The sequence below is a fragment of the Gouania willdenowi genome, chromosome 8, assembly GCF_900634775.1.
Source record: "Gouania willdenowi chromosome 8, fGouWil2.1, whole genome shotgun sequence".
Lineage (NCBI taxonomy): Eukaryota > Metazoa > Chordata > Actinopteri > Blenniiformes > Gobiesocidae > Gouania > Gouania willdenowi.
In genome coordinates this window covers 10,311,634-10,441,288 of record NC_041051.1, presented here as the reverse complement: position 1 = coordinate 10,441,288, position 129,655 = coordinate 10,311,634, and the positions used below count along the sequence as shown (strand labels likewise).

At 38.8% G+C, this 129,655-nt stretch overlaps 6 protein-coding genes across 20 annotated transcripts in view; 4 read left to right on the top strand and 2 right to left on the bottom strand.

Annotated features, from left to right (window-relative positions):
* Positions 1-5,280: 5,280 nt before the first annotated feature.
* On the top strand, positions 5,281-13,043 carry spsb3a (splA/ryanodine receptor domain and SOCS box containing 3a). Its single transcript, XM_028456195.1, has 7 exons — positions 5,281-5,428; positions 6,542-6,723; positions 6,920-7,100; positions 8,246-8,433; positions 8,525-8,627; positions 8,713-8,838; positions 10,314-13,043. Exons 2-7 carry the CDS (start codon positions 6,598-6,600, stop codon positions 10,694-10,696), a joined length of 1,107 nt encoding a protein of 368 aa, XP_028311996.1. The 5' UTR covers positions 5,281-5,428; positions 6,542-6,597; the 3' UTR covers positions 10,697-13,043.
* Positions 13,044-24,482: 11,439 nt separating this feature from the next.
* On the top strand, positions 24,483-27,335 carry mrps34 (mitochondrial ribosomal protein S34). Its single transcript, XM_028455379.1, has 4 exons — positions 24,483-24,566; positions 24,714-25,049; positions 26,736-26,778; positions 26,920-27,335. The coding sequence occupies exons 2-4, from the start codon at positions 24,732-24,734 to the stop codon at positions 27,216-27,218; spliced, it is 660 nt and encodes a 219-aa protein (XP_028311180.1). The 5' UTR covers positions 24,483-24,566; positions 24,714-24,731; the 3' UTR covers positions 27,219-27,335.
* A 1,701-nt stretch (positions 27,336-29,036) lies between these two features.
* Positions 29,037-99,184, bottom strand: mapk8ip3 (mitogen-activated protein kinase 8 interacting protein 3). Of its 10 annotated transcripts, none has more exons than XM_028454385.1 (34): positions 98,301-99,184; positions 81,469-81,589; positions 77,172-77,242; positions 76,987-77,072; positions 75,249-75,272; positions 71,841-71,946; positions 69,664-69,895; positions 68,756-68,858; positions 67,281-67,399; positions 65,987-65,998; positions 64,865-64,882; positions 64,217-64,274; positions 63,920-64,072; positions 60,902-60,959; positions 60,653-60,804; positions 60,527-60,583; positions 60,274-60,444; positions 58,674-58,833; positions 56,978-57,028; positions 55,588-55,677; positions 54,841-54,984; positions 49,054-49,219; positions 48,763-48,960; positions 47,892-48,075; positions 46,621-46,740; positions 44,546-44,626; positions 44,391-44,458; positions 43,246-43,394; positions 41,371-41,542; positions 41,180-41,293; positions 40,949-40,987; positions 38,991-39,155; positions 37,597-37,743; positions 29,038-30,369 (listed from the first exon to the last, which is right to left on the bottom strand). In XM_028454385.1, the coding sequence occupies exons 1-34, from the start codon at positions 98,604-98,606 to the stop codon at positions 30,245-30,247; spliced, it is 4,020 nt and encodes a 1,339-aa protein (XP_028310186.1). In that variant the 5' UTR covers positions 98,607-99,184; the 3' UTR covers positions 29,038-30,244. The 10 variants fall into 10 exon arrangements, with proteins under 10 accessions (XP_028310191.1, XP_028310187.1, XP_028310195.1 ...); XM_028454388.1 differs by having other exon boundaries at positions 29,039-30,369; positions 68,792-68,858; XM_028454391.1 differs by having other exon boundaries at positions 30,245-30,369; positions 71,895-71,946.
* LOC114467885 (uncharacterized) lies at positions 33,095-36,452 on the top strand. The gene is made up of 3 exons (XM_028454396.1): positions 33,095-33,991; positions 34,163-34,544; positions 35,785-36,452. Exons 1-3 carry the CDS (start codon positions 33,170-33,172, stop codon positions 35,811-35,813), a joined length of 1,233 nt encoding a protein of 410 aa, XP_028310197.1. The 5' UTR covers positions 33,095-33,169; the 3' UTR covers positions 35,814-36,452.
* Positions 99,185-104,584: 5,400 nt separating the features above from the next.
* LOC114469011 (jupiter microtubule associated homolog 2-like) lies at positions 104,585-116,048 on the bottom strand. 2 transcript variants are annotated; one of them, XM_028456214.1, is made up of 5 exons: positions 115,858-116,048; positions 111,359-111,510; positions 108,426-108,577; positions 108,273-108,309; positions 104,585-106,409 (listed from the first exon to the last, which is right to left on the bottom strand). In XM_028456214.1, exons 1-5 carry the CDS (start codon positions 115,911-115,913, stop codon positions 106,096-106,098), a joined length of 711 nt encoding a protein of 236 aa, XP_028312015.1. In that variant the 5' UTR covers positions 115,914-116,048; the 3' UTR covers positions 104,585-106,095. The 2 variants fall into 2 exon arrangements, with proteins under 2 accessions (XP_028312015.1, XP_028312014.1); XM_028456213.1 differs by having other exon boundaries at positions 111,326-111,510; positions 115,858-116,047.
* Positions 116,049-117,701: 1,653 nt separating this feature from the next.
* LOC114468705 (protein cramped-like) overlaps positions 117,702-129,655 on the top strand; it is a 21,616-nt gene continuing 9,662 nt past the window's right edge. Inside the window, exons 1-11 of one of the 5 annotated variants that reach the window (XM_028455742.1) lie at positions 117,789-117,809; positions 117,909-117,978; positions 119,551-119,873; positions 123,150-123,352; positions 123,444-123,597; positions 123,923-124,006; positions 124,959-125,007; positions 125,224-125,309; positions 126,713-126,836; positions 127,074-127,155; positions 128,082-129,014. In XM_028455742.1, the coding sequence (XP_028311543.1) occupies positions 117,971-117,978; positions 119,551-119,873; positions 123,150-123,352; positions 123,444-123,597; positions 123,923-124,006; positions 124,959-125,007; positions 125,224-125,309; positions 126,713-126,836; positions 127,074-127,155; positions 128,082-129,014 (2,046 nt within the window). In that variant the 5' untranslated portion in view covers positions 117,789-117,809; positions 117,909-117,970. Of the gene's footprint in view, positions 117,810-117,908; positions 117,979-118,840; positions 119,169-119,550; positions 119,874-123,149; positions 123,353-123,443; positions 123,598-123,922; positions 124,007-124,958; positions 125,008-125,223; positions 125,310-126,712; positions 126,837-127,073; positions 127,156-128,081; positions 129,015-129,655 lie in introns of those variants that run through there. The other 4 variants (XM_028455744.1, XM_028455743.1, XM_028455741.1 and 1 more) reach the window with 4 other exon arrangements.

Below are 129,655 nucleotides of genomic sequence, written 5' to 3'. Positions count from 1 at the left end.
AAAGTATCATGAGTGTGAATTGAATAAAAATGTTATAACACTGCCCCCTACATGGAGGAAGAGGGACTACATGACTACTGTAAATTAACAGTTTTATGTCAAACAAGCGGGACTAACAATGTTAGGATGCTTTTATTACCTATAAAAATACAGAGTAAAGTGGCTCTATAGTTCAAAGATGTAACTATTATTTCATCAAGCTTAGTATTGTGAGTGAATTAAAAATATTTATGTGACAGGTGTTAGGTAGGTGCACTAATTAAGAACACTACAAATGGTGACCTGCAGGAAGAACACAGGTTGTTCAGCCATTGGTATGAGGACAGTGGAGTAGGGCAGGTGCACACCTTATTCCACATGAGCATGCAGAAGGTGCAGGAAAAACTGGTAGGAAATTCTGTTTGGTGTGAATATGGTATGTTGTGTTGGTGTCTAGCACATGGCATTTACATTTTTATTATTTCAGATGTGCTTCCCTGCTTGTTCTGTTTGAGTGGAATACAGCTGGTTGTTGGTAGACTACCGACAGACCAGGTATTTTAAAGTTTGTTTGTAGTTCATCTTTTATTGATATGTTTTAATGTTTTTTGTATTAAAGTGTTTTTTATGGTTATTAATATTTTCTTTGTAGAGCATCGGGGTCCATACGCTGTTCTTGCTGAGAATAATTTGTTTTGTTTTGTTTATTAGTTAATAGGCTTTGTTTCCTTTCTTCTAGTCCGCCCTGACACGTGAGCCGGTCAGGGGCAAATAGCTGGGTTTTGCCCGTGGGGCGGGGCTAGTTCCTATTTTTTTCTTCTTTATTCATTTTTTGTTTTGCGTTTTACTTGAACTTGTGCTCCCCCCTTGTCACCAATACCCGGTAAGCTCTCAGTCAGGCATTCAGGTGGAGCCTTAAGGGTGTAAGTGTGCTGTGCATATTCACGTGTGTAAACTCTTTGAGAGGAATATTTGAATTGCAGTGTGTAATTGTTGTGAAACCATATCATTCATCCTACTCCTGTTCTTCTTTTCATGGAATGTATTATTGTTGTGTTTTTGCTGGATTGTTGTACCAATTTATGTTGCATTACCATGAAAAAAGCATAAATAAAATGGAATGAAATATCCCCCCCCCCCAATCCTGTTACCATAATTGAGAGTTGAACTGGGAGTCTGGTATGGTGAGGCTTCTTAATCTTTATGAACTGGTTTTAATAATAAAGATTCTATCTCCCTACCTATTTGACTGCTTCTTTTGTATTGATAAATCTTTAAGCAGGTGTAACATTTAAAACCAGGTGAAAGTAATGGATTACAAGTACTCGCGTTACTCTAATTGAGTTGATTTAATGGGTATTTGTACTTTTTTGAGTACATTTCTAAATCAGTTATTTTACTTGTACCTAAGTATGTTTTAAAAAGTAATTAATTTAATTTCTACACCCAACCGTTACTGCGTAAATTATTATAATTTTTGTTTAAATATCAACGGACAGTGTGAAACTATACGTAAAATGAAAAGACCAGACAACAGTCAAATGCATCACATCATAGCCGATCAGATTAAACGTAATGCACAGCACCAAAACAGACGCAAAAATCTAAAACATCTCTTTTAGAGTTAATAGAATTAGCTATAAAGCTGAGCCTTAGAATTTTGTATTTTTTTATTTTGAATTGAATTAATTTGTGTTATTTTATTTAAAAAAGAATTGCAGCATTTTGTCAAACCTTTTATTTTATACAGATGCATTTGTGGAAAATAAATGATGTTCCATTTGTGCAAGATTTGGTCTCGTGGGAACATTTATTACCAGAAATAAACAAGTCACGTTTATTTTGGTAACAGTACTTGTACTAAGGATATATCGGTACTTTTTACACCTCTGTTGAAAATGAATATAAAATGAGACGATTTCAGCAAGCTGCGCGCATCGTGCGTGCTCAGTCACGTGTCTGTGCGTCCATCCCTTACTGTTTACGGTCCCTCTGGTGTAAAGTAGGTCATGGAAACCTCCAATGCGATGCTTCAAGTGTCAACGATTTGGGCATTTGGTGGCATCATGTCACGGTAATAGGCGATGTGCCAAGTGTGGAGGAGAGCATGATATTATGTCTTGTAGTGTACCTTCTCCAAAATGTTGTCACTGTGGAGGGTGTCATACAGCATCCTCTAAGGAATGCCCAATGTATGTAAAAGCTAAACAAGTAAAAGAGGTGAAACAGCAACACAAGATCTCTTATGCAGAAGCCTTGAAAAAGGTGGAGGCAAAGCCACAAGCCCAGAGTGTAAGTATGGCTCCTCCAAGGGTCTTAAAAAGAGGTATGGAGACGGGTGGAAGTTCTAGTCAGGATCCTATTGTAAATAAAGAGTCCCTTCTGGCTTTTATTGTGGATGTTGTGTACGGATCACGTGGCAAAAATTCAAGATCTGATCTAATTAGGTGGGTGGTCGAGTCTGCAGTCCGGTTTTTGGGGCTTAAGGAGTATGCCCCCGAAAAGAGAAAAAAGCTGATATGTGTGTAGAAGTATTTCAAGAAGTGCATAAATCGACAGTTTTGGGGGATGAAAGTCTTCGAATGAGAAATGAAGTTCTGCGACGAGATAATAATTGGAAATTAACATGCAGTGAAGACACGAACAGCTCGTTTAATCTGTATTTTTCTTTTAAGGAGCTTAAAGATGCAGTAGAAGCTGGGGCCAATACTTCACCAGGACAAGATGAGATAAGTTATAAGATTTTGCAGCATCTGGATGAGCCAGTGCTGGAAGAGATCCATGCCTTGTTTAACTACATTTGGGAAGCTGGATCGATGCCAAGGGTGTGGAAACATGCTGTAGTAATTCCAATCTTGAAGCCGGGAAAGGATCCCTCTTCTCCATCGTCGTATAGACTTATTGCATTGACTTCAGTGCTGTGTAAGGTGATGGAGAGGATGGTCACTAATAGACTTGTGTATTTTTTAGAAAGAACTGGTTATTTTGTGAATTATCAAAACGGATTTAGGTTTGGAAGAAATACCATGGACTCGGTTGCAGTATTGGATCAGGATATCCGAAGGGCAGTGGTTAATAAGGAGGCCGTGGTGGCAGTTTTCCTCGATATAGAAAAGGCTTATGACAGTATGTGGCGGGAGGGTTTGCTGTTTAAAATGTTTGATGCTGGCCTGGCTGCTTCCGGGGCCCGGGGGCGGCTCGTGGGTTTTGCAGTGGCGGTTCTTGGAAATACATTTGTCATGGATGCACTGGCCTTGGGCTGTGGGATAACACTCATACTGGGCTCAACCACAGACACGTTGTTCCCAAATACCTGTTCTATGGAATTTCCACTCACTTCTTCCTCTGCTCACAGCCACCACCATTATTCCTAAGCCGCACACTGGTCACCAAACTGGCTTGATAACTCAACAATAAGCACAATATACACAACCACAATTTCACATCGCATCACTTGAAATCTATCGACTACTCCCCACCCATTCCATTTCCTATCTTGTATTCCTCTTCCCTGTTAACTTCCCCACCCCTCTCCAACCCCTCACCTTGGTGTAACACTGCCCTCTCTTTTTTTACATCCTCCCTTTAATAAAGTATTTCTTACCCTTCCCTAGGGAGGGCTGGTGATGGTCACAATTATGCAATGAAATAAATAAATTTATTTAATTGCAATAACAAAATATGCATTGCTGTTAAAAGATTGCACTTCTTGTAGTGTTAACCTTCGACAGAATGTGCAGACAAGAGAAAAAAAAAAAGAAAAAAAAAGTAAAAAAAAAAAAAAAAAAAAAAAATAAAAAAAAAAAAATAAAAATAAAATGTTTGATGCTGGCATTAGGGGAAGAATGTTTGTATGGATTAGAGTTCCTTAATGGTAGAACAATACAGGTAAGAGTAGAAAATCAACTTTCAAAAATCGTTAGTTTTTTGAATGGTACGCCTCAAGGATCTGTAATTAGCCCTGTTTTATTTAATGTAATGATAAATGGTATTTTTCAGGGTGTTAATCCAGGTTTTGGAAAGTCCCTGTTTGCAGATGATGGCGCTATATGGCATAGGGGTAAAAATTTAGAACACTTAATCAAGCAAACTCAGGTAGCCCTGGATCAAGTAGTACACTGGGCAAAAATGTGGGGTTTTAGGATTTCAGCATCTAAAAGTAAGTACATGATATTTGGCCTGAAAAAGAAAATTCCACAAATGACTTTGTATTTATATGGAAACCAGTTAGAAAAGGTAAGTGTTTAAATTTCTCGGAATGTGGATGGATGAGAGGCTAACATGGAATACGCATATTGAAAAGACTGTTGGTAAGTGTGAAAAAGTTGTTAATGTACTTCGTAATTTGGCTGGCAGTGACTGGGGAGCAGATAGGTCAACTCTGATTATGATTTATAGAGCAATGATAAGATCTGCATTGGACTATGGTTGTTTTGTATTTGGGGCTGCGGCAAAAACTGTGTTACAAAAGCTGGACAGAGTTCAAGCAAAAGCCTTAAGAGTGTGCAGTGGAGCTTTTAGAACCACGCCCATACCTGCACTGTTGGTTGAAATGGGGGAAACATCTTTAAAAATTAGAAGGCAGAAGCTGGGGCTCCAGTACTGGACCAGACTAGCAGGACTACAGCATAAATCTGCGGCCAACTGCCTCTTGGAGGATTGTTGGGAGTTTGCAAAAAGGGAGGGAAAAGCGCATCCCATCTCATTCAGGTATTGTGGGGAATGAAGCTGCTGATAGGCTAGCAAAGAAGGCTCTTCTCGAGACGGAAATTGAATATGTGGTCCGATTGGGGAAGGCTGAGTGTGTCAGTGTTTTCAAAGCTACTGTGTATCAGCAATGGCAAAGGGAGTGGGAGAATGAGTCTAGAGGGAGGCATTATTTTAAGTGTCAACCTTGTGTGCAGGGCACTAGACTCCTGTGGGCAACTTGCCGATCAAATCAAGTTAAGATAACCAGATTAAGACTGGGGCATTGTGGACTAGCTGCATATTTAAATCGAATAGGCAAACATCCAGATGGATTATGTTAGTGTGGTCAACTTGAGACTATTTCCCACGTTCTATTGGCCTGTGGATGTTATTCTGTTGAAAGGGGAACGTTATTTAAAGAACTTTCAACTCTTGGGCTGACAGTGTTTTCAATAAAGTCTATATTTGCATCAAGAACAGAGTCGATTTTAATAGATAAGGCAGTCGTGAGGTATCTTCAATCTTCCAACCTCTATTTGATAATCTAAAATGGAGTGACTCTAAGTGAACAGAAGAGGGCAGCATTACGCTTCTTTTAGTGTACAGCCTGCCGGAAACCATTAGAAGAAGAAGAAGAAGAAGAAGAAGAAGTAGGTCATGATAAGGAGTGTTTACTGCTGGTTCACCTGTGTTGGTGCATTCACGGTCCTCTGTCACGCACCTAGAGGACCAGCCTGTCTGCTGTTAAGTCACAGTTAAGGTCAGACTTCACTTCACTATCATTAACGACTCTTTATTCAGACTTATAGCAGCGACACTGAGCTAACGATGCTAAGTAGCTCGTTAGCATCCTGCATAATTAGCCATGGTTTTATCGCATCTCTAACCTCCATACTTGTTCATTGCTGTGTTGCTGTATGTTTTATGGTCTGTCAGACTCTTTCGAGGCACGTAAATGTGGGCACTTTAGTCAGAACGCGAAGCTTTTGACCTTGTTTTAGCTAGCTAACATGCTATGCTGAATACCGACATGTTGCTAGCGTTAGCTGCTCGCTGAGAAACTGAAGCTAATTTTAAAACATCCTTTAAATTGAGAATAGTTTTACAATTAGGATTACGATTAGTCGTCTATTTTTGCTCTTTAAACTGCATGCATTTTAAAAACTGCAGTAATTGACATGTATTTTATTTACTTAAAATTCAAAATAATCGGGAAAAAAAAATTCAGAAAACATTTTTAGTTTTCTTTTTTTAACATATGTTTTATTTGCTAAATAAAAACCAACCCACTCTTTCGGACATCTACAAATAATAAAGCTTGGCACACATAGGTTATTAATACTAACTTTGTGTTGTTTAATCTACAAACATGCAAGCTCCTCCCCTCTGCCCCGCCCCTCTCAAAACCAAAGCTAGCCTGCAGGCTAACACAAGGAAAGTTGTTGCCAGTGGTCTTGAAACATGGCAGGAGAAACGCAGCAAAAACACTTGGTAAACAAGTGGCAAGTCAGATTCTCTGATATGGAACACTTTGGGTTTGATGATGAAGACCTAGGTTAAAGACCATCACGTGCAACAAGTGTTTAGTTTTGTGCAAAAGTGAACATACTTGAAGGATTTTATTCATGTTTAAAGAATATGTTTTATTTTTTTTGTACAAAAATAAATAACTTTTTGGTTGACAAATGATTGTTTGAATTATTGTGATTTCAATTCTGACTAAAATAATCGTGATTAGTGATAGTTTCTATAATCGAACAGCCCTAAAGCTCAACTTCTTTACTTCTCGTATCATCACTCTTTTTCACAGTGACTCCTACATTGTTTTAAACAACACTATAATGTATTATCCTGTATTGTTTTTTAATCACAGCTGCACTGATGCTGTGGGCTCAGTAAATCTCTCTTTTGCTGAATCTCATCGCCGTGATGTCCAGACGAAGCCGCAACAGTCGTGCGTGGCGTTACGTTTGGGGTGGGATTCGTCGAGATGCCGATGCCCGAGCCCTTGCGTTGGCCTCTGAGAGCGAAGGCTGTGGCTATGAACGCCTCGAGGTACGACTACAATATCTAAACAGATATCTGAAGTCTGTGGAAATGTGATGTTAGCATGGTGTGTGAGCACATTTACTAGGGAAGTTAATCTTCCACCATTTTAGTGTCACTTTTTTTTACTGTTACATTATTCGCTCACACAAACTATTTACCTTTGCTTATATACTAACATTAAATTGAATGTGTTCATACTTAGTTCAGTGATTCAGACTCTGAGGCGGACTTCTCTACCGTGGTGGTGCCTCCAGTTCCCAGTGCCGTGCCCGTCACTGGAGAGTCCTACTGTGACTGTGATTCACAGACTGGGAGCAACTTCAACCATCGACTCAGAGCCTTTTATCAAATCAACGATTGTCACTGTGGAGAAGACGATCAAGGTATCGGTGAACTAAAGCAAGTTTTTGGACGAAATAAAACAGATTACTTGATTACAACATAGTATTCCAGGGTTCTCGCTAGTAGGGCTGCCAAATTTGGTCGTATAGTTGACTAATTGGTCAATGGCGTCGTGGTCGACCAAGATTTTTATTGGTTGACCAGCAATGGTATCAGTTTTAATACCGTGAAAAATGCACTTATATAGGTGATCAAGATTCAATATCAAATATGATTTGTTTAATGCCTAAACATGATTATATGTTCAGCAACAGCTGTGTGAGTGCGTGCTGCAAAAAACAAGTGTTGAGCCTCAGCTGTCAGTGCGCAGTGCTCTGTCCTCAGAGCAAAGAGGGAACAAATTAAGACAGGCTCGAAACAAGCATCCACTGTTAAATCAGTCCTTTTTCTATGGATTATTCTTATATTTGATAGATGGATTATGTAAATAGATCCACTGCTGTCTCTGGTGCCACGGGGAGCATTGTGCACCTGAGTTTGTTGTGCGTTTGTTTCCCCGTGCGCTGATCTGATGTTGACATCGTTTATTAATAAAAGCAGGCTTACCACTAAAACTAATGTAAATATGTCATTTGTATGAGGAAAATATAGGTTTTAATTGTGGGTTTCAGGTCTGGCTCTGATGTAAATACCTAATGTCTGTCGGACCTGTAGGTTTCACTTGTGCTTTGTCGGGTTCTGGTCAAAGCTTGAATAAGGTTCGTATCATAAATGGTCTGTGTTTAAAAGAAAACCGGCACCACAAAATATTTGTCTCTTTTTCTTTCTGCTCGTCCTCCTCAGCACTATTTTTTTTTTTTTCATTCTCCGTTCGACTAATCGCTACGTGTACCATAGTCTTGGTCGTCCAACCATTTCCTTGGATGACTACAGCTCTAGTCGTAATCGTTGTTTAACACATGGACACAAAAGGGACTTCCGGGCATTCACGTGTTGTTTTAATTCTCTTTTTAATCTGAATAACCCAGAAACCCATACATCAGCCGCACCATCTATTTAATGCAGGCAATTTGCTTTCTATTTCGATTAATGAATATGAGTACAGCATGACATTAATCACTCTAAAAATAATCTTACAATTTATTGAATAGTTTGATAATGTTGAACTGGTCTTTTGTGGTTTCAGATTTTGATTGGGTTTGGGACGATTGCAGCCGATCAACAGCAACATTACTGAGCTGCGACAATCGCAAAGTGAGCTTCCACTCAGAGTGCAGCCGTGGCACGGCGGCCATACGTGGCTCTAAGGAGCTGGCTGAGGGCCAGCACTTCTGGGAGATCAAGATGACGTCTCCGGTGTATGGAACAGACATGGTAAACTTCTCTTGGCTGAACGAAGCCCTCAGTGCACGTTGGAGCCTTTCCTGTTGTGTTAACGTTTGATGTGTTGGTGTCGTCCACACAGATGGTTGGTATCGGAACATGTGACGTCAACCTGGACAAATACAGACATTCGTTCTGTAGCCTGCTGGGGAAAGATGCAGACAGCTGGGGTCTCTCATATACCGGTAAGATATGGAGGAAGATTCAGCTGCATGACAATGTGGCTGTGGGTATATTAATCACAGCTGTGTTAATTTTTATTTTAATTAGGTTTGTTGCATCATAAAGGCGACAAGACAAACTTCTCCTGTCGTTTTGGTCAAGGCTCCATCATTGGAGTTCACCTGGACACGTGGCACGGCACGCTGACTTTCTTTAAGAACAGGAAGTGTATAGGTTAGTATGAAAACCTCCATCATCTGAGCGCAGGAAAATTAGATTGTTGAGTTTGTTTTCAAAAAGAGAATTCTTGAATGGATTTTTTTTAAACATCTTTTAAAATCCAGTTTAACCCTAAGATAATGCAAACCCTGGACCAAACTAATACATTTTATCACAGCGGGGGCCACAAAACTGTCTGTCTGATCTGAGGCCATTTTATCAACGTTCATGTCAGCATTTAGAATAATAACCATTTTAAACATGAATATGACAATGACTGGATTTTCACCGCATATTTAATAAAATGGGCATCAAGGTTTGCATGAATATTATGATGGAAATAAAAATAGAAGTACTTTGAAATCTTCTACAGGACCATAATATAACTAAAATAGGGCATAAAATTAATTAGAATCGATTTAGAGTAATTTTAAAGATTTTTATCAAAACAGCAGTTATGGCCATGACAGTGGCACCACATGATATTTTGACAATTTGAATAACAGAATAAATTACAGATGTAATTTAGTAATTCTCTCTTTTTTTTTTTTTTGAAATGAGCACATGTATACTAAGTTACTACATATTTGGTATCTTTTTATGCATTTAAACCTCTTTAAAAAAAAAAAAAAAAAAAAAAATTGCAGTTGGACAGAATAATTGACCCTAATTCAGTTAATAACAAAGGGGTTTGTGTATTTTTGTGGTAATTTTGTAATTTCTTCCTTTTATTTCATATTTATTTTTGACAAGCCTGGTTTTTGTTTTTTGTTTTTTTTTCTGGAGTCATTTTTGTGTATTTTAGAATTGTTTTGTTGGTTATTTTTGTGTTTTTGGAGTCATGTTTGTATATTTTTGTTTTCATTTTTTGTACATTTTACTGTCGTGTATGTTTTTGTAATTTTTTATATTTTACCGTAATGTATGTTTTTGGAGGCATTTTGTGAGTTTTTGTTGTCATTGTTGTGTGTTTCTGTTAATATATCTTACTTGCATTTTGTGTCGTTTGGGAGTCATTTTGTGTTTTTAAATTGGGGGCCGCACAGAATCAAGCCGTGGGCCTATTTTTTTATTTATTATAATTTACCGTAACATTGCACAATCACGACAGCAGAACCAACTACAAAACAGTGACTTGGTTGCAGCGGGACTTTCAACATGTGGAAATGTAAAAATGACAAAAATTGCCTATACAAGGAAGATTTTTCTTGATGGTTTTTAGTTATTTTGATTATTTTAGTTTTATTTGTGTATTTTGCTGTCATTTTTTGTGTGTTTACCTTGGGGGGCTGCCAGTTGCAGTCTGTACTAGACACTGGACCCTATGTAATTGATGTGGCGTTTCTTTCCCCCAATTGCGTTTACTGTAAAGTTGGTGTTAAATTTAATTTCAAATGACAGTAAAAAGTCTTGAATTTAAACTGACTGAAGCTGTAGGAACGCTGTTAGCGGAAGCTTTTCTGAATCAGATGAAACTGTTGTTGATCCAGGTGTTGCTGCCACAGAGCTGGGTAACAGGAGGTTTTATCCCATGGCGTGTTCCACAGCCGCAAAGAGCAGTATGAAGGTGATCCGGTCCTGCTCCGCCTCCACCTCCCTACTCTACCTGTGCTGTGCCCGTCTACGCCAGCTGCTCCCAGACTGCATGGACACCCTGGATGTGCTGCCCCTGCCCCCGGGCCTGAGGCAGCTGCTGAACAATAAACTGGGCTGGGTGCTCAGTCTGAATTGTAGCGCAGCAGTGGAACACCCAGACACCTTCCCTGGTCTGTCAGCCCCGCCTCGGGCTGGACCCTCGTCCTCAGAGAGCGACTCTGAGGGCTGCAGGTCCAAACCCAAGGCCTGTCAGAGGAAGAGGTGTCGCTGGACGTGACTCAGCAGCTCAGCTCACACTTGCTGTTGAACACGTCGTACATGCAGCTTCTTTCTGTCTCAGCGTAGAAAGGACAACAGTCGGATCAGGAGCAGAGAACAGTAGTTAGTTCAAAACTGACTGCTTTCTTTTTGCCTGTGCTTTCTTTTTTTTACTGTGATCTACTTTCATGCCATTTAGGAACCTTTGTTACCTATCAGCATATAAAGTAATAGATATGACAGATATTTTCATTGTTATTAGTAGTAGTCATTTGTAGCTGTGTTTCCATTACTCTTGGAAATGCGCAAAATCTAAATAGCGCAATAAAAACTGGTGATGGCAACACCTGAATTTTATTTTTTTAAAAAACACTCAAATATTGCAATTTTTTTTTTGGTGTTTTGATATTGAAATGTATCGCAATGGAAGCATTTTTTCCTCAATTACACGTCTCAGAATGTGACATACCTGGTCACATGACCACTTCTCAGAGAAAACATGGCGCGGTATGAGTAAACAGAAGAGGAGACCGGGACATTTCTTAGTGTTATACTTACTTACTGCCACATTAGATGTTTAACAACAAAGGAATACAGAGTATCATCAGGAGATTTTATGCATTCATCTTCCTGCAGTGAACACAGGACTTATGAGGCTCCTGCCCAAAACAACCTTCGAATGGAAATGCGTTCAAAGCTCAATTATACTTTATCAACATTTAGAAAGATCGGTTTTATTTAACGAAAATCTGTAATGGAAATCCAGCTATTGATGGACTGTATTAAGGTATGCAGGCATGGTGATGTATGGGGAGTGTTCTTCATTTTTAGTGAGGAAAAACTGTCAAACTCATGACTCAAGATTTTTTACACATTTAACACTGAACTGTGTGGAAAAAACGTAGTGTTGATCAGTAGTTTCATCCACAAACTGTCAATCAGTGTGATTTCAAAGTTATTCTCCTTTCACTGCTTTAAGGTAAAAAAAAAAAAGAAAATATCACTGCTTTATTGCACCAACGGTTAAAAGTATAAAAAGAAGGCATAAGTGAAATCCCTTCAAATTAAAAGCACCCTTTGAAAACGACTAGGAAACACATTATGGTTTATGAGCTGCTGTAGAGTGCAACACTGGAGAAGCTCAAAGTCAAGTTTTTATAGAGAATAAAACCATAAGATTTAAAGTCTAAAGACTAACCTTCATTTCTCTGAGTTTATGATCACAGTCTGTGGCTGCTTCCTGTCAGGTGACTAAATTAAGGATGCAGAACACTAACGTTTGTCCTCTGAAAACACTTGTTTATAATATAGGAAATAATACGATTTCCCCCCAAATAAAATGAGTTACTATGGCCGTGTGTTAATAAAAAGCCATAGACCCGATTTTCCACAACTATTGGGACCAAAATGAAACCTTAGAAGTACACAAGAACTTTAGGTTTTTCAGGAAAAACTGCCTAATCATTCAACAGGAAATGCTTAATTAGCAGATAACCTCCTGTGGTGTTAACTGAAATAGAAAATGTAGGTTGTAGCACTGACATCACATGTACTACAACATCAAAAGGCATTTTACAAATTAACTTTTACTTTTTTTAACATTTGAAAATTATGATAAATGTATATTAACAACATTAGTAAAAAATAATCAAATGTCATGTTTAAAAGGCAAAGATTTGAATTTCATTTAAATATCTCCAAGGACCAAGTGAGGGAGAAACCATAGACTACACACTGATTATGATCTGTCTGAATATCACTGATATCTAATAATGAGCAGCGGTGTCACGGACTGAGTTTACCTCCGTACTGAGATTGTAACCTAACTCTAACCCTTACCTAATCTAATAAATAAATAAAACACGTGTCTGTTCACTTTGAAAACAAAAATAAACAAAACTGACTATATATATATATATATATTAACAAAAATGTATTTTCAAGTAGCTCATAATCGATCTCAGTACGAGGTGAACTCAGTTCGTGACACCGGCTCTGATGTGAAAGTTTAGCCCTAACAACGTGATTTTATCTGTTACATCTAACTCCTCTTAACAGTTTTTTTTTTTTTTTTTTTTACTTATATGCTAATGCAATGACCTTACTCGTTTTGTTTTCAATTATTGATTTGATCTAATATTCATTGGTTGTAGAAATGTAGAAGAGGATTAGGGCAACTGGGGGAAAACAGTGCCTGTCTTATTTTATTTATTTTTAAAAAATTGTTCTACAATTGTGATTTTTTTTACTACTGGATCTGTATTTTTTATTTAATTTTTTCAGTGTTCCTAATCTTCTTCCATACTGAAACAAATTCTCGATGCATTTCTTTAAAAAAGTTTCCTGTCTAAATGTGTATAACCGTTGCGTTTTGTCTTTATTGTGTTTTGATATAAGTGATACTGGAACACACTGTGTAAAGAGTGGTGCAGACTAGTGGTGTGCTACAAACATGTTAGCATGTAACATTGAGAGGGGAAAACATATGGACCAGATACGTGAGCATTTACATTATAGACTAAAAAGTTCATGATCACAAAACATGTTCACACTAGGGCTGGGCAATATGGACCAATATTCAATATAAATCTTGATATTTTTAACTCAAAGTCTGCCCAGAAAGACAATTCATTGTTAAATTTACTGATGCAAAATGCCACACAGGCACTTTAGTGTTTTTCTTCTCTAAGGGACAGCATGTGTGAGTGAGTTGTGTAGTGTGACTTGTTTAGGGGAAGGTCTGTGTTGGAACGCACTCAATAGTCCATCTAACTGTTACTTTCATGCTGTTCTGAGATGTAGAGAAAGCAGTGAGTCCTAAAATGACTGTTGTAATACAAAACAAGCTATAAAATATATAGTAATTTTCTATATCGCCAAAGTAGAAATCACGATATATTGCCCAGGCCTAGTTCGCACTTAAGATTTCCAAGATTTTGAGTACTATGCAACTCAAACTGTGAACAAGGAGGCACACAAGGACCATAATAGTCTTATATAGTGTTATTCCTGCTCATCTGAACCATTGATTACAAACCACTCAATGGTTTTGGACCAATCACAGGAAGTTTTGACAATTCGAGAGGTTGGTTTGTTTTTTCTCTTCTCAATATGGAGCTTGGTTCATGCAGAAGTCTTAACTCGTAAATTGTGGCGAATGGATTTTGTGTGTGTGTGTTTTTTTTGTTTGTTTTACAATAATATTTGGTTTCCTGTGACTCGCATCTTTTCTCTACTGGGCTGAAAATATTCCCGCTCTCAATAAATAAAACTAGTAGTGGTTAGTGTGTCTGCCTCACAGCCAGAAGGTCCTGGGTTCAAGGCCTGGGCTGGACTTTTGGGTTTCTTTTTGCATGTTCTCTTTGTGCGTGTTTGGGTTTCCTCTGAGTACTCCGGCTTCCTCCCACAACCCAAAACCATGACTATTAGGTTGATTAGAGTAAATGCTAGTGTGTGAGTGGTTGTTTGTCTGTGTTTATATTGTCCGGCAATGGACTGGCGCCCTGTCCAGGGTGTACCCCCACCTAGCGCCCAATGACAGCTGGAGATGGGCACCAGCAGACCTGAAAAAGTAGCAAGTGGGTCAGAACATGGATGGATGGATGTTTGCACATCAAAGCACTTTTTCTTACTGTTGTACCGTGAATAAAATGAAAACTATCTTGTCTGTAATGTTATGTATAACATAAAGGCCTTCTTTTGCTTTTTCTCTGTACATTATCTGCATGGTTTTCAAATGTAAACTAAATAAAAAAATCACGCACAACGAAAGTGTTTTCTTTGCGATACAAGGATGTTTGAGTTCTGCTAAGCAGTTTTTCTGGGTTTGAATGTCCTCCAATTAACATGTGTACTTGAAATCACATGAGTCAAACTCAAGGCCTGGGAGACACATTCGGCCCTTCAGAGCATCCAATTCGACCCTCAGGAGAAAGTGACCATTGTGTAAATTACCAAATAATTCATTTTTTCAAATGATTCCACAAAATCTCCCCAAATTAAATAAAAATTGGTGAATAAATAAACAAATTAAAAAAAATAATTTAAGTATCCGTCACTTATTGCTTAGATATTGTTGATGCCTTCATTTCTGTACGTCTAATTTATAATTGGAAGTGTAAACATGGGCACATTAATGTTGAAATTGTTTGTTCTTCCACCTAAAATCTGTGGCCTATTGTGATGGAACTGGTCCATATTTGGGCCTTCAACTAAAATGAGTTTGACACGCTACTCTAAATAGAGTGTGACCTTCATTGAATGTGTACATGAGTGTATCAGTGCATCAGAAGCTGGGGGTGACCTGCTCACTGTCTAATAAGTTGATGGTATAAAAAAAATAAAGAATACATTATGTGCGCTATGACCTATCATAGTACCTCTTATGCTTTCTAACACTTAATTAAATGTGTGTTCAGAATTTAATTCAGTGCAATGAGTTGTATCACTCCATCTTTTATCCATTATTATCATTATCATTATTATTGTATTTGGTAATTGAAAATTGCTGTTAATGCAGCACTAATGGCATGTACAGTGTGTCATCTCATAGGGATAATGTCAAGGATGTGCAGTCAACCTTTTTTCTCCACGAATATTTATCGTACAAGTTTGATGCTTACATTTCTGAAAGACTCATAGGTAGGGGTCAAAGTTCATGACGTCACAAAAAAAAAAACCTAAAACTTGACCTTCACTCAAGGTCACATCCTTTCGTTATTACTTTCAATTTAATTAATAAAAAACAACAACATTAAGGGACATTACGCAACAAGAAAATACACACAATAAGATGTTTTTCACATGATCAATTCTTACAATTCAGAAATTTGTACTTTTAACCAGTTTTATGATCTTGAATTTTATCCACAAATTTTGCAGTTTCAATTTTTAATTGCCAAACACGCATTCGCCTTGTGAATACAGGTCTTGTCTAGTTATTGTTATTATTATTATAGCGTTCTATAGCGTTCCAGAGGTGTATTCCATAAAGGAGGGTTAACAAACTCTGAGCCTATCCATAAACTCTGGGTCAACATACCCCGCGATGGGAAACTCTGGATATCTGATTCCATTACAGCTGGTATGAAGTGGGTCAATCAACCTTGAGTATGTAAACCTTGGGTTACTGACGTGCACGCGCGATAGAAAGCCATCATCAATGGATCAGAGATTACTTGAGCTGCCATGACAACCAAACGGAAGAGAGTGATTTATTCACCCTAATGGGTGAAATAAGCGTGTGTGAGGAATATGAGCCTGTTCTAAAGGTGCGTTTAGTTTTCAGTGACTATAGTGGCTTAAATCACTCGTAATTAGTTACACTTTTTGGTCACTTCATCACTTTATTGCTTCAGTGACGTGACGAGTGGTGAATAATATGAATAAAATGTGTCTGAGGAGATGTGGCAGCAGCATAGGATGGCTACATAGAGAGCCCTCCTGTTACACTGGATATAAAGACAGTGACTGCCGCTTGATATCGAATCATTTATATTGATTTTTAATGTAATATTGTCGCCAGAGTCATCTCAACATCCTAAAAAATGTCATAAATACATCCCTGAAGCAGGACGAGAACCCGTGACCCATCGCTGCCAAGCGCAGCGTCACAATTCACTGCGCCACTATCCCTTCAAAGTTGCATGAGCTACAGATTTAACTGCATAACAATATAAAAAAATAATCGGGCCTTAAAAGTGGATTCATTTAAATTGTCATCTTCTCTTTACATTCTCCACAGGTTTGTATTCTGGGATTTAATGCAGATCAACCTCCCAATGTCTTTCACTTAAAGGAGACATATCATGCTTTTAAATCCTTCCTTATACTGTATATATACTGTGACGTTATTGTTCAAAAAACGTAATAGAGAATAGAAAAATAGAAACAGATTGCAAAATATGACCAAAACAGAATATAAAGATATCTACGGAGCACCTGAAGAGACTAATTTGAACTTTTCTGTACTTCTAAACACTAAATATACAACAAAATGACTACTTGTGGAAAATTAGCTTTTTATTCCATGTCAAAGTTGGGTGAAATATTCAGAATTTGTGATCTGTGTATGATTTTGAAAGAGGATTACTCAAAAATTACACTGTAAAAGTACTCAATATTATTCATGCAAGTAGTCTAGGACGTACTAAGTTCAGCAAAATATGAATAATGGACTACTTATGGGGAAAAAGTTTTTTTATTTTATGTCAATTTTTTTTCTCTCTTCCAGCAGCTCTGCAGGGCGGTCTCATTGTGATTACCGTAAGTATATTCGCGCACAAGAAAACAACGTGAGGCTGATTTGACCAGGCAAACGCGAACCACGGCTGGCTTGACCGCAGTAAACACACACACTATTTATTTTGCACCCACAAATAAACCCCTTTATAACACTGCAGAGTGCAGAGTATGTACACCTCTTTGTACATCCAACCTTCAAACACATACTTATTTGGCCATAATCTGTCAACTCGCTCCCACTGTACATACTTCCAAGGGGAGCTGTACTAGTTATTGTAAATGCCATCATTAGACCTGTTGACTACAGCTTTAGGCCTAGTTAACTTTAACTCTATCTGTACTTTAAAATTTTACTTTAGGCCTTAAAATAACTGGTGTAAGATGTTTGTGGGGGGGGGGGGGGGGGGGGGGGGGGGGGGGGGGGGGGGGGGGGGGGGGAATAAGGGGAGAGGAAAAGAGGAGAAAAGAGAGATAGAAGGCCAAAAATAGAGAAAAGATAGGGAAAAATCGACCCTACGACCCACTTCAATTGTCGTGACTTCCCCAAGTGATGATGTGGATGATGGAAAGGTGGTGTGGGAAAAGAAATCTTCATTGAAACGTACTTGCAAAATAATACAAAGTTTATTAAAACAAGCAGAATCAAAAAACCAGGGCAGAGACAAAATCCCTGGGAGAACAAGGGAAGTCGAATCATGTTCTGAGGTAAAACAGCTTGGTAATCACATATATAGGCTGACGGGAAAATTGAAACCTACAAGTGGAGTCTAAGGCTTTAGCCTTAAGATAAAGACAGGGCAGCACAAATGTTTATCGGTGGAGGAGCAAAGAAAGCCAAAGTTCGACTGTTTTTGATGTACTGCTGTCAACGGAGGAAAGATAAATCTGGGAACAAGCAACTTTCAAGATTCACAAGTCAATCAACATTCCAACAGCCGAGCTACAGAGATAACTGGCTGGGATTGTAAAGCCCATATGTTTAAAGCCATCTGTTGAAGGCCTATACCAGGGGTCTGCAACCTGCGGCTCTGGAGCCTCATGTGGCTCATTGACTCTTTTGCAATGGCTCCCTATAGGTTGACACACACAAAAAATCATGACAGAAAATAAATCCCATTGTGCAATAACTCTGCCACCTTCCTATCAACTTTCCTCACGCTTTAAATCCCTAGTAAGAAAACTAAACAAAAATAAAGACTATTCTGGAAGAAAATAGAGATTTCAATTTGCCAACGTGCCAGCTTATGTTGCATACTTGATATTTTGATATTTGGCAAAAAATGAGTAATTAGCATATGTTAACAGAGATTATCATGTGTTACCAAATTCATTTTTCTAACTCTATGAGTGCACTAACTAAAAATATATATCTTGTTGAGATATTATTCAAAATAACCTATTTGTACTGTATAGAATTTTATAAACTGTATGTCTTCATGAGAAGGAATATTCTTTTGGCTCCAGAAGGACTTTAATCCAGGTGAGATGAGCCAAAATGGCTCCTTTGAAAGTAAAGGTTGCAGACCCCTGGCCTATACTCATCTTTAACATGGACTGGTTCCAAGAACGCTATGCCCTTATTCTGCCTCCATCTCTCCTTGCATTTGGATCCTCACCCACACCCAACCATGCCAAATAATAATAAAAGTATATATATTTAAAGTGCTATAGTGCATTGCACATAGCCCTAAGGTGCATTTTGAAAATATTAGTTTAAATCACTTGTGGTCACAAGTCTGGGTTGATCTGAGCCACTCCTTTAAATGACTTTTAAAAGTGTTAAAGCTGGGGGCTTCCCTCACTGATGAAGTATCTGAAAGGCCTGTTTCTACTAATGTCTTAAAGATCAATGAGGCAGTTGATATCACTGTGGCTGGAGAAGCCATTGAGGAAGCTGCGGAGAGCCTGTCCTTATTGAGGTCCCTGAGACAGATCACCACCATGGAGGGACGTGACCAGTTGGTTCAGGCTGCCACAAGTTTCTACGTGGACGGAAGGACAACAGTGAGTGTTTGGGTATCGTCCCACAGTTGATCTGTGATAGTGTCTCTAAATTGTTGCCAATTTTAAATCCTTAATGTTGTTCATGGCAGTGCTACTGCAGTTGGACCAGATTTGACTGATATTTCTTTCAGGAAAATGCTTATTGCTGAAAAACAAACCTTCATGTTGCCACATACTAATGTCTAATGTGCACTCGCTTCTGTTTGCTTGGGGCCAAAGTTTCACAACCCTGATTCACTTCACCTGTGGCAATTGCTTAGTTATCATAACGTGGGTGTGTTGGGTTAATGTGGTTATCTCTGAACATGCTTTCTTATACATCACTGGTTTTGTTTTCTATTTGTGTGTATTGATAGTAAGGGCGGGGGAAACAAATCTTCACAATATATCACAAATTTTTTGGGTGCTGATTTTTGAATAAATTGATTCTGGAAAGAATCAGTTTATTTTTTTGACATTTAATAAATATTTTCTTGTATTTTTCACATTTTCTACTGCTGAAGACATGTCACGTCTCAGCGACGCAGCCTAACTACTGGGCATGTTGAGCAGCTGCTGTTCCTACATAAAGACCTTGACACTCCCCATTACTCGCTTGATAAACATTAACAGTATCAGTTGACCAACTTCAAAAAGTTCTGCACAAATATGTTTTGTAAATGTTTAGTTGACCTCCTTTCTAATGGAGGTTTTATTGTATTTATTTCAGTTGTTATAACAAATAAGTGAATGACTGAATGTGATGTGCGTTGTTTTTGGGAACTGACATTTTTCCAACCGGTGGCGGAAAGAGAAGAGAGTAGAAGGATCCTGGAGAGACTTCCTACTTGACATTGAAGGTAAACGATTGATTCACTCGCGTATTTTGAGATGTCATTTGATGTTTGCTGACATATTCCTGCATTATCAGCTGTTGTCTTACTGTACAACTTTACAGATGGTGTATTTGAGATCACAATGGAACAAATCCTGGTGTTTGCCTCTGGAGCTGACTGAGTGCCAGCTCTTGGTTTTTCCCCTCACCCCACCCAACGCTGACTTTCAATCACGAGATCGGGCGGAAGTACCCTGAAGCCAACACTTACCTTGTACATTTGAAACTGCCTATCCGTGACACTTACGTACATTTCACCAAGTTCATGTGTGAAGGCATTGTTCAGCTAATTTACTAATGGCTGTTTGGTTATTAAAAGACTGAATATGACCTGTTGCCTGTTTCTTTTTGATATTATTTGATGTGAATGGCATGCTATTACATGTAAGCAAAGGGTCAATATAGTAGGACATTAAGAAATTGCGCACATTGTCTAGTATTTGTTGATTTAAGGAGTATAACTTCTGCTCAAAAGGGGTGAGCTGAAGCAAAAAGCTTGAGCGCCCACCCCCCAAAATCAATACATTTTCAATTCACGGTAGCACAATGTGAAAGTAAACAACAAAACAAACAACTATGCATTAGGCACAATCTGTTCATAGAAAAAATGGGACTGGCGTTTACATTAGTAATTTATTTATAAAGCACTTTTTGTGGAGAAATGAATACAACAGGTGCAACGTCACAATAGAAGCAGCATCATGAAAGGATCATTAAAATCCCTTTAAAAGCTTTCCTGAAAAGCGAGGTCTTCAACACTGAAGTGTCCACACAATTGAGCTCCCTGAGAGGCTTGTGCAGCTTATTCCAGAGTCTGGGGGTCACAGCCTGGAACACAAGGCCTCCTCGGCCCTGCGCCCTGAAGTGTAGGGACACAAACTTTATGGAAAATTACATAACTGAACTCATGTACTTAATGTACATTCTTGAAAGGAGTAATACTAATTACAGTCATTTTAAGTATTCCGCTTTCCAAACTCAGACACACACACATGATGTTTATGTGTATGTACCAATTTATCAACTACTTTTATCCAATTACATAGTCACCCATATATTTAGCATCATTTTGCGATTCGCCTCATTGACAAAAGAACTGGTGGTTACATTTCAAAGCTGCTTGCGACCACTGTTTGAACTGGTAAGAGCTACACAAAGACGACCATTATATAACCATGCACACATCTACATACACAAATGACTGTGAACCCAGTGCTACTCCCCAACCCCATAGTGTTCTAACTTAATATATCATCATTTATTGTGTCAAATGCTTTACTCGGGTCAATAAATTATCTTATTGCAATTTTTTTTGTTTTTGTTTACAGCATTAGTTATTTTTTCAATTGTATAAAGTAGTTATTCCTAAAACAGAAGAATCACTTAAACCACTATCAGGAAATTGACCAGTTTTCAATAAGAAGTTACAAATATGTTAACAGCTTAGATATACTTTCAATGACACTTTTTAAGGTCTTCATATCTGTCATAATCTGTCATGGTATTATTTTTACACCCTCTAACAAGGTCCACTAATTACTTTTTCTCAACAGGCTTGAGAAACAATGTCTTACATGTGTTTATTACTAGTTTTCAAGCTTTACCTGGTGGGCACATCAACCTGCTATTGTTTCTGGAACTCTCCTAGTTAGAAATGTAGGTTATGTCTAGGTATAGGTCTGTAGTTGATGACCTAACACACAATGTGAAAGATCTCTTCATTAAAAAAACCTGTATTTAGATATGTTTTATAGAATTTGAGCAGTGTATTTTCAAAGTCTCTCTCCTTTAAATAACTGCTGCACAGATCATAGAATGAAAACTAGGTTGTAGAATGGTTATAAAAATGTCATTTGGAGCAGCAAGGTTTATTTTTTATTGATACAATTTACAATAGGTGACATTATCAAAGCAAGAGGCTTGAGTTACGTACATTTACAAACGTCGGCTTTCACATCAGTTATTAACATAAAGGTATAGAAATAAATTAAAGAGAGAAAAATACTTCTGTACACAATTTACATTTACAGTTCAAATTCAGTACAAAGTTCTTTGGTCTTTACAGCTTCAGAGTTGGTGCAGCGTTTTAAAGTGATGATGTATGAGGATAAAAGTGATTGGAATGCTATGAATTTAGGTTTCTGATTGGAAAATTTAGAACAGTGTATATGGTATTTTGCCAATATTAGAATCAGGTTTAGAACAAATGATTTTTTTTGGAGTTACTTTTTTTTCCATAAACACCAAAAATAACGTTTTTTTTTTTGTTTTTTTTTAAATCAAATTGTATGTTCATATTAAGCTTTCCATTCACAAACAAACATATGTCATTCCAGAAAATTTGAGTTTGTGAGCAGTCCCAAAAAACATGGGTGATTGATTCTTCAGCATTATGACAAAAAGAGCACAGAGGATCTACATTTGGGCCAAATTTTGAAACAATAGTGTTTACAGGGTAACACTGATGTAAAATGTTCAGGCGTACAGGAGCAGAAAGGTCTGCGCTACTATGTTGAGTGTTTCTGACACAGCTCTATCTTAGTTTGGCCAGTAGGTGGCGGTGTGTGTCAAGTCGCCGTGAGTTAAAATTGCAATCCAACAGGCTTCCGTAGCAATCCGACGGGCTCTGTGGGCGGGAAACAAGGAAGGAAGGAAGTCCAAATTCCGTTTTATTTTATTTTTTTTTTCCAAATTCAGTTTTTTCCACTTTAATTGTTTAAATTCCGTTTTTTAAGAAATATTTATACTTTTTTAAAGAAAATATTAGTTTTTAACTCCTGCGAGGAAACAAAATCAAAATAAATAATAATAATAATAATAATAATAATAATAATAATAATAATAATAATAATAATAATAATAATAATAATAATTAAAAAAACAAAACTCATAATTAAACAAAAATGTATGGCAAAAATAAAGTACACACAATTAAAAGGTAGCTATAAGTTGTAGTGTCATGTATTATTCTGACTTCTCCTTTTTAATTATTTATATGTCATATAAAGACGTATGAGAACACCATTAATGTCACCTGATTCCCTCTCAGGGTTTACTGAATCTGATGCGATGCATTAATTAAGTTCTGATCAATTTAGTTTAAATGAACCTAATTTAAATGATCCAATCTTATGTGTAATGTGGAATTTGACGTTGACTAGATGTTGCACTTTGTTACTTTTGTCCCCCATAGTCAGGATAAAAGTAACACCATGTAATACACTGAAGTTAAGGCAAGACAAGGCAAATGTATTTGTATAGCGCATTTCATTCACAAGGCAACTCAATGTGCTTTACATGATAAAACATTCAACTGTTTAAAATCAATAAGAACATTTAAAATCATTGGGGGATTCCTGTCAGAAGACCATTACAATAGTCCAGTCTGCTGGAGATAAAAGCATGGACCAGTTTCTCCTGATCTTTCTGAGTCATTAAACCTGTCACTGTGGAGATGTTCTTTAGGTGGTAGAAGATGTTTTTGTGATAGATTTGATCTGACAGCTGAATGTAAGATCTGAGTCAATCAGAACACCAAGGTTTTTGACTTGGTCTTTAGCTTTTAAAGATCGAGACTCAAGTTAAAAAACAAAAGAAAACAAAACATCTTTTTTAGAAAAACAACAAAACAAAACAATGTTCTGGCTAATAAGCCATGCACTCTCAAAATAGAAAAAAATATAAACATTTTTCATTGCTTTATAAAAAAAAAAAAAAAATTAAGTATGAGGTAGCTTTATGACTGTGAATGTGAACCTACGAGACACTGACTTAAAGCACTAGAGCCAGCGACCAGGTTTAGTTCATGGACAATGTTGCCATAGTAACATACTCAGAGAAGAACATACCTCGCGTTTAGGAATGAGATACTCAGAGTTTGAACATAACCCGCTTTATGGAATACCCCTCTGGTTTGGTTTTTGTGTGTGTGTTTTTTTGTTGTTTGTTTTGTTTTTGTTCTTTGTTCTTTGCACCATCCACCAAGTTAAATTATTTGTATTGTTTTTAAACTGTACTTGGTGAATAAAACTTTTTCTGATTCTGAATTACATTCTGAGTTCAGTTTCATGATTGAATCAATAATTGTACTTGTAGCAAGTGTAGAATGTTTTTAATTTGTCCCAGCAGGTTTTTAAAAATTGGACTCATAGTATTATTAGAGTGAATTTAAATAATAATAATAATAATAATAATAATAATAATAATAATAATAATAATAATAATAATAATAATAATAATAATAATAATAATAATAACAACTTATTTGAGGTAACACTAAATATATTAAATTAAACTGCAATAACTTATTTAGTTTTGTTGCAATAAACTTAAATGTCATATCTTAAAAGACAATGATTTAATAAATGATAAGAAACCTTAATAGTGGAGTTACTTATAAACTTCGTAGCTTTGTTTCATATAGGAACCTTTGTGCGACCACCTCTTGTTCTCACGGAGCACATTTTGTTCGCACCGGCGCTGCTGTGCAGTGTTCCGTTTTAAATAGGGACCATGTTAAATAGTGTTAGACCTCTCGCTGCATGGTGGTAATGGTCCACATTAATTTGGTTAAATAAATGTGTCTGTGTCCAGCCTTTGTTTTAAAATGTTACTAATATGATTTAGGTATTAACAAAAATAGTTTTTCTACACTTGACAATTTTCTGTGGCATAATAAAGGACGGAAGTTGTAAAGGTCACTAAGTAAACTGATCACCAGTTAATCCGTAACAGTGGTGGGGAGGTCAAACCGTAGAGCAGCTCCAGGGTGAGTTTAATCTTTGATTTTGAGGCTAAAACTGACTTTAGGATCTATTTGGTCCAAATATTATTTATTAAACTGGTTACTGGTTCTATCGTATCTGTGGTTTTGCTGTTTCCGGTGTCTAAAGTGTTGTTGTTTTGCTGCTTTAAGGCTTTCTGTGCTGCAGTCATGGTGAAGAAAAAGAGGCTTCGACTGATCGCTGAAATGGCCCGTAAAGTCCGGGCCTACCGGGAGCGGAAGGCCCGGCCCCGGGAGTCCCAGAAATACGCCCTGGACTACGAGACCATGAAGCGGCCTCTGACCGGGAAGATGCTGCCCGTGCTGGCCTGGCAGGACGTCCGCAAGGAGAGCCGGCTCTTCTCCCTGCTGGCGGGGATGAAGATGTTCGGCGTGGGGCGGATGTTCACCCGTAAGTCGTGGCTGGAGGACCAACCGGAGCCCAGCTACTGGCAGCTGACCCGGGTCAAGGTGGACTACACGGCTGAGGTGAGAAGTCATTAACCAGTACCTAAAGCACTGGTTCTCAAACTTGGGTCTGAAGACCCCCAGATGTACGTCCATTTTTATATTAAAAAAAAAAAAAAAAGAAAAGAAGAAGAATATATATATATATATATATATATATATATATACTGCATGTACGCTGAGGAGATTTTTTTTCTTCTAGTTTTATATTGTCCTCCCCAATAGGGAACCCAGTTTAAAGCCTGCCTTTTCCCCCTCACCTCTCCTCCTGTTGTTCTCCCATTTTCTCATCTAAAACACGGTGCGCCGCCCTTGTGGCAACCCACAGTGCTCCTGGTCCTGTCCTCCCATGTTATATATTACTGTCTTTACATGTTTTCTTGGACGGGATGAAACTAAAATTAAACTTTGTTGCTCTGTAACATGTGCAATGACAAATAAAGATTCTGATCTTGAATCTCGATGTATTGCCCAGCTCTACAACAGATGCATTTATTGAATTATTGAGAGCAAACGTGGCCAGCTTGTTTAATTTTATAAAAAATGTTTTTTCAACTTGGTTTAAGACACTGATCGATAGTTCTATCTTTAAGCCATAATATTGGTGGCATTACAATGAGTTTATGGACTATACGCAGGCACCTGAGGACTTTGTGGTTGTTCAGAAGGAAAACTCAATCAGATCTGAAGAACATAGCAATGTTTCTCCAGGGTCAGTTGGACAGATATGGCATGTTCCATGGATAGAAAATGATGCATTTGATGTGCATTCAGGTTGGTTATGTGGTCACTCAGGATCCGATAGGGGAGACTGAGTGTGCAGCAAGTAGTCGTCATAGGATGGATGATCTTATAGGATTTCCTAGTATCTCAATAATTCAGGAAAAAAAAATTGTACAAAAAACAGGAAAACCGAAGAAAAAAAAAACTTGGAAAAACAAGAAAAATTTACTCACAAAAACCGAAAAATAGGAAAAAATTACTCTGAAAAAACAGAAAAAATCCCCCCAAAAATGACTCAAATGAGTAAAATTACTCAAAACAGACAAAAAATTAGTCAGGAAAACAGATAAAATAGCCCAGAAAAGGTATTCAGAAAAAACAGATTTTTAATTATTATTTTTTTAAATCAAGTGAATGCAATACGTTTCCGTACATTTCTGCTACGAAGATCTTAAAAATTTAGGTTGATATCTTCAAAGAATGGATCATTCCTATGGTATTTAGGGCTACAAATGGCAGTAAATTTTGTTAAATTGACTTGTTATTCTGAGTTTTTGGAAAAATTCTGTTGACGTGTCTTTAGAGAGCAACTATATTTATTACCTTTGATAAGGTTATATTTTGACCTGCATTAATGAATGAATTAGTTTTTGTTGTTTTTTTTTAGCAGGATTACATAGTAGATATTATAACTGATTTTGAAAAAAAAAATGAGGTAACCAATGTTTGACCTTTCGCAATGAAAGATTCCTTTACATTTTAGAGGCGATCTTGATCAATATACTGATTCTGGATCAGCTTGAGTAATCCCTCTCTCGTCGTTGGCAAAATAAAAATAAAAAAAATCACATTTGTTTGTAATTGACCTGTAATTGATCTTTATGAAATTTGACTGTTATTGGTTTTCTTAGTTTGCGTGCTGGCATGTTTTATAAGATGTTTATTCTTTTTTATGCAATAAAACCCATTTCCTTTGTTTTCTAGAACATGGATCATGGCAAAGCGTGGGGGATTCTCACTGCTAAAGGTAACTCAGTTAAAATACTAAAACGGCTAATGTTGAAGGGAATGTCCAAAGTAAAACTGGCTTTTTTGTATTTGTTTTTTCATCTTTGTTGTGTTGAGACCATTGCTTTAGTAGAAGACATTAATAATCTGTACTGGACAGGTAAAACTGAAAGCGAGGTGAAGGAAGTGGACAAGGTGATGTACCATGACTGGCGACTGATTCCCAAACACATGGAGCAGCAGTTCAAAGACTTTGTGCCTCTCCCTGATCCCCCCGTGCGTTACGTTCCGTACCCTCCACTGCTGCGTGCCATGCTGCTCGCCAAGCAGAGGCAGCATGGAGCAGGAAGGACACCAGAGGAGCCATTGTTGCCTCTACAGAGGAATGTTGCTCTCAACAAAGACTATTTCCAACAACAGGAACTGGAGAGACAGAGGAAAGAAGGAACCGCTGTGTGACTTTATTGAATCAAACCAGTGCTGACACAGATGGTTTAATGTGTCTGTCTAACTGATGCAAACCTGTGTGTCAGTCTGTTTAATGTGATCAATAATAAATGTATAAGAGAAAATTAAGGTGTGTTTTTTTCTTCTTTTTATTGCCTGATAAAAAGATTTCTGTGAGGATCAAAAACATATTTATCTAACTCAGGGGTGTCAAACTCATTTTAATTCAGGGGCCGAATACAGAGCAGGTTGATTTCAAGAGGGCAACACATTTTATGTGGGAAAACAAGTAATTTCAACATTATTGTGCCCTGGTTTACACTTCTACGTCTACATAAAATACTATAAATAGGTAAGAAGCACACAATAGCCAAGTAATAAATGTCAGTCCCAACTTTACTTTTAAATTGTGACTTTTTTTATTTAATTAAGGTAAACATTATTTTATAATTAGAGGAAAAATTAAGGATTTTGTAAGAATTTTGAGTTTTTTCAACTATCATTAAAAATGACTGCAATCATGATTGACTCCCTTTATTTGATTTGGACATCACAGTTACGTTGGTTACCCAGACGTATTGTTTTGAGTGCATTAGCGCATGCTAATTGATAACACCTGTCCACAGAAGGCTTTATAAAAAGATTAAAAGTAACAGAAATAATAAGAAAGTAAGGAGGAAATATTCAAAGTGGAATAAAGGGCTGAGGCAACACCGAGAAACCAGGTAAAACTATTCATGTGAACACTTGTTTTGATTATTTAGCCATTTTTGAAGTCCATTGTTGAAAGCATTCACTAGTTTCTAGTTTTAGATGCAGTGTTGCTCCTTTTACGGAGGGAGCAAACTGACCACGTGATATAAGCACCAGGAAAACTGTGAGGCCCTGCAAATATTAGTCTATTTTACCCAATGATTTATGTTTTCTCTGTAATTTTTACTTTCTCTGGGGGGCCGAATTGGATGATCCAGAGGGCCGGATTTGTCCCATGGACCTTAAGTTTCTGTCATCTCCTGTCTGGTGTGGGACCAAGACTGACCCGTGTATTTTCAGTTCATGTTCTAATCGAGGTCAATTCCATCATCATTATAATGAAATATCATTTTTAGCTAAAAACAAGTTCTGATGAACTACGGCCGTGCCCACGAAACGTCTCCGCGCCGAATAGCACGTACCACCATCCCGAGAATTCAGTAAAATGACTAATTTAAACCAAGTAAAACAAATGAATTGTGCAACGTAAAATCGTAATCTACGTTGAATTGCCTTTGAAACAATATATCACACGACTATGTTCCAATAAATTTAGAAATTACCGGAAAAGGAGGAAGCCAGGGCCACTAGGACGCCCTAGTGGCACATATGGAGTAATGGGCCCCATTCATATATTGGTATGTCAGTGATTTGGTATCACCAACTGTCGCAATATTTGACTCACAAATAAATTAGAAAAATGACTTGAATGGAAATTGCCTAAAAACGAAGGGGGTGGGCCCCTAATCAAATTGTGCGAGGCATAATTGTAATCTACATTGAATTATCTTTGAAACAATATATCACACGACTATGGTCCCATAAATTTGGAAATGACCAGAAATGGGTGGGCCCCTGGGCCCCCTACCCCATTTAAAAAAAAAAGGGCTCAGACCGTCTCATCATATTCATTCATAGAGTATTCATACCAAACTGGATTCTGCTCTAACGAGAACTAACGGAGGAGTAGTCATTTGAAGAATGGGACATGGGTCACCCTGGCAACTCGTGACACGTACGGGGTAATGGCCCCATTTATATATTGGTATGTGCCAATCATTCGGTACCACCAACTGTCATATTTGACCCGTAAATAAATGACAAATCGACTTTCGTTTTTTTCTCTTTTGGGGCCAAATCAAAAATGGGGCTCCTATCGTCGATGCGTAGAAATCCTTAAATTATACCTACCAAATTTTCAGCCTGATCCATTCACGAATAAAAGAGGAGTAATAATTTTAACTAGTGTACACAAGAAGAAGAACAAAGTGAGTGGTGTTTAGAGTTCGGTATCCCGGCCTAATTAACATTATAAAACCTCATATTCTTAGAGATGGAAGAGAAAGTGCATAAAAAGGAGGGAGAACGACTGAGAAAAGATGTACAACCACTAAAGAAAGAGACTACGGGCAAATGTACAGTAGGAATATAAACAGGATAAAGTTAGAGAAGTGATGACAAAGTATGTGGAGTATGAAGGACTTTTGAAAAAGCTGCAGACAGAATGAGGAGAAAGAGATGGAAGAGAAAAAAGGAAGATAAAGAGAAAAGAGGTTGAAGAACTAAGGAAAGAGAGGGTTTTATTAACTGTTGGTTGTTGGTTAAACACAAACACGAGGTTTGTTTTCAGCACACAGATGTTTAATATTTAACCGACACAGATCAATGTGAAATATTGAACAAAGAGGATGGACTTGTGTCAGATGCGTCGTCTCTGTACATATGAGCACATGCCAGTGATTGAACCAACCTCACACCATTCAGCCTTAGCTTTGGTACCAACCGTCAACGGGTTAAACACAACCCTAATATAGACTGATGATGTAGGAAATAAATAAACCCTGAAGTGGTGCATTAAACCAGGTCAATATTGTATTTACTTGCTATAATTTCAATAATGAAGAGGACAGGGACGGATCAGAATTTGAAGTCAATGATATTATTATTTACCTGTTTCCTATTGTTTATTTTATTTTGTTTTCTGTGTGTGTGCGTTTGATTCCTGTCGGGGTTTTGATCTCTGCTTTGAGACGATGTGGGGGTCACCATCACATGTTTGCATCATGAGTATAAGACTGATACAGAGAAGGAGATAATTATGAGGCTAACGTCCTGTGTGGGACCAAAGACAGGATAGCAGGCAGATTTACGATCAGAGGGATACTTACAAGGCCTTAACGTTACAGCAGGGTTACCATAGTTACAGGGTTCTTTTACATCATCAGAGGTAATTACAAGGTTAAAGTCAGTGGGGGTTTTTTTAGGGTTGCTGAGGTGTTGAAGCCTCACTCTGGCACATAAGACACCTGCCAGACGATGATATGGCTTCGCTCAGCTTTGCTCAGAGCAGGTTTGATCTGAGACGCTCCAGCGCTCTCTCCTTCCTCCGTCTCCTCATCCTCACCATCCCCTGAGGAAGACATACAGACCAATGAAGAGTTGGACTCAAAACAGTAGAAATGACAATATACTGTATGTCTTTGAAACAAGTCATGTCGATTTTGCTTTATAATCATTTTCATGTGAGAAAAATAATTCATGTATAACAGTGTTGATAGAATGAACTAAATCAAAGTGCAGTTGTTTTCACTGTAATTTAGTAACAAAAAAAAAAGAAGTGCTGAATCTATTTTTCTATTCCAAAGATTTTAGTCCAATACAAATATAGTACTTATAAAAATAATAATAATAATGTTGAAAGTGTCTATTTGTATGGTTGCCGTACGAAAACCCCCCGCTGCTATTGGTACGGTTACCGAAGTACGTAGCGTCTTAGGGTTAGAGTTAGGTTTAGGTTTAGTCTTAGCAACCTGACCTGGCCAATGACTGACCTATCACGTGACCTAAACTGGTCAAACGGGCGCTGCGTACGAATAGAATGTAGGTATTTTGATACAGCAACCGTACAGATAGCCACTGTTTAATAATAATACCTAAAACATACCTATTTTCATACTGTTAATATTCTCTGTTTTTTCTCCCTGAGGATTCATGTGTTTCATTTTGGCAGAATCCAGGTTAATGTATGTTGAGTTACTTGGAAACAAATCCAGTCAAACTACTGGAGTAACTGAAGATGCCTGTTGGCAAACTCATTTTATGCATTTCTGTTTTAGTTGGTATTTTTCAACAATAGTAAATTTCCTGCAAACTTTGGATCCAGTTAAGTTGTATGTGGCCCCTAAACATTAATGAGTTTCACACCTCTGTTTTAAAGGCAGGGTAGGTGATTTTCAAAAGCCCAGCATCATTTTGAATGTAGCTTCACCAATGGCTCTGCATTTACCCCCCTCCCCTCTGTGCTCAGTCTCACTCACATGCATGCACACAGCTGCTGCAGAAGAGGCGCTCAGCTCATCGCTTGTATTGTGTAGAAACTTTGTTGTCTCATGTCTCATTCAGCAGTAAGTAAACAATAAACTTTACCATTATATATGTTAAAAAAACGTGACCAAGAACTCTGTTTTAACTCTGTCAGTGGTGACGCGCTTTCAGTGTGAGCATGCGAGGGGTCGAGAATGAGCAGGGAGACAGGGACACGTGATTGGTCGAAGTTTTTACAGATTCACAGCTGCTACAGTTGACAGATTTTCTTTGATTCTTTTTCAGAGCACATAAGATCTTAATTTCTGTCAGGACATAAAGACAATTTCAACCAAAAACTTAAAAAGTGTATCTGGAGAAAATTAAAGTGACTGTATGAAACAGTCCATTGCTGTCACCTTGATGTGCACTACTCTCTATGGCCACTGGAGGGAAGAAATGCACTAATGCTGCGTTCACACCGGATGCGTCACGAAATGTCCATACGTCCAGATTACATACAAAGTCAATGAATAGATGCGTCCCAGATGCAAAATCTTTCTAGTGTGGTGGTGCGATCCACACGTCAAGTGCGTTTGCCGTGCGAGCGCGCTCCCGTTTTTACGCATATCCGCACATCCACAAGAGTTGAAAATATTGAACTCCTGCGGCTGTTTCCCATGATGAAAGCCAATCAGAGTCTTTGTTGACGATGACATCTGTTCACCCATTTAACCATGGAGTAGAAGCTGTGTGAGACCACCTGGAGCTGTATGACACAGCCTTTATAACCGGGATTGGACTAGGAAGGATTTGGCATGGAGGAGAATCAGTGAGGATGTGGCAATAGCAGTAGAAGTTCTCTCTGTAGTTTTCATCTTTGAAAGTCGGCACTGAGCTAGGATAGCATTAGCCGCTAATCACACCGGCTTTTTTCACTGGTGGTTTATGTTTATGAGGAGAAAAAAAGAGCACAGCTCCTCGCTTCAGCAGGCAGTGAAACTCACCGAGTTTGATGTGTCGCTGGTGGGTGGGGCTTCGCTTCAAACGCGCATATGAAGCAAATGGGGACATTTGTTGATCCTGCGGACCCTGCAGTGTGTTTCGTACGGCAGATGCGTCCGCTGACGCAGAAGATGCATTCGGTGTGAACGCAGCATAATGCAGAGGTTCCCAAACTTATCACAGTCTTGTACCCCTTCAGACCATAGACTAAAAAGAATGGATGATTTTTAGAGCTCCCCCTGCTGACTGGCTGCAGTATAGGTCATAAACCCCGCCTCCTCTATGTTTAACGATGGGGTTTGGGTCAAACTGTAAAGTTAAAATACTTGCCACATAATTTTAAGCAGCTACGGGGTTGGTGATAGTCTAGCATTAGTGTGTATTGGGCTGTCGTAAAGCAGTACGTCTTGTCGCGAGAACGAGAACAGAGCTGCGAGACTGCCACCGTGTCAGAGGCAGGAAAGTTGCAAATGTGGTTTTCTGGTCAGAGACAGCAGGGGGAGATGAAAGACCCCCCAATCACTCCATAAACACTTGTGTTACCCCCACAGGGACTATGAGAAGGATTTATTAAGGTGAAAAAGTTACTTTGTTCTGCTTTAATCTGAAACCATTCGGGATGTAACGATTAATCGTAAGTGTTGAAGTTGCCATCTTAATGAGGGACGCAACAGAAGCAAGTGGGGGTGTTGAATGTTATTTTGTGTGCTCTTACACCTTACTATTGTTTGTGGCCGTGGTTGATGAGTATCAGCTGTTGTAATCAGTTGCTGGGTGTGGTAATCAATAAATGACTGCCTGCCACTTCTCTGAGTGTGTTGGTGCATGGCAGTCAAACCAAAGACTAGCTGTGTGATTCCTTTCCTCTGTCATGTTCCTCTGCCGGCGCTCCTATCTTTAAGATGGCAACTTCAACAGGTTATGGGCCCAGGAAAGATGTTGGAGGTCGATGGAGTCGTTTGTGTTTCGACGGAGATGAGAAAAATTATGAACTTTGGGAAACTAAGTTTCTGGCACACCTGCGTCTACTTAGTCTAAAGAGCACCATCATCAATGAAGCACCCAGTGATGATGAGGAAGGTGCAGAGGCCGACGCTGAGAAAAATGAAGACGCTTATGCAGAGCTGATTCAAGTATTGGATGATAAAAGCCTGTCACTTGTAATGAGGGACGCAACAGATGATGGCAGAAAGGCGCTAAAGATTCTAAGGGAACACTATGCTGGTAAGGGGAAACCCCGAGTGATCAGCTTATACACTGAGTTAACATCCCTTCAGAAAGCTGTTAATGAGAGCGTCACGGACTACGTCATCCGGGCAGAGAAAGCGATTACGTCACTGAGACATGCAGGAGAGACTTTTAGTGATGACTTGTTGATCGCTATGATTTTGAAAGGTCTGCCGGAACAATTTAAGCCCTTCTCTATCCACATAACCCAGAGTGATGAGAAGTTGACTTTCGTTGAGTTTAAGGCCAAACTCCGCAGCTATGAGAGCACTGAAAGGTTCAATGCTGTTGATTCAGACAGTGACAGCGTGATGAAAGCCAGAGGAAAAGAAAGCTGGAACATGAAACTGACCTGTTATACCTGCGGCCAGAGGGGGCATAAAGCTGCAGAGTGTACTGCTACAACTGGAGAGCGCAGGGAACAGAGACAGTGGTGCCGTCTCTGCAAGAGCTCCACACACAAGGATGTCAACTGCAGGCGGAGAAAGCGCGACAAGGTGCAGCGGGCGGTGGATGAAGAGGACCACACGTTGAAGTTGCCATCTTAAAGATAGGAGCGCCGGCAGAGGAACATGACAGAGGAAAGGAATCACACAGCTAGTCTTTGGTTTGACTGCCATGCACCAACACACAAGGATGTCAACTGCAGGCGGAGAAAGCGCGACAAGGTGCAGCGGGCGGTGGATGAAGAGGACCACACGTTCGTCTTCAAAATCGGTCACGTAAATGAAGTCCAGGTTGGAAGAGTGAATGAGAAAGGCCTCATGGTGGACACCGGAGCAACCTCACACATCATCAGGAACATCACTCAATTCAAAGACTTTGATGAAAGTTTTGAACCACACAAGCATGTTCTGGAGCTGGCTGATGGAGAGAGGACCAGCGGCATCGCGCTGAAGAAAGGTACGGCCAGAGTTCGCCTGAGAGACAATAAAGGTCGTGTGATGGACGCTATGCTGAGTGGGGCGCTGTACGTCCCATCCTTTCCACAGGACATCTTCTCAGTGAAGGCGGCGACTTCCCATGGAGCAACTGTAGTCTTCAAAGAAGGTCAGAACAGACTGATTCATAAAGATGGTGTGACATTTGAAATTCAGGTGCTGGATAGACTGTTTTATTTATGTACAGTGACAGAGGATGCCGATGAATGTAATGGATGCTATGACGTTCAAACATGGCACGAAATCCTAGGACATTGTAACTATGAGGATGTCTTAAAGTTGGAAGCGGTCACAGTAGGGATGAAAATCAAAAGTAAGACTGTAACACCTAACCTATGTGAAGTGTGCACCCAGGGTAAATTTGTTCAAAGCAGGAATAGAGAGGCAGGAGAAAAATCTAAGTTTTCCCTTGATCTGGTACACACAGATTTATGTGGACCAATTGAGCCAATAGCAAAAGACGGTTTCAAGTATATATTGGCATTTACTGATGACTATTCAGGTGCAATATTTACATACTTCTTAAAAGCTAAGAGTGACACAGTCAGAGGTACAGAGAAGTTTATTGCTGATGTGGCACCGTATGGTAAAATAAAATGTATTCGTTCTGATAATGGGACAGAGTTTACATCCAGAGAATACCAATCACTGCTTAGTAAAAATACTATAAGACATGAAACTTCTTCTCCCTATTCACCACATCAGAATGGCACAGCAGAGAGAAGCTGGAGAACTTTGATTGAAATGGCAAGATGTATGATAATTGAGAGTTGCCTACCAAAAATGTTGTGGACCTATGCAGTTCAGGCAGCAGCTATAATTCGCAACAGGTGTTATAACAGACGCATAGGACAGACCCCATATTTCTTGCTAACGGGAAAAAAGCCTGATCTTTCAAAAATGCAAAAATTTGGCTCAGAATGCTATGCTTACAAACAAAAGAAAAAGAAGTTGGACTCTCGATGTGATAAGGGGATTTTTGTGGGTTATGATAAAAACAGCCCTGCGTATCTAGTTTTTTATCCAGATTCAGGGAGAGTTGTCAAAAACAGATTGGTGAAATTTATTAAAAAGAGTGTCACTGATTGCCAAACTCAGACTGATGAATTAATAAATGACTATGTTTTGCGTAAGGGTACTGAAACTCAGCTATCACAAATGGAAAAGTTAATTCCCCGAGAAACAGGAGTAGGTGAGCGTGACCCAAGCACCGCTACAGGTGAAAAGGAAGATGAGAGCAGGCGTTATCCAAAGAGGGAGAGGAGACCCCCTCAGTATCTGAGAGATTATGAGTGTGAGATAAAATGCGATGATAACCTTATACTCACCAGTATTGATTACTGTTACAGAGTTGCTTGTGATACACCTCAAACGCTAAAGGAGGCTATGAGCTCACCAGAATCAGACCAGTGGTCCCAGGCTATGCAGGAGGAGATGAATTCTCTGAGGGAGAATGATACCTTTACCCTAACTACATTGCCAGAAGGTAAAAATGCAGTGGGGGGCAGATGGGTTTACACATTTAAAGAAAATCCAGTTAAAGTGCTATATAAAGCCAGATATGTGGCAAAAGGCTATAGTCAAGTAGCAGGGATTGATTATGATGAAACATTCTCTCCTACTGCTGATATGACATCAGTACGCAGTTTAATACAGATTGCAGCTCAATATGGTTTAGAACTGGATCAAATGGATGTAAAAACGGCATATCTGCATGCTCCCATTGACTGTGAGATATATATGGAACAACCAGAAGGTTTTGAAGTAGAGTCAAAAACGGGGGAGAAGCTTGTCTGTAAGCTTAACAAATCACTTTATGGTTTAAAACAGTCGGGACGAAATTGGAATAAAATGTTAAATGATTTTTTGATCCAAAACAATTTTATTCAAAATTCAGCTGACCATTGTGTTTACAGCAAACAAACTGAAAGTGAGAAAATAATACTGATAATATGGGTTGATGACCTTATTATTGCAGCAAGTGACAGCAAAGTACTTAAAAGTGTGAAAGAAACATTGGGAGAAAAATTCAAAATGAAAGATCTTGGTAAACTAAAACATTTTCTTGGAATGGATTTTGCACAGGGAGATGGTGAAATAAAAATCAAAAAAAAAAAAAAAAAAAAAAAAAAAAAAAAAAAAAAAAAAAAAAAAAAAAAAAAAAAAGAGAAAAATTAAGAGCAAGTGGGGGTGTTGAATGTTATTTTGTGTGCTCTTACACCTTACTATTGTTTGTGGCCGTGGTTGATGAGTATCAGCTGTTGTAATCAGTTGCTGGGTGTGGTAATCAATAAATGACTGCCTGCCACTTCTCTGAGTGTGTTGGTGCATGGCAGTCAAACCAAAGACTAGCTGTGTGATTCCTTTCCTCTGTCATGTTCCTCTGCCGGCGCTCCTATCTTTAAGATGGCAACTTCAACAGTAAGGCAGTTAAAAATTGATTCATAGGTATCACGGTTGATATCAATTTTCTGAAAATTGAATCGCAGTACTTTTTTTAAACAGCAGATATATATATTTAGCCTTCTCTTGTCCAAATGCTGAGGAGGCGGGCGGAATCTGCTACTACTTTTTTTCTGGCCGCCTACTGCTCTTAAACATGTTCATAAATGATTCCTTACCCCTTTAGCACCGAAAGAATGTCTGTAATGTTACGTGAATATCTGTAAAAGTCACGTTTTTCCATTAGCTCTGTCTGCTAGCATAGCATCTCTTCTTCACTGCAAGAATTTCTGCATGCCCACCGACCACTGGGTTACCAGCGCCCTCTGCTGGTCCAAACAAGTATCTGACGTAAATACAGGGCAATGACTGTTTTTTTTTTTTTTTTTTTAAAGTCCAATTGTTAAGGCACAAAATAAATTTTCAGTTGCACTTTTAAAAGAGTCTGAGTCTTAAATCATCCACCATGCAAAGACTTGTTCCATATTTGGTTTTAATGTTTGTCAAAGCTATAAAACCCCTTTCACACCAGTATGTGATGATATTTTTTCTGTTACCACTAGAGGGTAGTCTTACAGAGGTCTTATTCACGTACCCCTATATGACAAATAGCGTATCCCACATTGGGAACCTAGGCACTAATGAATCTAAATGTCTACCTAAACTGAATAGCTTTATCAGGTGTTTTAATGACGTTATGTGACGACGTGAGTTCTTACCTATGCGGAAGTCGATGTAACCTTCTCCCCCACTCAGCACCAACACATTGTGAACACTCTGTGTTTCAGTCTCAGGGGGTGCAGTGGACCCCTGGCCCTCTGATGGACTGTCCAGTACGCTGCCGTTCAGGGTGGCCAGAACATTTCCTATCACACAGATTCAAAGACAGACGCTGCCCACTCAGTGTTCACACATCTTCCAACAGGGATCACAGAAAAACACTGATAATTAGTCAAGTTATCTAATCTTATCGTTTTCCACTATTCTGATGGAGGTAAAAACACTGTTTAACATCTTATTTGCTGTGCAGCAGGCTGAGCCAATGGTTTTCAATGCTTCCTCAAAGCTAAAAGACAACTAGCTTTGCTCCCTGTTAGAGCCCAATATGTAACAATGACACAAACTGTTATTTAAAAAAAAAACAGTTTTAATAAAGCCCAAAATTTAATAAGTGATCAATATTGTAACAAGATGTTGACACAAAATGCATAAATGTATACATACAGTATATACATTAACAAAATGTTTAATATACACACACACAGACACACACATATTTACGCATACGCATTTGTGTATGATACTCAACTTTGAAGCAAAAAGCCTTTTTAGAGCCCGATATGTAACAACGACCCAAAAAGTAATAAAACCCAAAATGTGATAATTAGTCAATAATGTAACAAAATACTGAGTCCAAAACAAAAAAAAAAACGTTTTTCGTTATTATATTATGGGCAGGCAAAAATGTTTTCCTCTAATAATGTAATAATTTTATCACATTATAACGTAACATTGCTTCAATGTAGAGTATTATATATACGTGTGTATGCGTAAATAATTGCATGTGTGGTGTCTATGCATAAATATTTACATATATATATATATATATTTGGGCTCAGCATTTAGTTACATTATTGACCAGTTTTAACATTTTGGGTTTTATTCCAGTCTTGTTACATATCGGACTCTAACAAACCTTTTAATCTATAAATGTATAGATGTAATAAAAAATTTATTACACTATTAAGGGAAAAATATTTTGCCTGCCCCATAATGTAATAACAAATGCAACATTTTTGAGCTTAACATTTTGTTACATTATTGACCAGTTATTACATTTCAGGCTTCATTACATTTTTTTTTTTTCAAATAACAATATGGGTTATTGTTACATATCAGGCTCTAGCACTCCCAGATAATTCTATACAGTGTTTATACATATCTCTGTTCCAGTCCTGTGTTATGCAGGTAAATAGGATTAGCCGCTAAAGGAAATGATTACATTAATAGACAGGTTAGTAGAATTTATCTGTAAGAGTTTTACAAGTAACTGTGAACACATAACTAATGCTATGGGGCGATCCACTGATTCCTGTAAAAGTCATGTTCCTACCTGGTACAGACACGAAGAACTTGACAGCATCGCGGTGTCCATGGAAACAGAGCTGAGCCTGAGCCATTGAGCAGTATGGGATGAAGCTGCCGCTGCTCTTCTCTGATCCATCGTCTCCGTACACGTGAATCACTCCGCCCGAGGACGTAGGAGACACTTTATTAGCTGATGCATTGAGAGTAAAGATGAGAAATAAACCAGTGAGAAGTGTGAGTCAGCAAAAAAAAGCCCTGCAAAGTCACAACAAATAAAAACGCTGATGCTCTAAGAGAGTGATTCTCAACTGTTTTGGTTATGGAACCAAATCCCCTAAAACAGTGGTTCCCAATCTTTTTTTGTCCCCCTTTGCATTTTTTGTCAAATCATGTGTACCCCTCCTCATATTATAAGTACCCTCTTCATAATTTCATATATGTTTTCATTTGTGGAACAACAGACTCTCCTAAACCCCTAACTGTGTTTCCAACATTGGTTCCATAAGGCTAATCTACATCTTTAAAACAATGAGCGGAATTTAAAGTGGAATTTATTTTACCATGCAACTTTTATGTAATTACAATACTAATTAAAAACAATCTCCTTTGTAAAACATAGCTAATTATTGTCTCCTATTGTCAGAAGTGCAATAAAATGGCCTCTACAGCATAAATAATCCTGTTTCAATAAATGTCAAGGAAATATAGTCATTTATTGAGCAATAGTACTGTTAGTTTGTGGTGAATTAGTTGAAAATTAGCCTAAAAAGGAACTAGGAACATTTACCAATTATTTTTAAATTAGAAGTTAAATCTCCAATGTGCTCCTGTACCCCTGTTTGAGAACCAAATCCCTTAAAAAATAAGCATTAGTTTATGCAGTAGATGTGTTACACACAAGTACAAACTTGTTCTTAATGCAAAAAAGATGTGTGATCTTTATTATTCAATAAAAAAGAAATTCAATTAAAAAAAATCACTTCAATCAAAAAAAAATATTTTCAATCCAAAATAAAGATTTTCAATCAAAGAAAAAAGTATTAAAATGCAGAAAAAATATTTGAGACCCAAATAATTGCATTTGAATACTTTTTCCTTTGATTGAAAGGTATTTTTTTTATTTATTGAAAATATTTTTTATTTTATTAAAGTAATCTTTTTTTGTATTTGGGCCATATTATGGTAGTACATTTGTCTTTATTATTCAATTAAAATATAAAACATTTCAATCAAAGAAAAAAAAAGTGAAATTTTTGGATCTCAAATATTTTTTGCATTTGAACACTTTTTTTCTTTGATTGGAAATATTTATTTTTGATTGAAGTAAAAAAAAGTTTTTTGGATTGAAAATGTTTTTATATTGAAAATGTTTTTATATTGAAAATGTTTTTATATTGAAAATGTTTTTATATTGAAAATGTTTTTATATTGAAAATGTTTTTTTTTTTATTGAATAATAAATATTCTCTATAATAAAAAGCCTGAAAACCAATTTTTAAACTGAAATAACTTTAATAAATAAAAAAAATATGCACAAAATTACAAAACTTTCATGAAAAATTAAACATTTCAATCAAAGATGAAAAAAAAGTGCAATTATCTGGGTCTAAATTTCTTTTTGAATACATTTTCTTTGATTGAAAATCTATTTTTGATTGAAATTCTTAATATTTTTTTATTGAAAAGGTTTTTTTTTTTGGATTGAAGTGATTTTTTTTTTATTAAAAAGGTTTTTTTTGTATTGAATAATAAAGACATAAAGCTCCCTCCAAATTAAAAAAGCATGCAAACCAATTTTTAAACTTTAAAAAATAAAAATATATGCACAAAATTACAAAACTTTCAGCTGCAACGAAACCATAGGCACATGTAATAACTGATCTCTGTGAGAGCGTGTCCTGCAGAGCTCAACACATTGCATTATGGGTAATGAAAGTCTGATCAGGTGAAAACAAACAGGTTTGGGGGAATACAACCACTTACCCCTCAAACCCAGGAGCTGACCCCGGTGAAGGACCACAGCTGGGAGGAAGAGACAGAGGACGAAGGTTGAAGGAGAGCAGGAGAAAGAGGATAGTCAGAGTTACAACCAGGACTGAGTTTGGAAGAGGTGAACTCATTCAGGAGGAGAAGCAGAAAGAACAAGATGGTGGGAAGAGGTGAAAAAAGAAAAAGCTAAAGATGAACAAAAGGAGCTGCAAACATGTAACTCACTCTCAGTCAGTGGGATGGAGATGATCACCCCGTTTCCAGTGCCCACCCAAAGACGGTTTCCTCCAATCAGAAGAGCTGTGATTCGTACAAAAGAGAAGCCCAGCTTTCCAGTTCCTGTGAAAGTGAACAGTCAGCACCACGAGTCCCAGCACTCTATCTTCACCACTAACACTAACACCTGTGCTGCTTACCCAGCATCTTGCTGACGTAAGGCTCTATGTCCACATCCTGGAGGTGCTGGTGTGTGTGAGCGTGGTACAGACGTAGAGTGGAGTCCAGTCGAATGGACACCCACACCCCGTCTCCGATCCACGCCAGCTGTCTCACCTGGCTCTCTCTGCGTGGGTGGGCGTCGAAGGACTTCTGCGGGGGGGGGGATAAATCACAGCATTTCTCCACAAGAAATACAATTATTTAAAGGAGCGTAGGGCAGGAAATAGGACTCCATAGTGACACAAGCGCGCATGAACTGTTCATAGAGCAGCTGATGCTGTGTTCACGTGACTGTTTACTGAAAGTAGAGGATGGATATCCGACTGAAGCCGGATGGGTTGCGTTCGGACAGATATAGAATGGTCGAGTTTGGTCACATAGGCTGCGTCGCAATACCCACCCTTGCGTCCCTTGGTTGGCGCGCGCCTGCTGAAGGGTGCGAGTGCGTAGGGTGTCCCAATTGTACAGGGTGTGCTTTAGCTCCGCCCACTATGCGCCCTTCATGTACACCTGTGCGAAATGTACATGCAAGTGGATTTTGATGAAGGGAATTAGCCATAAGTCCTTATGTCGTGGGACGTTCCAATTTTTAAAAACAAAAACAATCGATGGCTGACAAACTCACAATAAACCTTGTTGGCATCAAAAATAGCAAAAAAACGTCTTTTCAAGTGTAAGTAAGGTATCAATTATTTCATTTATATACAGTATATATAGCTACTGTAGCCAGCGCAGCTGCTATCAACGCCATTTTGCCGTCACGATTGATGACGTCCTGACCCAGGTGGATGATGTAACAGCAAAGTGTCCCAATTCTACCCTTTCAGCACTTGTTCCCTTACACTCTTTACACCCAAAGTGTACTTAAACCGAGGGCGCCCTTTGTGGAAGTCCGTAGGGCGTAGTCTGGGTATTGGGACTCAGCTATAGTGTCCTTGCACGCAGCGTTCTTTCCATTCCTGCAGCAGCAGCAGTAGCAATGAGTGCAGCTTCAGTGCTGCAGGCAGGACCATGGACCAATCCTTTTTCTGCACAAGAACATGGATTATCCTTAGCTTTGATACATAGATTATGTAAATAAATCAACTGGGTCTCTTGCGCGCCTGTTTGTATTTGACTTTCGCTTGTTTTCCACATGCGTTGAAAAAACGCAAATACGTAAAGGGTAAGTATTATGCAATTTTTCACCCATCTCCATTTGTTTTAAGAACCCCAACAACATAATATTTGAGGTTTATTTTCCCAAGTTTTAGCCTCTGAAAAGTAACTTTCTGAGCAATTCTAAAAATGAGCTCTTTTGGCCCCTACTTATGCATATTCATGAGTGGGCGTGTCTATAGACACAGACTTCATGCCTCACTCTTGCGAGACAAATCAGTGATCACCAAAGCAATTTTATTTTTCTATCCACACACTATTGTTATTGTTTTCAGCCAAAAAACTGCACATTACAGTAAAACACATGGCTATTTAAGTGGCTATTGTGATTGTGAGTCCGTCTCAGCGCTTCAAGCTGTGTGTTTATCACAGCAGCAGCAACGGAGTAATTTAGCTGCTTCAAACACTGGAATATTAAGCTGCTAAGTCACTTTATTATCCTCCTCATCTCTATGAACTACAGAAATAATGCATTTGAGGTGATAATCATTTGTTTTGTCCAACCGCTGCGTCACAATGTGTCACAAACACGTCAAATCAATACAAAGGTGATACAAGGCGATATACCATTATAAAGTGATGTTTTTCATTGTACTGTCCCTTTAAGTATTGGAAATCTCACCAAACCTAACAAACAGTCAAACACTTCTCTATCTCAGTAGGGAGCACTATAAGGCCATAATGTGGTATCAGACCTCGATCTGCATGCTTTTGGGCTGGATCACATGGATCTTGTTCTTGTAGCCACACCACACTTTGTCGTGGACCACAGCCATGCAGCGGATGGAGTGATGAGGGCGACCCAGGTCCATCAGGTGATAGTTGGACAAATCCCACTGGCCATCTGAACAGAAAAAGCCCATCTTTAAGTTCACATTTCATTCTGAATCATTCCTCTACTTCTGTGCCTCAGCATGGTTAACTAGAGCACCGGTTCTCAACCTTGGGGTCTGGAACTAATTTCAGGTCACGAGACACTGGAAGGGGGTCGCCAGATGCCTTCAAGAAACTAAAATTTTTTTTTAACAACTTGAGCCCATTTTTGCTTATTTTTTACCCTTTTCCTGCAACTACACCAAACTTTATTTTTTTAAACTCTTTCCACCACCTTTTCCCACCTAATGTTGCATATCTTGACCAATTATTGTGACTTTTAACCTCTTTTTCCCATAATTCACGATTATTTTTGCCAATTTAACCACATTCACGATTTGTCACGCCCATTATTTGCCAGTTTAAACTAATTGTTCCTACTTTTTAAATGACATTAACCCAACCCCACCTCCCCCCATTTCTGCCACTTCTAAGCCAATATTGACACTTTGAACCATTTTGACCACTTTTTCTGTCTGTTTTTGGCCACTCTAATTTACAACTTTTAACTAATTTCTGTGTTTTTAAAAAATCACTTTTAACCCATTTTATTTCTGATTTAAACAAGGATTTACATCTTTAAGATGACTGTATACTATGGTGCAAATAATAATAACCTTCCTGGATAACAGTGGATATTATTCAGATAAATAAATAAATAAATAAATAAATAAATAAATAAATAAATAAATAAATAAATGTGGTTATCACAGATTCATAGAACAATTAGCCATCATTTTGCTGACTTCATGATTGGACCCCAAAAATCTCTCCCCTTTATTCCCCCCTTATAGATGGTCCTGTCTCCATATGACTGTTCTTCAATGTCTATGTCTGTGTTCAACCACCTTCAGCTACAGTGAGGGTCCCTGCTCTCTGGAACCTTTATTTTGGGGGTTGTGGGCTGAAAAGGTTGAGAACCACTGCCATAGAGGCTAAAGCTTGTTTAAAATACGTGTTCACTAACCCTCTGCTCTGTGGAAGATGGCGAGGGTCCCATCAGCAAGAGCAACCAGCACTCGACCTTTCACGTGCCTGCAGGAGGAGAACAGGGACAGCTGGAGAAAAAGGTATTTTGTTCCTGAATAGAAAACATTGAACGTGCAGAGATATTGCTCTTACACCAGACTGAGCACTGAGTCTTTCAGTTTGATGGAGTGGAGGCACTTCTTCCAGTTCCCAACAGCTGAGTGGACATAAAGCCTTGGAGGGAAACACAGAAAGAAACATCTTTATTATGGTTGTTATAAGGGTTGGGGTCAATTACAATCTTCAATTATTCATGTTCAATTACAACTGAACTACGATTACATTGACCAGCATTTTTTTCCAATTACAATTACGTTCTCAATTACTAAAGTTCAATTACAACAAGTTCAATGAAACATGTTTAAATAATTGTTAACTATATACTGTATATGTAATATAGTATGTATATGGACCTGTAACATGGTTCACCAGTTTAATTAAATTGAAATTAACAGTTTTTAGAGAATCTTCTTGCCAATTACAATTACAAAGTCAATACAGATATTTTTAAATTACGATGACAATTAAGTTATAATTGTAATTAATAACCAATTACGTGATTACAATTATGGATGTCCCGATCAGTGTTGTGCTAGTTACTGAAAAAAAGTAACTTGTTACCGTTACTTGTTACTTCATTCACAAATTAACTCAGTTACTATTTTGATTACTTACACCAAAAAGTAATGCGTTACTGGAAAAAGTTATATTTGAGTTACTTAGAATTAAAGAATGTATTATTTATTTTGGGTCATTTGTGTCCATACAGCTTCATATCAGTGCTGTAATAATATAATAATCAACTGTTGATCAACTGCTATAAAACAACCATAAATGATGTGCATATAAAGCACAAAACAGCTGCTCCAAAATTAAAACAGTAATTTTTCAGCCTTAGCACAGTAATGTAAAGTAAGCTGTGCATATTCCAGGTGCACATTCTGCTGTTGAAAATGCTTATCAAAATAAATGTGGAAAAACTAATTCACAGCATTTTTCTCAGCTACACAATGCTAAACATATCAGGCTAACAAGCTGCTGTTAGCAGTGACTCAGCAGCAGCGACAGGCTGCATATTTACAACAAACCGTGCAATAGTTTGGCTGACCTGTCCCTGGATAACAGTCACAGTCCGTTAAAATCCAGCCGCAGCGTTAGCTTAGCTTCACTGATGCGTCTTTTGGAGACAAAAATAATGCGCGTATTTCCACTCTGAGAAGCTCGACCTGCTCTCGCATTGACTCGCCATGATTGGCGCATGTGATGTAAACAGAAACACGCTGACAATGCTTCTTCTTCTTCTGTTTTACCGTGTTTAGCACGGCATCCCGCAAAAATATGTAGCATCACTGTAAACAGGAAGTATACTGCAGCTAGCAAAGTAAAGGACAAACGCACCATATTGTAACGATAACAGCGTTATTTCTTTAGAAAAATATTGCGTTACAGTACTAGTTACTGTCAAAAACACTGGTCCCGATACAACTTTTGTCATTTCCGATATGATAACGATATTGCAGCCTTGCGTATCGGCCGATACTGATATTGATCCAATATCAATAATTAATAAAAAAGATAATAATTACCTATTTTGTAGTGTGGAATGTTAGAAAAGGCTTGATCAAGTGATGTCACTCAAACAGAGAACAATAGTCAGCAACAGTAGGTATGAGAAAAACATTTTAACCTTCAACATCATATTTACAGTATTGTACAATTAACTAAAATAAATAAAAAACAAATTGGGGGAAAAAAAACCGAAATTCCTAAATTTGAATCTGATATCCGATATTCGTTTTCAGGCTGATATCAGACCGATATCCGATATCAATATCGGATGGGGACACCCCTAATTACAATTACAATTACAATTGACCCCAACCATGGTTGTTATTGTTAGCTGTATTGTCCACAATGATAATACATGTTCATATATCTATCAGATATCCTAGCGTAAGAACTTGATGTTAGCTTTTTATTGACACTTTGTTGGATGTTGATTTGTGAAAAAACCCACCAAAGTGTCATAACAATATTTATTGAACCCATAAGCCTGGTTACGTTTGCATTTGGTGATTATTTGAAAGACAGAAACAAAACATACATGTATGTCACATCAATGGTTTTATTACTAAACATGTGAGATGTTAAAATGGTGTGAGACTCACCAGCCGTTCTGAGCCCCGAGCCACATGGTGGGAGCCACACTGGTGTAGTTTTTAGCATCTTCACCTCCGTTCTCTGACTCAGCAGATTGAGACGTTTCTTCTTTGGACTGACCCGTGCTCCTGCAGCAACACCAACACTTTCACTCTTTCATTCAGAATGTAACAAATCTGATCTAAAACTGCAACTAATAACCAGAAGACATTGGTTTTAGGGCTGGGATAAATTATTATTTTTTAAACAATTCATCTAGCGATTATTTTTTCGATGCATCGATTAATCTCACAATTTATTTTTCCAGTATCGCTTATCTCCCCATTAATTGACTACAAGTAACTTATACATGTTGATTTACATATCTAAAATGAAAAAAAAAAACATGAATTCCTTAACATTGCAATATATGTTTATTGCTCTTCAACTCAAAATATAAAGTTCAAGTAAGAATATAAAAGTATAGAATAATGCATTCAGTCAGAAAGTGCTTTTCCAAACAAAAAATACACTTTCCTTTTACCTTAAGAAGTGTGTGTGTGTGTGTGTGTGTGTGTGTGTGTTGTTGCTGCTGCTGACGATGTCACGGCCTCAAGGTGTTTCCTTCTTGTCCCGTCGACGAGCTGCCGTCATGTCACATCCGAGATAAAGGACGAGGGTTACGGAACGAGTGTGTGCCTTCGCAGCCTTGCACTTTTGAAACTCGGGGGAGCGACTCGCATTAGTTATTCTCCGGCGCCGCCATCTTTGTTTTGGTCTGACGACGCATCGGCGTGTCAACATCATCGATGACGTTGACGCGTTGTCCCGGGCCTAATTGGTTTGGTAGTTTTGATAAACTACCATATGTTCCGGAGTATTGAACGCACCGCTGTATTGGCCGCATTTCATTAATTTCAGTTGTCTGAGGTAAGATGGCCGCCGTTGAGCTACCTTGCGTCATCTAGTGTTTATATATATCTATGCTTTAGCCAGCGACGTTTCCTGTTTTTGTCTCCAGCCACGTCACTCATGACGTGGGCCAATAAGGGGTCCATACTCACGTTTGTTTTAACTGAGATTTTCGTGTATATTTCTGCATATTCTGACGAGTTTCCATCTCCACATGAAGTCTCCTCCTCACTGCTCCACGTCTGCATATCAGTCCGTTTACAGCTTTCTATGGTCACTTTTTATTGTCCAGGTTTGTGTTCTTCTTTAAGCTACTGACAGAACTCTGGCTCTTCTAAATGCGTCCACTTATGTGTGATGGTGATGATGAGTGTTTGTTGCTCTCCACCTGTTAGAGGTGTCTGCCAGTCGTGGTGGAGGATCGGTGAAGACGTGCTCCGTAAACGGTCCTGGAGGTCCAGACCTGTTTTCCGTGTGGTTGGTGGTTGACTCTGGAACCTCGGTGGCCTCCGTGGCTTCCTCAGCTGACTGAGTGATGTGGATCTTTCCGTTCACTGGTGGAGCGGTTGGAGCTGAAGCACAACACAAGTTCATGCAATCTCCCCTCAGTGTCTCACAGGGTCAATTCTGATTGTAATTCCGTAATCGATAACGAATTACAATTATGACATAAAAATATGTTGCTGTTGAAATAAAATTTAATTGTAAATTGACCTTGAAATTCGCAAAAAATTGTAAGTTACAAATTAATTAATTGCAAAACTGAAAAACAGTTTTATGGCTCACACATGTAATTATTAGAATATCATTTTTTTACCATTAAAAAAAAAAATAAATAAATAAATCAAGGGCTCAGATGCCCACACCAAAAATATTAACACTAAATAAACACTATAATAATAATAATAATAATAATAATAATAATAATAATAATAATAATAATAATAATGTATACTTAAAATTTTACAGATGATTGACATGGGTCAAACTGCTAACACAAGAGGAAGGTTAAGTGATATAGTTATATGGGCTTATTTATTAAAGGCTCAGTAATTGTGATTAATTGAATTTGAACATTAGTAATTGAGAACGTAATCATAATTGACTTTCAGCGGAATTTTAATTATAATTATAATAATAATTGGGAAAATGCCAGTCACTGTAATTATAATTGAGTTGTAATTGAACATGGATAACTGAAGACGTAATTGTAATTTAAAAATGTAGTTGACCCCATCCCTGGTTTATGGAGTAATCACCTTGTGATTTGTCCATTATGGGCGTGTCCGTGCGTGAGGAGCAGTTGCTTCTGGCGACGCTGCAGTTGGTGGCGCAGCCGACCAGCGTGATGCCGGCCAACATGCCCTCCATGCTGCCTGTGTCGTCTCCTCCTACTGATCCACTGTCGCCTGAGTCCAACACGATCTCTCCAGCTGGGTAATCGCTCTCACTGGCAGCTGCACACAAGCACAGAATATTTACTCTGATTAATTAATGCAAACAGCAACAACCATGTAAAATCAGATTTATCAGAGGAATATTCCCCTCACCAGGCACGCTGGAGATGCACAGCACGTGAGCGTTGCAGACGTTGAACTGATCAACCAGAGAGCCTGGCTGGTTGGCATCAATGATGACCACCTTACTGGCAGAGTGTGTGCTGGTGAGGATCCACACTCGACTGCTCATGGTGTCAGATTCCTGCAGCTCCTTTGACTGCGACCATCACAAAGATCAGAACAGTGTAACTATACAAAAAGTCCCATCAAGCCAAATATATATATATATATATATATATATATATATATATAAGAGGGAAGAACATAATTCAGATTCTTAAAAAATTGGAGTTTGAATGAACAAGAAAACAATATGAAAATGAAAATGTTAAGATTTTTTATGTTGACATCAATCAATCAATCAATCAATCAATCAATCAATCAATCAATCAATCAATCTTTTATTTGTATAGCGCCAAATCATAACCAATGGTATCTCAAGACACTTTACAGTAGAGCAGTCTCAAGGACGGACTCTTCATTTTATGGATACACACATATGCATATATACGAATATGTACATACATATGTATCCCACACCCAACATGAATTCATCATGGCGGCAAGGAAAACCTTCTGTTAAGCAGCAGGAACCTTGTGTGGATCCCATTCCTATGATGAACAGCCATCCACGTTATGCTGTGTTGGGTGTGTGCAGAGGAAAGGGTGGAGACAGAGTTGTTGAGACTCTGTAACTCCACACTAAGGATCCCAAGGACCTGCAAGACAAAAGCCAGAAGGAGTACAGGAGCAAACACACAAGGGAAGAAGCAGACATAGAGGGAGTGTTTGAGAGAGGAATGGGACCCTCTCCGGTCCCTCTCTAACCTAAATGACCTCTCTCTTTTTTTTTTTTTTTTTTTTTTTTTTTTTTTTTTTTTTTTTTTTTTTTTTTCCTTGTCTGCACATGCTTTCGAAGGTTAACACTACAAGAAGTGCAATCTTTTGACAGCAATGCATATTTTATTATTGCAATTAAATAAATTTATTTATTTCATTGCATAATTGTGACCTCTCTCTTAACGCCCTCTCCAACCTCTCTCCAACCGAGCATGCCAGACCCCCCCACCGGCAGTCTATGCCTATTGCATCTTAACTATGAGCTATGAGCTGGTTCCTAACTAAAAGCTTTATCAAAGAGGAATGTTTTGAGCCTAACCTTAAAGGTAGAGAGGGTGTCTGCTCCCCGAACCGTGGTTGGTAGATGGTTCCAGAGAAGTGGGGCCTGATAACTGAAAGCTCTTCCTCCTATACTACTTTTAGAGACAAATGGAACAACGAGTAGTCCAGCATTTTGAGAGCGTAGTGTTCTGGGGGGATTGTATGGCACTACAAGCTCCTTGAGATAGACTGGTGCCTGTCCATTTAGGGCTTTATAAGTGAGAAGAAGAATCTTGAATTCTATTCTATATTTTATGGGAAGCCAATGCAGAGAGGCTAATACAGGAGTAATGTGATCTCTTCTCCTAGTTTTAGTCAGTACACGTTCTGCAGCATTTTGAACCAGCTGAAGTGTCTTAAGCGACTTGCTCGGGCAGCCTGCTAAAAGAGAATTACAATAATCCAGTCGAGAGGTAACAAAAGCATAGACTAGCTTTTCGGCGTCGCCCTGAGACAGGATAGATCTGATTTTAGCAATGTTACGGAGATGAAAGAAGGCAGTTCTTGAAGTTTGTTTTATGTGAGAGTTGAAGGATAAATCCTGATCAAATAGAACCCCAAGGTTTCCAACAGTTGTGCTTCGTGCCAGAGTAATGCCATCTAGGGCAGTTAGGCTAGCATAGGTTTCTCTAAGGTGTCGTGGGCCCAGTACAATGACCTCAGTCTTGTCTGAGTTAAGAAGAAGAAAATTTTGGTCCATCCAGGCCCTAATGTCCTTTAGACAGGCCTCAAGTTTAGATAGCTGATTTGTCTCACCTGGCTTCATTGATACATACAGTTGGGTATCATCAGCATAGCAGTGAAAGTTAACAGAGTATTTTCTCACAACATTACCAAGGGGGATCATATAGATACAGAAGAGGATTGGACCTAGCACAGAGCCCTACGGAACCCCGTAGCTTACTTTAGTGTACACAGAAGACCTATTATTCACGTGTACAAACTGGTACCTATCAGATAGGTAGGACTTAAACCAGTTTAGGGCAGTCCCTGTGATTCCAAGTAATTCCTCTAATCTCTCTAGTAGAATATAGTGATCTATAGTGTCAAAAGCTGCACTAAGATCTAATAAAACCAGCACTGAGAGTCGTCCTTCATCTGAAGCCCAGAGTAGATCATTAGTTACTTTAACTAAAGCAGTCTCTGTGCTGTGTTGAGCTCTAAAACCTGACTGGAAGTCCTCGAACAGGTTGTTGTTTTGAAGGAAGTCACAGAGCTGAGCCGCCACAACTTTCTCAAGAATCTTTGAAATAAAAGGAAGATTAGATATAGGCCTGTAGTTTGCTAAAGTGCTGGAATCAAGAGTAGGTTTTTTGAGAAGGGGTTTGATTACAGCTACTTTAAAGGACTGTGGCACGTAGCCTATTGATAGGGATATATTTATTGTCTCCAACAAAGATGGGCAGACCAGGGGAACAACTTCTTTAAACAGCTTAGTTGGGATCGGATCTGAAAGGCAGGTCGATGGTTTGGAGGATGAAATAATAGAGTTAAGTTCCTGAAGTCCTGTATGTGTGAAACAGTTTAGGTTAGGCCTATTTACATTTAATGGTACAGCAGGCCCAGGTGAAGGCAGGGAGTGGCTAATTTTATCTCTAATCTTATGAATTTTATCGTTAAAAAATGTCATAAAGTCCTCACAGCAGAGGGTTAGAGGAATCATGGGCTCAATAGAGCTCTGACTTTGTGTTAGCCTGGCTACAGTGCTGAAAAGGTACCTCGGATTATTTTTATTTTCTTCAATTAGTGAGGAATAGTATGTAGATCGACTATGTCGTAAGGCTGTCATGTATTTACTATGGCTTTCTTGCCAGAGTATTCGTGACTCCTCTGTTTCATTGGAGCGCCACATTCTCTCTAATTTACGGGTTGTTTGTTTGAGTGTGCGAGTTTCAGAGCTAAACCACGGAGCTTTCCTCTGACGTTTAATAGTTTTTTCCCTCAATGGGGCAATTGAGTCCAAGGTGGATTTTAGTAGACTAGCAGAGCTATCGACAAGCAGATCCAGTTGAGAGGGGTTATAATTAATATCATAGTTATTTATTGGATGGTGCACTGAGTTTAAGGCAGCAGGAATGGCCTCTTTAAATTTAGCCACAGCACTATTGGACAGATTTCTACTCGTAACTATTTTATTGCACAGTGCGAGATCCTCTAGGATAATGTTAAAAGATATTAAAAAGTGATCTGATAGCAGAGGATTTTCAGGGTAGACTTTTAGTTCATTAATATCAAGGCCATATGTTAGAACAAGATCAAGAGTATGATTTAAACGATGAGTAGCTTCATTAATAGTTTGAAAAAAGCCAACTGAGTCTATTAGGGACATAAAGGCTGAGCTCAGGCTATCACTATCTTTGTCAACATGGATATTAAAATCTCCTACTATCAGTATTTTATCAGAACTGAGGACTAAGTTTGATATAAACTCAGAGAATTCTGATATAAATTCAGAATAAGGGCCTGGAGGACGGTAAATTATCGCAAATAAGACTGGCTGGCAGGTTTTTGATTCGGTATGAGATAAATTTAGAACCAGGCTTTCAAAGGAAGTGTAACTGGCCTTTGGTTTAGGATAGATTAGGAGAGAGGAATGATAAATAGCTGCTACACCACCTCCCCGGCCTATGTCTCGTGGCATATGAGTATTTAAATGACTGGGAGGAGTGGCTTCATTTAAACTAACATATTCATCTTGATACAGCCATGTTTCAGTTAAACAAAATAAATCAAAGTTATTTTCTGAGATAAGGTCATTTACTAGTAGAGATTTGGATCTCAGTGATCTAATATTTAATAGAGCACATCTAATGGTTTTATGTTTTGGTGTTTCTAGATTTGAGATTTTAGCTCTTTTATTTGATTTTATGTTAAAATCATTGTGAAATTTGGGTCGGGGGACAGACACCGTCTCCATAAAATAATATTCATCACCATCACAACAGTTGTCATGGCGATGAACACAGCTATCATAATAGCAATGGGAGGGAAACTGTCCTAAGGCAAGCGCAGAGGGGCGTGGAGGACTCCACCTCTGTAACATGGTCTCATTCATGAGATGTCATAACAGTGACTGTGCCATGTTTTCTGATAGTAGAGATGCTCCCTCCAAAGTAGGATGGATTCCATCTCTTCCTATCAGGTTCAGTTTTCCCCAGAAGGATCTCCAATTATCAATGAAGCCCACCTTGTTTTCTGGGCACCACCTCGATAGCCAGCGGTTAAATGATGACATGCGGCTATACATGTCATCACTGGTCAGATTTGGTAAGGGACCAGAGAAAATTACGGAGTCCGACATTGTTATTGAGACATAGATCATTAAAAATAATAAGATACAACCAATCAAAAAAACATTCAAAAGCGTCAAAACACGTTAATCCTCTAGAAAAATGCCAGGAAAAAAATTTCAAACTGAATTTTTAAACAATGCGGTAACACTTTACTTGAAGTTTTATACATAAGACTGACATTACGCTGTCATTGTCTGCCAATAGCATTAATGAAGTGTCATGAAGGCTGTCATTAAATGTCGTTCGCTAAATTATGACACATTTGGAGCTATGTTGGCATTTTTTGGGTTAGGTAGAGGGGTCTAGTGGGGTAAGGTAAGGTTTGGGTTAGGGTTAAAGTTACAGTTAGGGTTAAAGTTTTTTTTTTGGCAAAATTTGGTGAAAAATCCATAATCACCTTTGAGTATATGGTAACCCAAAGTATTCTGATTGGACAGTGAATCTATTCTCCTTCTCCTGGCCCTGTAAATTAAGTTTATAAATCCAGGAGCGTGACGCTGGATGTCAGCCAATCAGAGATCTTTCTACAAACACGTGTGCTCCATGAGCTGTTTTGGGCATTACTATTGGCTTCTCGACTGAGGTCAGGCGCGTTCACGTATCGTCGGTAGTAAAAGTGCAAAGTCTCCATCACAGCGTTAAGCACAACAGTTACACAGCAAGTCAAGCAGAAAAAGGCAGACTGAGGTAGAAAAGCAACAGTTTAAAGACTTAAACATACTGAGGAGGAACAGACCTCTTTGAGTCCTCGCGGACCTCTGTGACTGTGCAGGGTCCGCTGCGCGTACATGTCAGAGGGAGAGCGAGAGCAGATGAGATAAATTGCGCGTAAACCTAAGAGAAGCTTATTCCAAGGTTAATTCATTTTACAGTCTGGATGCTGTGTGATGGTTGTCAGTCTGTGGTGGCTGCCACTCAGAGCAGCTGGGATCACAGCTGCCTGTGTGTGGTTGTGGCGGTGACGAGCCGACGGCTGCTCGGGGCAGTAACTACAGTGATACGTGCATTCATGTCAGAGTCTCTAAAACACCAAAAAAAATCCAATAACTCCAGATAATGTCCCTACATTTGTCACTATGTAAGAGCGTTTACAAAATATACCGGTAAGGGAGGTTCAGTTTCGGTTTTGGTTTCAAAACGGAGCGGAGGGAGGATTCTACAAACTGCAGCATTAAAGATAACAAACAACACTTAATGACAGCATTCATGAGACCTTACTCATGCTAATGACAGGTATCACGTCATAACAATGACAGCGTAATGTCAGCCTTTAATCCTACAAATTTCAAAATTGCGCAAAAGCAAAAAGGACGTTTTTTTCTACCTTTCTTTTCTCAGGGGACGTGTGTGTCTTTTTATCTCCTCCGTCCTCGTCAGATTGCAGTGGGTCACTGCCGCCTTTGACCATCATCATCTCCTGATTACAGGACCTCCACCCTGTCAGGTCCACTCCTGCTGCACACCACAACTACAACACACACACACACACACACACACACACACACACAGACAGACACACACACATATTCAGAGGTGTAGAGTAGATATATTCTAATCTCGCCACGGTTTATTTTCCACAAATCCATATGTAAAAAGGTTTGTCAAAATATAGAATTATTTTTTAACTAAAATAAAACCAATAAATTCAAAAGAAATTTAAAAAAAAAATTAAATAGAGCTAAATTTATTAACTCTAAAACTGAGAAAAATTTGGCACCATTAATCTGCTATGATGTGATGCATTTGATTGTTGTCTGGTCATTTAATTTTTTGTAGTTTCACAATGTCTGTTATTCATTTAAAACAAACCCCCCCCCAAAACTTTAATCAGTAACGGTTGAGTGTAAAAATGTAGCAAATAACTTTACTTTTTTTTTAATGTACTTAAGTACGAGTAAAATTACTGATTTAGAAATATACTTCAAAAGTACAAGTACCTATAAAACTAACTCAATTACAATAACATGTAATAAAGTTGTCACTCTTCAGACTAAAGTCCTATGAATATTTAATAACAGATAAATTCACACTGTGATGGTGTCACTCCACACTCACACCATGAGTGTCCCACCTTTCTGTTGGGATCTTTCTCCACCAGTGGGCGACAGTAAACTGGAACAGGGACATTCTTCATACGGTTGTCTTCTTTCTCGCTGGTGGTCTAAGCAAACAAGACATTAGGAGATGATCAAAAACTTTTTTTGTGAAAATGACAAACGGGAAGTTCCTCTTCTCTATCCAGCTGTGAAAAGACGGGAAGGTCTTGTCCTGTTTTTAATGTTTTTCCCAGGATTTGATGACAAAAACGATGGCAAAATGATGGTCCATTGTTCTATGAATCTGTGATAACCACATTTATTTATCTGACTAATATTCACTGTTATCCAGGAAGTTTATTATTTGCGCCATAGTATATAGTCATCTTAAAGATGTAAATCCTGGTTTTAATCCGAAAAAAATGGGTTAAAAGTGACCAAAAATGGTGGTGAAATGGGATTTTAAAAACCACAGAAATTGGTTAAAAGTTGAAAATTAGAGTGCCCAAAAACAGACAGAAAAAGTGGTAAAAAAGGTTTAAAGTGTCAATATTGGGGGGAGGGAGGGTTGGGGTAATCTAATTTAAAAAGTAGGAACAATCAGTTTAAATTGCAAAAATAATGGGCATGAGGAAACCGTGAAGGTGGTTAAATTGGCAAAAAATAAGCATGAATTATGGTGAAAAGAGGTTAAAAGTGACTGAAAAAGTGGTGGAAAGGGTTTATAAGTCCCGAAAATGTCTTGAAAGCAGAATAAATGTGCAGAAAAGGCATTGAAATTTGATGGAGAAGTGGCAGAAATGGGAGCAATGTAGCAAAAATGCATAAAAAAGGAGCCAAAATATGGCAAGTTTGGTGTAATTAAAGAAAAATGGTAAAAATAATAAAAATTTTGCTCAAATTGTTCAAAAAATATTCCTAGTTACTTGACGTCATTTGGCGACCCTCTCCCAGTATATCACAGCCCCATATGGGTTTCTGACCCCAAGGTTGAGAACCAATGCTCTAGGTAACCAAGCTGAACTACACAGGCACAGAAGTAGAGGAATGATGAGTGTGTTGTCAAAAGCAGGTTGAGACTGACAGAGGTTAGAGGGTCAAAAGGTTGGAAGATCTCTGGTACAGGGAGAGAAAACATGTCTATAAGTATCTAAGGTTAAAAACCAGGACTGAAACCATGCTGAATAATAAACAAAGTACTGCTAGGCATCATGCACTTTGGACATAAAGGGGAAAGTTCTATGGTTAAATAACGTGTTATGGCTTAAAGAGGTTAAAGAGAGTTTAACAAAAGGCGATACTGATCTGTTTCCACTATGAACCATGTTAATGATCTGCTGTTATGGGAGCTCATAATGTCAGGTGGGAGGTTAAAGGGAGGGGAACCATCATGGCACATGCTGGCACTCTGTCCATCTCACTTGCCTGTTGTCTCTTCAGTGGGCTGTCCTGAGCGCTGTCCGTCTGACCAGCAGTCTGTGGGACAGCAGAGTTAAAGCTCTGCCTCTGGACCTCCATCTTAACCCACATGTCATGTTGTCACCTCACACTTTCTTCATGTTTGAAAGCACAATGGGAAACTCTGGTCCTTTTCCACTATTGTTATCACAATTTAATGCAATCAAACCTGAAGTCAGATTGTGACATTGACAGAGGGGTCTTATCATTTACTTACTTGCATCCTGCACCAAAAGTAAGTTTGTATTTTAGCACAACATAACATAAGGATCATTTCATGTCATTTCACAAATGGCCCACGCACACAATGACCAGTTTAATTATGAACATTTCATTGAACTGGTTTCTTATGCATATCTGAGGCAGCATTTAATTTCTGTTATAATAATGATGATTGTGTTTTCTGATGCAATGTTTTTTTTAATATAATTTATGTTACTAGTGAAAAACTAATAAACAAATTATAATAGGACACAGAGACAAGCTACAATGGCCTCATGTAAAGGATTTTCAATATTCGCGAGTAATGAACAAACCCAAAGTTGGGGTCCAACGTTAATTTGGAGAAGTCGCATAAAGAAAAATTACTGTACTATTTTCCTTTTATTTTTCATTGTCAAAAGAATCCTTTGATAAACTATTCAAAACAATGCGATTTAACTAAAAATAAATCTTGAATAAAATAAATAAAGGAATAATACAAATGAAGAAGAAGCCTATTCATTTAAATTCTGGTTCTATAGTAAACAATGCAAAACTCCATAATAGTTCTCTTTCTTTTTAAAAGTGCAACTGAAAATGTTTTTTGTGCCATAACAATTGGACTTTAAAAAAAAACAAAAAAAAAAACAGTCATTGCATTTTATTAACGTCAGATATTTGTTTGGACCAGCAGAGGGCGCTGGTAACCCAGTGGTTGGTTGGTATGTAGTTATTCTAGCAGTGAAGAAGAGATGCTATGCTAGCAGACAGAGCTAATAGAAAAACATGACTTTTACAGATAGTCACGTAATATTACAGATATTCTTTCGGTGCTAAAGGGGTAAGGAATCATTTATGAACATGTTTAAGAGTAGAAGGCGGCCAGAAAGAAAGTAGTAGCAGATTCCGCCCGCAGCCTACACTGTTAAACAAGAGAAGGAGAAATATATAGCGCCCTCTGCTGTTTAAAAAAAGTACTGCGATTCAATTTTCAGAATATTGATGTGAACCGTAATACCTATGAATCGATTTTTAACTGCCTTATGATTAATCATTACATCCCTACTGACAGGACAAGTCTTTTGAGTTGCTGATTCTCTGTTAACCTTTAATTTTGTACAGTTCTCAGGCAGCTCATCAGGGACTTTATAACTGAATGTTTGACGTCTTATAAGTGTGAAGAAAGTGATTAAAAACAATCACTTCATGTTTAGGGTGGAAGTGGGACAGTACATTTTGTGTCATGAAAAAAGTAAACATCATTAAAACCTGATCAGATGCTCATATTAAGTTTTTGCAATTTAGCATTTTTACAACTATAGCTTTGTATCAAATGACAATTACATGCTTACGGAGGCTGTGTTTCCCTTTATAGCTTTTTTACTCAAAGGTTTTCTTATTTCTCCCTCCTGTCTCCTTGCCAGTGCCTTTACTGGTCCAGATGTTTGGACAGAACTCATACCTGCTTAAAGCGGGACGGCACGCTCCAGCCACAGGCCTGCATGATGCCGTCATCACGTCGCATGTGCTCTCGGACCTGCCGGTACTGTTCACGCCGTTGCTCTCGGCGGGCCAACAGGGCCGAGTCACTGAGCAAAGACGCAACGCCGTTACTGGCCAGTCTGGAAACAACAGGAGGGAAAAGAACGCAGAGAGAGACAAACGAGAAGTAGACAAGAGAGCACTCATTTAGTGGAGTTTTCTTTTTGTTCGGCTAAGTTTAGCATTATTGCGTCAAACACAGCAGTATTGGGGAGCAGACCAGCCTAGAGGACAGGAGTGAGTGATGTGAACCAGTGTTGGGGTCAATTACATTTTTCAGTTACAATTACATTTTCGATAATCCATGTTCAATTACAATTCAAATACGATTACAGTGACCAGCATTTTTTCCAATTAAAATTAAATAAAATAAATAAATCCTAAGAAAATAAATTAAATATTTTTTTATCCTAGACAGTCAATTACAATTATGTTCTCAATTACTAAAGTTCAATTACAATTGATCACAATTACTGAGCCTGAAATAAATAACCCAATAAAAGTTAACCTTCCACTTGTGTTAGCTTTCTGTTAGCATTTCTTATGAAAACAGGTCCTAAATCAGCTGTAAAAAAGGACAAAGTGGGTCTGGAAATGATGGATGGGTAATTTATTAGCATTTGCTAGCATTGGCATTGCCCTAGCATTAGGTAGTATTAACTAGCATTAGCAACTGCTAGCAATAACATTAACCTAGCATTAAACTAGAATTAATTAGCATCAGCCTAACATTAGCACTAGCTGGCATTCGCTAACATTAGAATTAGCCTAACATTGGCATTTACTAGTATTAGCATTAGCGAGGATTAGTATTTGCTAGAATTAGCTAACATTAATATTTACTAGCATTTGCTAGAATTAGCATTAGCCTAACATTAGCTAGTATTAGCTAGCATTAGTATTTGCTAGAATTAGCATTAGCTAAATTTAACATTAGCCTAGCATTAACTAGTATTAGCTAGCATCCACATTTGCGAGCATTAGCATTAACCTAGCATTAGCTAGCATTATCATTTACTAACAACAACATTACCTTAGCATTAAACTAGCATTAACTACCATTAGCCTAACATTAGCATTAGCTAGCATTAACATTTTCTAACATTAGTATTAGCTAGCATTAACATTTACTAGCATTACCATTTGCTAGCATTAGCCTATTATTAGCATTAGCATTAACTTAGCAATACCATTAACTAGCATTAGGCATCAGACAACTGAATATTTTAAAAGTCGAATGGTTAAAACCTAATGTAGAATGGCTGAACAACTGAAGTTCAAAGTTGAAGCGCTGAAATTCTCAAATGAAATGAATTTTTGACATGTTTTGATAACTTAATTGTCAAAATCGTTCAAACGCTGAAGGAGTTGAAACAAAATTCTGTGATGGAAGAAAAACACAGATAACTCTAGTGACTATATGCCTACTGCATCATCATTATTTTATTGTATAATGATAATAATTGAGACCAGCCCTGCTGTGAACTGCAGGAAACCATCTGTATCACACTGACACTCACTCTTCAGGAAAGAACTCCAGCGTGCGATTAGAGGTAGAGATCTGACACATGGTGTGGCTTCGCCGCTGTGGGAAACCAGCAGGTGACGGTGACTTGTAATGGATGTTGACGCTGTAGTACGGCCGCTTCACAGGCGGTGGGCTGGACGATGTGTTGAACAGACGTGCAAAGCTTGTGGAGGAAAAGAGAAAGAAAATAAGGATTTCAGAGGGTATTTTTTTTATTGTTTCAGACTTATTACAATCACACTCACAACTGCCAGATGGTGGATTTCTTTTTCTCTTGAATTGGAGGACTTTCCCGTGATGCTCTAAGAACAAAAAGACAAGTGTAACAACACACACTCTTTGTGATTAACCGTGTCCCTCCTGGTTTCTACCTGATCATCTCCGTCCACCTCACGGCCTCCTGCAGCTCCATCAGACGCTCTTTGTACTGGTTCCTCTCCATCAGCACCCGGGCCATCTCCACCCGAGTGAAGCGCCGCCGCTGCGTCATCGTCATGTCTCCGTCTTGCATTGGAGATGAAAACTGAACACATGAGAGCAGAGGGTCATCTTGGTCACCACTAATAATGTCTGAGTTTACCTAAACGTTCAAACACTAAGGAGACGACAGCTTCACTCACATCATCTCCTACTTCATCTTTGGGGTCCCGAGACGCTCCGAGAGCCTCTGCCCTCAACCTGCAGCGCAAGCACACATTTAAATGACTTTAGTTTGCGTGTAAGGCTTTGCAATATTTTAAAAGTCAACGTATAAGCCACTGTTTTCCTGGAGCAGAGTTCAGACACACTGGCCATCATTTATCAACCATTTCGTACAACATGCGTTCAACCATATTCACGCAATCTTTGATATTTATCAATTGTGATGTGAGCGTACAGTATGATCAGATCTCACGTCAGGTCTGACCTTGTGTACGCAAATCTGAGTGTGTGGATTTGTGGTTAAGCACAGCCAAATCTGAGTCTGAAAATAAAGTATCAAACAAGCCTCAGCTTTCATTTAAGCATAAGCAGACACACATTCAGACCAGATCTACACAGGTTATCAAAACAAATCAAACGAAATAAAATTAATTTTAAAAAATGTTCTGACTGTTACCAGACCTCATTAGTGCTTTTAAATGTAAATAGTTCCTTAAACCTTTACAAATGTGCTGCAGTATTTATTCAGTAATGTGATGAAGCCATTATAAACACAGATAAGGGACAACATTTAGTCATTTTTAAGGCTTTTTTTTAAGGCGTTTCGATTGCTAATTTTTTTTAATGTGATATTTATTGCCTAAAGCGTGTGAACTGAGGTAGATATAAACGGTATATTTCCTTGTGTGTCTCCAGGATTTCTGCTGTGAAGTTGTTCGCAGTGCACACAGGGGGGCAGACGTCACCTGGTTCAGTAGCTGATCCTTTTCCACAGAGCGTTTAAATGCGTTCCTTTAATTCCAGTTTCACACTGTCAAAAAGCAGTGAGGATGCTGATTTTCATCTAGGAAAAGCTTCTTTTCTTGTCAGACCTCAGTGGGGCGGGGCTTCCGAAACAGGAGTGCGTAACAAGTTAAAGATGCAGTCTGCAACTCTTATAAAAGTGACTTTTTGTCATATTTGCTAAAGCTGTCACTATGTAAGGACAGTTTTACATCAAACTAGTAGTTTGTGTGAAAAAAACAGGCTCATTGAGTCCCTCCTGCTGCTCCTGCAGCCTTTGGCAGATTGCCAGAATGCACCGCGACCGCGCAAAAAGAACCAATCAGAGCCAGGATTGTGTTTGATGGAATGCTTGATAGCTGTTGCTCACAGGCCCCGCCCCTTTCCCGGGCTGGAGCGCCGTCTTTTTCACAGTGTATGGTCTGGAGGACTAGAAGATGGAATTGGCATCTTTTCTGTTTGAGAGGTAATTACTGCTGCTTGATTTACATTATGTTTGATTTGTAATTGTTACACTAGAACTCTGTGGTGCATGTGTTGTTTGTGTGTGCGCAGCAGCCTCCATGTGGGTGCTGTAAGTGACACTGTTGTCGCTGTTGCTAAAATCTGGTGTGTGCACATAGAGAGAGAAGCGCTGTAGTAATATGCTTTTAACAGAGCATGTTATATTACTGTGATGTTGCTGTAGGACTAACGTTGGCTTGTTAGCTCCTCTGAGGGAGGGATTTTGGAACGTTTGGAGGCGGGGCAAGAGAGCAGTGGGGAGGGAGGGGGAGAGAGGGATCTGAGAGTGGTGGACGGCACCTTTAATGACGATCGAAATCAAAACCTGATCATTTGTAAGCTGGGATTGGTCAGATACGAATGTTTCATGAATGTTTTCAAATTGTTTGAAAATTTGCAACCGTTTTTACGCAAGGTTGATAAATGAGGGCCTATACGTGCTTCGCTTCACTTTGTCTGTTTGGATTTTATTGTCTATACTGAATAATACGTTTCTCTGTTAGAGAAAGTACAATACAATTTAATGTGCGTTAAAGCTCAATTTTAAGACCTTTTCAGGATTGATTCGTTGACATTTTAAAAAGACTATAAGTTTACACATGTCTATTTGATAGCATGGATGGATTCACTCTATAAAGAACCACCAATGACATGAACAACCTGAGGTGTGTAGTCAGACATTTGATTCTCCTTCACCACATGCTGATATGTCAGCAGTTCATTGCTCTGCAAGGTCATGTTACTTCCTCTGTGCCTGTTGTCAGGGTGAATCTGTTGGTTGACTGGTTTAGGATTCCAGGTCAACTCTCAACATGCTTACTAATTGTTAACGACATCAGTTCATTGTCTACAGGCCTCTCTGGCATCAGGTTTGTCTTGTTTTTTTGTTTTTTTTTGCTGATTGGAGTGAGTGGGTTTGTGTGTGAAAAAGAAAGATAGTGTGAATGTAAATGTTTACCAAAGGGGTTAGGGGTCAGTGGTTCCCAACCTTTTTTAGATCGTGACCCCATTTTGATATCAAAAAAGTTCTGGCGACCCCAAAGAAGTAGTTTTTGATCATGATTGTTATACTGTGTAAAAAATACAGATTACCCAGGATTAATGTACAAACTGATATTTTTATACTGTATTTACTATTTCATTATTATTATATTCATATATATATATATATAATATAAAATTCTTCCATTTTCTCTTTCTTCTTTTTTTAAATTGCGTTTTACTTGAACTAGATTTTTTTTTGAAAAAGTGAAAGAACAGAATACAGTTGTTTAAAATTGTGTGAAAACAAAAAAAAACAGAACATTTTAAAATGTTTTTAATCAGTAATTATTTTTTTATCAATTACTAGACATTTCATGAGGCCCCATTCAAATTCCTGGTAACACCCACATGGGGTCACGACCCCAAGGTTGAAAAGCACCAGGTTAGGTGGTTGGATACAATAATGATGATTTTCACCTGTTCTACGTAGAACCTAGAAACATACTGGGCACATTTAAACTATCACATGAACTGATGCTTATCTTTTAATGAAAAGGCCCTTTATATGGGGTTGTTGCATTGATAAATTGTATAGATGCAGATCTGTATGTTAGAATTAAATCAGGAAAGTAACCAAAATTCATATTATTTCTATTCATTTCAATGCGCGCACCACACTTAAATCAATATTTTGTATAATTGGAGATTGCGTCTGTCATGTTCACCTCTTCAGCTCTTCCTCCAGCTCTTTGACTCTTGTGTCCACCTTGTTCTTGGACTGCCTCAGAGCCTCCAGCTCCTCCCTCAGCACCGCCTGCTCCCCCGACAGCTCGTCCACTTTGGCTATAAGGTCGTTTTTCACAATGTTCAGAGCGTTTCTGTCAAAGCACACGCAGCAGAAGCAGAAGGTTTAACGTCCGCAGTGTTCAAACGACCAAACACCAGGAGCTTCAAAATGTCAAACATCTTCTTTAATCTTCCAATAGTGACGATGGGTGGATGAATTCCATCACAATTCTTACTTGGTCTCTAGGAGCTGTTTGTTCTCCGTCAGCAGATTCTCCACCTCTTTGCCCATCCCTAAAACAGTCCCATATGCATATATTATTTATCCCAACTCTCGTCAACAAGTAAATATATTTATCGACTTGCAGATTGCATTTTTGGGGGCTTTCTCTGAGGGAACGTTTGGTGGGAAACAAGAGGACAGATATCTACTTATATCTCATCAACATTTCCAGAAACTGTTCAAAGTGCAAAAAAAATCAAAACATTAAAGTTGATTTTCTTATTAATCATACAAGTATATATTTTCTTTTATTTTACCACACTAACAGTGTATTTCCAACCAAATAACAGTTTTGAATGATACAAAGATAGAAATGCTGAACTTTGCATTTCCATGTGTTACTTTTTGTTTCAACTTGTGATGAAGCGCTCGTATCCTAAATATGTTTCATGTTTTCTGAACTGACATTTGAAAAAAGAAAATAAAAACACCTGCAGCTGTCTAGTGCAGAAAACTAAAACACTCAATACAAAGTAGCTATGATGGTTTCCTCTTTGGTGGCTGGGAATATAATATGAATATAAAGCTACAATGATCCAAGGAGGCAAACAAGGGCAGGTGAAAGCAGTGAGCGTACTAGCGTAAGTACGGAGCGCCTTACCGAAGAAATCATCCCGAACTGGAGGCAAAGGAAGCAGAGGAAGGGAAAAAAGAAGAGGAAGAAAGACTTACAGATTAGAGATCAGAAAGAAAAAGAAAAGTTAGGATGCTGTATTCAATTAATCCACTTGTGAAGCAGACATAAAGGAACTAAGTTAGGACAATTAACAATATACTGCTAATATAACAGCAACACTAGTAGTTATGCATGTTATTGCAGCAGGATGCTGTAATATAAACATATTTCTGTGTGTGTGCGTGCGTGCGTGTGTATGTCTGTCTGTCTGTCTGTATGTGTGCGTGCGTGCGTGTGTATGTCTGTCTGTATGTGTGTGTGCGCGTGTGTATGTCTGTCTGTCTGTGTGTGTGTCTCTGTCTGCCTGTGTGTGTGTGTGTGTGTGTGTGTGTGTGTGTGTGTGTGCCTGTGTCTGTGTGTGTGTCTGTTTATCTGTGCGTGTGTGTGTGTGTCTCTGTCTGGCTGTGTGTGTGTGTGTGTGTGTGTGTGTGTGTGCCTGTCTGCCTGTGTCTGTCTGTCTGTCTGTGCGTGCGTGTGTCTGTGTGTCTCTGTCTGGCTGTGTCTGTGTCTGTGTGTGTCTCTGTCTGGCTGTGTCTGTGTCTGTGTGTGTCTCTGTCTGGCTGTGTCTGTGTGTGTGTCTGTCTGGCTGTGTCTGTGTGTGTGTGTGTGTGTGTGTGTGTGTGCAGGTAGAGAGAGATAGGGGAGGGTGATACAGGGAACTGCTCTGCAATGGCTAATGAGTTGCAGCTGTTGCCAGTTAACTGACTGATTGCCCTTTCTTCCATTGAGTGTTTTAAACAAACGGTCTCTGGTATCAACAACACAGCAGACACATACTGGTCTGTGGGAATCAACATTGCTTGTTAATCTTTTAGTTTTGAGGTTATTCAGCAGCGTATAGTGTGTTCATTTTTGTTAATGTGTATTTTCCTTTTAACCTGGACCAAAACACTCAGCTGGACTCTTTGTCCATTGAACTTTTACCTGAACAAAAGACATGCTACAGTGTGTTTATATATAAGGATATATATATATATATATATATATATATATATATATAGTAAAAGTGTAACACAGAGAGCAGAGGCTGCATGTTGTAATACACACCTGAGAACTCGCCTTTGTGGGTCATCAGCAGATACATATAAAGAGAAAAGGGACATGGTCAGAGATTAGCTGGCATGTAAAAACTATTTCACTTTAATGCTCTCTATAAGCTAATCTGTTTATAAATACAACTCCCAAAAAAACAGGACATTAACACACAAAGTGAGTGAAAACATGTTACTAAAACATCAATTTAGCAAATCCAGGGGAAGTCACCAATCCATCACATTGAGGGACAATGACACATTCACATTCATTTCTATTGTTAATTTAGAAACTATAGTTAACCAAAAATACTGTTAAGTAGATGGAAAGCCTTATACATAACCACTGAGGAACAAGGCTTAAGGACAATATTTTAACTCCACTCAGGAAAAATAGGATTTGAACCACAACTTTCTAAATGTGTGGCAGCATGAGCTGCTACACACAGCAGCCAGACAGACAACTACTAGGGATTATAAATAAATAAGTAAAACCCATTCCTGTACGAATTTCCATTTGAGTTCTGTTAACTATCCAATGTTTAAATGGATCCTCCGCTGTTTTTACAAATGTGGCCTAAAACCTTTGAAGTGTACTTATTAGAAAACCTATGCGTAACATAACACATTATTTTTGCACCATATTTGTTTTATTAGCTTTTAAAAATGGGACAATTTTATCGTTGTAGAACCTGTATTCTGCCATCACATTATTTTTTGGGTCAGAACTGTTTTATCCTCTTTCCCTAAACAAAAGAGGGTTGTGTCAACATCTTTTACTTTTCCTGATTATTTAGATCAACCAAAAGCATCACAAATTGGCATTTTGGCTGAAAAAGTTGCTAAATGATCTAAAAAGCAGGCTGAATGTTTCACTCCAATAGGAAACAATGGGATGTTTACAGGCAGAGGGGCCGTGTGACATCATCGATCATGTGATTTCAAGTTGGTGGAACACAGGCTCTAAAACGGTAAAGTAGTCGCAATTTTAAAAGTTAATAAAACGAATATGCTGCAAAATAATGCACTTTGTTAGGCATAGATCTTCTAATAAATACATTTCAAAGGTTTTAGGCCACATTTCTAAAAACAGTGGACCCTGAAATGTAAAATAAAAAAAGTTCAAAGAAACCAATAAGTAGAATAGCTTTTGAACAGCGAAGCATTTAAAATACGATGACTATTTCAAAGTAATGAGCGTAAAATCAGACGGTTTACATCTCATTTTTGGCGATGCTGACCTCCAGTCTAGCTGTGGAGCAACTCATTTATTCATTTAGACCTCAATGTAGATCAAATTGTGTTTGTACCGAGAAGCTCGGCGCCTGCATCCACATCCCCAATGATGTCCGACTTGGCGTCTTTGATCTCGTGGTACAGCGAGTCGGTGTTGATGCCAAACGCCTCGTTCACAATGCCATGAGAAGGACTGAAACACAGGACCAGACTTCAGCTGGATCTGCTTTCATACATTTCAAACGGAATAAACTCTCATACAAACAGTGTGGTCCATTATGAAGCATGAGGTCTGATGGCTGGAGGTCTGCAGGGAAAACAACCATCTTTCAAAGCTACTAAACTTGGATCAATGTGTTTGAGTCACACCCAGCAGACAACTCTGTTTACTGCCATTTTTATTTAGTTGATGCTGCAATCATTTTTGGATCTTCATAAATCAATCAATGCCATTATAAACAAATGTGGGTGACACTTTACTTGAACTTTTATACATAAGGCTGACATTACGCTGTCATTGGCATGAATAAGGTGTCGTGAAGGCTCTTATTAAGTGTTGTTCACTAAATTGGAGCTGTATTAACATTTTTTGGGTTAGGAGGAGGTAACTAGTGGGGTTAGGGTTTCTATGAAAAGCTGTCCCCTTTGAAGACACATCGAACAGAGTAAAAAAAAACAGAAAAAATCCATCAGGGGTAGATACCCTGAAGCCACACACCAAATTTGGGTTCGGGTTAGGGTTAAACAGTTTCTGAGAAAAGTTGTCCCCTTTAACTCGGACAGATGGACGGACGGAGCTCAAACCTATATCCCCCTTCACACTTTGTGGTGGGGATAATAAAGGGTTAGGGCACATGTGTCAAACTCAAAATCTGGCCCTATAGAGCATCAAAAATGGCCCACTCGAGAAAGTGTTAGAAAACGCTAGAAAAACATTAAACATTTTGTAAATTATGAACTAATTCAGCTGTAGATATCTCAGCCCGTCCAAATACAAAAATTCAATTAAAATCCATAATATTTGCAGAGCTCAATTTTCCATTTATATCACATGAGAGCAGTCTTTTTATAATCTCAATTTGTTGAAGGAACTCTCCAATCTGGCAAATTTTCCTCAAATTATTCCACAAAATTTCCCCAAATTAGGGAAATTTAAGTAAAGATCCTGCAGGGACTGATATACTCACATATTTTATCATTTATATATCTATAAGTGGAAGTGCAAACCACATTAATGTTTCCAACAAAAAAATCTGTGGCCCACTTAAACTCATGCTGCTCTGAGTTTGGCCCCTGAACTAAAAAAAGTTTGACACATGTGGGTAAAGGTAACAAACGACACTTAATGACACCCTTCATGACACCTTATTCATGCTAATAACAAGTGTCATATCATAACAATGACAGAGTTATGTCAGCCTTATGTATAAAACTTCAAGTAAATGTGTACTAAGTGGATGATTCCTTTTTGGTGGGTGTTTTTTTTTTTATTCAGCGATGTATCCTTGGCTCTTTGGACGAACAGGAAGTAGCCATGATGCTGTTGTACCTGCTTCCTCCTCCGTACAGACGGGGGTCTACACACATGTCAAGCTCTGGAGTAGAATCGATGATCTCCTGAAACTCAGACCACTCGTCGCTGCTGCCCATTCCTGAAACAAATGAACTTCAGTTATACATTATTGGGATTTTGTGTTGGCAGTTGTCAGGGTTGGGGGTCAGTTATATTTTTCCAATTAAAATTACGTTCAATTGCAACCAAATTATGATTACAGTGACTGTCATTTTTCCCAATGACAATTAAAATTGCAATGATTATTTTCCCCTGAAAGTCAATTACAATGACGTTCTCAATTACTATAGTTCACTTACAATTAATCACAATTACAGAGCGTGTCCTTCCTCTTGTGTTAGCATTCTGTTAGCATCTCTTATGCTAATGGTTCAGTTTCGACCTATGTCTTAAATCAGCTGTAAAATACACTAAAAAATACAATCTATCATTTAATTTGTTTCTCATCTCTTGGTTATCTTGTTAGGCTTCCTTACCTATGAAAATATTGGTATTAATATTATTGGCGTGGGCGTCTGAGCCTTTTTTCTGTCAGTATATCCTTAGATTTTTTTTTAAACTGCAAAATGATCTTCAAGGTTCACTTACAGGTAGTGGGAAAAGTTAATATGAAACATATTTTAACTATGTGTAAGATATCACTGTAACAAGGCTTCACAGGTTTGTCTTTGATTAAATTGTAATTGACAGTTTTTATATATATGCCAATTACAGTCAATTATCTGAAGTCGATTACGATTTCATTACAATTACAACAGCAAATGATTGTTTAAAATTGCAAATACAATTACGTCATGACTGTAATTATTTATCAATTACGCGATTACAATTATAATTGACCCCAACCCTGGTAGTTGTACACTGTTGAGGTGGCATCTTCTTACCAATGCTGACGTTCCTGGTTTCCTGGGAAACCTGCACCTCCATGTTCCGGCTGTGCCGCTTGTCGCCTTTCCTGTGATTTCCCGTCCTCGTGACGTCAAAATTGGCGTGTGAGTTGAAGCCTTCGTTGATGGGGGTGACGGTGGCGGAGGGGACGGAGGATGTGGGCGTGTTGGACTTACTCCCTGTGCTGCTTGGAGTAGCTGCTACTGAGTCCGACTCGGAACCATCCTCCTTGATGTGTGAGGAAGGTGTGACAAAAAAAATGTTGTATGAGTATCAAACAATAACAATGGAGAAAAAAAGAACATTGTCAAATGCTTGAATTTCATTTTAAGTATTTAAATTTTAGTTCAGACTTGGCAACTGATGAAAAAGTGAAAAATGAAGATAATCTAAGTCGGGGCAACACTTGTGGCTGTTTTCATTGTACTTTATTGTTGTTATTTTGTACATTAATTTGGCTGTGCCCAAACAAGAGACATAAATCTCTATATAACTGTGTAAGTATTGTTTATTTTATTCTTTTATTTCAAGCTTTGGTGAAAAAACAATGGCCATTGAAACCTAAAAAAAAATATGATCGTTGACTTCTAATAAAGAAAAATACAAGCAACATTTAGTTAAATATTATTTAAACTATATATATATATATATATATATTGATATAAAAATGTCTATACAGAAAATGACTAACAATTAGTTTGCTTATTGCCACGTAAACATAAGTGTGTGGTTTTTATATTAGAAACAGCACTGGATGTTTTACATATTTAATATATTAATTAGGCTTTTTATCCAATTTTGTTTAACAATTGTGTTTTGGAAAATGTAAATCTACCAGTTGTTTACACAGTTTAAAACGATAACTTTAATAAAATCTTAATTTGCTCTCTAAACGGTATCGACCACCAGGGTGTGGGTCAATTATGATTGTAATTGTGTAACGGATAATGAATTACAATCATGACGTAATTATAATTACAATTGTAATTGAAAACAATCTGTCGCTGTTGTAATCATAACTGAACAGCAATTGAGTTGAGATAATTGACTTTGTAATTGTAATTGGCATGATAATTCTATAAGAACTGTCCGTTACAATTTAATTAAACACAAATCTGGGGAACCAGGTTACAGTTCTATGGCTTACACGTACGTAATTAACAATTATTAAAATATGTTTTACATAAGCTTTTCCCACTACCTGTCACTTCTCTTGAGGTTCATTTACCATTTAAAAAAAACATTTAACTCTAGGGGTATACTGACAAAAAAAGGTTTAGGCGCACACATCAAAAATATTAATACCAATATTTTCATTGATAAGGAAGCCTGACCACGTAAGCAAGAGATGAGAAACAAATTAGATGATATATAATATATATAAGTGTATTTTACAGCTGATTTAAGACATGGGTCAAAATGACCCGTTAGCAAAGAATGCTAACACAAGAGGAAAGTTACGTTTTATGGAGTGAGTTATTTCAGGCTCAGTAATTGTGATTAATTACAATTTCACTTTTTTAATTGAGAATGTAATGAAAAAAATGTTTTATTGCAATTTTAATTGCAATTGCTGGTCACCATAATCATCACTGAGTTGTAATTGAACATGGATAATTGAAGACTGTAATTGAAAAATGTAACTGACCCCAACCCTGTCGGCCACTGCTGAAAAATGCAGCAAATGATAAACCGTGCATGCACTAGTGCTTTTAATCACACAGTACCATGAAATTGGAACACCACAATGAGAAAACATGAAACCACGAAATGTTTAAAAGAAACAAGAGGGAAAAACACTGATCTACAGGGAAAGAACAGCTGTAAGCTTAACAAAATGTTGCAGCAGATTTACAGTAAAAAATAAATGATAAAAATAAATCACACAGTTGAAAATAAAACTGCATGGAAAAAACAAAGATGGGAATGATCCCTGCTTGCTTGAGTCAACAAGTAAAACTCGTGAATTACTTCAAACAGCAGATTTCTACTTGCTGGGATGAAAAAAAAATCTAATTTCTGAATAAATGACACAAGCAGGCGTGGGAGGGAGGGGGTGGTCCAGGTGGGAAGGGCTAACAGAAAGGCCAGCCCCTCCCCCTTCCAGTCCCCGAGGCTGTGGTCACAGTGAGGGACGGCCAACCTGATAGGAGGACTGGCTGAGCTCGCTGACCTGCCACGTGTCTTTCCCGGGAATCATCCTAGCCCCCCCGTGACCCCCACGTACCATTCCCTCACCGCTGGGGTACAGACTCAACGAAGGTGGCCGCTCCGCTTTGCTGCAGGAGAAAAGGACACAGAAGGATGAGATTAATATGAGACTGACCTTTGGTATTTACTTTATGTACTGTGCTGTGTTTTATCCTCTGCCCGGCCAGAGCTCAGCGTGACATGCAGTCCATGCTGAGCACAAACAAACCATTACAAGTTCAGATTAGTGAACAGCCACCCAGAATATTTTATTTCTTTTTTTATTTGAAAAAAAAAAAACATGTGTCAGGCTTGTTAGAGCCCGATATGTAACAAGACCTGTATTGTTATAACAAAAAAATGTAATAAAAGATAAAGCTTCACACTGTGTTTGGATCTCAATGAACGCGCAAAGTGGGTTTTAGACCTGTTTACATCCAGGTCTATCACAAATAGAGGCCAGGATGAGTTCCACCGATGGTCTTTCCCAGGGGACCATCCCAGAGGACGAGGTTTCCTATCTTTTTTTATTGGCTGTGGAACCAGCCAACCTTCCCTGTGGCTGATCAACAACTCCTTGGGGCGGACCAAGTCTTGAAGTGAGACCTCTGGCAAGAATCTCTTCAGTCGTTGTGGCGTGACAGACCGGGTCACCTTTGCAATGCTTTCCATATCATAGCAGATGAACTTATGCTCTACGACCGAACCTTTGAGAGTATACCTCTTGTTGACAATTGTCTTTACTATCTCTCCGATGTAAGGAAGCAATGAAAATGAATATAATTTATATATCACTCTTGTTGTTATGGCATGACTTGATATGACTCTTCGAGTCAGGGGGTCGAGTTAAGTCCAAGTCTAGAGTCACTGAGCCTAGAGTCCAAGCAAGTCCGAGTCTTTTTTTGATATCATCAAGTCGAGTCAAAAAGTCATAAAATCGGGACTCGAGTCCGAGTCACGAGTCTAAGTTTTCCATCTCTGCTACCTGGACATGAAAACAATGAGTTGACCCTCCACAGTTTCCATCATCTGGTCTATAGATTTCAGTTATTTATTGAAGTGTATATTAATGATTTTTACTGTTCTGTAAGCTTCAGATATGTTTCTCATTGTTTCAATGATTGAGAGATTTTAAGAAGGTTTGTGTGAGATGTTTCAATGACAGATTGTTTTAGTGCATAATAAAGGTTCTGTAAACTGGCCACTTTATGGGGCTTAGCAGCTCCCGATTGGGTCTTGTGGCGGCCAAGAGCTTAGGAAAACAAAATGAAGGGGAAAAAGTGACATATGAAAAGGTGGAATGAGAGAGGCCTGAAGGGGGAGGGTTGCCCTGGCTCCCTCATGTCCACCAGGTGTGCTGGGCCTCTCTGCTTCTTTGGCCGCTGAGGCTACCAGCTAACTGCTTTTTTCTCTCTTCGGTCCCTATTTCATTTATTTATGTGTAATTTTCATTCTGTATTTATTTATTCATTTATTTGATTGATTTCCTCACCTGCTGCGAGGAATTCATTAGGATTGCAGCAATGATCAGTGCACGTGCAGAAGAGGTGCAGACCACCCTATTTTAATTAGCGTTTTGCTCGTTCAATGTGGAGACGTGAGAGCACAGAAGCACACAATGACATTTGAGGAGGCAGATTGACTTATCTGTCTGCTGCACAAACATAGAGTAATGTAGAAAACTAAATAAACTATTTTTTTTTTAAACAACTTTAAAACCTCATGATATATTTTCACCCTAATTTAATGAGGGTGCTCCATCAGGTCCTGTAACTTTGCTCTGATCAGTCCATAAAAAACAGGCCGATTTGGACAGAAACTGTCCTATTGATATGCCATTGATTTGAGTTAATGCAGCAACACAGTCTGTTAATCAGTCTGCACATTTGATGATGATCTACTGACCATCATCCAGCAGGTCTGAGTTCCTGAGTAGCGCTGTGTCACCGCACTCTCATATGTGAACTTTGTGCCATCAATGCGTAAATTACGCATCTGATCAGCTGATTCTGGCCTGATGCTCCTTCCATCAACGCGACACCAGAGTTTGACGGCCAAAACATCACTGGAGCGGTGCATCCATAGCGTGCACAGCATCCTCTCCCCCGCATCGTCACCAGACTCCACACACACTGCTGCGGATGTGCAGCTTTTTCTCTCCCTCACATACACTTTACTCTGCATTTTCTTATTCTTATTCAGTGGTTATTGTTTTATTTAAATTACTTTCTTATACTAGAGGTTAACTGGAGCATTTTTTTACATCTCCGCTGTGTTTTGGGTCAACATGTACTGCAGCGGATCTCTGTGTGTGTGTTTGCACCTACTCGTCAGTCGTACTGTTTTCAGGTGCTAAAACAGCCACCGCAAACAGCTCCAGATTTGATTACTTGCATTGCGCCCACTGCATGAATTTATTTGCATTTCCCCCTCCCATTTTTTTGTGCCTTATGAGATCCGCCTACTATACATATTCATCAGAGGGAAATACACTAAATCGATTGAGGGCGCAAAAGAGCGCAGTCCTAATTCCCTGGGGTTTGTACGCCTTATTAACGCGTGGAGTGACGTTTGCACCCCTAAACCTTTAGTGAATCCGTCCCTTTATGTTATAAGAAAGCGCATTCTTTTAAATAAAATAAGTAAAAAGATTAATAAATAAATAAAATCTATTAAATAAAATAAAGCAAAGACTTTGTTTGAAACTGTTTGTTTAAAAAACGCACACATTTTCCTTGTTTTGGTTCACAATTTTTATCTAACGTGTGATGGTATGTTGTAAGAAAGAACATTTTTTTAAATAAAAAAAAATAAATTAATGCATAAAATCTATTAAATAAAATAAAGCAAAACCTTGATGACCTTATTTTTAAACTGCTTTCAAAAAACGTGAAAATGGTCCTTGTTTTGGATCACGATTTTTATTTTAAGTGTGATGGTGGGTCCTGATGTCAAACCATTTGAGATCCAATGTTTTCTAGTATTTCTTACACACTCTAATCCAGTAGGTGGCAGTAATAATCTTGGATTTAGCTGCTTGCAGACAAATCAAAGGATAAAAGAAGTAGAACTATGTACGAGCAGAGCAGACAGCCAAACACAAACATTAACTGGATGGGCAGCGATAAACAACACATGACGGAGGAAGAAGAAAACAAAGTGGAGATGCATTGTGATGCTTTATATGAGCTCTGATCATTCTGTAGTCCTTATTTAATCTCTGCACTGTAGCCAGATAATGCAGTTCAAGTCGTTTCAAGCATTAGGGAAGCAAAGGCAAAAGCAAAGTATCTAAAAAAAAATTGAAATAAGAAGGTTGGAGGCATAAAATTAGGAGAAACATTTGTGGGAGGGCAGACTGAGAACAGCCGTGATGCTAAACTGGTTTTACCTTTTCCTCCATGTGTGACGTTGACTGTGAAAACAGCAGCACAGAGACCAAGCCAGCGAGACACACAAGACAGACACTTATTAGAGAGTGACAGGAGACAGGAACGTGCCGTGATACACAACAAACTCAGCCCACGCTTTGATAGAACTAACTTTTCCCCCAAACTGAGTCCGTTTCAAGCTTTATATACTGGTTTGTTAGGATGAAGACCCAGATTCTTTACAGGACTTCAGGGTTGGGGTCAATTATCATTGTAATTGTGTAATTGATAAATCATTACAATTAAAGTTTTCAATTATAATTGAAATTGAAATTGAAAAAATGTATCCTCACCATTGTTACCCTGGTTCTTTATTACTTTTTTTCTTTTTCTTTCGACCTGCATTAACTCCTCCTACACCGCGTGTCCGATTTTGACAAATAAGCTATCAAAATGTTCAGAAGATTCCCAGCTATTATGCTCGTACTTTAATCATTTGTAACTTTTAAACTTTTTAAGTTATTAGGCATGCAATTTTGTTTCCTATCCACTTTCATTGGTAATTTCAGCTTTTTAACTTTTAACCCCTTCATACCCAGCCATTTTTCAACTGATTTTGACCATTTAACCTTTAACATGTTTAGCTACACATTTCAACTTTTTCACCTTTTTCAACCTTTTCAACCCATTTCAACCTTTTTCAATATTATTGCTAATATTCAGCTTTTGCCAGGTTAATCCTTAGTTAATGCTAGATGAATGCCATTGTGAGGTTAATGCTAGGTTTATGCCATTGCTAGGTTAATGCTAGGTTGATGCTAATGCTAGGTCAGTGGTAATGCTATGCTAATGCTAGGCTGATGCTAATGCTAGGTTAGTGGTAATGCTATGTTAATGCTATGGTGAGGTGAATGCTAATGCTAGGTTAATGCTAGCTAATGCTATTGCTAGCTAATGTTAGGCTAATGCTAGCTAATGTTATGCTATTATTAGGCTATGCTAGCTCATGCTAATGCTAGCTCATGCTAATGCTAGCTCATGCTAATGCTAGCTAATGCTAGGCTAAAGCTAATGCTAACCTATGCCAATGCTAGCTGATGCTAACTTATGCTAATGAATTTTTAAAATAACTGAAATCGAGGATATACTGACTGAAAAAAAGGCTCTGAAGCCCACACCACAATAATAAATACCAGTATTTTAATTGATTAGGAAGCCTAACAAGGTAACCAAGAGATGAGAAACAAATTAGATGATGGATAATATTTTTGTGTATTTTAAAGCTGATTTAAGACATGGGTCAAAACTGACCCGTTATCATAAGAAATGCTAACAGAAAGCTAACACAAGAGGAAGGCTAAGTTTGTGGGCTTATTTACCGCAGGCTTATTAATTGTGAGTAATGGCAATTGAACTTTAGCAATTTAGAATGTAATTTGTTTTTTGTCGCTCGAAATGGATAATGTGAACATCAACTCAAGAATAAAACCAGCGTGTAATAGATTTTCCTGATGCGAGTCATTCTCAGATAAAAATGTAAATACTTTATTCTTCTCAACCATTTCCCTAAAACCTCCTTATGTCTGTGGATCTTCTTGCCTTTAATCTCAGTCAGAGGAAAATACCAATGATTCCTCACTGCTCCTGATACACAATGCAAGCTTCAACACAACGAGCCAAAAACAATGAGAACACAAAACTGCATCAAGACAATGTGTGAAAATGTGGTTAGATGAAAATTAGAGAGAGAGCACTCACGTTCGTCCACAGCCTGGGCCTTCAGACTGGCTACCCGTCTGCTGCATCTTGGACCGTTCTATGCGCTCAACGTAATTCTGAATCATCTGTGGCCAAAAAGAAGCAAGAAAGGAGGTGATTATGTAAAAACAGAGGGAAGAATGTGATATTGTAAGAAGAAATTGGGAAAGCGAATGTTGGCTGACCTCTGTGTGGCGCTGGTGCAAAGAGTTGTACTCCTTCTTCATATCAGATTCTCGCTCTTCCAGCCGAGTGACTGTGAAACACGCAGTGGTTAAACAACAAGAACGCAGCACAGATCCTGAGTGGATGGACTCATTAGAAGTCAAATATTTAATCAGAGAAGCTCAGATATAGCCCGGCAGGTATGTCAAAAATATGTTCACTTCTGGAAAAAAGCATGAAAATTGAGTATATGCTGAATCCATTTTTAATGGGATCCACGCTGGCAAACCAACGGTTCCTACTCAAAATCAAGAAATCCAAAATGGCCACCATCAGTGTAGCCAATTTGGATAATTTGTCAAAACTTTGGTTCTATTTGACATAGAAACGTGATCTCATTGGCGAATTATAGGAATTATAGGTTTTTTTAGGGTCAAGAAATTCAATAATATATCTTAAAATACTGTAAATTGTGCTCAGAACCACGTCCAAGATGGCCGCCAACCGTATTATGGATTTGAAATTTATCATAACTTCAGTTCTGTTTGACGTAAAAACATGATCTTTCTGGCAAAATGTAGGTTTTTGGGGAGAAGGGTTTTGATGAAATGGCTTAAATGTCCCGAAACAACCTTTTCACTTCCGATGTGATACCAATGTTGCAACCTTGCGTATCGGCAGATACCGATATTGATCCGATACGATATCAGTGCAAATCATATATTCTTTCATTACTTATTTTGTAGTGTGGAATGTTAAAAAAGGCTTGATCAAGTGATATTACTCAAACAGAGAACAATACTCAGCAACAGTAGGTTACTTTGTTGAAGTGTGAACCACAGTCACCTATGGATAAAAGTGCTGGAGTGGAAAATTTTATTGGAGAGCTTATATCGGTGATTTTAGATGCAGTCCGATAAAATCCGATATTCGTTTTCTGGCTGATATCGGACCAATATCCGATATCAATATCGGATCTTAACACCTCTACTTAAAACAGTTACTGTATTTTGATATGACTAAGAAATAAATCAGTGTTGCAAATTTTCATTCAACTTGATGCATCACAATTTCACTCCCTCCATTTTAATTCCGACTTCAATACTGTTCCTGAGTGGAAACAATTTTTAAGTTATAGACGGTTGTCAAATTTCGTCAAATAGACGGTGGCTAGATTGGATCTTCTTCTATATGCATAGTGTTTTAAGCCATTTCATCATAATCCTTGTCCCCAAAAACCTAAATTTTGCCAGAAAGATCATGTTTCTACATCAAACAGAACCAAAGTTATGGTAAAATTGAAAACCCTCATGTACAAATATTCATGCTTTCTTCCAGAAGTGAACATCTTAGCCTAATATTGCTACATACCTGTATCTGCCAGGCTAATATCTAATACAGGAGGACAACAGGTTTAGCAGAGCCTTTTCTAGCTTTGTGTAAGGAAGATGATGTTTGGGGGATCCCAGTTGGCAGACCAACATTGAGAGATTCTGAATCCATGAAATAACTAACCAACCGCTGAATGACTATTACCTGTCCACCATTCCCCAAACGCCTGTAGGGGCTCTGATTTTCTGTGTCAAAATTTTTCCAAATCCGATTTAGGATATACCCAAATCCGTGTTGGTTCTTTTCCTTTTAATTGTCTTTCCCCGTTTAGATTATGTCGCAAGAGCTTAACATGTCCGTTAGCGTTACTTTCAACCCACAGCTCGTTTAACATAAAAAACACAACGAAAATGTGTGATGCGGCCGCAAAACATTATTTGTGAAACCTTTAATTATCACAAAAATCACCCTCATGTTTTTCACAAAATCTTATTGATCGGATCTTTTTTAATAGCACTTCATACATTCACTAAACACAAACATTCACTCAGGGGATAGGGAAGTGCCTCTCCATTGGGGAATGGAGAGGCACCATAACAGGGTGGTGGGTAAATTCACACATCTGGGCCTGTCGGGCGGGGGCCCGGCCCGTCTGTTGATGGCTGGGTTACCGTGTGGGGATCGGGGTGTGTGGTCGGGCGTGGCGGGGCGGTGGGTCTCTGGGGGGTGTGGAGGAGTGTTGCTGGGGGCTCCCTTTGCGGGGTCTCTCCGGGCGGTGCCGGCCTGGTGGGGCGTGGGGGTGCCCCTTCCCTGCGGGTTGGGCTTGGCGCTTGTCTCATTTCCTGGTTGCCTTGGGGGCGTGCCTCGCGGCGTGTGGGTGCCGCCCCGGTGTGGGGGATGGGCGCGCTGGGGGGTGCCGGCATCTGCGCCGGGGTTGGGGCGGGGTTGCTTGGCGCTCCGGGGTGGTGCTCTTTGCTGGGGGGCGGCTCTAGCTGTTCCGGGGGTTGAGGTCGGTATCGGCCACTTGGTAGGTCTGTCCTGCTATCTGCGGGCTGGCGGGTGGGTGGGTTCTGCGCCTTTGGCTGGGGGCTGCTGCTCCGCATCGGTTGTGTGCCGTTGGGGTCCCTCTCTCCTGTGGTGGCGGCCGCCGGTCGCTCTTGCGCCGGGGGGGGCATTGCCACGTGGCCTGCGACAGGGTTCCCTGTCCTACGGTGGAGCCCTTTGGGTCCGGCGGGTATGGCCGGCTGTCTGGGCCGGTCCTGGCAGGGGTCTGCCGGGGCGGGTGGTACGGGCCGCGCCCTGCCATACCTCCGGGTGCGGCCCCGGGTGGCCCCGGCTTGGGCGGCGCCCTGTGAGCCGGGCTCTGCGGTGTGGCTGGGCCCTTTGGTGGGGGGGGGGGCGTCTGGGGCGCATTGCGCGGGCGGCATCAAGGAAAGGCGATCTGGCGCGCTCTGGGGTGCCTGGTCGGTGCGCCTGGGGGCCGGCGGGGCGGCTTGCAGCATCCCCTTGGTGCCCTCGGCGACTATGGGCGTGGTTGTCGTCCCTGGGGGCGCTGCTCTCGGTGCTGCTTCTGTTCCGGGTCCTTCTGCCCTGGGGTCCAGACCCTGCTGGCTCTGGGCCCGTCTGCTGGGCGGGGGCCTTGGCTCCTCTGCTGGGATCTCGGGCGGGGGGCTCTCTGGGCCCTTCCCTCGGGGGGTTGGGTGCTTGGGTGAAGGTGGGTGGGGGGGGCTGGATGCTGGTGGGGGGCCTTGGGGTTGGGGGTTGGGGTCGGTGGGGGGATGTGCTGGGTGCTCGGCTGCTTGGGGCTTCCTCGGATGTGTGTGTGGGGGGCGGTGGCTGCGGGGGGGTTGCCTGGGGCTCCCTGGCCTCCGCTCTTTCTGCTGGCCTGGCTGCATCTGCGGGCCCAGGGCAGTTCCCTTTTTTTTTTTTTTTTTTTTGCACATATACTGGTATACGATGCACTGGCACGCCTTGGGATGTGGGATAAAACTCATACTGGGCTTAACCTTAGACACGTTAATCCCAAATACCTGCTTTAGGTACTACCATTCACTCATTCCCCCTGTTCACAGCCACCACCATTATAGCTAAGCTTCACACTTGTCACCATACTGGCTGGATTACACAACATAATAAGCACAATATATTCTTCACCCTCACTGCAAAACAGTCTATTCTTCCCCACCTTTTCTATTTCCTGCCTTGAGTCTCTCCTCCCTGCTCCCTTTCCCCTCCCCCCTCCCCCCCCCCCTCCACTTAGGTGTAACACTGCTCTCCCTTTTTATATCCTCCCTATAATAAAAGATTTCTTACCCTTCCTTAGGGAGGGCTGGTGATGGTCACAATTAAGCAATAAAATAAATCAATGTATTTTATTGCAATAACAAAATATGCATTGCTGTCTCATAATGATTGCACTTCCTGTGGTGTTGACTTTTGACAGCATGTGCAGACAAGTAAAAAAAAAAAAAGAAAAAAAGATATGGTTGCTATTTAAAAAAAATGGCATAACTGTAAACTTTAAGTGAAACATAAAAAGTAAGAGTTAAAAGTAAGCAATCATATAAGAGATTATAAGTGAGCTAGAGCACATACTGTCTACATCAGGGGTCCCCAATCCTGGTCCTCAAGAGCCCCATTCCAGCATGTTTTAGATGTTTCCCTCTTCCAACACACCTGATTCAAATGATGAACTCATCATCAAGCTCTGCAGAAGCCTGATAATGATCCTGGTCATTTCAATCAGGTGTGTTGGAAGAGGGAAACATCTAATACATGCTGGATAGTGGCCCTTGAGAACCAGGATCGGGTACCCCTGGTCTACATATACACTCTTGAAGCTCAGTTGCATCCCCACTATTAGGCCTGCGTGCTATAAAATCCTCTTAAAAGCAGATTTTTTCATGTAAGTCTACTGACACAACACTTTCCAGGTTTTGGGTTGAGTCCTAAAGGCCTTGAATCTAGATTGAGTCAGCAACTTACTTTGATCGGAGTAGTTTTTTGACTTGAGCTCTAGCTGTTTGCTCTGCAGCTCCAGAAAATCCACCTGGACCTGCAGGTCCTTCTTCTCGGCCTCCAACGCATCTTCAAACTCAATGAATTTCTGGTACAAGACACAACAGCAGGAACAATGTCTGAGTTTAGAATATGAAGGCGGGAAAGGTTACACATATTGTACAGTATATCGATACATTCAAAATAGGGAATGTGGGGCTTTCATTGAATAAAGCAACAATGTCAGTCTTAAATCAAGCTGTTCCTTCTCCTACAGTCTTATAAGGAATGACTGTGACCAGATTAGAACAAGTGTCACCCTTTGATCAACATTTTTTGGCCTCATTTGAACATTTTATTTTCAAAGAATCGTGTAAACAAAACACGGTTCCAGCCGAAGCCCACAATCACGTTTTTTGCCACTAACATTGCTTGTTTTCATACAAAGCTACTCACAATAATGCCCTTTTTCTTTTGCAGTAAGTCCATTAAGCCCTGTAATGCTGTAATCCATGCAGTAGCCATAAACCACACAAAATGCCATTGAAATTAATGTGAAAGCTTTCTGCAAGTAAAGCTAATATTGGCACTTAAAAAGCCAGTTGGCTCTAATGGTGACTTTGTTTGTACAATAATAAGAAAAAAAAAACACATTTGGGTTGTTTGAAAGTTACTGTGAAATAACATAAGAAAGTGAGTAAAAAATTATAGAAAAAGACTAGGTGACTGACTTTTGATGTTGTAGGAACCCTGGTCGATGGTCAAAAGGCGGTAAAAACACGGTCGCACGTTTGGAATTTTATTACACTTTTATGACTCAAAAACAGACGATGGAAAAATGGACCAAGGAACATTTCTTCAAATCCCAGCCATTCTCCCTGCAGACTCTTTGCTGACACCCATCCTCCCCAAAGAACAGACATCCCACAGAGATAACAGGGATGTAACCTGACACCCTACACCAGAGACATCCTCTTCAACATGAAGATTAAAAAGGAAGAAATAAAAATAAAACCTATACACCATCTGATGCTTTAAAGGCAGAACTGTGATTTAAACGAATTTCAGACATGGGACCTCGATTTTAACCATTTGTCTACAGGAAAGAGACTCATCGTGTGCCTCCATCTGATATGTTTAAGCACTAATGCAATCACATTTCAAGGGAAATGTTTATAACTTCATATTCCATGATCATTGACCAAAAGTGTATTTGTCCTCCTTTGTTATGCTTAAAGCTAGAAATCATTCAAATCAGTCATTTAAGGGATAATCAATTGAAAGTCATTTTTCAAGGGTTCATGCAGTTGGCACACACCCATGCTCCATTTTAGACCTAACATGGTAACACCCTATCTAGTTTTATGACTCTTTGTTTAAGAAGCACATGTGGGGATAGCCCCACCATTTTGTCTTCTTTACAGGAAAGTTAAGCCTCCCGCTTCTTTCTGCCAGCCAATCAGGTTTCACTCATTCCCACACTGCAGATGTGTTGTGACCAATCAGATAACCTCTTGACATGTTTATAAAAGGCCTCGCTTCCCCCATCACACTCTCTTGCTCCACGCTCGTGCTCCTCTCTTACTTCTCTCTTGTCCTCCTCTTTGCATCTGACTTAACCGTTAGATGTTATTCAGTTTAGTAATGCTGAATTTTTGAGATATTGATTGAACTTCTCTCCAGTCAGGAAGTGGCTACCAGCCACTTCCATAATGACTAACTTTAAGTTTTTATCTCCATTTTTGAAATTAACCAAGCAGTTTTTAATTTTTGGAACAAATCAATTTTTATAGCCTCCCATGAGTAAGCTTTAACGAACTCTAGCATCTTTGATTTGAGAACATGTTAGTTAAACTACCCATCGACGTCCAGAAGTGGTGCCGTGTAGGAGAACCAGAACCCCAGCCAGGCCGACAGTATCCCGCGGGCCCGTACAGTGAATGAGCGGAAAACGTCTTCGGAAAAACGCAGGAAAAGCTTTTTCCCCACACACTGCTGGTTACGCAGAAGGAGCTGTCATCATCACGCCTGTTCGAAGGAGGGTAAAACTGCACGCACACACAATTCTGGCAAAAAGGTGGTTTATAACTTAACAAATTCTCTCAATCGAAAATTCTAGATTCATAGTCCATATTTTTCATTTTGGTAAAGTTTTATTAATTTCATTACTTTAACTTTCTGTTTTCCTTCTTCCTCTTCCTCAGAGCGTTAGGAAATCCCTATAAATCCCAAATTCACGCAAACATCTAAAACACTCAAAATGTGTAGATACCATACAGCTGTGTTAAAATGTACATTTTGTGTGATACCAATGAGTCAAAATAACTGTGAATAATTGTGAAACTGCCTAATTTATCATCGTGGTAATAGCCTGTAAAATAAACATGTACATATTGTAAACGCTGTGTTGTTATTGACATTTAAACCTTTATTAAACCTCTATTCTGACGTCAAGAACCCACTACAAAAACAGGGAACTGTAACAATTAATTAAAATAAAGTGATCTAGGACACTTAAAACTCAATTCTAGATGGCACCTCTGGCAACGAACATATTAAAAATGAATAATTAATATTTTTGAATATTAATCATCCTTTGTTCCCCTACATAATAATTGGCACCCCAGATGGGACGTTGAATAAGTTTAATAAATAAAATAATGTTATCAATTTTCGGACATTTATTTTGAAAATACGCTTCGAGCTGACGAGTTCACAGCTGAATCTAAAAATAGATCCGAGCAGCATAACAAGTACTTCCGATCAAGAAAATCCTATAAAACACAAGCTGATGATGATAAAAAGGCATTTCCTTAAACATGTTACTGGTGCAGTTTCGAAAAAAAAAAATTTTTTAGCTTAAACGTAGTCTAAACGGACTGAAACACGGAGAAAAAAGAATATTCTTGTAACTTAAGGTTTAAACCCTTTATAGCTGCTGTGAGTGTTGACATTGCGGTGTACGCTTCAGCTGAGCTCCTAGAATAAGCCTGTGTAAGAACAGCATCATAAAAAGCAATACATGAAGATTTCAGCCCTGTGTAAGAACACTGTGATTTTAAATGAGGATTCAAAAAAAAAAAAATCCTTTTAAAACCCAGTCACTCCAACCAAGTTGTACTTCTCCATAATTTAGCCTCCAAAAGCTAAACAGAATTAATTGTAAAACTTGTGTTTAAACTCTAAACAAAGTTTTAACTGAGTAGCCTTGCCTTGCCAAAGGAGGCGCTCTCACTGAGTGGTAAAGATCAAACGAAGAAGAGAACTTCCTGTTTCCTTTGTTTACTTCTGGTCACCAAGTTTCTTTGCAGCAATTTGGTGTGACCATTGATAAGTATTTTTAAAGAACATTTGACCACTTAGAAACGCCGGTAATGCTCTGAAAGTATTTAATATACTTGTGGTAAACTGACGCTCTTGTGTTGAAACTATTAAACTTGTTTACGCAAAGATATTCATGACTAAGTGCATGCTAACATTAGCCACCAAAGCTACAGCTAACCCTGCTAACAAGCTTCAATGTGCATGCTGACTTTTAAACGAATTGACGTTGTTGTAACTCAGTGAAGTACAAGTGAACAATATTCGATTAATTTTTGGAATCGATAATTAAAACATTATTGATTAATTTTCAGCCTGAAGGCTTTTAAATCATTTTTCTGGGAAGAAATCCCTAAGCCCTGACACAGAGATCACTCTCTCATTACTCCTCGCTTATAAAAGTCATTGAAATAAATAGATTAATTAAATTTAATCATTTAAACATTTTTCAGAATTTTACATTGGTAATTTTAAATTGTTAAGTCAATTTTATCAGTTAAAACACGTGTGTTATAAATATTAAAATAATATTTAACACCAACTGAAGCAAAAGACAAAACTTACAATAGAATCAAATAAAAACTTTATTCTTAGTCGAATAAATTCGATCATTTTTATTTGAAATCTTTTAAGGTCAAAATTCTAACTGAGCCAGATAAAATCAACAAGAATGTATTTCAGCTAGAACAGTTACTGGTCTATATTTTAAAGATTAACTTTGTTAATTAAAATAAATTAAGACCTTAATAATTTTTCTTTGTGCTTTGACACAAATAGAAACTTAAATAACTGCTTTGAAATTAATCTCCCTCTAAGTGGAATAGATTTTAACCTTATCTGAAGTATAAGAACATAATCTTAACTTTGTATGGGAATTTTTCAATAGCTTTTAATAAGATCAGTTACATAAAGACAGATTAACCATCTGAACTTTTCTTTGAAACTAATGAGTGAACTAACCCTGTACGTCACATTGTGAACTGCATGTGTTTGTCAAAACGCAACTACAGAACTTTAAAGATAAACTTAATTAGGTTCACAGAAAATAACCTGATTGTAATCTTTAATTGTGTAAATCAAAAATCTTTCTAGATAAGCTGATAAATAAAGCTTCTAAAATTAAAATTGTTCTATTGAAACACCGAACAACATTGTTGAACAGACTGTATCTACTTTAGTCACTCAAACTATTTGCAAATACAAGTCTTAACCACTTTGGATACAACTAAAAGACAAGATTGTGTTCACCTCTTAAACTCTCCAAGTTTAACTAAACTAAACACCTCTATCACAGAGATTGTTATCGCAGATAAATAAATTCTCAGAAACAGTCAGCTGTAACCTGAATAATTTATTAATCACTGACCTTTTGCGACCCGTTTGCGTTTAACTCCAAGGTTTAACCCACACAGGCACACACACTCATTATATTGTGCCAAGCTTACACACATCAACACTAATCAAAATGGATTTCCTTTCTCCTAGCAGTCCAAACCTGGACACCAACCTCCTTTCACAGCTGGAAGCTGCCCTCAGGGGGGCACTCCAAACTTCTAGCTCATCCCCAGAGCCGATAAGTAGTACACCAACGTCTACCGAACTCAGCTCCCTTTTAAATCTCATGTTTCCCTCTGATTTCAACAGGTCTAACGCAGACCTGACTCCTGCTTTTGGTAAGTTGGCACTCTTAATGACGTCACAGCTGAAACTGGCCCAGGAGCAGAACCAGATGCTTCAAAACGAGCTTCAGAACAAGTCTGACAGGCTTCAAAGCAACCCACAGACCAGCGATGATGAGTCTTTATCCTCAGAACAGGATAAAAGTGAAAATCTGCTCCATGAGAACCAGATTTTGAAAGGTGAAAATGATGCACTCAGACACGAGGTAAGATACATCAAGGAAGATTTCACCAATGTAAATAATCTCTTAAAAGAGCAAACACTGAAACATGAGGCAAATGTTCAGACACTTTCAATCACCAATCGTGAATTGACAGCTCTTAAAGATGAGAACAGCATGCTAACACATATCAGAGAAAATTATTTATTACGAATTGACTCTCTTGAACGACAGATACGGAATGCGGAAACCGAATGCAGACATGCTAGACTGCTTCAGCATCAAGCTGAGATGGAATCAGCAACAGCACGGCAGGAACTGCATCTTTTCTCTTCACAGCAGGAAGGTGAACCGAAAGAGCCGAAACCACCTGACCCTGTAAAGCTGTGGGATGACACGTCTCATCCAAAACCCAAAGATCTGGATCGAATAGCACGGAACCTCTCAAGGTTCGAGCCAAATCTCGACGATCCAGGTGAAATTCATGCTTATCTCAATGACTTGAAATTTTTCTTGGAACGTTTTCCAAACGCTTCTTCACGTGACAAAATCTACGTGATAAAAGCCTCTTCAAGCAAGCAAGTCAGTCTGTTCATCGACAGACAGCCACTTGATATTCGTGATGATTTCGAAGCCTTATGCAAAATTCTGATCGAAGAATATTGTAATAAAAATGAATTCGAAACCGGCTACTTTGCTGCACATTCAATCACCCAAGCAGCCAATGAAAGACCAGGGCAATACTACAACAGATTGCTAAAGGTTTATTTCGGGCCGAAAAATGAGCCCATGATGGAAGAAGAACAGTTTTTCAAAGAACTTTTCTTTAAAAACCTGCACAGTTCCACCAGCAGACATTTACATGCAGCAGTGGATCCAAAGAAATTATCCAGCCGTGAGCTGCGTTCCTTTGCTTCCCGTGCTTTCATGCTTAATGACCAATCTCACAGGGAATTGGTCCATCAGGAAGTGTACGCATTTGACACCAGGCCACCCGACGATGACCTGATAAATGATAACGAAACAAGTTCACCTTTTGTTCTTTCAGAAAAGGATCCGCAGCTCGTGCCTCACGGAGGTCACAAACTACAGGGCACCCGAGAGCATGCAAAACCACAGATCCATGAACACCGCAAACGTTCACGTCTGAAATGCGCGGAACATGGTAGGAATACCACAATAATGATCCAAAATCTGTCTAATCCCAACAGACACGCCTACCAGAATGACAGGGACAGTTGCAGTGACACACGTGATGATATGCAACACAGAGCCCAAATAGATCCGGCACCGCTGCTGGATCCCACTCCAATCACACCTACAGGTGATGAAAATCCACCCTTCAAACGCATTTTAGGTGAGCTTAGCTTGGGAAATAACAACAGACTTTATGTCAACACTTACCTCAACAACGCCGTTAATTATGAAGCATTAGTCGATTCTGGAGCCACCGTCTCCATCATGCCACGTGAACTTTTCTATCTTCTCTGCAACATGTCAAACCCAGCAGATGTTAAAGTTGAAAACTGTCAGCTAGAGATCATGTCATATGATCAGACACCTGTCACTGTGAGAAAAAGAATGTTGGTGAACGTCAACTTTGGACAAACAGCCGTTGTTCATCCTGTGTGCATTTCACCTGATCATTCCAGCTCATTTGTTATAGGAAGGGACCTACTGGAACGCTTTGACGCCTTTGTAGATCTCCAGAGACTTGAGCTTTACTCACAACGGGAAACACCCAAACCACTTGAGCTTCAGCCTGATGTCAGCAGAGGCAACTATCCGGTGTTTAAAATAGCCCGACCAGAGCCCGACCAACAGTCGGAACATAGCCTGATAAAATACAGCCAGACTGACAGCAGCCCAACACACGCAAAGCCTCACTGTGAAATACCACCGCTCAGACCCCAGCCACCACCCATTTCGTCTGTCCATGCGTACAGCGACATTGAGCATTTGTCTTACAGCTCTCATCACAAGCAAACACCCACACAGCCTTCTCTTACTGTTTGTGACTCGAAATTCCTCCAAGAGGACGATCCAGCAATTCAATTTATGATTGATTTCCTTTCAGGCTTCATAGACCGTGAGCCATCAGCTCATGAATTCAACTCGTACCCAGATCTTCAAGATCTCTTCGAAGCAAAAGATCACCTGCGTGTTGTTGATGACGTTCTACTTCATACTCATGACAGAACCACTACCTTCACGCTTGTGCTTCCTTACTCGTACAGGGGGGAATTTATGGCGAACGCACACAACACAAGCGATCAACATAGAGACACAAAATCCACAAAACGAGAACTTCAAAAGATCGCTTACTGGCCAAAAATGGGCCTCGACACGGCAGAATTTGTGAAAACATGCAAAGTTTGCTCTAAAAACAAACGTTAAATTGTCAACTCAGAACTTTGGTATTCAGCTAAAATTTTAAATGGATAAAGTAACCAAGTTTATCCCATTAAGTCAACAAACTTTGAAACCTAAAATGTTTCTTTGCTGTGCATGTTCTACTAACTCATCCGTAGTGTAACAGGCCAACACCAACACTAGGAGCAGTTTAAAACAGAGCATCACCAGCGTTGACGCCCACATTCAAACAAAGGGGGGTGAAAAAGTGAAACAGCTTTTAAACTCTTGTACAAATACATGTCTAACCCCTGTGCTTTGTTTAAGCAGTGCTCGCATCAATGAACAGCTAGCGGTGCCATAGCTAAACCCAACATGTCCTCACAACCCCCAATAAACAATGGGAGGTACCAAAACATAAGGTAACACAAAAATCTGTCTGAAAAGAAATTACGTAACACTTCAAAACGTTTGTGTCATATTAAATAGCAACATGACCTTCACTCAACGATACTATAAGGGTTAAACCATAGTATCTGTTCCCACTGTTAAAAAGCTACAAAAGCATCAACAAAATTATACTCCAGCAGTAAAATCTGATTATGAAAGAAATAATTCAGAACATATCCCAGCATTAACATTGGCACTATAGATACTGGTATTACATAATATATGCGTCTGAACGCAGTCACCACTATAAGTCTTCCCATGAAGCACGAATTTACAATACACCCATATGCTTTTGTTATTCATTTAAAGTGATCAAATCTCACTTATTGACGAACATCACAAGTTCTCTCCTCGAGTTCTTGTCAATTTAGTTCAATCTTGTAATTTGTCCCAAACGATAGGATCGTTTTGTTCTCAAAATTATCAACCAGTTAGAAACTCATGTCAGACCTTTAGAGTCCTAACAATTCAGACTATCATCAATTGAGACATCGTATCCAACGTAGTAAAACATGATTAATGTGTTAACACACTATTATCATGTATTTTTCTTTCTTTTGTGGAATCCCACGTTATCTCGTAACCACGCTAGGAACGTCAGAAAATTCTACAATCTTAACACGCAGTCAGTTAATAACACATAAAGCCACCCAGAGCCAGATTGTTGTGCTGTGTTGTTTTTACCTGTCATCACCAGAGTCCACTAAGTTTCCCGGACAACGCCGAAATGACGCTGGATTTCGCCGTTACCCGGAAAAGGGGGGAATGTAGGAACCCTGGTCGATGGTCAAAAGGCGGTAAAAACACGGTCGCACGTTTGGAATTTTATTACACTTTTATGACTCAAAAACAGACGATGGAAAAATGGACCAAGGAACATTTCTTCAAATCCCAGCCATTCTCCCTGCAGACTCTTTGCTGACACCCATCCTCCCCAAAGAACAGACATCCCACAGAGATAACAGGGATGTAACCTGACACCCTACACCAGAGACATCCTCTTCAACATGAAGATTAAAAAGGAAGAAATAAAAATAAAACCTATACACCATCTGATGCTTTAAAGGCAGAACTGTGATTTAAACGAATTTCAGACATGGGACCTCGATTTTAACCATTTGTCTACAGGAAAGAGACTCATCGTGTGCCTCCATCTGATATGTTTAAGCACTAATGCAATCACATTTCAAGGGAAATGTTTATAACTTCATATTCCATGATCATTGACCAAAAGTGTATTTGTCCTCCTTTGTTATGCTTAAAGCTAGAAATCATTCAAATCAGTCATTTAAGGGATAATCAATTGAAAGTCATTTTTCAAGGGTTCATGCAGTTGGCACACACCCATGCTCCATTTTAGACCTAACATGGTAACACCCTATCTAGTTTTATGACTCTTTGTTTAAGAAGCACATGTGGGGATAGCCCCACCATTTTGTCTTCTTTACAGGAAAGTTAAGCCTCCCGCTTCTTTCTGCCAGCCAATCAGGTTTCACTCATTCCCACACTGCAGATGTGTTGTGACCAATCAGATAACCTCTTGACATGTTTATAAAAGGCCTCGCTTCCCCCATCACACTCTCTTGCTCCACGCTCGTGCTCCTCTCTTACTTCTCTCTTGTCCTCCTCTTTGCATCTGACTTAACCGTTAGATGTTATTCAGTTTAGTAATGCTGAATTTTTGAGATATTGATTGAACTTCTCTCCAGTCAGGAAGTGGCTACCAGCCACTTCCATAATGACTAACTTTAAGTTTTTATCTCCATTTTTGAAATTAACCAAGCAGTTTTTAATTTTTGGAACAAATCAATTTTTATAGCCTCCCATGAGTAAGCTTTAACGAACTCTAGCATCTTTGATTTGAGAACATGTTAGTTAAACTACCCATCGACGTCCAGAAGTGGTGCCGTGTAGGAGAACCAGAACCCCAGCCAGGCCGACAGTATCCCGCGGGCCCGTACAGTGAATGAGCGGAAAACGTCTTCGGAAAAACGCAGGAAAAGCTTTTTCCCCACACACTGCTGGTTACGCAGAAGGAGCTGTCATCATCACGCCTGTTCGAAGGAGGGTAAAACTGCACGCACACACAATTCTGGCAAAAAGGTGGTTTATAACTTAACAAATTCTCTCAATCGAAAATTCTAGATTCATAGTCCATATTTTTCATTTTGGTAAAGTTTTATTAATTTCATTACTTTAACTTTCTGTTTTCCTTCTTCCTCTTCCTCAGAGCGTTAGGAAATCCCTATAAATCCCAAATTCACGCAAACATCTAAAACACTCAAAATGTGTAGATACCATACAGCTGTGTTAAAATGTACATTTTGTGTGATACCAATGAGTCAAAATAACTGTGAATAATTGTGAAACTGCCTAATTTATCATCGTGGTAATAGCCTGTAAAATAAACATGTACATATTGTAAACGCTGTGTTGTTATTGACATTTAAACCTTTATTAAACCTCTATTCTGACGTCAAGAACCCACTACAAAAACAGGGAACTGTAACAATTAATTAAAATAAAGTGATCTAGGACACTTAAAACTCAATTCTAGATGGCACCTCTGGCAACGAACATATTAAAAATGAATAATTAATATTTTTGAATATTAATCATCCTTTGTTCCCCTACAATGTTTTTGTTTTTTGATGTTTAATTCTCTTTGTGTTATGTCATGGCCCTTTCTACACAAAAAACAAAGAAAACAACACTTTCTGACATTAATTATGTTGTTTTTAGATTATTTTCAGATTAGCTAAAGTTGCATCCAGGACACAGTTGAAGAAGGCTTTTTAAAGGAGCATAGGGCAGGATCAAGAAATAAGACTCAATAGTGACACGACGGCCGTTACCCCCAATTTCCACCGGATGCGTATCTGCTGCGTAGCAGCAACACAGCTGGTTTTCCATTTCCATTAAAGTCGATGTACCAATTTCCACCGCATGGGTATCTACTCCAGCTTAGCTACGTAACTATTCCGTCATGGCGGAGCCCTACATACAGATATGCAGACCTTCTTCTTCTTGCCAGACCCCAGAGCTGTGATGCATAAATTCAGCAAAGATAAACCCATGCGGGACAGGAAGTAGTGCACAGACACAGATTAAAATATCCGGTTTATTTTCAAAATAACATACTCTATGTTCAAGGCGGATCGAGTGGATTTCATTCTACTTCTCTCCAAGGACACAGTGAACTGTTTGTTTGGCTTTGTGGTTGACTACAACTCACCACATCACACGATTACGCATAAATTAGCATGATTTTCTGAGCCCTTGCCACAACAGATACACATCACAGAGGTGGTGGGGATTGACGGACTACACATTACGCTGCAGTTAAGCAGTGGAGATGTTACGGAGTAGTTACGCATCCAGTGGAAATCTGGTATAAGGGTAACTCCAGCAGCCATCGGGGGGGGGGAATGAATGCATGTCTGCAGGACTGTGCGGGAAAATCGAACCACAAATTGCAGTACATAGTTCAAGGAAATAGGGAGATATGAGTGTGGGCTCATTCTTTTTGGTTTTGAACACTTCATCACCCATTAGCATCAAGAGACTTAAAATAAAGTCACTGACTGTGTGAATCAAGAGTACACAAACAAGATGAAATAAAGACGATAAAAATCAGAGGAGTGTGTCTTTGTGCGTTTCCATGAATGAAAGTAGAGCATAAACTATCACGGAATTGCCAAATCCTTTTGAAACAATGGTTATTGAAGTTTTCAAATAGCGTTGATCAACTCTGAGAGCCACTGACCAACTCCAGTGGAAAAACACAGGGTGAAGTGCATTTGACTGCAAAAACTAGGATAAAAAACTATGTGTGGATGTGTGAATGCTAGTTAAATAACATTATTCATGGACACTTGCCATTGTGTTGTTTACTTTTCACTTGAAACTAAAAACCCTGTAATCCGAGTCCCTTTGTTGTTTTTTGCCCTGAGTTTCTTCCAAGAGGCGTGTTGTATGTTTCCCTCCCTCTCTCTCTCTCTCTGTCTCTCTCTCTCTGTCTCTCTCTCTGTCTCTCTCTCTCTGTCTCTCACTCTCTCTCTCTGTCTCTCTCTCTCTCTGTCTCTCTCTCTCTCTCTCTCTCTCCCTCCCTCTCTGCCTTTATTTCATGAACCTCTGTTTAATCAGCCTCTGTGAGTGCGTACTCGTCCTGCAGCTTCAAACCTCCGTCTGATTCTTTCTGTTTGGAATTGTGGTTTCTCCTCTGCATAAATCAGGTTACAGTGCCAGACCTCTCCATAGGTTATTGATTTCCAACGGCTCTCAGCCCAAGCGAGCACATCATCCCATCCCCCTTCAGAGCCACAGACAGTCACATAAAACTGCCTTATTTCCTATTTGACTGTTTCACTTCAAATATCTACAGAAAACGTAGAAATATTAATCAGATACATTTTGTTATTGTAAATCAGGATGAGTAAATTAGGATGAAATAATAGTAACCAATAACTGACAATCACTTTCAACTAACAGGTATCACAGCCACAAAGGGCTGCACCAATTAACTGAAGCAATGTTACAGAATGCCTCGTCCACGCCTGTGTACTCACTTATCCTGTCGAGCAGCGGTGTCAAACTCACTTCAACCCAGTTTGATCTCAGATGTGCCAAAAGTGCAATTAGATCAACATTGTGTATTCACTGTGTAAACAACGTACAGTATGTAATTCACTTGGAACATCTTTAAGCATAAACCAATAACATTCGTGTCTGGTATTTAATTTTAAGAATTGTTGAATTTGTATAATTTCGTTACAAATTGTAATTTGTTCAAATTTCTATGTGACCATTTGTGTGAAATTGAAGGGTTTTGAGGAAAAACTTGATACAGGGAGATTTTTATTGAAAATCACTGAAATCCTTGAATAATTAGCATTTAAAGATTGCAAGCTTCCGCATATATTAGGTAGATTCATTGAATTTTGGAATTTAGAGGGACAGAAATATATGGTGATTATAACTTTCAGTCATGTTTTCTCTGTAACTTTGAATAAAATCCTCTTGCAGGCCGAATAGAAAGCCGTGTGGGGCCGGATTTGGCCCGCAGGCCTTGAGTTTGACACTACTACTGTAGATATAACAGTATACTGTGTGTGTACCGATGATTCCTGTTACCAATAACATGAATGAACACAATGATAATTAAAATAAACTAATTTAACTTAGCCTTTTTAACCTGACATTACATGTCATACAAATTAATCTTTACTTATTTTAACCAAACACATCTTAATGTATCCTACTTAAAAGAAACAATTTAAGTTTGTAATATCCTAACTAAATATTAACAATATAATCTCACTTAAATACACTCAAATTAACCATACCAGTAGTTTACCTTAACTAGATTAACTTATGCTACCCAATTACTTGTTATTATTAGGATAAAGATAACAAACACAAAGTTGTCCTAATCAAACCTAACTTCCCCTGACACTTCACTGACTTTATTGCAATTTGAAGCTTGACTAAACTAAACTTCCCTAACTTATCCACCTGTACGCAGATGATACCATTCTGTATACTTCCAGTTCATCAGTGAGCAGCTGCCTTGACTTCGCTACAGCATTTTCAACAGGATTCATCATACTTTTACAGACCTTCACCTTCTATTACAAAAAGTCAAATCCAGGATTGGTTTTTTAAACCGGAATAAATCATTCCTCACCCACTCTGCTAAATATCTACTGGTCAAAATGACAATTCTGGAGTATGATGGCATCATTTACAGAACAGCCTCCAAATCTTTCCTCCATAAGCTGGACGCCATCAATCACACCGCCATCCGTTTTGTCACCTGTGCTTCCTCCCGCACCCACTACTGCAATCTGTACTTTCTAGTCAACTGGCCTTCTCGTCACTCCCACAGATTGACTCACTGGTATCAGTTTATTTACAAAACCATCACTTGCAAAAACCCTGCTCAGCATCCATAACAGTGGCCACAATCTACGATCCATTAATCACATTAACCTGCTCGTCCCAAAATCCTGCACCTCCATCGGCTGTTCATAATTTCAATTTGCTGCCCCTAATGATTGAAACCAGTTACAACAGAAACTGAAACTCCTTCCTCCTGACATCTGGTTCTCCACTGACCCTACCTGGTAAATTAATGGTAAAATAAAAAAATATATAAAAAAAAAAACTTAACCATTACCACCCAATTTCATGTACAATACTTATTTCAACCTATCTTGTGTTTACCCTAATGCTTCTTACTCAAATTAATTCAACTTAAAATAAACTTAATTATATCCAACCTTTACCATGCTGAATGTCCCAAACATGTGCCAGTAAGGAACCCAAATAACCTGAAAAAACTGTTTGATTGAGAAGAACATGGGTAAGAGTTTCACACAACAATCACTGGGGGGTCAATGTGGAGTGAAACTGGTGTCATGGAGGCTGTCAGTGATACTCTGAGGCCTTTGTGGAGGATTGAAGTTGCTTCTTGATGCGTGTTGGCTCTCACGGCTGCAGTGACACGGCTAAGGCCGAGAGAAAAATGCTGGAGGTGAGGTTGAGGCGGTAACGTGATACGTCCATATTGATGTACACTCTGGTTGTTTGTGTGTGTGTGTGTTGATTCTTTCAGGCTTTCCAGCGTAAATGCCCATCGGGAGTCTGACTTTGACTTTGCTTTGTTGGGATTCATGCCTCAGGAGTTATCTGTGGCAGCAAAATGACAGCCAGTGTTTTTCTATTCCTGTGTGTTTAATCATATTTGCATGTGTGTTCCCTGTGCTGTGTATCAGCTCGACTTTAGACGGCGTTTTGCAGCTTCAACAAATGCATCATAGCAACACACACACACACACACACACGAGTGATGGCTGCCAGTTGGTGTGGCTACAATGCATTTTAACTTGGATTTAAGGGATAAGCAGAAGTAGTAACACCCGAGAGTGAAAATGAGATCTAGGTCAGACCTTATGCACACAAAATACAGTTTTAGACATTCTAGGAGTGCAACATTAACCCTAAATGTACAATAATGTGCATTTTACAATTTAAAAAGTTACCTCTGATGACCATTTACTTTCATTTATGAGAATATTCTAAAGCTATGTTTCTACGGAAGGATTAGGGCCAATTTTGATGGAGAGAATAATTTTTGGCAAATGAAGAATAAAGTTGAAATGTCATGATTAAAGTAGAAATTTGGAGAAATTTAGAAAATATACTCTAATCTATGGAAGCTGATTACGGCCATTTCACCACATACAACAACAGTCTCCATCAAAACTGTCCCTAATCTGTTTCCGTAGCTCCTCAATGACCACAGACGGGACTGAATGCTCCACCTCTTCCAAACTTGACTAGTTTTTCTTTCTTAACTGATTAAGTTCTGTCAGAGGTGGAGCAGAAGAAGAAAAAACACATTCAGCAGTTTGTTGCACATGAGGCAATAATAAAGGGATCTACACACAATGTCAGGGAAGGGCTCACAATGATTATTCTGACTGTTGGATGATTCAAAGTGCACCGTGTGCTTCCCATGACTGTACAGAAGTTAAAAATAGGTCCTAGAAACGGTATCACAGGGTTTGTCACGGTCAGATGATGTCCAGTCAGCTCAGACTGGTCATGATTACTGGGATCATGGCTGTGGTGATACTGGTGGTAGTAGTGGTGGTTTTAATGGTGTGGGGATGATAGTTTTGGGATTGTCAGGATGATGTGATGGTAGAATATGTTAATGATGAGGGGGATCATTTGGTGCTGATGATGGTTATTTACTCATAATTGTGATTAAATGTGTTGTAATGATGATGATTGTTGATCAATAACATATATGATTAATATTATTATCCCTAATGATAATAATGTTGGTAATGGTGGTAATCTGGACAAAAAAATGGCATTGGAACAACACTAGTTTTACGGGTAACACTTTACTTGAAGTTTTATACATAAGGATGACATTATGCTGCCATTATCTGTCATTAGCATTAATACGATGTCATGAAGGCTGTCATAATATTAATGTGTAATTTGCTCAATTATGACACCTTTGGAGCTATGTTGGCATTTTTTGGGTTAGGTGGAGGTTAGGGGTTAGGGGTTAGGGGTTAGAGTAATGAAGGGTTAGGGTAACAAACAACACTTAATGACAGCCTTCATGACTATTCATGCTAATGACAGGTGTCGTGTCAATAATGACAGCATAATGTCAGCCTTTAAGTATAAAACTTAAAGTAAACTATTACCATTTTATATATGACTTACTTGCACTTATACTTGAGTACAATTTCAATCAAGTTGAGTTGAGTAAAAAAATCAATTTCATCGATCTTGAATCGATTTCATAGAAATTTTCCAAAATTAATTCATAGGTGAAATACTCTGTACACACCTGGTCTTTGTTATAATGGAGATTGTGATGATAGTGATTGTAATGATTGTGTTGATGATGGTGATGAAGGTAATAGAAAGTGTCTATTTGTACGGTTGCCGAAGTACAAGTAGGTATCGTCTTAGGGTTAGGGTTAGGTTTAGTCTTAGTCACGTGACCTAAACTGGCCAAATAGGGGCGCTGCGTACAGCTAGAATGTTGGTATATTGATAATATTAGTGATGATGACGATGATGAAGGTAGGGATTGTGGTGATGATGATGACAATGATGATGGTGGTGATGAAGGTAGGGAATGTGATAGTGATAATGGTGATGATGATGTGGTGATGATGGTGGTGATGAAGGTAGGGAATGTGATGATGGTGGTGATGAAGGTAAGGAATGTGATGGTGGTGATGATGGTGGTGATGAAGGTAGGGAATGGGTTGATGTTGATGTCAGCTGTGATGATGGTCCCCTCCATCCCACTCTCTCTCACCTCCTCCGCCTGCTTCCTCAGAGCCTTCTCCCGCTCGTACTGGGTGATGAGCTGCTCGTTGTCCTCCTTCAGCAGCTCCAGCTCCACCTCGTGCTCCTGGTTCTCCGTCAGCACCGCGTCCAGGTTCTCCAGCACGTTCACCACCAGCGGCATCAGCTCCTTCACCACCTCCTCGTCGTAGCTCCGGATCAGCCGCTCGAACTCCCGGTAGATGCTGTTGGCCAGGCCCGACACCCGCTCCGACATGACGGAGCCGGAGCCGTAGTCGTCCTGGTACACCACCTCGTCTATCTGCAGCTCCATCATGGTGGCGCTGGGACACACACCACCACCACCACTAAAACACTCTATCAGGGCCTGTGAGGCGAGCCAGTCACGGTGTTTGGATGTTCTCAGTTCAGTAGGAACAGAAAGCGTTTCATTCCAAAGTGATGTGATGAAGATGATGAAGATGATGCAGCAGCAGCAGCAACAACATGGAATCACAGCACAATAACCTTGAGCTCAGCGATATTTACTGTGATATCAACGACTCGGCTGTAGCTCGGCCCGGCTCGGAGCCTGTGGATCGGCCCTGGCTGAGTCCATGCTGACGATGATGATGATGATGATGATGATGATGATGATGATACTGCACCTGCCTCTCAGTCAGCAGCAGCCGCAGCCATGGACCCCAGCCATCACTGGCATGCGGGGAAATGAATAAATAAATGGATAAATAGGTGAATAAATAGTCCCAGGCGCAGTGATATGTCTCTATAGTCGTGTCTCCTCCATGTTTCGTCTCTCATCGACGGATGTAGATGGTGGTGATGACTCCCACTGGGAGAGGCTCTCCTCGCTGCTCTGATGGATCAGCCAGCTGACCGACTCCGGCTGACGTCACTTCGTGTCCGCATTGAGCTCGAGCCGACAGCGCGTCAAGTAGGGAGGAGGAAGAAGGTGCAACACGGAAGCAACTCCTTCAAAATAAAACTATCAGATCTATAGGACGCAGGCGCAGCACTGTGAAAAGAAAACCCATCAGGGGCGAAAACAGTGTTTTTCAAACAAGGGGTCGCGACCCCATGTTGGGTTCTCTGGAATTTAAAAGGGGTTGCCTGAAATGTCTATTATATTATATGTATATTCTTCTGTATTTGTAACACATTAATCAGAATCAGAATCAGAATCATCTTTATTGGCCAAGTGTATGTTGTACACACGAGGAATTTGACTCGGTCAACTGTGCTCTCTCCAATAGTGAAAACATTCAATAATAAACAATCAACTAGAAGAGATGATAATAAGTATAAACATAAGTATAAATATAAACAGTAGTTAGACTAGAATGTGCAAATAACAAGATGATGATAATAATAATAATAATAATAATAATAATAATAATAATAATAATAATAATAGTATAAAAAAAATAAACAAATACAAAATAAAAATTAAAAAAAATAAGATAAAAGAAGGAAAAAAAATAATAGAAAAGAAAGATAATAATAAAATATAATAATAATAAAAGGAAAATAGTGCAGTAGAGCATTGATAAGTAGTGCAGGAGAACATTTAAATTAAAGGTATGTACATGAACATTCTCAGTGTCAGATTGATCCAAGGTTGTTATGTTTGGTTCCAGGGTTTTTCCACAGAAACAGGTCTGACACTCTTTGACTGTTCAGTGTTGATCAGAGTGACAGCCTGGGGGAAGAAACTGTTTTTATGGCGGGTAGTTTTGGCGTACAGTGATCTGTAGCGTCTGCCGGAGGGGAGGAGTTTAAACAGATTGTGTGCAGGGTGTGAGGGGTCTGCAGTGATGCTACCTGCCCGTTTCCTGACCCTGGACAGGTATAAGTCTTGGATGGAGGGCAGATCAACACCAATGATCTTTTCTGCAGTCCTGACTATTCTTTGTAGTCTGTGTCTGTCTAGTTTGGTTGAAGATCCAAACCAGACAGTGATGGAGGTGCACAGAACAGACTGAATGATGGAGGTGTAGAACATGATCAGCAGCTCCTGGGGCAGGTTGAACTTCCTCAGCTGACGCAGGAAGTACATCCTCTGCTGTGCCTTTTTCCTGGTTGAAAACAAACACAATCAAGAAAAGTGTCTTTGGAGAATTCTATTTTAATATAATGGTGGGTGTGTGTGGTTCTCTACCCATCCATCCATCCATCCATCAATTCATCCATCCACTAAAGGTGAACAACTTGTGTTTTTTTTTCTTTACTGCAGAGGTTCTCAACCTTGGGGTCACTATACACTGGGAGGGGGTCGCCAGATGCCTTCAAGAATCTAAGAATATTTTTTGAACAATTAAAGCCCATTTTTGCTTATTTTTTCCATTTTTCTGCAACCACACCAAACTTGCCATAATTTAATCCATTTTCATTACTTTCTCTTGCCATATTTTTGCTCCTTTTAATGCATTTTTCTCCATCAAATTTCAACACCTTTTCTGCACATTTTCGACACTTATAAAGCCTTTCTACCACTTTTACTAAGATATTTGAAGTTTCGTGGCCATTATTATCATATTTTTGTTGTCATTATGTATGTTTTGAAGAAAGTTTCTGAAGAAAGCCTGGGTTTTCAATGAACAACATTTAAATGGAGCAGGAACTTGATTTAATGGATATAGATTTATGGTTGTGAAGTAGCAATGCTATTATATTGTTCTCTAACTATTCTTATGAAATCCTATTTCTGACTCTTTTTTTTTTTTTTACATTTCTCTCATCTCAGCTTCCTTTTAATCATTTTCTGACACCACTATTTCTTGCATTGTCAAAGTCAAGTTTTTCCTGTAAATATTCTCTTGACAGTCTTATTCACTGCATGAACAGCTCCTCCTAGTGTATACGAACCCAAAATATCACCGCATTTTATTCTGAAAGTTCAATCTGCAGGATGCAGGTTTGATTTTAATAGGTCACTTGACCAAAGTCCACTTGAGAACAAGAGGTGTAGTAGTGATGACGATGCAGTCTTCAAAAACATCAGCCCACGGTGTTTTAAAGGGTGGCTGGTTCACAGTGAGAAGCTTAAAGTCTACATTTAAATGTAGTTAGTTTAATATCTGATTAAATAAAAGCAGTTCATTTGAGAAGCAGCTTTATTTACCCCTGAGCAGAAAGATATGCATATACTGATGCTGCAATGTGGGTGTGGTGACACTGACACAACCTCTGAACTAGGATGTACATAAATTCAGACTGTAAATAATCATGTTGAAAAAAAAAAAAAAAAAGATAAAGGATTTTGTAAATGCCCGTGTGATGCAAAGTTGGAAATTGTATATGATACAATGTGCTATATTGGAATACAATCACTAATAATGCATTGGATTTTATATGGCGCTTTATCATGGACACTCAAAGTGCTTCACAGAATCAAAGCATTATTCTTTCCCTCCACACTTAGTGGTGGTAAGCTACTATTGTAGCCACAGCTGCCCTAGGGCAGACTGATGGATGCAAGGCTGCCATAGTGCACCATCGGCCCCTGCGATCACCACCAACACTCACTCACACACTACATTCATACTAGGCAATGTGGGTGAAGTGCCTTGCCCAAGGACACAATGACAGATACCACTGGAGCGACTGTCCCCCATTGTGGCCCCTGGAATTCCCAGTGGTCTCCATCCACCTACTAACCAGTATGGCTGGATGACATGTCTGCCATCGTCAGATCTTGGAAGCTAAGCTAAGGCTGGGTCTGGTTAGTAGTTGAACACTTCACCCACATTGCTCAGAATGTGTTGGTGGTGGTCGACCGGGGCTCGGTAGTAGAGTGGGTCGCTCAATAATCGAAGGGTTGGGAGTTTGAATCCCTCTTTATCTGAGTCATTGTTGTTGTGTCCTTAGGCAAGGCACTTTACCTACATTGCCTCGTATGAATTGTGCATGAATGTTGGTGGTGGCAAAATGGCAGCCATGCTTCTATCGGTAAGCCCCAGGGCAGCTGTGGCGACATTGTAGCTTACCACCACTGGTATGACTGAAGTGGGTGACTGGTGTGAATTAATAATGGTTTCTGTATAGGCTTTGAGTCTCCTCAAAAAAAAAAGCACTATATAAATCCAAGCTATTATTATTAGTATTATAGCAGCCTCGCTTCCATCAGTCTGCCCCAGGGCAGCTGTGGCCTCAATAGTAGCTTACCACCACTAAGTGTGAAAAGTTGGATTGTGTTTTTGTATTATAAATTGTGTGTCTTGACCTTCTGGATAGTTTAAATGTAAAGCTTGTCCAATTGTTTGCCAAGGAGAGGATTAAGAATACAGACAAACAGTGGCCAGTGAGTGTTAAACACTGCCTGGAGAGCAACATCAAGTGTGTTGTAAAATAATAACAATCTATTAGACTTAAACAGCTCTTTTTTTTTTTAGATAATAATAATGATATTAATTTAGCATTATTCTTTCAATCCAATATACTAGATATATTTCACTCCACACTTATTGGTGGCCCTGGGTAGACTGACAGAAGCGAGGCTGCCATAGTGAAGCATCGGCCCCTACGACCGCCATCAACACTAACCACATACATACTACAACTCCTGGCAAAAAATGATGGAATCACCAGTCTTGGAGGATGTTCATTCAGTCGTTTCATTTTGTAGAAAAAAAGTAGCTCACAGATATACCACTAAACTAAAGTCATTTTAAATGACTTCAGTTTTGTTGCAATGTGGATAAAGTGCCTTGCCTAAGGACACAATGACAGATACGAGAGCAGGGGTCACCAACCTCTCTGAAACTATGAGCTACTTCCTGTACAGCCCAAAGGCTTAGAAAAGCACTTCCTTTCACTTTAATTAGAGGATAGGATAATAATGCAGGCCAGCAGTGACTTAAAACAAGGTTTAAGTTTGAGGTTTCAACATGAAACACTTTATTTCTCCTAATTTATGCAATTGTTTAATTTTCATTAAATTTCATAGAAAATCCACCTTGCGTTTTTAAAAATACATCTGATATATTAATATTTAAAATATACCACTGACCACACACTAGATCTGCAACACCTAAAAACATTTGTTCCAATGTGTCAGTGAAAATAAACGTTAAAAGACGGTTAATACTAAAACTTTATCAGAAGTATTTAACTTCACTCAGTATCTCTCATATACTATTTATCTTTGTGAGTTTGAATCCTGGAAAGTAAATCAGATGATGGAGCTCTTTGGTGACTACAGCTCCTGAGGGCGCCTCACATGGTCCATGCGGGCTACCTGGTGCCCACGGACATCGTGTTGGTGACCCCTGCACTAGAGCGTCTAGTAACTTTACAGAAATCATTAAAACAATTTTCCTGATATCACTACAATATTTTCTGGAAAAACACACATTGGACCACAGTGTGAGTTAAGTGAAGGCACTAAAGTGTTATAATGCATTATTTTTACGAACGCAAACAACCTGACATTTCCTAAGTTATGTGTGAGTTTCAAAAGTTCACTACATTTTTTTCAATGACATGTATAGTATTTTATTTGATATAGTAATTATTTTAGGTATTTTTTTTATATATATACATCGCTTTGGCCTTAGACTTTGATTCAACTGTCTCACAAAGCCTGGCATGTTTCCTGTTTAGGAAGACAGAGTGCTGACTAAAGTCTTTCAACTACCAACTGAATGAAACTCTTTGTAGTTTGCACCAGTTTAGCACTGACTGGTCAGGACTCACTTCGTTACATATAGAGATGTCCCCATACTTTTTTACTTCTGGTACGATGCCGATATTGCAGCATTGAGTATTGGCCGGCACCGATATCAGCACAAATCATAGATACTTTTACTTATTTTGTAGTGTGGAATGTTAAAAAAGGCTTGATCAAGTGATGTTACTCAGAGAACAATAGTCAACAATTCAAGTTCACTGTAGTTATTTTTTTACTGTCAGTATATTGTGGGAACAACTGAAGGCGGGGACAAAAACACCAAAAACTTATCGGAGCGCTTATATCGGAGATTTTAAATGCAGTCCGATATTCGGTTTCTGGCAGATATCGGACCAATATCAATATCTGATCGGGACATCCCTAGATACATACATGTTGGTTGTAAAAAGAATAAAAAAATAAAAAAAAAACCAACCTAATTTTCCTTTTTTTGTTCATGAGAATCAACAAATTTCAGGTACATGAGCTCATAGCTGAATGAATGAGCATCGCCTCTGAGCAAAGCAGGACAAAAGCACTACTGTCACCTACTTAGCGATAGTGTTTAAATCTACAACAGACGAGACTTCCCCTAAACTCAACTGAACACACAAACAATGCCACTGTTGCGTGGAATTTTATTTATTAACAAAACAAACCCAGTTTAAATGCAAAAACCACAATTTTATTGCAATACACAGGATTTCCTTCTGCTGCACTCATTGCCTTAAGGTACAGCCCACATCGGCACAGAGGGGAGAGGGATGTGGATCCTTACACGATGGATATACGGTTGATTATCAATAGAGCCAGATAGGCCACGCGCTCCAGAGTTCACTTGTCTTCAGCCGTTTTAATTTAAAACATAAACAGAGGCCTACCCCAAGCGACGGAACAGAAAAGGCATGTTCTCGGATTAAAGCACACAACGAGGACGAAGCAGTAAAGTACCTGCAGGATACATGCACACCAAATTTATATGGAATTTATCTGAATAGTAAACAAATGGCATTCGTCTTTGTCTAAAATGTCAATCATTTTTGGTTTAAAAACCATGGATTGTGCTCCGACAACAAAACCAGCCATGATAAGGAAACCACAGACAGAATTAAACCGGTTACAATAGCCGCATTCTGCAGATCTACAGGTAATTCAAAGGTTAATGATTTGAAAACAATTAATTGCAACCTCGATTGTATCCAAACACTGATTTAAAGTAGCTTCAACTCAGACTGTAAAGTTGCGCAAGAGGGGGAAAAAAAAAACAACAAAAAAACAAATGGAGAATCAGCAGTGCCTCCTAGATTTGTGTGGTGGAAAAAAAAAAGAAAAGAAAAACAAGCTGGTCTGTGTGGACTTTAACCACAGAAGAGCTTTTGTTGCACAACTGATCAAAATGCACCAGATTGGTGAAGGAAAAGTGTAGAAACTAAACCATGACTGAGCTGTTACTGTCCTCATGTTTCTTAGGGTACTACTATTACTTTAGAGGTCATGTGGAGGTCACTTTTTATACACGAGGCCTGAAAAAGAAAAGATTAACTGCAATCAGGTCTGTAGAAGTAGAACAACAAAGACTCAAAGAATCAGAAATCATTAATCAATATTAGGCATGCGGTTATTATAACATTATGGCTGATTAGAAAACGTTAAAGCATCGTCTTATAAGGCCTCAAATTATACAGTCATGTAATGTTATATTTCGAATTATGTGATTGAAAATCCAACAGAAAGAACTCCATAAAGTGTTTTAGATAAGCGAGAATATGTGATCACCTCTGTGTTAGTGCCCATACATTTACACAGACTTTAACGTTAACAGTAAACACTGAAAAGGCAAAACAGAGATAGAAACAGTGTCACATTTTAAGTGACTGGATAACAAGTATCCAGTTACTGGGACTGGTTGGTGATTGTGTGGCTGCAGAATTCAGTGAAAGTAGGAAGAAAAAGAAGTTGGAGGGAAAAAAAACACACGAAAGTGCAGATTTAAAGAAAAGTGTGACCAGAAATCTGACATTATTGTCTGGCTGGAGCTCAGATCAAGAGATGATGCAGTTGTCAGTGGGAGGTGCAGGAATGAGAGCAAAGCAGACATTTGGAGAATGGAAAGACTGGGAAAACTGTGCTTGGCTGATCAGTAGAATTTCACACTGGATTTTCCTCCAGGGGGGTTTAGAACCCGGTTGTGGGAGCGAGGCTTTGGACCCAAGTGTGGCTCGTGCTTTTTTAGCATGGCTTCATCAGGAAGTGAAGAAGAGGGGGTCGGTTTGGCCTCAGGCTCTGGAGGAGCGGACACAGCGGCTGGTTCTGCTTTGGCTGGAGATGGAGCAGGAACCGGAGCTGGGGCTGGGGCTGGAGCTGGGGCTGGAGCCTGAACTGGGGCCTGAGCTGGAGCTGGAGAGGTGACCTCTGCCTTCAGTGCAGGGGGGCTGGCTTTGGCTATGGGTGCTGTAGTGAGAAAAAAAACAAGTCCTCTAAGAAAATGATAGAGCATAAACAATAGCATCCAACTCCAAAGAGGATAGAGCAAAATTTGAAAAAATGGCTGAAAATGAAGTGCCAATAAGATGGACGATGTATGTTATGTTAAGGTAAGTATTTGCCATAAGAATTTGTCATTTGGACAAACTGTGAACTTGGATCCCATTAACTGTATCAACGCTTCTGTTTACTGGACACCACCAGTCAAAATGTGCGGTAACAATCAGCCTTATTAAAGCTGTGCTTTAAATTAATTCCAGTCTAACCCTAAAGGTGTGCTACATGTGTGTGCTGATCAAACACTTCCCCAAGGTGACTTTAAACTCCATATCAGGGTTCTCACCAGCACTGTTGAGCGTAGGGCCCCCAAGGCTGTGATTTTAATCCCCTTCACTGTGTTTCAACCAGAGTAGGGGAGATTTTCTGTTGTTTATTCCTTTTTTAATTAGTCCCGTCATAATAATTGTTGCACACTTGAACACAATAGAGACTTCCAGGCGTACAACTCTCTTTTTAATCTGCATCACCCAGAAACAAATTTGATTTGATCAGATGCTCCCGTCTTCACCAGAGGACCCCTGCAGCAACTTAGCTGCCCCCGATGTTGCCTGTGTGCATCCTCTGCTTTGTAACCCATAATCACCGTCCAATAAAGACGGTGAGCCTCAACCGCTAGCGTGTAGCGGAAACATGAAGCTGCTCGTCATGTTAATAACTCGCAACGAATCATTCCACATGCAGATGTGAATACTGTTGGGTTGAAAGCTTAAAGAGACATCAGCTTCTGTCGGGTCTGACAGGTTCAGGCCGAGTTCTGTCGGCCACAGGCCGGTGTCACGGTCTGAGCTTACCTCCGTAAAGAGATTCTCAGCACCCGTGCTGGATTAGCCATGCACAGAGATTGCTGTACTGATTTTAAAAAATGCTATAAACATTAGTTGACCATCAATAAAAAAAAATATGATCGTCATGATCAGATTTATATGAATATAACAGCTTATTATTGTAAAAACTGCATAGATTAAATTATAAAACATATTTTGTTATACAAACACATTTCTTAGAAATTGAATTTTCAATCTCAGCACGGCAGAAGTAGCAAAACTCACAGCAGAACTAGCAAAATGTATTTTCTCGTAGTGCACATGCTCATAATCGATCTCAGTACGAGGTAAACTCCGTGACACCGGGTCAGGTCCCGATTAAAGCCCTACTGTGTTCTTCCTCCACTTTGTAACTCATAATCACTGTCCAATATAAACAGTGTGCTTCATAATCTAAACAAATACAATCAAAAAATATAAAAGCGTTGAATGGGGGGCATGTCCATAATAGTCCTAATATTACTGCGGGTCTCAAATAATACCTAATTTAATTTTGAAAAGCATGTCATCGAGTCTTTTGAATAAAATGTTGTTTGTTTTTTTGTCTATACAGTGTATCTGAGTATTTATTAGTGGAGAACCCACACTAAGGATGAGTAACTAACTTCATTAACCCTTCATCAATTCAACAAATAACTATTGGCTTTAAAGTAAAGCAGTAACAAAGTTTTTTTTTTTTAAAACTAAAACGAAAAACTTTAACTTTAATTCACAAAATGTGGCCATCAGAGGGTTATAAATGTCAACAGTTTGGAACCCCTACAACACTTGCGCCAGCAGCACTTGCTTGCGCACCTCGCGTTACCCCTCCGCCCGTGAAAAATTCCTGGTGAGAACCCTGTGTACACATGTGAAATACTAAAATAAATCCTCTACTTAGTGAAATTATAAATAAACCTCTCTGAAATGATTACTATTTAGCAGAATAAACTAATAGGTGTCTCACCTGGTGATTCAGGCTCTGGTCCTACACTTAGATTGTCCTGTGGAACAAAAACACAAGATGTCTCTTCATTAAAAAATTGTAAGTAGCTCAGATAGCAGCACTACGGCTAAAATATCGCTGCACACAGTGTTACATTTGAAGTGCATGAGCTACCTTGGGCTTATTGGGATGGCTTCGGCTCGGGCTTTGCACAGTCGCACCTTCAGCAGTTCCAAATATGTTGCTGGTTCGTCCTCCTGGTGGTACTGTTTTCTGTTGCTGAGTGGGAGCTTCAGGTCCACCGAATATTCCACTCGTCTTCCCACCTGTGGAAGGAATCACCGCGGATAAATGAAACTAGGTATCAATATTTAAACTGAACTCTTGTGTGCATTCGTATCAGTAGATAATAGGGATGTAACGATTAATCGTAAGGCACTTAAAATCAATTAATAGGTATCACGGTTCATATCGATTAACAACAGGGGGCGCTATATATATATATATATATATATATATATATATATATATATATATATATATATATATATCCTTCTCGTCCAAAAGCGTAGGCAGCGGGCGGAATCTGCCACTACTTTCTTTCTGGCCGCCTTCTACTCTTAAATAAATGATTCCTTACCCCTTTAGCACCAAAAGAATATCTGTAATATTACATGAATATCTGTAAAAGTCACATTTTTCTATTAGCTCTGTCTCCTAGCCTAGCATCTCTAATTCTCTGCACAGAATAACTGCATGCCAACCGACCACTGGGGTACCTGCTGGTCCAAACAAATATCTGAGGTAAATACAGTGCAGACTGGTTTTTTTTTTTTGAAGTTCAACTGTTAAGACACAAAATACATTTTCAGTTGCACTTTTAAAAAGAAAAAGAACTATTATGCAGTTTTGCATTGTTTACTATAGAACCAGAATTTAAATTAATAGGCTTCTTCTTCATTTGTATTATTCCTTTATTTATTTTATTCAAGATTTATTTTTAGTTAAATTGCATTGTTTTGAATAGTTTATCAAGGGATTCTTTTGACAATGAAAAATAAAAGGAAAATAGTGCAGGAATATTTTTCAATCATCATTTGTCTACAGTCCCATTTTGTAAAATAAATCGTGAGAGAATCGTTTCGTGAACCCAGTATCGTGAATCGAATCGTATCGGGAGTTGAGTGAATCGTTACATCCCTAATAGATCAAAGATAAGGAAAACTAAAATCCTGTCTTCATTTTTTAAACCGTTTGATCTTTCCTACAACATGATCAAACACAGAAGCAACCGCTAACCACAAAGAAGTTTTAAAGCTGAACTTTATCCCGTTACTTTAATTTGAAATTTGCAATCTAAAAAAAAAAGCAACAATCACAACTACTGTAAAATGTGCCTAAATGAGCACTTTATACTTGTGGTTGATTGATAAAACTTAGAGGCTTTGTAATGAATCTAAAATAATCGCATAACAATATTTGACACAAGAAGCAACATTTTTCCAGTTTAAATGGATTTTGGTTTATGACCAAATCAATGAAAACAATAGATGAGCTTAAATAACAAAATAGTGTTTATTATTTTCATCACTGAGTGCCAACATAATATGCAATATGAATAAAAAATATAATGATTGCACTGTTCACAAAACACAAACTTAAATTTAAGTATAGCTATATTCACGATTTTCTGGATTCTTTTTAAACTTTCTAAAACAAATGTGCTTTTGTGTATTAAAATAAAAAAAAGAAGTGGAAACTGAACATTGTAAAACAGTTGTCTGTGCATCAGTTTTATGGGTATACTGGGAACTTGTGAAATGAGAAAGGTTCTGCGCTGTTTGGAGTGCAAATAAAAAAAGCAATTAATTGCATTTTTTGTGTGCATTATTTTTCTGTAATTAATATACAGTATCTAAATTTAAATAAAGCGTTAAAGTCCCAGCTCTACTTTATAGTTGTCTTTGCATCTCAATGGCCACGGTTACATGATGTTTTTTAATTCGGAATTAGTTATTCCAAATTAAATCATTCGGAATTAAAGTGTTCTGCTTCGTGTTTACATGGAAATAGTAATTCCTGAATTGAGGTTTACATAGAAAACCGGTTTATTTGGCTTTATTTAATTCCGCTTTAAGTCTGAAGGTTGGGAATGCTCTGATTGGACAGAGGGAGAACATGACATATCACGTCTATCAGGAAAAACACACAACAAACCTTTTATTGTCGGCTATAACACAAAAGACCACATGAGAACTGTTTTCACCTTTATTTTGATTGTAGTTTTGAAACAGCAGCTCGAAAATAACACACGGTTTCGCGTGTTTTGGACCGCGGAGCTGAAGAGAGATAGGAACTAATCACTGGTAAATAAAGCCAAGTAAACTCTAGAAGAAAAATAACCAGGAATAAACAGTTGCTCATCAGTAAAGATAGTAGCTCTAACAACAGGTACAATGATAAACTTGGTGATATTACAGCCTGTGAATGCAGTACGGGGACGCATTTACTTCCGTCCAGTGAAGCCTGTTCCGTTTATTGCGTTTATCGAGGTCCGTGTGTGTGTTTAATAAGTTTGTGTGTGTCGTGTGAAAGTCTGCATGTTTATGCTTCCATCCATCTACTCTTTTCATTTTATCCATGTATTCTGAGGCTCTTATGAATAAATAGTCTTGGCTTATGTCGTCATCACGGTAAATTGCGCATGCGCAGAATGACCCGAATTAACTTAAAGCAGAATTAAGCAAGTTAAGTGTTTATAAGAAAGAGGAATTATCTAATTCAGAATTAAAATCGGAATAAACCAGCCACTTAATTCGGATTTAAGTTTAATTCGGAACAAAAACAGCGTCAGGAATTAAGTGTTTACGTGATCAGTTTAAAGAGGAATTAACTTTTATTTTGCTTTAAATAGGAATTAAAGCTCCCATGTAAACGTGGCCATTGTGGATCTAACCAACCATTTGCGAATGGTCACAGATTGTATGTCTGCAAAAACGCATGAAAAGTGGCAGAGGAACGACTGTCACAAACACCACAGTGACAGTTTCCATCCACCGAACATTCAAACTGACCAGCCTCTGAACGCTCTTCAGCTCTGGTCTGACCTGGGGGGTTGGAGCGTCTCGGTCCGCTCTGGGCCGCCTCGGGTGAACCAAAAATATTGGAGGCCATCTTATTAGGTCTTCTTGATGCAGCAGCATCCTCTTCATAACCACCAAACAGGTTACTAGAGCCACCTCCTGGTGGTTTCAACACTCTGAAGAAGGTTGGGGAAAAAAAGGTGGTAGTTTTTAGAATGTGTGTTTTAAATGTACCGTACATTACAATGTCAATGATTTGCCTACTTGTAGTTTAAGATAGAAAAAGGAGGTCAATGCAGGGAAATAATCAATAGTCTTGCTACTTGATGATTACACTGCTTTGGGCCGACCGCAGTCATGCAACTGTAAAACAATATTTAAGTACTTGTCCATAGTTTAATAAACACTAACACTTATTGTCTAATACTCTAAACAAATGGAACTTTAGTTCCAAATGATCTAATCATTTCATCTCCTTTACCTGAAAGTTTTCCAAAACCCCAGAAACACAGAGCAGCACCACTACCCACTACCAAAATGCTCTCACTATCATATTTGAAGCTCTCCTGACATTCAAACATAAGACGCTATGGTGAAACTATGTGCATATTTTAACTCTCTTTTTCAGTGCAATTAATTGAAATTCAATTACAATTTCAATTATTACACTCAACGATTACAAAAACATAATCGAGAAAAAAACATTTAAAAAATATACATTTTTTTTTTTATTATACATGTTTCATTTGCTAAATAAAACAAACTTTGACGATTCAGGATATCCACAAAGAATAAAGTGTGGCACACACAAGAAAAAACGCTTATTAATACTAACTTTGATTTGTTTTATGCACACGCATGCAAGCTCCTCCCCTCCGTTCCGCCCCTCTCAAACATAAAGCTAAAGCTAGCCTAACCTGCAGGCTAACGTGAGGAAAGTTGTTGCTAGTGGTCTTGAAACATGGCAGGAGAAACGCAGCAAAAACGCTTAGTAAACAAGTGGTAAGTCAAATTCTCTGATATGGAACACTTTGGGTTTGATGATGAAGATCTAGAGCAAAGACACATCACATGCAAAAAGTGTTTTGTTTTGTGCAAAAGTGAACATACTTGATTTTAGTGTTTGAAGGATTTTATTTATGTTTAAAGAATATGTTTTATGTTGATTTGCATAAAACATGAAAAAAAAAACGTTTTGGTAGACAAATAAATGATTGAATAATCATGATTTAAATTATGACTAAAATAATCATGATTTTTTTTCTATAATCGAACACCCCTATTCTCAAAATAATATACAACAATATTAATCTCAATATTATTATATTACCTCAAAATCTGACCAGAAAAAAACAATTCTGGGTTAAGTTATTTGATGCAAAATGCAAATGAGTGAGTTCTGTAGTGTGGCTTGTTTAGGGGAAGGTCTGGGTTAGAACGCACTCAGAAATGTATATAACTGTACTTTTTATGCTGTTCTAAGAAGTAGTGGTGAAAGCAGCGACTTCTAAAATTTGCATTTTAATACAAAATAAGCTATAAAATATATATCTCAGAAATATTGAAAAATTGTAAAGAAGAACACTGTTTGACTGTACTCTAAGAATAATATTAAATACTCGTATGATGTTATTTGCAATGTGTGATTGTATAAATAAAAACAAGTAAGTTTTGGTGTAAATTAAATTAAAATTGGGAGCTAACCACGCAGTTGTGCGGACTTTTTTTCATTGCTCCAAAGAACGGGACTTGAATACATAAGTGATTAAAAAACGTGTTCTTCCTGTGCGTGCAAATGAGATAGTTATTTTGGCTCTCCATAGTCTTGGCTAATGTATTACAGTATTATTCATTGTTAATAAGAGTTTATAGGACTGGATGATTGATGGGATAGTCGAAGGCCATGGAATAAAATACCAGCTCACATAAGTGATCGAGCAATATCTATCTCCATTCACTAAAAATCAGGGGAAATGTTTGCTGGAAGGGCTAAATTGTAACTAACCATTACCCTTAAATATAACTTAAAGCAGTGCGCAATACATAATTTCACCTTGGGCATGTGCAATAACAAGCATTATCAGCACTTACCAATTAGAAAACACTGTAGTTGAAGTTATTGGTTAAACTTAAATAGTTTTAATTATTTTATTACTATATATATATTTTTAAAAAATAAATGCTTAATGTCCCTTTCGTAAATAAATAAAATTAATTGTATTTATGTTTTTTTTTTTTTTTTTTAATTATCAATGGTTTACACTTCATTCAGCAGTGTTTAAATTATTATGACGAATGGGACATCCTATGTCAATTGAACAAATGACCCACACACTTTGGTCTCAAATAATTGATTTTTTTTTTTTTTTTTAAACCAATTGTTCCATTATTATTCAACAGGCACACTGTAGATTTTTAGTTTGATCAGATGCATACACAGAAGTAAGCTACAATGGCTTCATGTAAAGGATTTATATATTAATATTCGTGAGGATGAAATAACCCAACATTGGTGTCCAAAATAAAAATGAAGTCACATGAAGAAAAATTGTTTCATGTCCCAAGAAAGAGTCATCTTTATACTATACATTTTTTTTTTTTTACATTCCCACATGCAGTTATGGGCCAATGAAAATAGTGTAAAAAAAAAAAAAAGTTTTTTTTTTTTCAGATTTCAAAAGACTGTCACCCAAGAACTAATGCATATATGTGACTAATCATTAGTGATGTGAACAGTCCATGTACATAACTCAAAGCCGATAAGATTACGGAGAGCTGAGACATATGCAAAGTTGTTTACTGAAAGTCCAAACATGTTTAAGCCTGAAACCCCCAAAAAATTCACTCCAAAACTGAGTGGCTGACATGTTCACCAGAAAGGATATATAGCAGATATTATTATATATTCTCAGAGAGTAGGTGGAGCTGTATTACTATATAAAATTTCCTGTGATGTTGTTCCTGAGATGTTGGAAGCTGAAAATTGAAGAAAAATAAGGTTGCACAAAAATCAACATACTCTCCTCATTTATGTGGCCATATCTCAAAAAGTATTCAGCCGATTAAACTAAAAATGTACAGTATGCCTACTGAATAAGCATGAAACAACTGGTATATATATATATAAAATTGATACAGAAGTGTGTGAGATGTCAATGGAAATTTGTTGAAATTACCCTAATGAGTGTTTTGAATAAAACCCTCTTAATTGTAGTGTAACTTCTTTAAAACACTGACTTGGCAATATAGATGGACAGATAATTATTTCAGACTTGTAGTCCATATCATAAACAGACAAAATATACAAACCACAGAAGAAAAACTAAATACACTAAAAGAGAATAAAGAAACTGATTCGGATTATATGGCATGCTGAAATGAATTTAAGAAGCTGTATAACATGTTTCAAACTCAAGACCTGGGGGCCAAATTTGGCCCTTTAGAACATCAAATTGGGCCCACAGGAGACAGTAGAAATAAGAAAACATGACTTATTGTGTAAATGACCAAATAATTCAGTTGTAGACATCTCAAGTTCACAATTTTCATGAAAATCCACAATATTTTGAAAGGCTTGCAGTTTTTCCATCCTTATATTAATAAAATGCAGTAATTTTTAACTGCAAATTGTGCAAAATTCCTAAATTCCTCTAAAATAACACAAAAATTGGTTACAAAATCAAGAAATGGTGAAGTGAAAAATGAACAGGGCCTGATATCAAAAACGAGGGCACAATGATGTTAAAATGGCTCTTTTTACACCCACCTAAAATCTGTGGCCCACTTGAGATCAAACTGGTCCGCATTTGGCCCCTGAACCCAAATTAGTTTGCTGTACAATCCTCACCTCTTAATGGTTTGCTGTTTGCGCATGCGCACTTAGACCATGACATGTGTACTGTACACTTTTTTTCCGGTGACACAGACTGAACTGTTGAGCGCTATAAAAACAAAACGTAGTTAATTGTCGTACTTGTTGTTAAAGATGTTAGGTAAACACTGTATTTCACTAGCGAGAAAGTTGTCGTGTTTTTGAACACGGAGAAGATACGTAGAAGAAAAAAAGAGGCTACTTCACACTAGCTAAAAACATGTTGCCAAATAACAGGCAGATTAAACAGCCTGGACTGGCGCCACGAAGCCCTTTAGCTTCATGTATGTGGAACTGTTTTAAGCTTTTATATATATATATATATATATATATATATATATGACATGAGCACACACGGTTTGTTAAAGTAAAAGTCAAACACAGAGCTTATGTGACGAACACTTCCGTAGACAACGCCTGCTCGGTTAGCTTCAACGCTAACCAAACCTACAAAACCACTCCGATAATGTGTCGGGATTGTTGATAAAAGCTTTACAAACTGATATTAAAACACAGTGTTTGAGTGTCAGTTTGTAAAGTATGCGTTAAAGTAAGAGGCTGTGTCAGTATATGACATTATTAGCAGCAGTGCAAACAGCGTGATGATGAAGCACAAAACAACGTTTGTTTAACAACTCATGGCGTCACAAACCTAGAGCTGGGTTTGGCTCCGGTGTCCATTCCCTGAAACATGTTTGTAGAAGTCATTTTGGTTCCGTTTTCAGCCTCAAAGTTCTCCCAAATAACCCAGAGAGTTTGCCAACTGTACAACCACCGAGATCCCCCGAGCACACGCACGCACGCGCACAAACACACAGACCGTGTAAAAAAAAAAAAAAGGAATGTCAGTCAACCCAACACACACACACACATACTGCTTTAACCGGGCTTCCGCCTAGCGAGCAAGGGGGTGTTCGTTTTATTCATCAAGACATGCCGTTCGATTTTTATTTCTGTGAAAAACCACAAAAAAAAAAAACAAATTAGAGTGGCCAAAAGCGGACAGAAAAAGTGGTTTAAAAGGGTTCAAAGTGTTAATAGTGGCTTTAAAGTGGCAGAAATTTAACCATTGGTTAAATTTTTTTTTTTTTTTAAAAAGCATAAAATTTGTAGAAAATTATTTAGAAGTGATTGTAAGTGTCGAAAATGTTTTGGAAGTGAAAAAAATGTTCTGAGAAGATTAAAATATGGCAAGTTTGGTGTTTGACTCAAATTGTCCTGAAAATATTCTGTTTCGAAGGCATCTGGTGACCCCCCCACAGTGACTTGTGACCCCAAATGGGGTCCTGACCCCAAGGTTGAGAAAACCTGGTTTAAACTATCATAATTAATAAGCTATTATGTATATATACATATATATATATATATATTGATATATGAAATATTATAGTTTTCTATATCACCAAAATAGAAAACTCGATACATCTTGAATCTCGATATATCGCCCAGCCCTAATTCCTAAATTATAAAACAGCCTAAATAGCAACATAAATGTGTATATGAAGCACATGTGTTTATTTAATATACTTACAGTTCATATACAAGTCAACACATTGTATATTTACTGTTAAATTCACGTTGCTTGTCTTGAAGTTAAACATTAACATTTTATTTTCATTATATATTTTCTGATAATTTCTCATGCTCACTCATGTGGTTCTCTGGTATTCACTAATGACTTATTAGACACATTTATTACAGACTTTACATTCTTTTACACTTTATAAAGCAGTGTATATTTGTGGAGCTTGTGATTGGCTGATTTTTCATGGCGACTTACATCGTTCCTTCCGCTGTGATAAACGTTAAAATCTCAGTTATTAATCTAACAGAACGTGTAACTGTGTCCCATCCTGCTGCTCTTTAGGAAGATAAACTCTCTGTCACATTTTACAACGTATTTACACCAGTTCTTTGTTTTTTTTTTTACCGAAACATCTTCATTCATCATCTCTATTCTGAGTTGTTTCCGGGTTTGTTGCCGCTGTCTGCACTAATCTCGCGAGAACTGCCACTCAGGCCATTTCATGTGGCAGTTCTCTTTGTGTTCAAATGTCACTTTTAATGAAAGCTAATATTCTAGTTTTTTATTTCTGCAGTGTTTTATCTTTCATGAGTGTCGTTCGGGGTACGCCAGTGTATAATGAAGCGTATTCAGCCTCTCCCCGTTGATTCGGCCTTAAAACTATCAATCATTTTAAAGGCGGGTCTATTGTTGATCAAATCCGGTTGAAACCACGTTTGCCTTTTTGGAGAAAAAAAAAAACTTAAAAATAAAAATATAACGTTACAAACCAATCTACAGATGTTGAAATGTTTGAAAGCTCTTATTGAGAAATTTCAAGAGGCGTGACAGGAAAAGGCTGACCATTGGACGTTCTTGAGATATGTTCAGCGTATAATTGGCTAAGCTAGCTGTCCATCACATTCAACAGCCCGCCTTCTTGCTGACTCGAACCAATCACGTGCTTTGTTTTTGAGTTGTAGTGGGCGTGTCGAGCAGCAAGTGCAGGAACTGTCAGCGGTAACACCGGAGGTCTGTGGTCAGCTAAGTATGTTAGCCTGTTTGCGGACGGATAAAACGCGAAACAGCCTTTACTTCAGGTAAAATTATCTTACTAAACTTGACCTCTCAGCCCGGAACGCAGTTTTACTTGTAGTTGAGGTGGTAGCTGCACTACGAGTGGCTTTTTTTATTGGCAGAATGACTGGTTCAACTGTGAGGATGTTACCGCTAGCCAGCTGTTAGCAAGAAGCTGAGTTACATGTGGAGGTAAAGCTTGTTTACACTTCTTTTGCTGCTTTAAAACATCTCCAACCATCACACGAACACACATTTATTGTATCAGTTTGTCTTAACTGTGGTCCACGACTTGAGTTTTGGCTGCAGTTATCTTATAAGTTTGGTTTTAGTGGGCTATGTGAGGAGAAACATGTCAGTCATAAAGTGTCTGTTCTCAGACTGACCTCAAACTACATCTAGAAATGGATTATATTGACCTGAGCCATGTTTAATCTTTGCTACATTTCACATTGTGGATGCACAACATTGCTTACTATGTGTTAAGGTGTCTAACTAGCAGTTTGTGGCTCTTCCAGCTTGTTATAAGGGTTGTATTATTCATCTTGAATTGTTTAAATTGTGATGTTGTTTTGGTACAACTCAGTGATTCACATCTGTGGAGACTATTTAAGAGTAGAGTCTTTCCCTGTCATTTCTGCTGATCTCATCTGATACATTTGTTTTGCTCTTTAACAGTACATGTGAGGCAAAGTAAAAAATAAAATAAAAAAGAAGTAAAATAAGAATACTTCATTAATAACTGTAGTGAAATGGATTCCTGGACTGTGTCAACATGTATCTCACATAGTAATGGATCAGTTGTCTTATTTAACTGGGTTTTATCTTGTGTACTTGATGTGTAAGACTGTTTATGTTGCACAGAAAGCCAAATGCAGATTGTAACGTGTTTGTAAAACATACACATGCACTTGTTTTTTAACATGCTGTGTATTGTAAGTAGATTGAGGCTTTGCTTTGGGTGAAATAAAGCTTTAATATTTGCCTATGATACATTTTCACCTGCAGACATTTGGTGACGTAGTGTCATACAAAGTCCTCTTGCGCGCAGGTTAATATAACAATCTGTGCACATCAGCAGGTTTTGTGATGATGTAAATTATTCTCTGGGTCACACACGGCGTGTGTTGTGTGTGTGTGCTTATTTGGTTGTGTTTTGGACTTTTAAAAGAGAGCTCCCAGTGATGTTTAGGCTGATAGAAAACAGTTGAACTGCGCATAGAGTTCAGCTCAGTCGAAGCAGGACGGAGGAGAGCACAGAGCGCTGACGGTCGCTTTCGGCTTTATTATGCTTAATTTGATCGGTAATTGCCAATCAAACCCATCGGACCCATGGTGAAAAGAAAGAAGACACCACTGGCCGCTGAAGAGCAGGAAAATGGGTAAAAATAAAGAAGAGATAAGCACTTTATTCGGATGACGAGTGCACGGATGGGTTTCGTTGTCGTTTGAGCAGGGCGCTAAACTGAAAAGCGCTCCTATATGAAATTTAGTTGCATTTTTACCCTCGATTCTGTGCAATCCAGCCAAAGGACACTCGGTAAAACAAAATCGACACTTATTGAAATATTTTTGGAGTGTATCGTAATTTTTCCCAGCCTGTAATATGCATTTATTTGATGTTGTTTTGACGGGACTGGAGAGGGGATTTGAAACAAACAGCGGCGGCCATGTTGAGAGACAGGGATCGTCGTCTTTAGAAGTTAATTTCGCTCGCAGTTTTGCTCCTAATCTGACAGATTGTGTGTGAATGTGTGCCGGCAGCATGACACCGGGCTCCAGGGACGGGATCGGTGTGGATGGAAGGGGGAACCCGTCCAGAAAGCCCGAAGGCTGCGACGAGGACGAGAGCGCAGAGCAGGCGAGCTCGGAGCGCAGTACAAAGGAAAGTCCTAATCCATCAGCCGCGGCCACAGACCCGCACAGAACCGGGCCGAGCCTGACCCAGCACACCTCGGCCGAACCGGCCCCTGCGGGACACGACCAGCATCATTTTCTCCGATCCAGCGTCCGACCTCCGAGCAAGCGGATACGGAAGGATTCAATCGGCTCAGCCATCAATGGACACGGAGGGGCCAAAGCAAAAGGTACCAACAGAGAGAGAAGTGTGTGTGTGATGAGGAGAGCAGGCTATCACTGACATCCCAGCTGGGACTGTTTGTTTATCTGGTGGCTCACATGATGCTCTGCTCTGTGGCCCTGGTGGTGGTGTGTTCATCTCCTCAGGGGCCACAGGCTCCTCAAAGCACTGTGTTGCATCCTGGGAGCCACTGGACACATCCATCCATAGCTATACTTTACTGGTCCATGGTCATGGTGCATTGGGACACACACACCAAACTTTTTTGGGGGCATTTCTGAATCTAATAATAAGTATCCCCTTTGTCCAGATACAACATTTTTACTCAGAATACTACAAAAAAACAACAACTATAGAGTGTAATAATGGAATGAATGAGTGATAACACACATTTTAAAGATCCTAACTTTGTAAATAAATAGAAAGAAAAAGCAGTATTTAGTGCTTCCTGAATAGATTTATTTCTACAGTTTTTATAATTTCCCGTCATCTGTCACCTGGCGTGGGACCAAGTCCAAGTAGTTTCAGTTCATGTTCTAATCAAGATCATTGTCATCATCATTATTATTGTGATTCATTTTGTGATACATCATTTTTAACCAAACATACAAATTTTAAAATCCCCATGTTTTTTTAAAATAATTTATTAGTTTTACACTTTCTCTCAAGTACCCCCCTATAGTGCCATTGCATACCCCCGTTTGAGACACACTGCTTTAAACAATCTTTGTAATTATATTTTATCTTTTTGCTTTTCCATTAGAATTATTATTATTTTTTTTAACATTGTACCTCTTTTTAGAAAAGCACAGTTGACACGTATGCTATGATAACAACAATTACAGGCATTGTAACTCACAGGTTAATAATTGAGAAGCATCCTTGTCTTGTTGTTTATTTATCGGACAGGCCAGAAATGTTAGTTTGTGGTAGTTGGAGAAATTTACTTCAAAAAAGGTTTCGATATAATGGTTCTCTGTATTTTCTTAGGATTTTGCAGACTATTTCATTGACATGCACATGTCGACACAATCGTAAGTGTCAGCATTGAGCAACCTTAACTTGCATTTTTTTCTTGTGAGTAGAGTAGTATATGTGGGTATATCAGGAAATGACCGGATCTCTACTATATGCAAACAAGCCTCGGCGACGCTAACAGAAAGCTGCTTTTTTATGTTTTCATTCAAATTAAGTGTCACCCCCTCAGTTTCCACATCACTTATTTCACAAGAGTAAAAAGTAGGTGGGAAAGTAGTAACTCAGGTTCTCTATGAGCAATGTGGCTTTTTTTTTTTTTTTTTTTTTTTTTTTAAAAAAAGCATGTTTGCAACAAACTACATAGAAGGCCTTTTCCTCCTCACTAAAGAATGCTATGCTTTTTATGGAGTAAAAGTATTTTAGTAATGTGTTCGTGCTGCATGTCAACATTGCTAAATATATCTTTTTAAGTTCATCAGTCTTTGATCAGACAAACACATCTACAGCATGTTTCATCTATTTACGCTCTCTCTATTTGTGCCCATGAGAATAGAAAGTGGCACACTTTGTGTCATTGGATATATTATATTATACAAAGTTTGAGCATTCTTGCCAAAAAAAAGTTTTTTTATTTTTTTATGGTGATGCACTATTAGTTGCCAAACTGTTTTGAAGAAGCACATCAAAGCTGTGTCAGCATGTGGAGTTATTTTCACTTAAAACAATATAGTTCTTCTGTGTGCGACTGCCTGGTGTTTGTGTTGACTACTGTATTCTGGCTCTGGTTTGGAGCTCTGGGCTGGTGGAGTGAAGTTGGATTCCAGAGGTCAACAGGAGTTGGTTTTGGACAAGTGTGCTCAGTGCTGTTGACCGAGTCGGAGAGATTGATTGTATTGCCAGAGTCGAACCACATAAAAGGAGCACTGTTCGTTTGTTGGAATTTTGTTGATTCCCATAATAACCCATACTTTAGAAAGCTATTTGCAGAGGTGTGAAGTGTACTGACCGTGGCTCGGGTGGTAGTGGGTCGTCTTCTGATCGAGAGGTTGGGGGTTCGATCCCAGTACCTGACTATGTGTCGAAGTGTCCTTGGGCAAGACACTGAACCCTAAGTTGCTCCCAGTGGTCGACTAGCGCCTTGCATGGCAGTCCTGTCCCACTGGTGTGTGAATGTGAGAGTGATTGGGTGAATGAGCTGATATGTAAAGTGCTTTGAGACTGGTTCAGTGTGGGGATAAAGCGCTATATAAAATCAAGTCCATTTATCATTTACTGATATATCCTACTCAAGTAGATGTACTGTTACTTGATTATAATTGTATTCAAGTACAAGTAAGTCATATATAAAATACTCAAGTACAAATGAAAAGTTGCTCAATTGAACGGTAGTTAGTTACTAGTTACTTTCACCCCCCACATTTATTTTTGGGAATAAATCTTGCCACGGTTCCCTTGTATATAGTAAATATCTTGTGTAAACTTAAAAAAGGAACAATTGGAACTTAATTTATCTTCCACAAAGGCATCTGTATAAAATAGAATTGAATAAAAATGTATTGGTCTCTACAGCGGAAATTGACACATTGCAGCAACACAATAGAATAGCAGACAGAAAGAACAAAAATAAATACCAACCCAAAATATATACGACTGTGGGACAGACGTAAATTAGAAGAAAAAACAAAACAACTGCATAAAAAAAAAAAAAAAAAGTTTGTCAAAATGGACAATTCTTTATTAAATTAAATTAAATAACACCAATGAATTCAATTTAAAAAAAAAATTAAAAAAATCTCAAGCTCTAAGTATAGCTAAATTTATGAACTCTAAAACATTGCCATGCCAAATGTGCTATGTGGGTAACAACATAATAGGTAGAAACCACAACCTGAGCCTTAGAATGTGGGTGGGCATGTATTGGAAATGGCAAGACTAAGAACATATGGATTATGTTCAATGTACCGTCAAGAGACCATGAAATAGAAAAGAAAAAAAAATCACAAAAAGTTATAACTCAGTAACTGTTGGGTGAAAAAATTTCATGAGTTACTTTACATTCTTTTAAAACGTACTTCAGTACAAGTAAAATGACTGATTTAGAAAAATACTCAAAAAATTACAAGTACCCGTAAAATTACAGTAACGTGAGGTAATCTGTTACTTTCACCTTTGGATAATTGTATGTTTTCCTGTCATGATGCTTGAGTTACGGTTGTAACATTGTTGTTTCAGTGATGCTGCCAGACTCTGATTCTCATGTTGTTTTATAATGCTACTCTGGATTCTCTGTTTCTATGTAACACAGGGGCAGAGAATTGCTCCACTTCCCAGGGGGCATTGGGACAGTCAGGGCCTGTAGCTGGCTCATTGGGGGGAATATCTAAGGCTGCCAAAGGACAAGCTTCTGTTGAGAAGGATGAGCACGCTGGAAACCAGAAGAGGGCCCGTCGGCAGTGGGAGTCTTGGAGCACAGAAGACAAGAACAGTTTCTTTGAAGGCCTGTACGAGGTAAAGGTTTTAATCCGACCTCAGCCGCGCTACAACTAAACACGTGCTCTTCTTTGCTTTTAACAATCTCGTCTGCTGCTCCGCCCTCTAGTATGGGAAGGATTTTGAGGCGATCCAGAACAATATCGCAATGAAGTACAAGAAGAGAGGCAAGCCAGCAAACATGGTGAAAAACAAAGAGCAGGTGCGACACTTCTACTACCGCACGTGGCACAAGATCTCCAAACACATTGATTTTGCTGACGGTGAGCTCCTCTTTACACATCACACATGCACCTCATGAAATATGTTGCATGTGAAGGCATGATTTACCTTGTAACTGTACAAGATTGGCTGACAGTGCTCAGAGGGCATACGTTTCTTTGATACATATTTGTAAATATATGTCAGAACGTTTGTGAAAATGTAATTATTTTTGCTTTGATCAGTAAACACAGGAGAGCAGATCTGATTAACACAAGGACAGCACAGCTCTCCTTTGATTTCATAAATGATAAAAAATTGCTTAATTTCATTACAGCCTATTCTAGTGTGTGGTTGCACAGATGTTGTCACTCCTTTCCTTTTCAGTTTATACCAGAGTGCTGAAGAAATCCTCTCAGGAGCTGTACGGTCTCATCTGCTACGCTGAGCTCCGTAAAAAAGTTGGAGGATGTAAGTGATGGTCGTATTATGGTCCTGTACTACGACGCTGGCTAACTTGTTTTTGGGCTAAATAACTTCATAACCTGGTCCCGACCAGGTAGATACTATCTGAGCGAGTCCAAAAGTCCTTTCCTTTTAACCAATCAGTTCTCTTGGAAAATGAGCTGCTCATTCTTAGATGATCCTGGTTGGTGCAGACCTGAGAGCTACGTTTAGGAAAGAAAAAATATTAATGGATAAATGCAATCCTTTCATTTACTGATGACATCCTTTAGGAAAGATATAGATTTACATCTGATGGACTGATCTATAGTCAGCTGATGAAGACGCTCTCTGTATACGCAGACGGATGACCTCATTCATTCATTCATACGCTATAGTGACGCTGTCAGCATCAGCAGGAACATACCTCAGTGAAACACTGTGCTCTCATCCCCAGTGTGTGTGATAAATTTAGGACTACCTGAATAGAAACACGTCTGTGATGTAATGAAGTGAAACTGATCAGAGCCCTGTCTGTGTCCGTCTATCATCTTATTGCTTAGTGCTGTGTGATACAGTATATGTCCCAATATAGTTTTTCTACCTTAAAATTATATAAAATGAATGGAAAATTGGTATTCATTATATGTTTTATTATATATAGAAATAAACAAAAAAAAAATCCCAAAATAAATCGCACTTGAAATGTATATCCTGCTTTGTAGTACAGGTGCTCTCTGAAAGAGAATGTTTGGTTAGGTGAAGCCTGCTAATGGAGATAAATCCCTGATATACTTATCCAGCTTCATAGTACAGGCCCTATGGGTCAGACTTAATGTTTGTTAAAAGTGTTTCTGTTTTGATGCTTTTAGTTCAAGACACAAGGGAAGCGACTGTCATGCCTGATCCCAGCCACAGGAGACGGCTGCTCCCTGAGGTGCAGTGTCATTAACTGTGACTCTGTTTCTTTCTTCCACAGTGATGGATGACAAAAATGCAGCAAAGTTGAATGAACTCATCCAGCAGGGGTAAGTCAATGAGAAAGGTCAGGGGCTTTTTAAAAAACATAGAAGTGTGTTTATTAACTCGCATTGAGCGCAACATTTCACAATTACACCTGTTAAAATAACAGCAATTACACAAAAGTATACAAACCAACATATGGTCATAATGAAACATCAGTAGACTGTATATGGCCTAAGTTTGCATGTTTTAAATAGATGTTTGCATCCTGTTTTTTGCAGGGCCACCACTGTGCGCTCCAAAGGCAGGAACCTTCGCATCAAAGCTCCCATGTGTCGCGCTTTGAAGAAACTTTGTGATCCCGACGGTGAGCACGTGCACACACACGGCCACCAACAAATTGAGACGGGAGAACTCAAACCCACGTCAGCACTGAAGATTCAAGCTGCATCATTCAGAGGGTGTAGGAGGGTGGAGATTAAGTAAAAATAAATAAATATATAAAATAAAACAATGACAGCGTGTGTGGGCTTGTGGCGTTTCTATAGTAACTAGGGAAAAAATTGAGGAGCAGGAGGAAGGTGGAAAACACGACTGTGTGAAACTGTCTCTGTTCAATCACGCTGCAAAAAGATTGATGCCAATCAGGGTAATTGTGTGTGTGTGTGTGTGTGTGTGTGTGTGTGTGTGTGTGTGTGTGTGTGTGTGTGTGTGTGTGTGTGTGTGTGTGTGTGTGTGTGTGTGTGTGTGTGTGTGTGTGTGTGTGTGTGTGTGTGTGTGTGTGTGTGTGTGTGTGTGTGTGCGCGCGCGCGTCCGCGCGCCTACATTTTGTGTTGACTAGCATTTTCTATTAATCAGTAAACACACTTAGATTATTAGAAAAGATCATTTCAAAATGTCGTGAGGAGCTTTTCTGACATCTCATGGCTGCTTCAAATCCTAAAGAATCAGGACATGCACGGCCTTGCTCTCTCATACTGAACATGAAGCAAAATCAGTCAAAAGCGTTGAATCTGTGACTGTGTTCGAAATAGCATATTAATGTACTACTCATACTAAATCTGACGTCAAAATGAGTATGTAGTGTGTTCACATTAGATGGTATGAAAAGATTGAGTATGCGAGAAATACCTGGATGTATACTATATGGGGACTTTTTTAAGTATGCACGATGGGCACACTAGTCATATTCAACCGCCCCATGATGCATTGCGAGCGGAACGTAAAAGCTAAATATCAAATATCCTCTTTTCAAAATAAAAGTATTTCTTCTTGTCTTCCATTAGTTTTTAACCCTTTTGTAAATAGGGCTCTTGTTTTGAAGTTAACTGGAAGTTTAGTCAGTCGCACAATGGATGGTCTCCAAAAAATTTTTAAATGTGTTTCTGCAGGGTTCGTGGATCAAATGACCACATGTTGATATTCTACTTGATATTTAGCCTCAGTGTGCTTCAGGTTTTTGTTGTTGTAGGTTCGAAATGTATCTTGGGAAACTTGGAAGTATATTTCAGTGGGAACGCTCATCATCCTTGTCATACTAATAGTATATAGTAGACAGTATATACTCATCAAGCATGTAGTATGTTAGTATGCAATTTTGAACACAGCCTAAGACTTCAGATCAGCGCTTCATCCTAAAACTTGTCCACACCTGTGTGGCTCTTTAGATTGTTTTTAAAACAGTTTCACGCTGATGGTGTTTTTTTTCTTACTGTTTTAACTTACACTAAAAGCCTCCTCAAAGCTCATTGAGTCGTACTCTCTCTGCAGGAGTGAGTGATGAGGAGGACCAGAAGCCGGTGCGGCTCCCCCCAAAGGTGGCGTTGGAGCTCCAGCCGCGCAGTAACCGCTCCTGGGCTCGAGTTCAGAGCCTCGCCCACAACCCTCGCCTCAGGTCATCTCAGGAATTCAATCATTAAAGACATTCAACAGATCATTGGCATTTCTAATGCGTGCTTGTGAAACACTGTTTTGGTACCTCCTTCATTAAAAACTGACATTAGATTAATGTAACTACGGTAATAACATTAGTAACAGAGGTCGACTGCAGTTTTGCAGATATTTGACGCTGTGGTCACACATAACAAAGGGCTTGAAAATAATTCTTCCAATTATTTTTTTTTCAACGCAGGATGATGGTGGAGCTCCACAGGAAGGTTTCCAGCCTCATCGAGTATTTAAAACAGAAGTGGGCTCACCACGACCAGCGCATTGTATCCTTTCAAAACAAAAGCCTATTTTATTGATGTTTTCTTAGCGTATCAGTAAGTAATTGCTATTTTTGTAGTTGCTTAAATCATCTCTTTAGTACCTAGGTTCCCAAAGGGGTTCTCAAATTATCATAGGGGCTACGTGAATAGAAATTAAAAACAGCATGACAACATTGGAAACTAAAATAAAAATACAAGAGCAGTCTGGAGCCTCCATGCATTGCCACCAATTACACATTGGCCTCTGTAGGTCTACCCTCTAGCGGTGACAGTGAAGCAGTTTGGACAGCAAATATGATGAGCAACATTGCTTTACGCTAGCCACACGTGCTGTCAAGACCTTGATGCCTTTTGCCACCATGTAGGCCCCTACTTTATGTGAAAGTGGAACAAAAACAGAAAAAGACTTTGCTTGGAGAACAATTATAGACTCTTAAATTCCACCAAACATCACAGTTCTAAGCATCCTCTCAACCTCACTTTTCAAATTAAAGTTGTAGTGAGTTTCAGGGTATATTACTGCTATATGTTCAATCAACAAATGTTTGGTAGAGTTTTATCCAAAATGAAAGAGAGAGTTTCTCACTGAAAATGCCAGTAGGCTAATTGATTTAATAAATCCAGTGATAATTCTGAATAAAATGTTTTATTGTGTGCTTACAGAATATTATTATTATTATTTTATTATAATATATTATTCCTCAACAGGATAGTTAGAAATCAGGGACACATTTCCATGTAGGGCTACATTGTATATGACATAAATTATTGTGTTTTTTAAGTGTGCAGGAGTAGGGGGTACAATGGCTCCAGGTTAAATGTCTGAAGGGGTACATGACTGAAAAGTTTGGGAACCAGTGTTGTAAAATATTATTTTTGGGGTAAGTATCGGTTATAAGTGTGATCTGTTCCTTAATCCTGATTTCCAGCTCCAGAGTCTCATAGAGAGGGAGGCTCTTGAGGGGATTGATTCCAGCACCGGCTCTGTGAGCAGATCTCCACCTGAGGACCTGTTTCTGTTCCCAGCAGAGTGTAGCACTCTGACTACTCTACCTGGGGTGTCCCGTGTGGTTCACTCCAAGGCTTCATGCACTGTACACTGGGTCGAGAGTGGGAAGAACCGCCCCAACGTCAAGGAACTACCAGCCGCCCATATACTGGGCATCCACACGGCTCCGACCTCTCGAGGTGCCAATAAAGCTGGACGTGCGTCCTCGTCTGGTTCTTCAGTGACTGTTGGTGGTGAAACCCGTCGGACTGAAGCCTTTAGTCCTGAATCATTAGCTGATGATTCAGCAAAGCTCGAGGAGAAGAAACCCTCTTCTGTATGTGATCCTTTTTCAGTTCAGCAAGCTCTGCCAGAAGATGGTAACGGGTTTGGATCTGTTGAGATTAGTCAGACCAGTACTTCTATAGAACATACAGAGAGCCTAGCCCTGACCAAGGTTACAGAGAATGTATCAAGTTGCACTGAGTGCTTATCAGAGCAATGCAAAGATGAGCAACCCTCAACCATGACCCCTCTCGAGGGCAGCCAGACACCTTCAGCCAAACCTCCAGTAGGAGGCTCAGAGGAGTGTGTGACCCAAAGCTCTCCGTCATCGATCAAAGAGCGGACTGTTGAGCAGATCAGAGAGGAGGGCTGGAACGCACGAGACTCAGAGAACGTCACGCTGGCTGAGCTCTACCTGATGTTTGGGAAACCAGGGAAACTGCAGCTGGAGTACGAGTGGCAGCCCAATGTTGGTCCCAGCAACCAAGAGAACGGACAATGCACGACCCCACCCACGCCCAACAGAACCAATCGGGTTTTACAATGTCTGCTCAAACTGGTGGCAACCGAGGTCAACCCTAAACCTTTGGTGAGTAATAGTATCCCCATCTTTCACTTTCAGCTGAAAGTTTTCTTTCTTTTTTTTTTTAACTTAGTTAGCTAGCTAATTAGGGCTTCAGTAAACACAATTTGTTCAAAGGTTCACAAATGTTTCTCGTGGCCGATTGTTTTAGAAACCCAAGTAGACTTGGGGCCAAAACTCATATCTCAATATTTTTTTTCAAAAGAAACAATTTGGGTTGAATTTGCTGATGCAAAATACCACACAAGCCAATTTATTAACAAACAGCTGCACAATATGTGCCACTTTTGGCTTTATCTCTGATAAAGGACAGCACGTGTGAGTGAGTTCTGTAGTGTGGCTTGTTTAAGGGAAGGTCTGGGTTAGGACGTACTCAGTAATCATCTAACTGCTTTCTATGCTGTTCTGAGAAGGTGCAAAAGCCGTGACTCCTAAAATGAGTATTTTTATACAAAATTAGCTCTAAAATAAAAAAAATCGATCGATATAGCCGATATTATCATTTTCTATATCACCAAAATAGAAAACCTGATATATCTTTACATCTCAATATATTGCCCAGCCCTACGTAGACTTAAAAAAAAGCAACAAGAAGCAGCATTCTGGGAACATAATAACAATAATGGTCGCACAAATAATATGAATAT

Coding starts and splice junctions, on each gene's coding strand:
- LOC114469011 (XM_028456213.1), bottom strand. CDS start 115,913: ATGACTTCTACAAACATGTTTCAGGGAATGGACACCGGAGCCAAACCC. Junction 108,578..111,325: donor TGAAGAGCGTTCAGAGGCTG/GTCAGTTTGAAT, acceptor TTCCTTCCACAG/GTGGGAAGACGAGTGGAATA. Junction 106,410..108,272: donor ACCAGAGCCTGAATCACCAG/GTGAGACACCTA, acceptor TTCTCACTACAG/CACCCATAGCCAAAGCCAGC.
- mrps34 (XM_028455379.1), top strand. CDS start 24,732: ATGGTGAAGAAAAAGAGGCTTCGACTGATCGCTGAAATGGCCCGTAAA. Junction 25,050..26,735: donor AGGTGGACTACACGGCTGAG/GTGAGAAGTCAT, acceptor TTTGTTTTCTAG/AACATGGATCATGGCAAAGC. Junction 26,779..26,919: donor GGGGATTCTCACTGCTAAAG/GTAACTCAGTTA, acceptor TGTACTGGACAG/GTAAAACTGAAAGCGAGGTG.
- LOC114467885 (XM_028454396.1), top strand. CDS start 33,170: ATGGCAACTTCAACAGGTTATGGGCCCAGGAAAGATGTTGGAGGTCGA. Junction 33,992..34,162: donor GGCGGAGAAAGCGCGACAAG/GTGCAGCGGGCG, acceptor AAGCGCGACAAG/GTGCAGCGGGCGGTGGATGA. Junction 34,545..35,784: donor AACTGTAGTCTTCAAAGAAG/GTCAGAACAGAC, acceptor TTACTGTTACAG/AGTTGCTTGTGATACACCTC.
- spsb3a (XM_028456195.1), top strand. CDS start 6,598: ATGTCCAGACGAAGCCGCAACAGTCGTGCGTGGCGTTACGTTTGGGGT. Junction 8,628..8,712: donor CTGGGGTCTCTCATATACCG/GTAAGATATGGA, acceptor TATTTTAATTAG/GTTTGTTGCATCATAAAGGC. Junction 8,839..10,313: donor TAAGAACAGGAAGTGTATAG/GTTAGTATGAAA, acceptor TTGTTGATCCAG/GTGTTGCTGCCACAGAGCTG.
- mapk8ip3 (XM_028454385.1), bottom strand. CDS start 98,606: ATGATGGAGCTGCAGATAGACGAGGTGGTGTACCAGGACGACTACGGC. Junction 60,805..60,901: donor AAGATGAAGTAGGAGATGAT/GTGAGTGAAGCT, acceptor TCATGTGTTCAG/TTTTCATCTCCAATGCAAGA. Junction 44,627..46,620: donor CTCGGGGCTCAGAACGGCTG/GTGAGTCTCACA, acceptor TTTCCCTCCAAG/GCTTTATGTCCACTCAGCTG.